General features: G+C 42.1%; 3 protein-coding genes and 1 long non-coding RNA gene across 4 annotated transcripts in view; all 4 read right to left on the bottom strand.

Moving 5' to 3' along the window:
• Positions 1–62,981: 62,981 nt before the first annotated feature.
• LOC141006063 (uncharacterized) lies at positions 62,982–68,325 on the bottom strand. The gene is made up of 8 exons (XM_073478170.1): positions 68,231–68,325; positions 67,383–67,507; positions 66,766–67,131; positions 66,329–66,578; positions 66,010–66,233; positions 65,769–65,916; positions 63,967–64,076; positions 62,982–63,635 (listed from the first exon to the last, which is right to left on the bottom strand). Exons 1-8 carry the CDS (start codon positions 68,316–68,318, stop codon positions 63,327–63,329), a joined length of 1,620 nt encoding a protein of 539 aa, XP_073334271.1. The 5' UTR covers positions 68,319–68,325; the 3' UTR covers positions 62,982–63,326.
• Positions 68,326–85,168: 16,843 nt separating this feature from the next.
• On the bottom strand, positions 85,169–106,350 carry LOC141009846 (uncharacterized). Its single transcript, XR_012180158.1, has 3 exons — positions 106,281–106,350; positions 85,770–85,973; positions 85,169–85,271 (listed from the first exon to the last, which is right to left on the bottom strand). It is a non-coding gene; the product is annotated as an uncharacterized lncRNA (long non-coding RNA).
• Positions 106,351–113,274: 6,924 nt separating this feature from the next.
• LOC141004462 (ladderlectin-like) lies at positions 113,275–116,519 on the bottom strand. The gene is made up of 6 exons (XM_073475963.1): positions 116,419–116,519; positions 115,358–115,432; positions 114,556–114,647; positions 114,095–114,220; positions 113,872–113,971; positions 113,275–113,394 (listed from the first exon to the last, which is right to left on the bottom strand). Exons 1-6 carry the CDS (start codon positions 116,465–116,467, stop codon positions 113,324–113,326), a joined length of 513 nt encoding a protein of 170 aa, XP_073332064.1. The 5' UTR covers positions 116,468–116,519; the 3' UTR covers positions 113,275–113,323.
• Positions 116,520–138,377: 21,858 nt separating this feature from the next.
• Positions 138,378–144,179, bottom strand: part of LOC141005970 (glutathione S-transferase theta-1-like) — a 6,420-nt gene continuing 618 nt past the window's right edge. Inside the window, exons 2-5 of the mRNA XM_073478043.1 lie at positions 143,959–144,046; positions 143,428–143,578; positions 142,763–142,939; positions 138,378–138,907 (exon numbers count right to left, since the gene is read on the bottom strand). Coding sequence (XP_073334144.1) covers positions 138,710–138,907; positions 142,763–142,939; positions 143,428–143,578; positions 143,959–144,046 — 614 coding nt within the window. The 3' untranslated portion in view covers positions 138,378–138,709. The remainder of the gene's footprint in view (positions 138,908–142,762; positions 142,940–143,427; positions 143,579–143,958; positions 144,047–144,179) is intronic.

Here is a 144,179-nt window from a genome sequence, read left to right as displayed (position 1 = left end):
GCGTCCTGTCTCCTCCGGCGCGCAAGAAGGTAAATGGTCTGACATCTCTTAGCTCTATTATAAAGTTTGTCCTCGTTCCCTACAGTTATTGGTGCTATGTTTTATTTGACGGTGCAGGTGGCCTCCCCAGCGGCAGCCAGGCGTCGTAGGACCGCGGACGGACGCCCCCCTCGCAGCCAGTCTCCTGCGAACAACGTAAGTTACACAACTGACACGCACTCTGTGTTTACACTTGAAACGGTGTCTTGGTGGAGACACAACTACATTGTTCCCTCTGTCTGAATTTTATATATTTGTTCTCATGTGTCAACAGCTGGTTGGATCCCCTCCAGCCAGGCTGTCCCGGAGACTGGAGGACGACGCCCCCTCCAGCCCGGTTCCTCGGTCCAGGACCACGGACGGACCGCCCCCTCGCAGCCAGTCTCCTGCGAACAACGTACGTTACACAACTGACACGCACTCGCTGTTTACACTTGAAACGGTGTCTTGGTGGAGACATAACTACATTGTCCCCTCTGTCTGAATTTTAATATATTTGTTTTCATGTGTCAACAGCTGGTTGGATCCCCTCCAGCCAGGCTCTCCCGGAGACTGGAGGACGACGCCCCCCCCACCAGCCCGGTTCCTCGGTCCAGGACCACGGACGGACCGCCCCCCCGCACCCAAACTTCAGCGACCAACGTATGTTACTCTCTGACACAACGGACACAATCTCACACAGAACATACACTGAGATGTGTGAAGTTTAACATGTTTGTTCTCATGTGTCAATAGCTGCTTGGATCCCCTCCAGTCAGGTTGTCCTGTAGTTTGGGTGATCCGGCGACCCCCTGCTCCTCACCGGCTGCCAAGGTAAATATTATTCCTATTGAATGAAGTTCATAATGTCGTTAAAGTCTTCTTTTTACTGAATTGTTGTTGTTGTTGTTATTTGTTCTCAGTTGGCCAGGATGAAGACCCATTCACCGGCTGGACCATCACACAGCCCTAAAGCTGCAGCCCATCCCTCTCCTCGCGCAGCGAAGGTATTGACTCGGCAACTGACACACACAACGTTAACTGTAAAATCAGCTGTAACTACATTACAGTGGTTCATTTAACATCTCTGACACCATTATCTTTCTCTGCAGTTGACAAATGTCAGTGAGTAATTGAAATAGATTTGGAAAACTTGCTGCGTTGTGTTGCCTCATGTCTAAATATTAACTGCTGTTTATGGCTTGTCACAGACCGCCTGGTCACCCTCGTCGACCTGCTGGCCCTGGATCGTTGAGGACGGACTCGCCACCGCTCATTCCCCTTCCAAACAGGTAAGGACATTTACATTCGGGTTTATCGTGGGCTCAATAAAGTGTTTGTTCGAGGGAAAAGTGTGGTTTTCTTTCATCTGAAATGCCAAAAAACTATTTAGGAAATGGAGAGAATTAATATGTTTATTATACAATTATTGTTAACAATAATAAAACTAAAAATAAAATTACAACCAAAATAACTGAACAAGTAGTTTGACACGATTTTATCAATTGTTTAAAGATGAACTCAAGTAAGGTTTTCTCCAAATTATTATCTTGGCAACTTAACATCTTGAAGTGTCAATGTGGTGAGTTAAAAATTTCAGTTGTTTTTTAACCCTTTTTAATGGTAAAACAAAAAAAACCCAACCCAAAACCAACCTGTTTGTGTGTATGTATGTATGTTCAATTTATCAGGAAAATTTGGTGGAAATAATATTGTATAATTGGATAGTTATTAATTTAATGTAAGCTGCAGAAGGTAAAATGATTTTAGTAACATTTCCTTAAATTGTCAGTATGCTATGAGTAGTATTTGAAACACTTAGTTACTACAACTAATATTAATGTTAAATAGGCTTATGATTATGCTAATAAGTAATCCTTTATGATATTGATTATAATTTATCTTGTATTTCAGGTGCCGGTTATTGCGACTGTTAGGGCCAGTCATAGTCAGAGTGACATTAGGTACAGGAAGTTCTCCAGGAACCACCAGTGTACCTGCATGTCCCTGACTTTTCTTGCGTTTCAAAACCAGGGCTGTCGGTTTAACACTGCTGCCCTCGATAGAGTGCTGGCAAAGGGAGATTCCCTTTACGTAGGTGTAAAGAGACAGCTGATCCGTACAAAAACATTCCGCAGTGACCATCTCACTGTGGAAGAACTGCCAAAACAAGTCCTGACTGACACAGAGGTATGTAGTGTCCACATGCCTGAGATCAGGTGTGGACTTTTGAAAGCTAGTGAAGGCCAGACTTGGTATCTGCCCCTAGCCACACAGTTAGAGTGTCTGTCAGGTGAAGTTAATCTGGCTTTAATCATAGTTAGTCCGGAGTGTATTGCAGTTTTCCGTGACCAATCAGGCAGGTACGGTGTGTTTGATTCACACTCGAGAAACGCGGTAGGCTTACCTTACCCCCACGGAACTGCAATTATGAGGACGTTCTCAGAAATCGGTGACTTGGCTGACCACCTGCACAAACTCTTTGCGAATCGCGGACCTTCTGCAAGTTACGAGTTTGTGCCGGTGTCATTTGAAGCCGTTGGTTCCAGAGAACGCCCTCAGGCATCTCCTGCGGACAACGTATCCAGGACAGCTCTCCCACCAGCAGCAGAGCCCGTCCTTAAGACGGCTCGAGCGCGACCACCAGAAGAGCCCGTCCTCAAGACGGCTCGAGCGCGACCAGCGGCGGAGCCCGTCCTCAAGACGGCTCGAGCGCGACCAGCGGCGGAGCCCGTCCTCAAGACGGCTCGAGCGCGACCAGCGGCGGAGCCCGTCCTCAAGACGGCTCGAGCGCGACCAGCGGCGGAGCCCGTCCTCAAGACGGCTCGAGCGCGACCAGCGGCGGAGCCCGTCCTCAAGACCGCTCCTGCACCAGCAGCAACGGACTATTTAAAAAAGCTGCCAAAGAATCGGCGAAGAACAGCGACGCGGAAAGCCAGCAGAAAACACACGTCTGTCAACATGTCTGGTGAAGAAAAAAGGAAAAAATCGCAATATGAAAGGAAAAAATACAGCACCTGTCCGGAATTTAGAAGAAACAAACTCCAAGGACAACGGAGAAGATACGCCCAAGACGGTCTACCTCAGAAACAGCGGTCCTTCAGATGTTACAAAGACAAGAAAGTTCAAGACAAGAAGAAGGAAAAAGTCCTCCGAAGATACAGAGAAGATGCCACGTTCCGCGCCAGACAGAAAAAGTACCTGACCGACAGGTACAGCTCGGATACAGCGTTTCGGAGCAGACACAAATTTGGCATGTCTCAGCGATACAACACAGATCAAACCTATAGCCAAAAGCTAAAGACAAGGCAAAAGCAAAATTTCAGTATTCGATACCACACTGATCCGGAATTTAGACGTCGTTTCAATCAACGTTGCAACCGGCAGAGAAAAACCAAATTGGACACCAATGCTGCCTTTAGTGTGTTTTACAAGATGCGGAAAGCTCTAAAAATCAGACGCAAATACAGAGAAATTGTGCACCGCCGCCCCAAGCCCCTGATTGATCCGGTGATGGAAGTAGCCATAGCCGTCTTTCGTGAGTCCATTAGCCATGGACCCACATACATTTGTACGGTTTGTCACAGAGCCATGTTTCCTAATCAGGTCAAACAATGTAAAAGACAAAAATATAGAGAGCACGCAAAAGTGGCGGCAGCATGCTTAACGAGGAAATATGTTCACTTTTGCGACAGCGAGTGCTCTAGCCCTTGCTCTGTGACACAAGAGAGACTGCGTGAGTGGATATGCGAGACCTGTGACAGACACCTTGGCAGAGGACGCATACCACCCATGGCAGCCGCAAACAATTTAGAGTTGGCGCCCATCCCCACAGAATTGGCTACGCTTAATATGCTTGAGAGGCAGCTGATTTCCAAAATCCTTCCCTTTGCTAAAATTGTTGCTCTGCCAAAAGGCCAACAGAGAGCAGTCCACGGAGCTGTTGTGTGCGTTCCAGCAGAGGTCCAATCAATTGTCAACAGTCTCCCAAGGCCCAGAGCAGAAGCGCAGCTGCTTCAAGTCAAATTGAAAAGGCATATTAAGTACAAAGGTTACCAGCACTTCTACACCGTCGACATGAAGAATGTGCTGGCTGCCCTTGCAAAATTGAGAGAAACGCATTCAGAATACCAAAACGTGTTTATCGACGAGACTGCCACTTTTGAGGGTCTGCTCGAAGAGGACGAGCCGCGACAACGAGAGCAGCCCGGCATCCCAGACGACGACTGGGATGTAGATTTGGAGGAATTCTTTAGCAGTCAAAATGAACCGGCACCGTTCCAGGCAGCTGAGGAAGAGCTGAGACCGCAGCCCAGCTCAGAAGAGGAGCCCATCCCGGAGGACGACAGGGACGTACAATCGGATGATGTCTTTCGTATCGAGGAGGAGCCGAGACGGGAGCCCATCGGCGAAGAGGAGCCCGTCAGTGAAGAGGAGCCCAGCATCCCAGAGGACGACGTCGACGTAGATTTAGAGGAGATCTTTAAAATCGAAAACGAACCGGGACAGTCGGAGGCGGCCGACGAGGAAGAGGAAGAGGAGGAATTGAAACCAGGCCTCTCCCTGGACACTTGCATGCAGCCCCCCGACATTGCACAGGAAATCCTTTCCTACGGCGACGGCGTATTTAGCGTTGCCCCCGCGCAAGGCAACAAACCGGTCGGTTTTTTCAGCGTACCCAAATTAGAGGCCATGGCTTTTCCTGTGCAATTTCCGACAGGAGAGAACACGTTAGACGAAGCTAGAAGCGTCTCCCTGTCCCCGAGCCTTTATTTTAATTGTAGGCTCTTTGCTGCAGACGCGCGTTTTGCAAGTGACCAGAGTTACCTTTTCTTTGCGCAGTTTGTTACCGAGACACACCTCGCGACCAACAGTATGTCTATACAAATGCGCAAAGGAAAGTCCAAAACCAGAGACGGCCGTAGGATCAACAGCGTCATGCTCCAAGATAAGGACGAGGTCGAACGGCTCGTTATGAACCAAGACGCGACCAGGTTCATGCAGCCTCTTAGAGGCACTCCAGCCTATTGGAACAAAACCCTCAGAGACGTCCACGCGATGGTTCGTCAAATTGGAAAACCGACATTTTTCGCCACGTTCTCTGCTGCGGAGATGAGGTGGCCCGAGTTCATAGGGGCCATCACAGCTCAGCAGGGTGAACGACAACAACAACCATTTTCAGATTTGGATTGGAAAACAAAATGCGACATTCTGCGAAGTAACCCCGTCACAGTAATGCGCATGTTTGAAAAGAGAGTCGAAGCTCTCATGACAAACCTCATCCTGTCTCCCGCGCAGCCGATCGGCGAAGTAGACGACTATTTTTATCGCGTCGAGTTCCAAGCCAGGGGAAGCCCGCACATCCACATGCTGATTTGGATCAAAGATTCGCCTAAATTCGAAGACGCCTCCGATAGGGAAATTATGGAATTCATAGATCGGTACATCAGTTGCAAAATGCCCGACCCTGACGCAGATCCGGAACTCCACAGAATAGTGTCAGAGGTTCAGGTGCACAGCAGGAAACATTCAAAGTCCTGTAAGAAGGGTAATGTAGCCTGCAGGTTCGGCTTTCCAAAATTACCGATGGATAAAACGTTCATCACCAGGCCCCCCACCATCACTTGTTACCAAAGAGAAGATCAAGACGACGCAGACTTCGAAGCGGAACTAGCGGAGCAGAAAAAGGCCCTCGCCGACAAAAGGAAATTGGCTAAAGAAACGCTCCAACCAGTTAGAGATCTGCTTATGGATCCGGCCGCTTCGTTCAGCAGTTTGACAGACTTGCTTTGCCGGTGCAATTTGACCTACGACGAATACATGACCGCCGCGCAGCGCCTGGCAAACAGCAATGTCGTGATGCTGAGGCGCCATCCAAACGATTGTTGGGTTAATGCCTACAATCCCGATTTGCTGAGAGCGTGGAACGCAAACATGGACATCCAATACGTCATAGACGACTATAGCTGCATCATGTACATGATGTCGTACGTGACCAAACCAGAACACGAGATGACGGAATTTCTCAACAACGTCATCAAAGACGTCAAGCAATCTGACGTCAATCAGCGCGACGAAATGAAGCAAATTATGCAAGCCTACGCCAAACACAGAGAGGTCAGCGCTCAAGAGGCCGTAGCTCGTACCTGCAGCTTACGCCTCAAGAAGTGCTCCCGATCCGTGGCCTTTATTCGGACCGACGAGGACGGCGTTAGAATGAGTCACCCCATGGGTAGACTAGAAAAAATGGACCCGCAGTCGGAGGACGTATGGATGTCGGGGTTGCCTGAGAAATACGTTAACAGACCTCGCGATCGAGAATTTGAAGGCATGTGCCTGGCCGAGTTTGTGTCGGAGTACAGGGTGCTCTACGGCCATCAAATAGAAAGCCCGAACGCAATTTTACTTTTAAACGATCAGGGATATATCCAAAAGAGAACCGTGGGAAAACCGTCGATCATTAGATTCACGCGCTTCTCTGAGGAAAAACATCCAGAAAAATTTTACAGACGGCTGCTGAAGCTTTATCTGCCACATCGATCCGACGCCGATCTGACAGATAACGCGCACCCCACTTACGAAGCCTTTTACAAGTGCGGCGAGAAGTGGGGTATGTCAGTAGAGCAAATAGTGGGGCGCAACAAAAAACGATACGAGGGCCAAGGGAAAAAATTGGACGCCGCGTTTCAACAGCTGGAGATGTGCGGTCCTCTCGTGAACGCTTGGAACTCTTTTGCGCCCGAAGTGGAAGTGGAGCGGCTGGAGTGCATGGCGGAATGTGAACCTCGCGATCGGGAGCATGACGGCGAAGACGTCCCGGAATTTGGCACTAGGCAGGACAAGGGGAGCTCCGTTCCTAAGATAGAAGCTCCAAAGTTGAGTCCCGACGTCGTCCTCAAAATGTTTCAGGGTCTCAACGAGACTCAGGCTTCCGTTTTCTACAGCGTTCGACAGTGGTGCTTTGAAATGGTCTGGGGCCACAGTCCAGAACCGTTTTATTACTTCCTGTCGGGAGGGGCTGGATGTGGCAAATCGCACGTCATTAAGTGCATTCACCACGAGGCAACGAGAATTCTGCGTGAGCTCCCGAGATTTCGGGACGACGCAGACATGTCCCAACCCGCGGTGCTGCTGACCGCGTTCACGGGTACGGCGGCATTTAACATATCTGGCAACACGTTGCACTCGCTTCTCAAATTGCCGAGGTCCTTGAAGCCACCTTATCAAGGTCTCGGAAATGCACTGGACGAGGTCAGAGCCACGCTGGCGAACGCTGAGATTCTCATCATCGATGAGATATCCATGGTCTCCAAAGAGCTGTTCGCCTACGTTCATTGGCGATTTCAGCAGATCAGGGGTAATCGGAAGCCGTTCGGAGGCATGTCTGTCCTCGCCGTAGGTGACTTTTACCAACTGCCGCCACTTGGTAAAGCCAAGCCGCTGTGTGTGTACGAGGAGGCCGAGTTTGATCTCTGGAAGGATAACTTCAAAATGGTGACCCTGACGGAGATCATGCGCCAGAAAGACGATCGAGCTTTCGCCGAACTCCTGAACCGTCTCAGGGTGAAGCAAAAGCAAGATCCTTTGTCGGACGACGACAGGCTCCTGCTTACACAGGCAGTGGCTGATAGTCAGCATTGTCCAGCACAGGGTCTCCACATCTTCGCCACAAACAAAGAAGTCGACCGTCACAACGCCGACATCGTGACTGCCTCCTACGGGAATGCGATTGGCATTGCAGCTCGCGATTTTAGAAAAGACCCCACAACTGGCTGCATGACGTTTGTGTCTGGGCAAATTAAAGGACACAAGCGGGACTTGCCCGACAACATAATGGCGGCTCAAGGAGTACGCGTTATGTTGATCCGAAATTTAGACGTGGAAGATGGCCTTGTGAACGGTACATTTGGAACCGTTTCGAACATTGTCACCGAAGACCCACAAGGCGTGAAGATGATCGGACTCCTGCTGGACAATCCTACGGCGGGACAGAGATTCCGCAAAAAAATGTTAGGTCCCTCAGATCGCTCGGTGTACATCGAGAGATCTGAGGAGAACCTAAGTAACCGCAAGGGGGTCGTTCGGCGCCAGTTCCCCCTCAGGTTAGCGTTCGCGTGTACGACGCACAAAGTTCAAGGAATGACCGTGCCCTCGGCCGTTGTGTGTCTGAAGCGCGTTTTCGAGCCCGGCATGGCGTACGTCGCTCTCAGCCGCACAACGTCGCTTCGAGGTCTCACCATCCTTGACTTTGATGAGAAAAAAATTTACGCTGACCCCAAGATCAAGACGGCTCTGGAAACCATGCCTCAAGCGTCTTTCCAGAGCTGTCGACCCTTGTTGACTCTGTTGAAATCTGTAAAGCAAACTCCAAAGGTTTTGACGATCGTCCACCACAACACCCAGGGTCTGCCGTGTCACATGGTGGACCTGAAATCGCATCACGAGCTCCGACAAGCTGACGTCCTCTGCCTCACGGAGACTCATTTGTCGGGCTCCTCTGTTGCTGACGATTTTCAATTGGAGGGCCACGCCGTGTTCACGCGTAGCAGGCGGCTGTCTTACAACACCTGCGTGAACATGGCCAAAAAAGAGGGAGGTGGAGTTGCCATGTACTGCAGAGACACCGTTCAAGCAGAGCCTCGCAGGTACATGCAACACGTCACTGATTTGGAGTTTGTTGTCCTTAAAGTTGAGGCTCCGGTCAAAGTGCTAATAGCGACTGTGTACAAACCGCCAAGTTTTCAACTGGGAATCTTTCTCCCAAACTTGGAAAAGCTCTTGGACTCATTGGAAATATCAGATCAGCAGCCCATCGTCGTTTGTGGCGATTTTAATGAGGACCTACTTTCAAAAGGCACCAAAACTATTCGAGATTGGTTTCAGTCCAGAGGCTACACTCAATTGGTAGTTGATTCGACGACCGAAAAGAACACGCTGATTGACCACATTTATATTTCGCGTCCCGATAAATGTCTTCAATCGGGTGTTCTCCAAACCTATTACAGTTACCACAGTCCAGTTTATTGCGTTTTGACTGACCAGTAGCCTCTCCAGCCGTAATGTCAAAGACCTGTTGTGCCACGTTTTACAGTGTACTTGTAATGTCAGCTAATTATCAATGTTAAATTATGCCTTCATCTGTTTAGTCTTGTTTAGTCTAATGTAATTGTTTTATATATCAGTGTTACAGTGGCGTGTCTTGGCTGGAAATACTTTATGTAAATGTCTTTTTATATATGTGTTTGTGTATTTATTTTAGAATGGGGTCAGCATTTTTTTCTCATAAGCTAAATTTGTAATTATTAAACTAATAATTATGTACTTGTAATTATGTATATTATGTACTGTAATGATGTATTTAATTTAATTATGCAATGTATTTTTTTTATTGTAGTTTTGTTTTTTGTTTTTTTTCTGCTGGGTTGTTGTCTCCACTATGTTGCAGGGAGGAAGCTGAAGATCCAGCTGAGATGCAGACCAAGCTGCATGTCTAACCAGGTCCATCACAAAGTAAGGGTCATTCTCTCTCTCTCTCTCTCTCTCTTTTTTTTTTAAAAGTGATTCGCTTGCATCGAGTCATTTCACTCAATCATGATTTCTTTGTCTTTCTAGGATGATCCGGTGAGAAAGACCCCCAGAGGACTTCAGCAGATCTCTCTACAGCGAAGACAACAACCCAGAAGAAAAATAAGGGAAGTAAGATTTGGTTAAATTCTCAACTTTCACTTCAGTCTTTGAAACCTGTAACCAATTTGTCTTTTAAATCTGACATTTACAGACAGCAGGAAGAAGACCTCCAGAGGACTGCAGCAACAATAAGGGAAGTAAAATTTTGATATATTCTCAACTTTCACTTCAGTCTTTGAAACCTGTAACCAATTTGCCTTTGAAATCTGACATTTACAGACACCGGGAAGAAGACCTCCAGAGGACTGCAGCAACAATCAGGGAAGTAAAATTTTGATATATTCTCAACTTTCACTTCAGTCTTTGAAACCTGTAACCAATTTGTCTTTGAAATCTGACATTTACAGACACCGGGAAGAAGACCTCCAGAGGACTGCAGCAACAATCAGGGAAGTAAAATTTTGATATATTCTCAACTTTCACTTCATCTTTGAAACCTGTAACCAATTTCAGTTTGAAATCTGAAATTTACAGACGGCAGGAAGAAGACCTCCAGAGGACTGCAGCAACAATCAGGGAAGTAACATTTCGGTAAATTCTCAACTTTCACTTCAGTCTTTGAAATCTGTAACTAATTTATGTCTTTTAAATCTGCCAATATTTATACAGACAGCAGCAAGAAGACCTCCAGAGGACTGCAGCAACAATAAGGGAAGTAACATTTCTTTAAATTCTCAACTTTCACTTCAGTCTTTGAAATCTGTTACTAATTTATGTCTTTTAAATCTGCCAATATTTATACAGACAGCAGCAAGAAGACCTCCAGAGGACTGCAGCAACAATAAGGGAAGTAACATTTCTTTAAATTCTCAACTTTCACTTCAGTCTTTGAAATCTGTTACTAATTTATGTCTTTTAAATCTGGCAACATTTATACAGACAGCAGCAAGAAGACCTCCAGAGGACTGCAGCAACAATAAGGGAAGTAACATTTCGGTAAATTCTCAACTTTCACTTCAGTCTTTGAAATCTATTACTAATTTATGTCTTTTAAATCTGCCAATATTTATACAGACAGCAGCAAGAAGACCTCCAGAGGACTGCAGCAACAATAAGGGAAGTAACATTTCTTTAAATTCTCAACTTTCACTTCAGTCTTTGAAATCTGTTACTAATTTATGTCTTTTAAATCTGCCAATATTTATACAGACAGCAGCAAGAAGACCTCCAGTGGACTGCAGCAACAATAAGGGAAGTCAGATTTTCGTGAAATTCTCAACTTTCACTTTTATCACTCCAGGAAGAAGGCCTCCTCTGCTTTTTTTGAAAAAAAATAAATGTTATCTCTGTTACAAAATGACGGTGTATGTCTGTTTATTTATGTTCCAAGTTTAGTTTTAGTTTGTAACAAATGCCATAGATGAAGATGCTGAGAATGAATGGTAGGTGGTGAAATGAATACATTGTAGCATTGCATTGTAGTATAGTATCATAGCATTGGCAATCCTCATTTCTCATTGACAATGAATGGGGCTGTGTGGAAAAAAATGAAACTTTCTTTTTCAAAAATCAAATCATCAATGTACATGGGGTTCACACGCGCACACACACAGACATGCAGCGCAGCACATCCCACTCTCGCGATTTCCCAACGGGAAATTGTCTAGTTTTTATTATTCTTCCTCCCGCTTTTTTTTGGCATCTAACTCACCCCGCAGCTTTGAGCGCACACACACAAAAAATATATCAAAAAATGCGCCTCGTCCGGACTCGGTGTGCTATTATTTTTATCTTCCAAAAGTTAATTTTTCGCGTCGTAAGACGCGAAAAACGAAAAAAAATTCCCATAAGGAATGAATGGGACGACGAAAAAAAACTCAAAAAATCTCAACAAATCGGCGACGTTTTTCAAACATCTCCCGCTCTGCCCCACATTCACCTACAAACTCCATTCCAACTTTAAAACGTAGCCACGGGTCTTGTCTATGTAAGTTGTATTTGAAGTTTTTTCGCACGATGTTTCGTTTTTGACCTATGACCCTTGGTGAGCGGTGAGAAATTTTCGAAGAAATCTGGAGTTTATAATGGGTGTGTATTGCGGAATGTTCGTGCAGAGCCTGCTGACAGAGTGCGGGGAGACTCAGAAAAACTCTCACAACTTTTGTCTTTCTCTGATGACTACAGCCACAAATTTCACAGTAGGACAGTAATTTTTTCACCAAAATGTAGCCACACTTGTCTTCTTTCTCTCAATGTGTCTAGTTTATCAGTAGGATTTACGGTTTTTCATTTATCTGCCCCTAACCGACAAGAGTAGCTCTCAACTGCTCCATTTACTCCAATGTTAATCGGGAGGAGGATTTTTCAGGATTTTCCAAACTGCACCTGTTTTTAACTCGCTCTTATTACCACATTTTAGAAGCTAGGACCACAAAAAATTCTGGCTGTGTTCTTTAAGGCCTTTCTGGCTTGATGGTGAAGAAATTTTGCCGATATCATGTTTGCTTTTGAAGATATAGCCCTCTTTTCACGTCCTACATGTGAGCAGAATTCACTCTCAAATCAGCTGTCACCTGTGCTCACAGGCTGCTGGAAAACCATCACCGTGGCAACCCAGCTCAACTGGGCCCACAGACAGAGTGAATGGGATTTTCAAAACACAAACAGACTCACACAGGCACGCAGACACACACAGGCACGCAGACACACACACACACACACACACACACACACAGACTGTCTGTGTCTGTCTGTCTGTCTGTCTCACTGACTGACTGAAACACAGAGACAGACACATACACAGAGACAGACAGACAGATAACACACACACAGACAGGGAGACGACAAACAGACAGACGACAAACACACCCATGCTCACAGACAGACAGACACACACAGACACAGACAGACACACACAGACAGACACACACAGCGACGGGCCCAAGCGCACATCCCACTCTCGCGATTTCCCAACGGGAAATTGTCTAGTTCTTTTTCATAGTCAGTCGAGAGAGTAGTTTTATGTTTATAGCCTTTTCTTCTTCCTCCGATTGGAGTGATTTTTTGTTATAAGTTTTCATAGCCAGTGAGCCAGAGTAGTTTAGTTCTTAGTCCTTTTATTTGCCTCCTCAGGAGTGATTTTTGGTTTCCTTATTCCTTTTTCTTTGAGGTTGTTTTGCCTCATTTTGTTGTAGTGCTGTTGCTTGTTTTTTTTAGCCAGCAGATTAGATATTGTGCTTTATAGCCTATTTGTTTGTCACCTTGCTCAAGAGTTCAAGTGAAGAAAACAAATTTCTCAATAAAAGCCTGCTCTAATTGTCCTAATTCTGCTCCTGAGTCCTCCTTCCTAGCCCAGGCCTGACAGACATTTGATTTAGTATATAATCACATTCTGTTGTATATTGAAGGACTACTGTATATGTCACATCAATTTTAATTTGCGCATGTTAAATACTAAAGTCACTAAAATTGCTTGTGTGGCATTTTACCTCAACACCCTCACACTCTGACTCCTCCTCGCATGGAGTAAATGTTGACCCAGCTTCAATCTGAACAGTATGAATGGATTTAAGTTGAAGGTTTATCATCTTATACTGTGTTAAGTATGACTGCTTTACTCAGAAATTTGGTGTTTGTGTGTGTGAATATGTACTCACTGGTGAACCATGCTCTTCTTTGATGTCCACTGTCGAGGTCATGTGTTCCATCTGAAAGACAGAAACCTGTAATACAAAGAAGGGACACATAAATTAATTAGAACTACTGGCAAAGCACAAACCTCCACCAAGTCAGCTTAGTTCCCCTGGATCCAGATATGCACCAAAATTTAATGGATTGTTTCTTGGGACATAACCTACCAGTCCTGAAAATTTCACCAAAATCCATCCATAACTTTTTGAGTAATCTTTCTAACAGTCAGACAGACAAACAAACAAATGCTGGCAAAAACATAACCTCCTTGGCAGAGTTAATAATTAGGGCAATAGTCTTTCCATGGAAGCGGGGTTAGGGTTAGGTAGAGGAAATAGTGTTGTTAAGTTACCTGGGGAGGTTTGTTTGCACGGGCAGCAGGGAAGAGCGAAGCCCCGTCCACTCAGCTATAATGTGTGGGTGTGTGTCAATGTGAGCATAAGGAGGAGTGCTCAGAAGGTTGATGTGGGACTCGAACCCGTGTGTCGTTCTGGGAAGAGTGTTCCTCCTTGTGCTGGTCAGGAGGAGCAATATATAAATACAGTAAGGATTATATACATGGTTGAGTGATGGACGCGAACCCAGGTCCCCCCGTGTGGTAAGCGGGAAGTTATGTCTTGCACCATCGAGGGATGATGCCATTAAATCTGTGGGGGCATGTAAAATGATTGCCGGATTGAAGTGGAGGAAACAGAGAAAAAGGGAGGGGGAAAGGGGTAATAGGAGTGGGGGGTTTTCTATTCATTTGTGATCGGTAGGGTGGGGGATGGCGTGGGTTGCACCCCCCTGAGATGAGAAAGGGTTAATGAATAAGAATGCAAATAATTATCGAATAAAACAGGTAGGCACACAAAACCAGTGCAATAAAATGGTGTAATAAGTCAAAGCATGCTAGGTTCAAGGACCCTGAGGGGGAAATCCGGCCAAATAACCATCCCACCGAGCTCCATGTCCTGTCTATGTGAAACCATACTTTCAAAATAAATTAGATAGGGTTAGGCTGAGGGAACTGAGCCTGCCCCCTGAAGGGGACAGGAGTTGCACGGTCGTTCCCCCGGTCGTACTCGACCCCCACAGTCCACCCTCCATCAAAATTTCCCATCCTTGTAGGTAAATATTTTTCAATTGTTTTTTAATTCTGGTGTAGCCTTTTGGTATATATGTAATAACGTAGATGTTTGTTATTCATTTATGAAATGAACTGTTTTATCTGAATTAATATTTTTAAACTCAAATTTTGATATAAACTAAAGAAATGAAATTGTTTTTAAATGTTTTAAACAAAAAATGCGAGTGCCTTGGGCATTGTTTCGACCCTGTCTGGGTTTTCTTCAGGCCTGCAAACAAATGCTAACTGTCTGACTGACTTGTGGAGAGATGCTTCCCTTTCAGTGATCTGAGCGAAGGTGAGCTCCTTCTCCTGAGCGTATCATTTTCTATCCCTCTACTCTTGTGTTTCAATGGTCCCGCAACCTTTCTACATTACGGAGCAATACTATAGTTCCCCTACAGATTTAAACTTTTTTGTACATGAAATAATCTGAATGTAGGTTTTTAAAGTAAGTATGAATTTATGTATTTATGAAATGATCTAATTAAGGACTAACTTTTTAAGGTATTTAGGGCCAATATACCTTGTTTACATAAAAGTATACCCTGTTTTTGAGTGAAAATAAAATGAAACAATTAAGTATTTTGACTTTATATCATTTTGACTATTTGACTTATCACAGAGTGGTATATGTCAAAGTTTAGTGAGGATTCCATTTTTGAATCATTTTAATTTTTTTTTAATGGCAGCACATAATCACACCTGCTGTCCTCTGGGGTCAAAATTGACCCTGTCTGGTTTGACTGTTATTTAAAGAATATAAAGTGGATACTTTACCCAATACTGTGTTACACCTTTAATAACAACTTCATTCAAACACATTAACACCATTTCTTTATTCCATTTGAAATTTAACGCCTATAAGACCTCATTTAAATGAACTTTTACCTTGTTTTTGAGTAAAAATAAATAAAATCATCACTAATTCTGACTATAGTTAACGATCAGAGTCACGTGTGTTGATAGATCATCACAGACTGGTATATGTCAAAGTTGAGTTAGGACGCTGTTTTTAAACCACCATTTCTTTTAATGGCAGCAAATAATCACACCTGTTCTCATCCCGGGTCAAAAATGACCCCGTCTGGTTTGACTGTTTATAAAACAAAGTATAAATTATCACCCACCTCTGTGTTTCAACTTTTTAGTCAGTTTTATTCCAACTCATTACCTGACATATACAACATGTCAACATTCATTTCCAAAACATTTAACTTTTCTAAATTAACTTTTCAGATTAGGGAGAAGGAAGAGCAACAGAAATGTAGCTTAATGCTCACCTTGCGTCGCTTGTTGTGAGGTATCACCAGCTGTCGCCCGAGCTCCTCCAAGAACAGTCTCCTCCTGTTGTATGCAGACGCGTCAAGAATGTTGTAGAAGACAACGAGGGACCAACGGGCTGTCATTCTTTTGCACGTATACACACTGGTAACCTGAAACATACCAAAAAATATTCAGGAAAGGAAGTTTATTTCCCTACACACAAATTCAATGCATTATTCCTTTCCATATATAATATAAATATTATGAATAATAAATGCGCATTACCTTGTCAAGGTTATCGACACCCCCTTTGTTGTGATTGTATTCTTCGATGATTTTTGGCCTTTTGTCATCCCTGTTGCTCACAGCAGCATCCCGATGCAGAGTGCTCATCAGAAGAACATTTTTCTGTTTTTTGGGGCGATATGACACCAGAGCATGGGTCTCGGTGAAGGCAAACTTCGATGAGAACCGAGCCCTGTCTGTTTTTGACACCAGTGCAGGGGGTAGCTTGGGCTTATTCCTCAGTACTGTTCCCACCATGTACAGCTTTCTTTTCAGCAGCTGCAGGCCAAGGACATGTGAAGTAAAGAAGTTGTCACAGGTGATTGTTTTCCCCTGGAGCCCTTCTGTAATGTTAGGGACAATTCGCATGCCCTGATTTCTGATTGCGCACCAGCAGGTTTGCCAGTAAATACCTGCATGTTCCATGCATAGCTGGACCTGGCATGGCATGCTGCCCATATTTTTATCCCATATTTCCCTGGTTTACTCGGGATGTACTGTTTGAATGACAACGACCTCTGAAGGGCGACCAGGTGCTCATCCACAGTCACATCAGTGCATGGATCATACATCAACGGCAAGAGAGACACCCACTTGTCCCATAAGTCTCGAATGGGAGCAAGTTTGTCTCGTGCACGGCGATCTTCTCTTGTGTCTTTATCATCAAATCGAATCACTCTTGAGATTTTATGAAACATCTTGAGTGTCATGGTAGCACGGAAAATTTCCATGCCAGACTCAGCTTGCCATAAACTAGCTGTAGCTTCTTAACTGGATCGGTACACGCCAGCAAGAATCAACATACCCACATATGCCTGCAGGACCATTCGATCCATCTTTCTCCACTTGTTGCCATACACACGTTGCCCCTCCTTGTTTGTCATGTTCAGCACCACCTCTTAAATAGGCTTGGGCAGAAACAGGTCAAAAGTGGGCTTTATGACATCAATACAAGACCTTGCATATGCGGTTGGACCATGGTAGTTTGTCTCTCTCTCTCTCTCTCTGCTGTCAACATGCATCCTCCGTCACTGGGAGGGATGGAAGACCAGATCAATGTTTCATCCTTTGACTGGAAATATTCTTCTATCTCAGCTGGGTCCTCTTCCTCAGATTCTTTCTCATCAGTTGATTTTTCCTCTTCATCATCATAAGTGCAGTCCTCCACTTCTGACACTTCTTCCATTTCAGCTTCAGGTTCTACCTCATCATCATGTTCATCATTTCCTTCACTTCATACCCTTCTTCCATTTCTGCAGCAGGCGATGTGGGGGCTTCTTCAGAGGAAGAAGTAGCATGTTGGATCTATCACCTCATCATTATTTCAAGTTCAAGTTCAAGTTACTTTATTAGTACGCAGAGGTAGATTTTGTTTGCAGAAGAGTCCTCATACACACCTATCGAAAAAAAAGAGGCACATATCACACATCATCCGACTTATGACAGTGGAAATTAAATATTGATATTGTATATTGTATTGTATATAAGATATTGAAGTAAACTAAAATACTAATAGTAAAAAGAAAATAAGTAAGTAAATAAAATAAATACAGCAAGGAGTAAATAAAAGCAGCAATAATCATCTGTGCAAAATACAGCTATGCATGGATTAAAGCAAAAAAAAAACTTTTGACTGAAATGTATTGTCGAGCTGTAGCCAAGTCATATTCCCAATTTGTAATTTGTGAAACATGTTACAGGGCACGTTACTTGACACGTGCTTAAAAAATAAGATAAGATTTACAGCCTCACCCCACACCATTTTCTCTAATGCAGACATAAAGTTTAAATATTTGACCAACAGTGTTTTACAGGAGGATGATCTGAACAGCTGTTCTATTCACACTTAAAAAATGTTTTTGTCTTTTCAATGTCATTTTCAATCTATGAAATCAAACTGTCTTTACTCTTCCAAATAATCAACCATCTACAGAGCTTTTCAGTACGCTATTTTTCTACTTTTTCTCATCATCATAATTATTACTATTATTATTATTATTATTATTTATTAGTATTAGTATTATTATTATTAATAATAATAATAATAATAATATTGTTTAAAGTGAGCCTCTTATCGTTTAACAGAAAAATACATCATACAAGCAGCAATTTTTGCAGCCTTGTCAGTCTGATGGCGAGTTATCACCTTTCTGTCATCACTAACATACTGTTAATAATCAAAGAAGCTCTGAGGCTTTGTTCTATATGTTATAATACAAGATTTAAGCATTGAGCTACAATCAGGCAACATTCACATTATAAAGTTTCAGGGCGTTCCTGTAACCATGGTAACTCACGGTGCCAGAGGGGAGGGAGAGATGCTGAATGAAGCCGTTTACACAGATACACTGCAGACAAAGTCCAGACTATAGTTGTTATTTCACACATGTAGCACACAACAGGAGACTCTCCATGTCAGACGAGTTCTCACGTGTTGACTAAACTCAAAAACTAATTGATAACGTAGCAGCGCAACGAGTCCTTGCTAGCTAAGCAGCTAAACTTTAGCACCGCTCCGTGTCGAGATCCCGCCCTGTGTGGTTCACTACACTGTCATTGGTCAGGCGTGCACACACTGTTAACGATACCATTGGCTGTAGAGTGTGACAATCCGTCAATAACAATCAGCCAACACTTGTTCTCCTCCGATCTACATTGATCTCATAAGTTGCCTCTGTGAAGTTTGAATGATGGAAATCCGTCGTAGCGATGGAGAACTTTAATCCATGGCTATGACTTATTCCTCAGTGTAATGGCTGCAGGGACAAAACTGTTTTTGTGTCTTTTTGTACTACACCTAGGGATTGTAAACCTGCGCTCAGAGGGGAGAAGCTGAAACTCAGTGTGCAATGGATGGGAACTGTCATTTAAAATTGAACCACATATGTGCTGTAGCTGTTTTGTATACAAGGTCTCCACGTTGAGCTGAGGCTCACCAGTCAGCCTGCTAGACCACTTTACTATTTGGTTGAGTGAGCTTTTATTTTTCAAAGAGAGGTTCCCAAACCAGGCTGCTAGTGCAAATAATAAAACTGATTCAATAAAAGCATGGTAAAAGAGAGTCATGATAGATTTGTCAATGTGGAAGCGACTCAATTTCCTCAAACAGAACAGGTGTCGATGCCCTTTTCCACAACATGGTTAAAAATGAGCTCACAAGCCTCCTGTGCAGTATAGCGCCTCTGCCTCCTCATTGTGCTGCCTGTCTCTCTCAGACTTAAATGTGAAATGCCCCAACACCTGTGAGAAAAGACCTTTTTTGTTGTTTTGTAATAACCATTGCTTGACCCCACACATCAAACATCCAAGATCAAAGATGTTTTGGAAAGCAGTATGGTGTGACAATTTGCTCCATCGCACCACTTTGTGCTGCAGGGTCTTTTTGACCCCAGAGGACAATTATTAAGGACAAGTAATTCGATTAGACAATAATTCAATCAAATTATTTCAAATTTATTTCAATCATTAAGAGCATAGTATCGGACAACCCCCATTATTTTCAGACCATTTGATGAATAAAAAACAAATTTTGACGGGAAAAAAATTTAACTTGGGGTCAGAACCCCAGGACAACACGAGGGTTAAGGTAAGTATGAATTGTTGTTTTAAGTTTTTAACGTAAGTATAAATTGTGGGGCTGGGACTTTATCACATTAATTACGATTAATTAATTACAGAAAAAATAACGCGACAAAAAAAATAACGCATTTAATCGCAATTTATTTTTGCACTCCAAACAGCGTGGAACATTGCTCGTTGCACAAGTTCTGGCAAACCCGTAATACCGATGCACAGGACACAACACAAGAAATGGAAACCGATGAGAAGTCGTTGCTGGGTTCAGTGGGTGGAAATTTTAGTTTTAAAAAACTACCAGGTGGAAACCTGGATAAAAGCCCAGTTGTGTGCAAATTGTGCAAGAAAGAATTTGCCTATCACCAGAGCACTTCCAGCCTCCGCTACCACCTCAATGCCAAACATGTTGCAGCTAGCACAGACAACACTCCTAGTTCAAGCAGGCAGTGTCGCCAATCCACACTCGACAAGATAACAGGGTTCAGAGCCAAAATGAGTAAGTCCACGAATGACAAATTAACAAACGCACTGGCGAAGTGGATTGCAGTGGACTGTCAGCCACTCTCGGTGGTAGACAGGTAGGGACTGTCATCAGTTGATGGATCATTTTTGTTTCTGTGTTGTTTTTCAAAACCATTTATGGTAGAAAGGGCACTTTATGTTTAACTGTTGGACTGTTTATTTTATGCCAAGGATATTATTCTAACTATTTTGCAATGTTAGTACAGTACATTCCAGAAAAGTGGAAACCTAAGTTCTGTTTTTTATTTTAATAAACAAAAACAAATGTGTTTAAGACATAGAAAGTTTACAAAAAGTCCTGAAAATTCTTTTATTCTTTGTTCATATTGCACTTTATGTTAACACTCAGTGGTGAAAATAAACACGATTTTGTTGTTTAAGCTCATTTATGTGTCTATTCATTGATTCAGTCATATACCAAAATCCATTTAAATTTAAAAATTTTGCTTCCTGTGTCAAATATTGATATGCGATTAATTGAGATTAATTAATTACAAAGCCTCTAATTAATTAGATTATTTTTTCTAATCGAGTCCCACCACTAATAAATTGTTGTTTTAACTTTTTGAGGTAAGTATGAAGTGTTGTTTTTAACTTTTATGGTAAGTATGAACAGAGTATGCAAGGTTAAAATCTCATATCGAGCAGGCTCTACAAATAACCTGCACAGGCACATTAGAACTGTACATTCATCAGTGCAGTTGGAAGTGAACCTGCTACTAATGAAAGTGCCAGTTTGTCTGCTGCATCTGTTGCTGCTGCTGCAGTTGTAACCCAGCTGTAGTTTCAGTCAGCTGATGTTTTCAGTTAGTATCGTTTTGTGTAGTGCCCTTTAGACGGTGTCATATTACGACAGTGTTACGACAGCCAATAGTATGGTGCTTCTGGTAGGGATCGTGGGCCCAGTAGATCATTATTGCTGTGTATTGACGTGTGTCCTGCTCATCAGTGCTCTGTATTAGCCTGACTTCATTTATCAATACAATGTTTCCTTGCTAGTGGGTCATTATTGGAGCAGAGACTGCTTTTAATGTGGCTACTGGGAGAACAGCTGCCGCCTGCCATCTCTTGGACCCGTCTGATATTTTCAGGCAAAACATCACATTGCACTTCACATATAGAGCTCTATATAACTTATTTTTTGCTGGCCAGTACTAAACATATTTTTTTTTGCTAACGACAATTAAAAGGACAAACAAAGGCTTCCTTTCATTTTGAATTGAAGACCGTCCGGTATTGAATTGTTCTCATGGGTTGAGAAAGGGACTCCCAATTCAAACAGACAAGGAGCATCTTGTCCGGTGCCTTTGTAAAGAGTAAAAATAATAATTTCATTGTTTATAGAGAATGTAAACAATCATTTGTTTTCAGAAAAGAAAGAAAGAAAGAAAGAGGGAAATATATTTGTGTTTTATTTTTATTTTAATCCATTTATAAAGAGTTAAGGTCATACAGTTGTGGTTGTATGTTGATGGTAATGTGTATTTCTATGGTTTCCACTTCTAGCATTTGTAGCACTTCAGTTCAGAAATTGAAAATTGTGAATAAAACCGGATAGGTAGTAAACTGCTACCATAACCCTGGATAAATTCCACTTAGTGGTTACACAGTGTCTACACTACACCACCACAACCCAGAGCTCTATAAGACAGTTTGTGCAAAAGGCTATGTACTTAAAAAAATATTTTTTGTAGCACTCTGTTCCATGTTGAGTATAATAAGCCATATACATAATAAATCACCCATTCTTGAGAATTGTGACAAAACCTTTTTTTTTTTTTTTAAAGGGGACATATTATGCAAAACTCACTTTTTCCTTGCTTTAGTATATATATTTGCGTATCCGGAGTGCCTCCCCACCCCTTAAGCATGATTTTTCGACAACTAAGTCAATATTTCGTAAACTACTGGAGTCAGGGATTGGGTCTCTAAACGAGCCGTTTGGATTTCGACCAGATTGTGACGTCACAATCCGGTCTTTTGCATACTCCAGTCCTGGCGCTGGCTATCTCCTCCCACACTTGGCCAGCTACCTGGACGAGGATCCGCCATTTTTCTCGTTCTCGCTTAACTTCTACGGGACAGCCTGACCGCTACCATGTGCAACCCGAAAGCCGAGCACTGCTGCTCTGTCGTCGGATGCACGGATCCTTCTGTTTCGCTACATGGCCTCCCTATCAAAGAGGATATCAGAGCGAAGCGGCTACATTTTATTTATCAGGGAAACGTCCCAGCTTCAGTGAGCAAAGCGTTACGGTCTGTGCCAGTCACTTCACGTCGGACTGCTTCAGCAACCAGGGTCAGGACTGGACGCTGGACTGGCAACAAGATTGTCCCTTAAAAGATGGATCCATACCCACTGTCAATGATGGAACTGTAAGTATTTAAAAAACAGTGTAGTTTGTGTTACTTTGGCCGTTTAGCACATGAGCTAACGCTAATGCTAACGCTAACCGTCGATGTAAATATGAGGCTAACGTGAAGTTATCAACGTTGGGCTTACTGGCCGTAGGATTCACGATTTGTCATATCAGCACTCTTTTAAAACATGACAGTGAATTGAGAAAATGAATTAGGATATTGAGATTTTATCGCTTCTAACCGGTCGGTGAACCACTGCTCGGCCGTAAACAAGCAGAGGAGATTGTATGAAATCGTCTCGGTTGTTAGCGGACGGTGAATCAGAATCAGAATCAGAAATCCTTTATTTGTCCCGCAAATGGGGAAATTCCTTAGTCACAGCAGCCAAAGGACAGTATCACACTTAAACAATAATAAAAAGTAAAAAATAAACAATATAATAGAGATAAGAAATAGAATTAACTCGTATATACATAGTATTTACAATATGAACTTGGTATTTACAATATGACATAGTATTTATAATATGAACAGTGTAAGTATAAGCAGTTTGGTATTTTTATTTACAAACATTAAATAATAAATATGGGTATTAAAAAATTGTCCAATTAGTGCAAACCAGAAAGTGTGTGGATATGTGTAGAGTTTAGTATTGCACAGTGCACATGTGAGGTCTACTGGGAGCAGTGCTGGTTGTACAGTCTGACAGCAGCAGGAAGGAAGGACCTGCGATACCTCTCCGTCACACACTTGGGATGTATCAACCTGTCGCTGAAGGAGCTGACCAGTGCAGTGATAGTGACCTGCAGGGGGTGGGACTCCTTCGCCAGCAGCGATGACAGCTTGTCCATCATCCTGCTCTCTCCCACCACCTGCACTGGGTCAAGAGGGTATCCCAGGATGGAGCTGGCCTTCTTGATAAGTTTATCAAGTCTCTTCCTATCTGCTGCCGAGATGCTGCTGCTCCAGCAGACTACTCCATAGAAAATGGCTGATGCCACCACAGAGTCATAGAAAGTTGTCAGGAGTGCCCCCTGCACCCCAAAGGACCTGAGCTTCCTCAGCAGATGGAGTCTGCTCTGACCTTTCTTGTATGTTGCTGCAGTGTGATCAGTCCAGTCCAGTTTATTGTTCAGGTGAACTCCCAGGTACTGTTCCTCCGTGAACACGCAGAGGAGACGGGGTGAAATGTCTCGGTTGTTAGCGGACGGTGAGGTACTGTTCCTCCGTGAACAAGCACAGGAGACGGGGTGAAATGTCTCGGTTGTTAGCGGACGGTGAGGTACTGTTCCTCCGTGAACACGCAGAGGAGACGGGGTGAAATGTCTCAGTTGTTCGCGGATGGTGAGCTACATTAATTCATTAGCATGTTGTGCTAAAGGACAGTGACCTGCACGTTACCTGCAGTCAAGCAATCACTACTTTGTTTTGGAGCCGGAGACAGGGGTTAGCTGCTACATGTCTGCTGTGCTACTATCAGTTATATGCAGGCATGGACACAGAAAAGTTGCTTCGCAAATGTGTATAGCTCGTTGCCATGGTCACGCGATGCTGTCCTCACGTCTTCCACCCGGCAGGAAGAGGTGGGCGGCGCACGCAGTAGCTCATTAGCATAAAAGGGAAAGTCACTCAAACCTGCCGCTTAAATCAGGGCTGTGAAACTGGTGTGTAAACACCCCTGCTGTGCTCAATCCTTCGGTTTTTTCGACCAAAGCATGTTACTTTCATTCCATTTAGACATCAAGGAACCATGTCAACAAGCAGAAATGAGCATAATATGTCACCTTTAAATTATTTTAACCTTCAATCATGCTTGGAAGATATATTTTAAAAGATCAAAGTCTTGGCTATTAAACCTTGTAATGGGCCAACCACCCAGTGATTTAATTTTTTCTTAAATAGCATTTTTTGCAGCTGAGGACTTGAACTTTGTCAACTCCGTCAGGCACACAAAAAGTCATAGTATTATAATATAAAATATTAAGGAAATGTTTAATGATTTTTGTTGTATTAAATACAAGATGATTTAATTAGCTGTATAATCAAAACGTTTAATATTTTCTTATTCAAGAAATAAATACCATTATAATGTTGCCAACTTACAATTTTTGTTAATAATGTCATTTGTCTTCGTGATAAACAACATATAATATAATTTATAACACAAAGGACACACATTAGGTGTACCAAAGACACTTTTTATTGACATGAACTCATTTTATAAACCATTATGAACATATATTTCATGAATATCACAGAAAAAGTCCGTCTGACGGAGGTGACTTCTCTATGACGGAGTTGACAGCCAACTGACGGAGTTGACGTCATATGAAACATAATAGTACACAAACCTTAAAAACTGGAAGCACACAGAAAGCCATTCCAAACATGAATCTTCTCTTTTTGATTGTTTCAGATTTTGACTTGAAATCAGCTAATTCATCGATACCTTAAAAAAATCTGAGAAGATTGAGAAACTTTGTAACCAAACTGATCAACTTTCAAACTAAATAACAATAACTGTGAAAGACCTATTTTCCCCTGAATTAAACAGCCACCATTTATTACAACTAGGGATGGGACGACATATCTAAATTCAATATTGCAATACAAAAATGTAAGGACATGTATAGGTCAGAAAATTGGGGATGCAGGAATTCCACTCTCACATCCTGGTTTTCACCATCCACAGAAACAGCTCTGGCCAACCACCAGTGCTCTTCATAAACTACTGCCATCCAGTCCCCAGGTTTAATACTCTCAGCAGTTATTCCTGTGGATGTGCCCTCAGGGCCTGATGGTGGCTCTTCTTCCATTTCCACCAGAAGTTGTGCAAAAGGTCTTAACACACATCAGTCCCTCCAGAAAAACACGATTATGCGATCGCATAATTCAACGCATAATCAGCCAAAGTCCGCACATTTATGCAGGGGCCGCATTTTTTTCAAAGACACCACACTTTGGCCGCATAAATCGCCAATTTCCGCGCAAAATGCACAAAATATGCGGGGCTTGCATGATTTCATAATCCCCACATTTTCGTTGAAAAAAAGTCACATACATCTTCGCAGAAAGTTGAAAAATGTTGCGTTTACTTCACACAAGAGCAGCCATTTTCCTCCTGTTGCCTTGGGAACGTTATGAAGTGAAGTCATTGGAAAGCTGAGAACTTAATTATTCCCAGCACTTTCTGTGATGTAGTATGCTTGCTTACCATAGGAAGTCATTAGAAATTACTAGGTCTAATATTACTAATATTATCAGCTGAGCTCCGAGTGCAAATAAAGCCAACTTGGTCGGGGTGAATCAGGTTGGTCATCACCTTATCTAACCTTACAGCTAGAATCTTAGCAAGAATTTTACTGTCACAGCCAATCAAACTGATTGGTCTATAGCTTCTACAGTCTCAGACAGTGTGGGGGGTAGGCTGCCCTTATCCAGTGCTTCACTATACATTTGCAGAAGTAGAGGGGAGAGTTCCTCAGCATACACCTTAAAAAATTCTGCTGTGAAGCCGCCCAGGCCTGGCGCCTTGCTAGATGGAAGGCCTCTAATAACATCCACAATCTCCTCCCTAGTGATTGGCGCGTCAAGCAAATCTACCTGGTCCACTGATAAGGTGGGGAGAGTGAGGGAGGTCAGAAATGCATGCATCTCTTGCTGGTCAACTTGCGTTTCTGACGAGTAAAGCGTTGCCTAAAACTCTCTGAATATCTTATTTATCTCTTTGGGATCACGCGCAACAGCACCACCTTCTGTCCTAATTGCTGCTATTGTGCTCTGAGACTCTCTCTGTTTAATCTAGCCAGCAATCTTCCTGCTTTGTCGCCCTCTTCTAAGTATTTTTGCCTAGCTCTGAAAAGAGAGAACTCTGCCTTCTGAGTCAGAAGGGAGTTAAGTTCATATTTTAGTCTGGTCAGATTAGTGAGATTTGAGGGGGTCATATTTTGCTTAAATACAGCTTCAGCGGCATAAATCTCCTTCTCCAAATCAAGTTTTTTTGTTATGTTAGATTTCTTTTTGAAAGAAGCACGTTGTATTACATGACCTCTAATAAAGGCCTTGAACGCTTCCCATTCCACACCAGCAGATGGTGCTGACGCCAAATTAGTTTCTATAAAAAGATTAATTTGAGTCCTTAAAGATTCTTTGAAACTTAGGTCAAGCAAAAGGCTGGAATTGAGCCTCCACCTGGGGGACTTAGGGGTATTGCAAAAAGGGGTTACACAAAGAAACACAGGAACATGATCCGAGAGGAGAATGCTACCGATAGAGCTAGATACTATGGAGGCGATACCAAATCCAGAAACAAAAAAATAATCGATCCTAGAAAATGTATTGTGACGCGGGGAATAGAAAGTATAATCTCTTGTGGTTGGGTTTAATAACCGCCAGACATCAACTAGATCAGAAGCTTTGCCCATTTTGTGCATAATGGAGGCTGATTTGCATTGACGCTGTGATGGGGTGCTACGATCCAATATGTTATCCATAACCTGATTAAAGACACTCCCCATCAAAATCGGGTAGTCTCCCATATCTTTGAGTTTACACTTTAGTTGCCCAAAGAATGTGGGATCATCAATATTAGGGGCGTAAACATTAGCTTATATTACTTTATGGCCCTGAATCTCAGCGAGAAGTAACAAAACCCATCCAGCATCATCAATACTTTCCCTAATACATTTTAATTGCATTTGTTTGTGGACTAGAATTGCTACCCCCCTGCTATGACCATTCCAGCACGAGGCGGAGACATGACCAACCCAATCTCTGCAAAGCTTTCTAGATTCCTGAGTTAATAAGTGAGTCTCCTGCAGAAATGCTATATCACATCTTTTCGGCTTAATAAATGTTATGACTTTTTTCCTTTTGATAGGGTGGTTAAGACCTTGCACGTTCCATGTCATTAGTTTCAAGGTCCTTCCTTTATCGGCCTGCATCATTAGATTGGAGTAGGTCTAGCAACCGATGCATGTAGGGGATGTAACCTATCATTAGGAACCACCATCACTGAGCAACAAGCATCATGTACATGGGCAGGAAAAGAATTGGGAAAAAAAGAAAAAGAAAAAAGAAAACAATATGACAGGAAAAAAAGACGTGTATACATACTGATACATGGTGACCGTGAACTGTCGTCACCTGCAGGTGCTCAAAAAGCACCAAACCTAACACACAAAAAACTTGGTCCGTGACTTTGAACAGTCTAACAGCTCGCGAAGAGGGCAGTCAAGCAGCTTTAATTATGTAGCTACAAATTAGTAAGGGCTACATCAGTACAAGAACTGTGTAACGGTCATAAGCAATAAATAGTCAAATATAACCAAAATACTTGAACAAGTTAGTTTTAAGTATCTCTCCACTCATCTAGTAATGTCTATCTGAGGCATATGTCTCCCCATTAAGCCCTTATCAGCTCTGGGTTGGTCTATAGTGCTAATGGAAATGGTGGGACGGAGCGGAAGAAGACAAAACAAAACAAATGTATTTCTCCACCCCAAAAACAGGTGAAATAATAAGTGGGTGAGTAATAAAATAAAGGTACACCAGTAAGTTCAGGGAGTGACATACATTACAGATATGCTCCCCCTACTATAGCAACTCTAATGCCAACAGTATAGACAAATAACAATCTGAATCAGAGCACAACCAAAAATGATAGGTATAATAAAAGCCATAATGCCTCCATCCAAAATAGTAAATGAAATATCTCTTTCATATTCAGATGTGTTTAACAGTGTAAATGAGAGACGTGTACAGTTCAACTGGATGGTTCTAGGTAACTTAAGGGCAGAATATGAATATGCTTTCACGGGGGCAGAGAGCGAATGAATTCCAGTGCTTTTTTGGGGTCTGTGAACTCACGTCTACCGTCCACCGTCCTCAGGGAGAGCACAGCTGGATACATCATGGAGAACTTGATCCGACGCTCGTGAAGCAGGCATTTGCATTGATTAAAAGAAGCCTGTTTCTCGGTGACAAGTTTGGAGTAGTCAGGAAAGACCATTATGTGATGCTTGTCCCAGTGCACCTTTCCCATCTTCCGCGCAGCTTCAGCGATCCGTTCCCTGTCCTGGAATCTCAGGAAACGAGCAAGGATCGGTCTAGGGGGCTGGCCGTCAGGTCTGCATCTGGCAAGGGTCCGGTGCGTGCGGTCAATTTTGAGGTCCCCCTGAAAATCAATGTTCAGCATCTGTGGGATAACTTTGCGTAGAAACACGAGTGTGTCCGGGCCCTCGCATCCCTGCAGGAAACCAACAAAGCGCAGATTGTTCCGCCAGCTCCTATTTTCCAGGTCGTCCAGCTTCTGTCGCTAGATTTTCACCTCAGTTTGAGTGGCGGGAGGATTAGTTTCTAGCGCCTGATGAGCGTCTTCAAGGAAATCTATGCGAGACTCAACATTGTTCAGGCGTGTAGCAATGTCAGACAGCTTGGCCTCCACAGCCCGAGTTGCTGACTGAATGGCATTAAGCTTGCGCTCTTGAGACTCTGAGGTTTCTTTTAAAAGTGCATAGATGCTCGATATGTCCTTAACCATCTGGTTGGGGGGGGTAGCTCTGTCGCTGGGAGTTTTGGAGGGCAACGGCGAGTTGTTTATAGCCGCAGTGTTACCTGCTTTAGCTGTGTTACTAGCTTCGCCGGGTTTGCTAGCTGCCTCTTGGCTTCATGTTGCGGGCTTTTGCTGCTGGCCAGGCATCGTAACTCAACGAATGTAGTTTCAAAATACTCCAACGTAAAAATGTGTCACACACATGTCAAAATAAAGCAACGTGTAACCCTTCATTTAAATAAAATAAACTACTCAACTGCAGAGCCTCCGACTAAGCTGCCATCTCTGCTGCCTGCATCACGTGACTCCCCGATTTTGAAGACTTTTAACAAATTTTTTAATCGTTTGAAGTTGTAAATTCCTGTCTTGGACAACGGTGTTTTCTGGCATGGCAAGTTTAGAAGTTAAAAAAAAAAAAAAAGCACACCAATACATTTTATAAATCATTTATTTCATATATATAAATCCTTTAAAAGGAAATTTTCACCAAAAAATAAATGGAATTAGTGTGTTGATAATTAATAATTTTAAGTTTTTTTGGTAGGACATGATTTGTCCCAATTCTCAAGAATGGGTGAAATATTTGTACATTAGTAATTAAATTTATACATATTTTTTTGTAATAAATTAATTAATTTAAGCAACAAAAAATTGGAGGAGCCACTTGGGAAAGAGCCAGCTCATTTCAGTGAGCCGAGTCATAAGAACCGGCTCTCTTAAAACAGCTGGAATTCCCATCACTAACGGGAGGTGCACGGTCCTTCCCACTTGAAGCCTCAATCACTCAGTCCCAACCGGGTTGACGGTCGCGCCCGTAGCGTACCTCCGTCCAACCCCCATCCATTGTTTTGTTTTGGAGTCGTGTATTTATGTAATTATAGTTATTGAAATATTTATCATCATCATCATCATCATCATTATTATTATCATTGTTGTTGTTATCTACGAATAATAATAAATAATCCCAAGGGCTACCACCAATCACATTGTGAAGTTTGCGGACGACACAACAGTGGTGGGCCTCATCAGGGATGACCACGACCTGGCTTACAGGGAGGAGGTCGAGCAGCTGGTGGGCTGGTGTAGAAAAAACAACTTGATCCTGAATGTGGACAAAACCAAAGAGATCATTGTCGACTTCAGGAAGAAGCAGCCCAGCCACGTTCCACTTCTCATCAACAACACGGCTGTGGAGGTGGTCAGCAGCACCAAGTTCCTGGGGGTGCACATCACAGACAACCTCACCTGGTCTGTGAACCCTCGGCACTGGTCAAGAAGGCACAGCAGCGTCTGCACTTCCTGCGAAGGATGAGGAGAGCCCTCCTGCCCCCGCCCATCCTCACTACATTCTACAGGAGCACCATAGAGAGCATCCTGACCAGCTGCATTTCCATGTGGAGGACAGCGGAGAAGATCATTGGGACTTCTCTCCCCTCCATTCAGGACATTGCTCCCAAGTGCTGCATGTCCCAAGCTGGAAATATTATCAGAGACTCCTCCCACCCTCACCATGGACTGTTTTCCGCGCTGGCCTCTGGAAAGAGGTTCTGCAGCTTTCAGTGCAGGACCACAAGGTTCTATAACAGCTTTTTCCCCCCTTGTCATCAGACTGCTTTCAGTAATTTGCACTTTTTAGTATGTTTCTGTTTTTGATATTTATTTCTTATTGTGGTATTTTTTGATATACTTTCATTTTAATTTCTATGCTGAGCCTCTGAAACAAAATTTTGTTCATTTGTTGCTCACAGAATGACAATAAAATCTGTCTAAGTCTAAGTCTCTAAGAAATGAAAATACATTTATTTATGCATTTTTTAACTAACTAAAATGATCTATGAAATGAAAAATAATAATTTGTGTGTAAGATGAAAATAAATTAAATTGTTTTTAAGTATATAAATGAAAAAAGTGTGTGCCAAGGGCGACGTTTCGACCTGTAGTACTTCCTCAAGCCAAGGTACACTAAAAAGAAAACAAGTTGGCTGTTCTTGACTGGCTGACTGAGGTGCTTCTCTTCCTGTGGTTAGAGCAGAAGTGAGCTCTCTCTCCTACAAGCCTCCTTTTACACCCTCCCGATTTTGTGTCCCTTAAGCTTTAGTGGTTTCTTCTTAGATTGTCCTTTTCACTTCATTTGTCCCTCCCCCTTTCCTCCAATGTTATAATCTCCATATGAATTTAGATAAATGTAGAGTCTTTAAGGTATGTATGAATTGTTGTTAACTTTTTTAGGTAAGTATGATTTATTATTTTAGGGTTTGGGCAGGGGAACTGAGCCCGCGCCCCAAAAGGCACGGGAGGTGTGTAGCACTAGTGTCCGCCAGACACACTATTAAAGCCACTGGACCAGTTCTAGGTTCTGATGGAGTGGGGCGACAGGTTAAAATTAGACCAGAGACCAGGTTCTTTAAAATTAAAGCCAGTACTTTACTTAAAGTAAACAAGAACAATAAACATAACAGTGTTCAGACAGTGTCTAAGGTATCCTGCAGGTATGGGTTAGGGTGTAACGCTTCAGTAGGGTGTAACACTTCAGTTCAAGTTCAATAAAGTTTAAGTTCAGTTCAGTTATTTTTCCAACTCAGTTCAGTTCAAAAGAAATATCTCCAACACTCCTACCTCTCCGGCAGCGAGTTTACCAGTAATCCATCCGGCAAATCCTCATTGAAGCGATGAATATGAAGGTGAAGATGAAGATGTCTTTTACGAACGAAGTCTGTGGGTTTGGCTCGCCATCTTGTGTCCCACGGCTGCGTGCGTATGTGTGGTCTCCCGCACCTAGGAAGAGTGTCTCTCTTTGGTCAAACTTCATTCAGGAGCAAGCAAAAAAACCTGACCTGTACAACAGGCCATAAACAAAATAAATTACTCTGTCCATGCAAATGAAATAACCTTTTACAGCGAGTTTAAATCATAATGTTACTGTTACGTGGTGTAACCGGGCCCCACACAGTGACATGGGTACTTTTCCTCCTGCCGCTGGGCCGTATAACTCCTCTTTTTACATGAAATAAAACTCTTTGGTTGATAAACCGCAGACTATTAGCCGCTAAACAGTTTAGTTTGACTTTTCTCCGCACATTTTTTAGCTAAGGCTATTAGCGCTTTGCTAGCGACCAGTCACTCACTCAAGTGCAAACAGTACAAGGAAGCATAAAGCGAGCTGAAACTCACCAAAACCGCTGTGGCTTATTCAGACATGGTCCTCATGAAACACCAAGTAGATGGGTATTATTTTCCAGGCGTTAAAGCAACTGTCTTTGTAACTATTTCACTCGTTAATTTCTCTGCTTCTCTTCGCTTCTCCTCTGCTCTTGGCTCTGCTGCTCAGCTCTGCCAGGAGCATGCGTAAACACAGGGCAACGAGTGCCTTAAAGGGGAAGCGTCATCACATTTCTTAAAGGCATTTTTTTAATCATTTCCATTAAATTATTGCCAAATCTGTGTTAAGTGGCTCTTAATGAAATGTATGCATTTTAATCCAAAAACACATTTATGCTTCTTAACAAAATAACCATATTTATGCTTTTAAAATAAATATTTATGTTGTATCTATTTTCCTTCTCTGGGCTGTGGACCATCTTGGATTACACTGTAATACTGTGGAGGTAAGTGAAGACCAGTCGTGTTCTACAAAGTGTTTTACCAAAAGAGTCTGTGCGTTTTTCTTTTTAGAAATATTACATCTGTGTTGGATGAACCTGGTAAGCATTGTTTTACCTGTTTCACCCACATATTGCATTCCGCACTGTTTATGTAACCAATAAGTGGATTTACCAGGGTTATGGTAGCAGTATACTACCTATCCAGTTTATTCACAACTATTAACTTCTGAACTGAAATGCATCAACTTCATCTTCACAACACTTCATCAACACACAACCACAACTGCATGACCTTAAATCTTTATCACTAGATTGAAATAAAAATAAAAACACAAAATATATTTCTCTCTTTCTTTCTTTGTGGAAACAAATGATTGTTTACATTTCTGAACAATTCAACACCAGATGGTCTTCAACTCAAAATGAAAGGAATCCTCAGTATTTTCACGATCCGCTTCCAAGATTGTAGGTAAGAACCCACAGGGAAGGAGCATGTCATGATGCAGGACCCGTTCTCTGCCCTCTCCATCCTCAGGCTTGACCACATAGACAGGGATACTCTCATCTGGCTGTTTGACAACAACATGAACAGTGGACTCCCACTTGTCTGAGATTTTGTGCTTCTTTCCGAGACTCAGGGTCCTTACAAGGACCCTGTCCCCCACTTCCAAAGGCAGAGCAGTCACTTTAGCATCCCAGCGCCATTTGTTCAACAGCTGCCTTTTCTCAGCATTTCTTGAAGCTAGCTCATATGCATGTCTCAGTCTTTTCTTCAGGTCACGCACATATTGTGAGTGCATTTTGGGGTTGTGGCCTTGAGGGCTGATGCCCAAACATAGGTCAATGGGAAGACGCGGCTCTCTGCCGAACATGAGAAGAAAAGGAGCTTCCCCAGTCACATAATTTCTTGTACAATTATACGCGTGTACTAGGGGCCTAACATATTTCCTCCATTCCTCCTTCTTTTTCTCCTCCAGAGTTCCCAAGAGATCAAGCGTTCTGTTGAATCGTTCTACCGGATTCCCTCTCGGGTGGTAGGGTGTTGTGCGAGACTTGGAGATTCCAGCATGCCTACAAAGCTCTGCTACAACTTCTGACTCAAAACAGGTTCTCCCATAACACTGTGGCAGCAGTTTTGGATGTCTGGTCTCTTGTTGGATATGCCTGTGCATATTTTGTATAGTGATCAGTTATGACCAGTACGTTTCTAGTGTCTCTTGAGTCAGGTTCTATTGACAGAAAATCTATACAAATCAACTCGAGGGGACCACTGACTTTGATGTTAACCAGTTTTGATGCCTTTTGCACTCTAGCTTTCCGTCTAACACATCTATCACAGCTTTTACATTTTGTCTCAATGTACCTAGCCATTATCGGCCAATAGAATCTAGCTCTGGCTAGTTCCGAAATTCTTTCAATGTCCATATGCCCCACTTCATCATGAACACCTTGTGACTACTAGGTATGACAAGTTGATGAAAAGCTTCACCTCTTTGGTTGAGAACCCTGCGGCACAACACGCCATCCATCAAGGGTAGTTTTGATCGCTCTCGTAAGAGTAGGGCTACCTCCGGCTTCTCAGCTCTCATATCCATTGTCTCAGTGTCGATCCCACTTTCAAACATGTGAATAATTTGTGCTAGGGCAGCATCCTCTCTGCAAACAATGAGTGAGTGCAATCAAAGTAAGACACTAAGCATTTTTTACAGACAGCATACAGTACCTGTACCAAAGACAATGCTGGTGCCTACCTGAGACATGTAGCAAACGCTGTTCAAGTTGCATACACCTCCACTTGAAGTAAAATGAACGGTCATCTCCGAATCCGGCACTGACCCTGTCATCTTTGGAGGGGGCGATGGAGAACTGCAAGAAAAGAAAAGTACATGTCGCCATCAGGTAGTTGTGATGCCGGACTGGCACCAATGAATGTCTTTAATATGGATCCATCCAAAGGATATGTGTCGAATCACAAACATGCTGTAATCCACCTGGCATTTTGGCTGAAGAGCTGCCTGATGTTGGATGCAAGGCCACTATTACTATTCCAGCTGATTTATATAACCTACAAATACTTGCAGCACACTTAACCCTACTGCAGCAGTCTTCATCCATCACAATATTTAAACATTCCACCAAAGAATCCCGAATATAAATTCTTGATAGGAATGGCAGTGTTAGCTCTCTGAACAAGTTGGAAACTCTGTTGAAGGTGCCCAGCATTGTCATATCCATCAACGGGCAATACTGGATAATGGGTGACAGTACGCGCAAAGGCAAATTAGGGCTAGCAATGAAGGGAGTGTCAGGGTCAGCATGAAAGATATGTTTTGGCACTGTAGGACATGCAGAAGGAACAATATCAGGGTCAGTGTGACGGACGGCGTTGGGGTCACCATGTGGGACATCACTGGGGTCACCATAAGGGACATCACATGAGTCACCATGAAAGACATCACTGGAATCACCATGAGGGTCATTGTTGGGGTCAGAGTGATGGTCAGAGTCAGGGTTTGAATGGTGGTCAGAGTCAGGGACAGCATCAGAGCCAGTATTATAAAGAAGCACCCTCTGCTTCAAAGGTCCTTGATGTACCTCTAAGTGTTGCTGGTTGATGGCAGATGGCAGACTGAAAAGGTAGAGCAGAGAAAACTTGCTTCATGATAAGGTGTATGCCCACCAATACCTGGCTTGGCCCGACCAATCCGCCTATCCCAGACTTTTGGCTCTTTATACTACAAAAATGGCTGAAAACATTTTGTGTTGACACACGAAAAATATAAATAATATAGGTGATGGAGCCTAGCCGCTAGCTAAAGCATACAACATTATCCCAACAAACATCTTAATACACAGAATATTTAAACAGATAAGGTGGATGGCTTGGTTTAACAAAGATATTAATTGAACTTTAAAAGGTCACAAATAGTGCTGCTTACCCGCAATAGTCACAGTAGAAGTGAGCACGGCATTCTCAAAGGCCCAAAATAACTCTCATGGGTGCCACCTAGTGGCTCAACTTTATACATCAATAAAATGTCAGAATGCAATTACTATTAAATACTTGGTTTCACTAATTTAGTTTACTAATGCACTGAAGCCCATGCCTTTTGCTTTACTTGCAGCTTTATCTGAGAGGTAAAATGATGATAATGCAACACTTTTCTCACTACATGAGCTATTATTACATTATGAGCTGTTATTACATTATGAGCGGTATCAATAAGGCTCTTAATGTAATAAGTTATTACATTATTACATTATGCGCAAAGCCCTTATTACATTATACGTCCGTGATTTCATTACATTATGAGCCGATTATTACATTATGAACTTTTATTACATTTAAATTATTACATTATGAGCCATTATTACATTATTAGCCATTATTACATTATGAGTTGCTACAGCACCGAAACTGGCAATGTTTACCTTTGATCTCTGGAGGACGTCCCCGTGGCCTGGCATGTACCAGACAGCAGATTTCCCTGATTTTCTTACAGCTGTGTCGTAGAAGAGAGGGGGAAAAGGAAAACAGAGAGAGGGAGAGAAAAGGAAGTTTTAAGTCAGAGTTGTTGATGTTCAATGGTTGCAATATGCCTTGTCTGACGTGAAATTGCCTCAACCCGGTTTAAGAAATGTAAAGTACACTCACTGATTCCAGAGGTGGTCCAAGTTGGACCTGGCATCGGCCACGGGACCTCCCTTCTTACTGTAACCCTCTTTTCTTGTCTGGTAGCGTACTCCAGTCTCTCTTGGCTGTGGATAAATAGCGGGCTACACTTCTCGTTCTCAGTCTTCTTTTAATGATCACCAAAACGGCAGAACAGTACAACTCATCTCTGACCTCAATGTCGGGGTTCACATACAACAACTTCTACCTTCATCAACAAGGCGGAGCAACACCGTCACCCACATACCTGCGCCCACCAAAACAAAAGCATGCATGAAGCAATCAATCCAAACTCTGTACATCAAAACATCCAAATGAAAGTGCTGCAAATGACAATGAAATAATGTAACAATAATATATTAATAATAATAATATATAAAAATAATATTAATGTCTTTATCAGTAACTTAAGTAATACAAATAATATACATAATATACATATATAAATTATAATAATATATAAAAATAACCCAAAATATAAAGTGTACAGTAATTACGGTTACATTACCAACGAAAAAGCAGCCCTTGTCACCCTGCGCTTGAGCTTGCCTCTTCAGGCAGAGCGGCCTGATGCCCGTGAAGTAGGCATCAAACCACTGTCGGTGGGAAAGGAAATGCCAAGCTGGTTTTTCAAGTCTGCCATCTTGTGGAAATGTTTTTTTGACTTTAATGTTAAAATAAAAACACTCAACTCACCCTATCCTCTTCTGCACTGATTACCACTGTGTCTTTCCTTGAACTGGAGCAACACCCCAGCACCGACGCCCACCTGTCTGTCGTTCCAGTCAGTCACCTGTGATGGGGGATTATTTTTGTAGGCAAGGACACAAACAACTTTCAATGTACGGGAGTCAAAGTTGCAGGGAAACTGAGCCAACATAAGAATAAGCGCACGCTTACCTTGAAATCCACAGCTGTGTGTTCCGATTTCCGGTGCGTAATCATCAGGGTCGCCATGCAGAAGTACCGGTAAATCGTCATGTGCTTCTCCGATAACTGCTCGCTACTTTGCAGCTTACGGCAAGCTTCCTCGATCCATTCTGTGGCCTCCTCCAGCAGACCCCGGTGCTCAGACCAGGACTCCTCCTTCCTCTGAGAGCTGACATGCATCACAGGTTCATATAGGAAATGTAGATTTGACACATCAAAAAAGAGTCAGCTTAAATGTCAAATAAATCATAAGCATAACTAACCTCCCCTCTGCAACCTGCGGTGTCTCCTCTTCTTCACTGAGCACAAAGAGTCCTTTGCTCCTCATTCAACACAAGCCTATTCAACACACCTGGCTTGGCAGAAACTCACTTGATAGCTACTTTACTTCAATGGTCTCACAACAACTAACACAAAAAGTATCTAGACTAGATTAAATATTTCAACTAACTTTCTCCACAGAATGCCTAAACACCAAGTCTACAATTTCTCTTTACTCACCAGCAGCAGTTCAGCTTCCTTCACCTGGACAAAATGTATTTTCATGTGTTCGACCAGTGATTGGCAAGCCTTATCTGGAACCAAGGAGGACATAATGTCTCGTATTCCCAGCATCTGCCAACCCTGGTCCACTCTCTCTGCGACTCTTTTGCCCTTTTGACTTCAGCTTCCTGTTCCTCTTGAGTGTTGTCCTTCATGCAGGATCTTTTGAGGTGGACAGGCAGTGTGTCACACCCCTTTTTGCACTGGAGGAGGATAATGTGGAGATGGACAGAGGCAACAGTGAGGGTGGTGCCATAGAGGGGTCAAAGGTCAGTTGTATGGTAAATGGCATAAGAAGTCATAAAAATGTCGTAGTTCAGTATACTCGGTTAAAAAACATAAAAATCTTTGAGTCTAAATCTAAATCGAACGATAGAAACATCAAAGTATAGTGAGTTAAAATATCATATAGAAAAAAAGTGTCAGTAGAATGCCAGTACGTTATCGTGTAATCACAGATGTTGAATCAGACTCACATTAGACTGGTCTGATACTGACTTAGGTCTATGTGAGACTAGAATAACCATCTGTTACTTAGTATGAGCAAGTACAAACCAGTAGGTAACCAGACTGGGACTGTGTCATCTTCAGGTGAGTAGAGACTCTGATGAGGATTGGACTCACCCGAGCTCCGGTGACACGACACCTTCTGGCCAAAAACTCTGACATCGTAGCTGCACTCGACACCATCCAGTATGCCAAACAGCCCTGGCCACACCAGCCCTGATGACTGTTCCTGACATCACCTATACTAAACCAATGGCGTAACCAGAGATCATTTATACTATTTCCTGCAATCTTAGATCAGTTAGCTGAATACTTTTGTCATTAATCAGTACTTTAACTCAATAACCAACACTAACTCATTGTTTGTACTTCTTTAGTATCGTTATTAATCACTGACATTTTTCTGTTTTGTGTAAATTTGAACAATAAAAACATGAAGAACTGAACCGTCTGGATCTTTCCTAAACTCAAGTTTAAACTGATTCACAAACATGTGTTACTGATCTGTTATAAAATCATCAGGTCAATAAACAAAACAATAAACTGACAGTTTCCTCTGATCTGCTCATTATTTTACATCACACAGAGATTAAACAGTTCACAGAAAATTAACCCAAAGGGGATTTATTATTGAAATAGAAACTTGAACATATTATTATATATTATATATATTACATATTCATATTTGAAAAAGTTATTTTACAGTCTTTTTTACAAGAGACTAACCAATTAATTTCAGAACAGGTGGAGAGTTTCAGTCAGTATTAAACTGTCCTGTTAATTTTTCTTAGTGACCCAATAGTTAAAAACCAAATAAACAGTTTTACCTCCCAGGTGGTTTAAGATAGTGTGTACGTGATAAAAGTGGTTTATGTGCATGCCATAAAATAGTAATTAAAAATTGTTATTCTGTTGAAGCAAGAGATCTATAGAATGCTTAAACAGTTTTTTGACCAACAGAAGGACAAGATTGCTGTGAAAGTCCCTCCTGGTGTAAGGGCACTCCAGTTTAACAAATGTGAACATCACAGCTAGAGCTATATGAACTAGAATATATTTTTGATATTTTCTTATTTGTATTTGTTTTTCAGATGCCGCAGCCAAACAGGCAGCCGTTTCCTCATCCTCTGTGGCACATCAATGTACTTCAGTTCAACCTCCTGAACTTCCTGTTCTCCCCTCTTTTGATGATGTCACTGTGTCACAAAACCGTGCTGACGGTGAGGAGAAAAAGACATGGATCAGGAAAGGTTGTTCTCAACAGGAGTCTGGCTTGTGGCTCCACCCTGATGGCTGGCCGGTCTGCCCCCGCTCTCTCCTTCATGTTTTACCCTGCGTTGCACACGGGCCTACACATGTAGGTAAAGCAGGTAATACCATCAGCCATAACCATTTGCCGCTGCATTCAGGTCCTTTTGTAAATATGCAGATTGATTTTGTACATATGCCTAGTTGCCAAGGGTAGAAATACTTGCTTGTAATCACTGATATGTTTTCCAAATGGGAGGAAGCGTATCCATCAAGAAAAGAAGAAAAGAAGATGCATGAACAGTTGTAGAATGTTTGATAAAAGAGCTTATCCCGCATTTATAGGTAACTATGAGACTAAATAGTGATAGGGGCCCTGCTTTTGTTGCAAAAATTAGTCTTGCATCAATACTGGGGATCCAGTGGAGATTGCATGTTCCCTATCACCCACAGAGCTCAGGTCAAGTGGAGAGAATGAACTCCACCATTAACAAAGACTATGATGAAAACAGGGCTAAAATGGCCTGATGCCCTTCCGCTAGTGCTGTATGCTATTCGCAGCACGTCAAACTCCACAACGGGACTTAGCCCCCATGAATTTTTTTTTTTTTTTTTTTTTTTTGAGGATTTAGCTCTTTATTTCTCGCTTTGTCAGTACAGCATGAAACACATGAACACAGATGCCTACAAATACTTACATCCCTGACAAATATAGCTCTTATTTTTTTTGTTTTTTAGAACTTACTCTCCACACATACACGCAAAAAAAAACAAAAAACAAAAACAGACGAAAAAGAACAAAAAAACCAGAAGGTTTACACAGTCAAAGTACCAGGGGGGATCAAACACAGCAGTACGCCGACAGCACATCAAGATCTAGGAATGCATCTTGAAACCTCAGTCCATGCCAGACCACAGAGACCACTCCGGAGAGCCCGGGCCCCATCGTCTCCAATATGTTCTAGAAAGGGGTCCCAGATTTGAAAAAACGTTTATCATTAAGCCAGAAGCTTATAGCTTCTAGGGGGAGAAATTCCATAATACTCCGGATCCAGTGTGAGACTGTGGGGGCAGAGTCTGAAATCCACTGTAGAAAAATACATCTCCTTGCATTAAACAGCAGCACCTTAAGCAGGTTCAAAGCTGCTGGTTGTACTCCCAGGATACAGGAAATAGGTTCCAGGGCTAGTTTCCTCTTGAAAATAATATCAATTTCTTTACACACTTTGATCCAAAAGTCATTAATAAGAGGGCATTCAAAAATACAGTGGAAATATGAACCTTCGGTAATTTTACATTTATTACAGTATTTTGAAAGCAGAGGATTGAATTTGTTATGTTTCACAGGAGTAATTTGAAGCCTGTGTACAACCTTAAACTGCAACTCCCTAGCTTTGTTGGTAAACAGGCAGCCTGTGGAGCTCGACCAAACACGGTCCCACTCCTCATCTGAAATAGCCTCTCCAAAATCGGCTTCCCAAAGAGCCCTAACATGAGCCATACATACGTTATTTGGGCTTGATAGGGCCCTATAAAACCTGGAAATAAGTTTTCTGGAGCCTGGGTTTTGGATGGCCTCCTCCACAGCCGAAAGAGAAAACCCATTAGGGTGTAGTTTAATAATAGAGGTAATAAAGCTACGTATTTGTAGGTATCTAAAATGATGGTTCTGTGGGAGATTATATTTGTCTCTCAGCTGCGCAAAAGACACCACAACATCATCTATCAACAAATCACCCACAGTCTCTATACCCTTACTGGACCACGAGGAGAAGGCGTGGTCTATCAAGCCAGGGCGGAAGTCTGGATTTAAGCGGATAGGTACAAAGCGAGAAATGAAGCCCTCCTGGCCCTCAAGTTTTCTTGCCAGTCTCCAGACCCTTATAGCATTCTGTAACAAAAAGTTGCCTTTTACATTAGGCTGTGTCCATTTCTTAGACACATATAAAATGTTACGGAGAGGAATAGGGGCCACTGGGGTAGCTTCTAGAGTGAGCCATGTAGAATCAGGGTCACCTCTGAACCAATGCCATAAATAACTACAAAGGCAAGCAATTTGGTAACGTTTAATATTCGGCACCGCCAGACCCCCTTCCTCGAAAGGGCGATGTAGGGTGGTGAGTTTCAGCCTAACACGTTTATTTCTCCAGAGAAAGGAAGATAGAGAGCTATTTAAAACTGAAAGTGATTTCCTTGTTAAAAGAACCGGGATCATTTGAAAGGGGTATTACAACCGAGGAAGTATGTTCATTTTGAAGAGGTTTACTCTCCCCAGAAGAGAACAGTGGAAGAGCCGTCCAGCGGGCTAAGTCTTCTTTAATCCTACGAATTAGGGGCACGAAGTTGGCTTTGTACAGGCCAGAGATGGAGGGAGTAATATGTATGCCCAAGTAGACAAAACCTGATGGGGACCAACGAAAAGGGACAGAGCAATTTGAAGACCATGACACATAAGGGGTCATTGGCATTGCCTCGGATTTAGAGTAATTAACCTTATAGCCTGAAATTTTTTTCGAAAGATCTAATTATCTCCACTGCTCTTACAATAGAAGCCTCAGGGTTACACAGATAGAGAAGGACGTCGTCCACGTAAAGCGAAATTTTGTGCTGCAGAGGACCCACCTGTATGCCAGTCACTAATGGATCAGTTCTAATGGCCTCTGCCAAGGGCTCCATGGCGAGAGCAAACAAAAGAGGGGAGATTGGACAGCCCTGTCTAGTGCCCCACCTCACTGTGAATGCAGGGGATCTCATGCCATTTGTAATAACCGAGGCACGAGGGGCAGCATATAGAAGCGATATCCATTTAATAAAATTATCACCAAAGTTAAATTTAGAGAGAACATATAACAGGTAAGGCCATTCAATCCTGTTGAAGGCCTTCTCTGCGTCAAGGGAAATCACAAGAGATTTGACTTTTGACTGTGTGCTATGTTGTATAAGATTTAGGAGTCTTCTTACATTACCCCCTTCTTACGACCTAGAATAAAACCAGTCTGGTCTAATGAAATAATATCTGGGAGGATACTTTCAAGCCTTCTGGCCAGTATTTTAGCAAGTAATTTTCGGTCCACATCCAGCAGAGCAATTGGCCTGTAGGAAGCACATTCATCCGCAGACTTGTTTTTTTTAAGGATTAATGAAATATTTGTGTCCATCATAGTATTAGGAAGAGCTCCAGATTCAGAGGAGTAAGACAGCATCTTGAGCAAGGGATCACTCAGCAGGTTCTGGAAAGCTTTATAGAATTCAGGAGTCAAACCGTCCGGCGCTGGGGTCTTGTTATTTTGTAAATTCTTGGCAGCCTGCATGACTTCCTCTTTTGTAATCGGCTTGTTCAGCAGCTCTTTTTGTGTATCAGAAGCTCGAGGAAGATTGATGGATGACAAAAATGTATTCATCAGGGTCTCCAAATTACTACCAGATTCAGAATTATATAAACCTTCATAGAATTCTGAAAATGAGTTGTTAATATTCTTGTTATCATAGACTTTTTTGCCTGATCTGTCTTTTATAACTGGGATGGCCTAGGAATCAGCCCTTGCCTTAACTAAATTTGCTAAGTATTTACTTGATTTGTTCCCGAATTCATGCATCCTTTGCTTCACAAACAAAATGGATCTTTGAGCCTCTTTAGAGAGGAGAGTGTCCAGAGCTGCAGTAGTAATGTAATGAATGTTGGGTTCAGTCAAAAGATGGCAGACTTGTCACCAGGTCAGAGCCGTCCAATAACACTCAGAGAGAGCAGTGGGTACAAAATACAATAATCTTTATTACAATAGGACACAATTATAAAATAGGGGACTGAGGGGTGGGTTGTGGCCAGGAGAAGCCTGCGCTAGCTGTCAGGAGAAAAGGGCTCCCACTATTACCCACTACAAATCACTGCAAGCTTAAGGCACACTATAACACAGCACGCTATCACCCTCTACTGGAGGCACTGCAACTACACTCTGCTCGGCCACAAAACCTGTGACCTATTAACACTGCAACTCACGTGACGTCACCAAAGAAATGGCAGCCCCCCCTCGCTACGCTGCGCAGGTGAGTCCCCCGACTGAGCTCCCGCCCCCACTGTCCAATACATTACAATAACTTACAAGTAAATATAGTAAAAGGGTACTCAACTCGCCGTCTGGCGAGACCCCCCCCCCCGGGGTCTGAGCTTGAGACGCCGTCCAACTCCCCGGGGAAGACGGCTTCGTTGGACGGCGCAGATCAGTCCATCCGGTGGCAGAGACGCTCCAGCGGAGACGGTGGCAAGGAGCGGCAGGAGTAGCAGCAGGCTCAAACGCTACGACTGAGAAGGTGGCAAGGGGCAGCAGCAGACTCCCACTCTCTAAACCCGGCCCTGACTATACTACAGGAGGCGCCCAGCCTCCCCTCCTATCGCTGGAACCACTAACCCCCTGCTCTGGCTGTCTTCATCGCCGGTGGCCCTAACCAGCCACGAACGACACCCTCCCCACCAAAGAGTTCCAGCCGCCAGACTCAAAAAACTCCCTCTCCACACACAGCCGAACTCCTTTTCTTTCCGCACCCAGCGTCTCCCTCCTCTAATTACCACACCTGGTCTCTCCCCGCACCTGTTTCTCATCTCCTCCACCTCCCCAGCCCACGCCCCTCCTCAGTCACATCACACTCCCCCCCCCTATAGCGAAGACTCGTCCCCGAGTCTATGACGACATCTGATAGTCTTGTGCCCAGGCAGGTGGCTTTCGCTGTCGCTGTGGACGTGCCTCACCCAGCAATCGAGTCTCTTGCCTCAAGCTGGCTGTGGGCCCCCCTCCTCCAGAAGATGGAACTAGGGCTGATGAAACATCAGTAGAGGCAGGGGCTCGGTTTTGCTGTAAGGCTCCCTCGCCAATCTGGCTTACAGGCGACGCTCTTTCTCCTGCAGACCCAGAGGCGCCCCCATCTGTTCGGCGGTGGTGGACCCAGCTGGCACCTAATGGGACCTCGGAACGCCGCCCTGGAGGAGGCCGTGGTCCCCGATTGGTCTGCTCCCTCCCTCTGGGTCCCGATTCCTGCTGTAATGGCACTGACGGGGAAGAAACAAAAGGTTTGAGTCGATTGAAATGAACCACACTCTCTGGTCCTCCCTCAACTGGTACTAGTCTATACAAGACGTCGGTAACCCTCTCAACCACTTTAAATGGGCCTCTGTACCGTCTCTGTAGTTTTGGACACACCCCACGTTTCCTGGCCTTATTGTGCACCCAAACCAGCTCTCCCTCAGAATAAAACTGAAAGCTAGCCCTAAAATCATAGGAGGCTTTTTGTTGTTCTGAGGCTTTAGCCTGATGTCTTCGAACTGCCTCTACCACCGATGACAACGTGTCATTCAACTTTGACACATAATCATCCACTGAAAAAAACGACTCTTGGTTATTGACATTCAACATAACATCAACAGGTAGCACGGCTTCTCGTCCAAACAAAACCCGATATGGGGTGAAGGAGGTGCTAGCATGGACGCTACTACGATAGGCCAACATTACATAGGGTAAAAGGGCATCCCAGTTTGACTGATTGTCTTCAACAAAAAGAGACAGCATAGACAAAAGAGCACGGTTAAAACGCTCAATCAATCCGTCAGACTGGGGATGATAAGGTGATGTGCGGGACTTATGAATTTGCAAGAGTCTACAAAGCTCTTTAAATAAAGTAGACTCAAAACTACGCCCCTGATCCGAATGAATGCTACGCGGTGCCCCGAACCGACACACCCACTCCTCTGTCAGGACCCTTGCAATTGTACCCGCCTCCTGATTAGGAAGTGGAAACGCCTCCGTCCACTTGGAAAAATAATCCCCAATAACCAAAATGTACCTACTCCCACCAGGTGTCACTGGGAGGGGCCCAAAGATGTCTAGCGCCACCCTTTCAAAAGGTCTGGAGGTGGTAGAGGGCTGTAAAGGGGCACAGGGCTGCTTGCCTGAACTCTTGCGAGATGCACAATCCACACAATGACGGACCCATGACTTCACATCTGCAAACCACCCAGGCCAAAAAAAACGATCCTTGACCTTCCCCTGCAGCTTCTGTACGCCCAAATGACCCCCGGTAGAGACATTATGCAGCTGTTCTAAAACACTGGACACCATTGAATGGGGCAAAACTGTCTGTACTTGGGACGCAGCATCGGAATGAACAGGGGGGATCCTCAACAACCTAGAACCATGCACCTGAAGTTGGGTCCAGACTGGAGCATATTTTTGCAGTTCCGGGGCTTCTGGGATCTGACTCTCTCCCTGCTTTTTACACTCAATTATTAGCCGCAACTCCTCATCATCCATCTGCGCTCGGGACAACTCATCAAACTCTTCATCCTGACCAGACCCCATTGATGGCGGGGCCTCTTGTACAACACACACTTTTGGATTGACCACCTCTGTCTGTACCTGGGATGGAATCTGCACCGGCTGTTTATTTTTTTCAAGAAAAGCTGGCAATCTTGAGAGAGCATCTGCATTGCTGTGTAGCTTGCCCGGTCTGTGAATGATTTTATACTGAAAATTGGCAAGTTGTTCTACCCAGCGAGCTAGCTGACCCTCTAAGCCATGAAAGTTATGCAGCCACCGCAGGGAGTTATGATCGGTCCGCAGCACAAATTCTCTCCCTAACAGATAATGTTTAAAGTGTTTTGTGAAAGCAACCATACTGAGAAGTTCTTTTTTTGTTGTGGCGTATTTACGTTCTTGTTTCGTCAGGGCCCGACTCGCATATGCAACAACACGCTCCAGACCTCCTTCCTCCTGTGACAGGACCGCCCCAATCCCAACATCACTTGCATCTGTATCTAAAATAAAAGGTTTATTAGGATCAGGATATGCAAGCACAGGGGCTGTGATTAACTTTGCCTTGAGTTGGTCAAAAGCCCCCTGACAATGATCGGTCCACTGGAACCGCCTCCCCTTTTCAACCAGCTGATGCAAAGGCCGGGCAATGTCAGCGAAACCCTTAACAAAACGCCTATAATACGAGGCCAGCCCTACAAAACTTTGGACCTCTGTCTGACTTTTAGGGACAGGCCATGCTCTTACTGCCTCCACTTTAGCAGGGTCTGGCATCACCCCTTCAGCTGAAATAACATGGCCAAGATAATGCACTTGGGTAGAAAACAGGTTGCATTTGGAGGGTTTGACTTTAAGATTAGCTTGCCGAAGCTTCCCAAGCACCCCATCCAAGCGGGTCAGATGCTCCTGGAAGCTGCGGCCAAAAACAATGATATCATCTAAATAAACCAAACATGTGGTCCACTGCAGATCAGCAAGAATCAAGTCCATTAAGCGCTGAAATGTACTGGGCGCGTTACAAAGACCAAAACTCAAAACATTGAACTCAAACAGTCCCTGGCGTGTTATAAATGCAGTCTTGTGGCGATCTGCAGGGTCTACCTCCATTTGCCAAAGCCGCTTGCTAAATCAAGTGTAGAAAACCAGCAAGCGTGACTAAGGCTGTCAAGAGCGTCATCTATCCTTGGCAGGGGGTAAGCATCTTTCCTGGTGACATCATTAAGCCCTCTATAATCGACACAGAACCGAAGCCCACCCTGTTTTTTTTTTACTAATACCACTGGTGCTGCCCAGGGGCTACAGGAGGGGCTGATTATGCCATCAGCAAGCATTTGCTTTAAATTATCAGCCACCTCGTGTTGTAGGTGGAGGGGGACCCTACGTGGGTGCATTTTAATAGGTTTTGCATCACCTGTGTCTATTTTATGTAAAGTCAGGTGAGTCCTCCCCAAATCAGTTTCTCCCCGACTAAACACAGAGATGTTTTGCTGGAACAACTGCCGAATAGCTTTAAGTTCTCCCTGAGAAAAACCCCTGTCCTCCACCCCAAACTGGCTCATAAGGGTCTCCACTGTCCAAGACTGGAGGACAGTTTCCCCCTCAGTGTCCCCACACTGCTCTACCTCCTCCCCGACTTCAATGTCAGTGAACAGGGTGCCCACCTTCATGCCATTCTTTAATGTTAGCGCATCATTGGTTACATTAATCACTCTCACTGGCAATAAACCCTGCTCAACCCTACAAACCACCCGGGCTACTAATACATCACAGTGCTTAGGGAGGGAGGATGATGGTTCCAGCATTCCCTCTGCATAATCTCCCCACCCACTCTGGACCTGACCCCAAATGATGGCCTCACTACGTGGGGGAATGATGGTATCAGATTGAACAGACACCACCTGGGGTTCTAAAGTTGGGCTAAGGTCGACCAGGGGAAAATTTTTTCCCATAATCTGGCAAGATTTTTTACCCAAGTCGACCACAGCACCATACTGGGAAAGAAAATCAAACCCGAGCAAAATTTCTTCAGAGGGTATGTCAGAAACTAAAAACTTGTTAACAAGAGCGAGAGATTCAAACTGGCATATGGTTTGCCAACATCCTACAACATGCATCCCTCCCCCATTAGCTGCTGTGGCTCTACCTATATAATTCTCTAGGTTACAGCCCCCTTTTGTTATTGTAAGCCACAACTGTTTAGGAATAACAGAGCAAGAGGCTCCAGTGTCTACAAGGACATGACATTCAAACCCACCTATTTTAGCTTTAAGGTAGCCAGAGCCGCCCTTTAACCCGTCAGGGGCCATATTAAGTGAAGGAAGGGGGGCGGACATTTGGCCCTCTGTGAGCGCCCCCTCTAGTTTCCCTGCAAATAGGGACAGTCTCGTCTCAGGTGTCGATTACACCCACACTCCCAGCAACCCCCCCTAGGATCAACTTCTCGTCGAGGTGCAAAGGAACTTGTTTTTGTTGCAAAAGTGGCGGAGTCCGATCCTAAAGAGGAGGATGCACGGGAAGGTTTACTGGGGCCTGCCAGTGCCTGCACAGTGGTTTGCAGAGATTTGACTTCCTGTCGTAATCCTTCCACAACGGTGAGAAGAGCATCTACTCTCTCACCGTTGTCAGGCTTTTCCCCAACCCCACGCACCTTGGCATCAGAGACTGTGCATCCTCTCTCTAGGCCTCTAATAAGCTCAAGCTCGGCAGCGAGATTGATTGCGTCTTCTAGGGTGGCAGGTTTGGCACTACGCAGACTGACTCGCAGATCCCCATTTCCCACATATGTAACAAAATGATCCTTTGCCAGCAGGTCTTGTGTGTGGATATCTGCAGAGGGGTAAGCTTTAACCACTAAACGGCGCAGTGCAATGCCAAATTCTCTGACTGTCTCATTATGTAGTCTACGCCGGGAGGAAAAAGTGGCCCTGTTCCAATCATCGCTGTCACATGGATCCAAACACCGCCCCATTGCCTCCTTCAAGGACGCATAATTAGCTTTAGCTGGTATCGACAACCCACTATAGACTTCGCGGGCCCTGCCTGACAAAAGAAGACCCATAAATTTTAGTCTTAGGGGTTCGTCCCAGTTATTAACATCGGCTGCAATTTCAAACTGCTCTGCCCAATCTGTCCATTCCCGTCCAGCACCTGTAAAGGTTTCAGGCATGAAAATTGGCCGGGGGGTTACAGTTTGCACACCACCACTTGAAGGAGGGGGGGGCGGCTGACTGGGACCTGCCTCAGTACGAAGTGAATTATTTTCAGGCTCTGACATTTTGAGAATCCCACCGCTGCCACCAGTGTAATGAATGTTGGGTTCAGTCAAAAGATGGCAGACTTGTCACCAGGTCAGAGCCGTCCAATAACACTCAGAGAGAGCAGTGGGTACAAAATACAATAATCTTTATTACAATAGGACACAATTATAAAATAGGGGACTGAGGGGTGGGTTGTGGCCAGGAGAAGCCTGCGCTAGCTGTCAGGAGAAAAGGGCTCCCACTATTACCCACTACAAATCACTGCAAGCTTAAGGCACACTATAACACAGCACGCTATCACCCTCTACTGGAGGCACTGCAACTACACTCTGCTCGGCCACAAAACCTGTGACCTATTAACACTGCAACTCACGTGACGTCACCAAAGAAATGGCAGCCCCCCCTCGCTACGCTGCGCAGGTGAGTCCCCCGACTGAGCTCCCGCCCCCACTGTCCAATACATTACAATAACTTACAAGTAAATATAGTAAAAGGGTACTCAACTCGCCGTCTGGCGAGACCCCCCCCCCGGGGTCTGAGCTTGAGACGCCGTCCAACTCCCCGGGGAAGACGGCTTCGTTGGACGGCGCAGATCAGTCCATCCGGTGGCAGAGACGCTCCAGCGGAGACGGTGGCAAGGAGCGGCAGGAGTAGCAGCAGGCTCAAACGCTACGACTGAGAAGGTGGCAAGGGGCAGCAGCAGACTCCCACTCTCTAAACCCGGCCCTGACTATACTACAGGAGGCGCCCAGCCTCCCCTCCTATCGCTGGAACCACTAACCCCCTGCTCTGGCTGTCTTCATCGCCGGTGGCCCTAACCAGCCACGAACGACACCCTCCCCACCAAAGAGTTCCAGCCGCCAGACTCAAAAAACTCCCTCTCCACACACAGCCGAACTCCTTTTCTTTCCAAACCCAGCGTCTCCCTCCTCTAATTACCACACCTGGTCTCTCCCCGCACCTGTTTCTCATCTCCTCCACCTCCCCAGCCCACGCCCCTCCTCAGTCACATCACAGTAACATCAATTTGAAGTCTCAAATCCTCTGACGGGTTGAGGTTAAACTCTCCCTGCAGATTACATAATTGTTGTTCAAGCTTCTGCTGTTCTGCCCTCTGTTTTTTCTTTACGCTTGCTGAGAATGATACAGTAAGACCACGGATAACAGCCTTAGCGGTTTCCCAAAGCAGACTAGGAGAAACACCAGGGGTGTCATTTTCAGTGATAAAATATTTGAACTGTTCAGTAAGATGCGATTTAAAATTAGGGTTTTTCAGAAGATGATTTGGGGACCGCCACTGTGCCTTGGGGCATTGTACTTTACTGGACATGACTAAAAATACTGGTGAGTGATCACTAATGATAATATTACCTATCGAACAGGAGCGCACATTCTGCAGTGCAGATTTGAACCTTAGAATAAAATGTATACTGCCTATCGGTGGGATGGAGAGTCCTCCACGTATCTATAAAATGGATGTCATTGCAGCAGCCAAGTAAAGACTGGCCCTGCCCTATATTAGATTGAACTTTTTTACTAGATCTATCCAGCCATGGATTTAGGTAACAGTTAAAGTCGCCAGCAATGAGAGAGGATTCAACAATCCAATCTGAGAACAAGGTACAATAAATCTGGCCGAAACCCCCGATATTATGTCAAGACTCTGTGGAGAAAACCTTCTGACCAAACAAAAAATAAGACATAAAAACAGTGAAAACAGTGTGGAGAAGAACAAAACCCCAGCCCACCCACCCTCTACACCCCAAACGCCTCCCCAAACGAAGCGTCTACTACACCTCACACGGTGTATCCTAACTGCACTAAACCAGTGCTCCAAACCTAACAATATATAACACCAAACGTCTAGAGAAAAAGAAAAGAAAACTTGTCATGGACATTATCTGTATACAGATTCAAAATGAAATACTTTCAGCACTCATCACACTTAATATAATATATTAAATTGAATTGAATTGAAATGGCGGCTTTAAATGGGAAAACACAGTTTTAAACAGTTGTGAAACAGATTTAAGCCACCCATATTGGATAGTCTGTGGGGCTGTCATGGGGAGAAACAAACCGTGAGCCCGTGAAGAGTTACCCGTTGTCGGTGGTGCCGTCAGCTCGACCCGCCGGGAGCGTTGGGGCGATGGTCTCCGCGTAAAATCTCTCTGCCTCGTCCGGAGCAGCGAAGCTGTATCTCCCGCCGTTGAAGGTCACCTGCAGCCGAGCCGGGAACAGCAGACCATATCGGATGTGGGCAGCCTGGATCTTCTGCTTGACATTGTTAAAAGATGCCCTCCGTTTAGCGACTTCAGTAGTAAAGTCCAGGAAGATATGCACTGATTTTCCACGAAATGTGAGCGGGCCTTTCTCCCTGGCCAGCTGGAGGATTTGCTGCTTTACTCCGAAATGGTACACCTTCAAGATCATTGGTCTGGGAGGAGTGTTGGAGCCCGCGCCGGGCGCGAAGCGAGGCGGTGCGCCCCGTCCACCATCTCTGGTCCCTCGGGAATATCCATGCCCAGCGTCTCAGCGAAGAAGTCGGTCATGAATGTCGTGACTCTAGGCCCCTCCATGTCCTCCGGGATACCAACCACGCGTAAATTCTGGCGGCGGCTCCTTGACTCGAGGTCCTTGGTTTTCGTCATTAGCAGCTTGTTGCACTTCTCCAAAGTCTCACACTTCGCCTCCAGTGTAGTAATCCTGTCATCACAATCCTGTAGCGAGGTTTCCACCACTGTCATACGTACCCCGAATGACTCTATAACAGACTGCAGAGTGCTCATCGAAGAGCGGGTTTCACTGCGGAAAGTTTCAATAAGTTTGATAACGGCTGACAGGCACAGGTCCCCCTCCTCCTCCTCGTCGCCATGCTTGGGTGACGGCGGGTGGTTAGCCTTCTCGCTAACGTGCCGAGGTTGAGCTCGATTTCAGCGGTCTAGGCGAGAGTTAGCTTTCCCAGCCATACCTGAATGTTTCATACATCGTCATAAAATAAAAAAACAACCGAAGTAGTCCAGTAAAATGACGTTTGGTGTGCTATTAATGATTAAATATACAGGAGCTGGCAAAGACGTGTCTACACAGTGGCCATGTTGACACGCCCCCGCCCCAATGAAATCTTGATGGGCATAGTGATGACCATTGGAGTCAGTGCACCTCTGACCCCGCATCAAGTCACCCTATTATGGATGGATGATTACATGTGTAGCTGGGTCAATGTTTACTTTGTTTTATTCATCTGATCATTCATTATTCATCATTATTATTGTCATTATTTATTTATTTTCCTAATTAATTATGGTGAACATTCTCAAAACCTGGTCAATGCTAATATTATCTAAAAAAAAAAAAAAGTTAAAATTTCCTGCATTGTTTTATATCAGTTCTATTTCTAAGTTCCGGGTTCACCTGTAGCAAGGGGGAGCCTTATTGGGGTAACACACATAGGGGTACGTGGGTGACGTCGGACCAAACTCCCGGCAAAAATATGGCTGCTCTTGTTGTGGAGGCAGCCTGTTCCTACCCGCAACTGTGTGTTTCCTGACTCTGCCCTGTGCTGCCTTTGCAGAATAAATGAACAAACTCCGATCCCTGGTGTTGTCATCCTTCAGCCTATAAGCAACCATTTCACAACTGCTACATAAGACTGGTGCCGTGACCCGGATCCATTGGTCAGCCGCCACCGATCGCTGTACCTGTGGATCCTGTTAGTTGCTGAAGTGTTTGCTAAGACTGTTTAACACAGGCATTCAGAAAAAAATCAATAACTAACCAAGGAGTCATATTGATACAAGTTGCATTTTCTGTGATATCTGTAAAACTTATTTCTGAGGGTTTTTTTTCCCATTATTGTATATGTGCATTAAATTTGTGTGATATGGCAGGCAGAGGTCAGAATACCTTTAATGTATCTACGCCAGCTTTTGATAGGAACAGGGGTTTATTCAACACAGATGGGGTAGTTCGTAGTAAGTCTACAGTGTTAATTAATGAAGAGCCCTTAGATTCAGATGATTTCACTGACACCCCTCCACTTGAGCCCTTGTTTTCCACACCTGCTGCTAACACTGAGAACACAGTCCAACAGCTACGTGATCTCATTGGTGAGTTGGGGAGCCAGATAGGTGAATCAATAGCCAGTCGTCTACTAGCCAGTCAGTCCCCATTCACCTCACAGCAGTCCCCTGCAGCTAGTTCAGCAAGGGTTGAAGCACAAGAAACGACCATTGACCTTTCCAAGGTGAGCCTGGTCGTCAGATCAGATGTGAAGGAACCTCCCATGTATCGTGGCGATGGAGATGAAAAATATTCCATTCAGGAGTGGATTGATATGATGGAGGTGTATTTGCACAAGAAACAGTTCTCGACCCACGAACATAGAGATGAGATTCTGAGTCATCTTCTTGGCAAAGCTAAAAGTATTGTCAAAGTAGGACTGAAGAGCAGTTCGTCATCTGACACAGTTGTTAATCCCGAGACAATCTACAGCATACTGAGAGGTTATTTCAGTGAAACCCCTGGGTCTTGTTTACCATTGGCTGACTTTTATGCCACACAGCCAGCGGCAAAAGAAACACCAGTAGATTATTGGGTTAGGCTAAATACAGCTGCTGAGGCAGCAGACAGACACCTGAAGTGCCAAGGGAGCAAAATGGACAATATGGATGCAGAAATAGCTATGATGTTCATTAGAAACTGTCCTGACCCCAGTCTTGCTTGTGTTTTCAAGTGAAGGCCCATAAGTAACTGGTCTCTCACAAAGGAGCAGGAGGTCATCGATGAACATCAAAGAGAGTGTCAAGTTAAAAGACCAAATGTAACCACGGCCAAAGCACACGTTCTGCAGGTAACTACAGCTACAGCATCCATTAGCTCCCCTGAACCCGACACTGATTTTGCCCAAGTGAACACGGCCAAATGCACCCAAACTAACCCAACCAAGTCAAATGAAGCAGCTGCTTCAGAATCAGGTGCTCTGGAACGTGTGTTGAGTATGCTAGAGAGAGTGTTAGAACATACCAACCAGTCTGCCCCTGCTGCTGGACCTCAGTTCATCCCATCAGCTCAGTTTGCCTCATGCAGAGTTTGTGGTAACAGCTCCCACTCAACACGAACACACCTCATGAGAGAACGGAGATGTTTGAGCTGCTTAGGACTAGGACATAGATGAAAAGATTGCCCCCAGGTCACTGCTACTCAGCAAGGCAACAACTCACCTGATCAGGGAAACTAAATCACTCACGCATGGGAGGGGACAGTGTGAGTGACATTGATGAGACCCTCAATCCCAGTGAAGATATGCAGTCAGTGTATGCAGAAAGCCTAAAATCTGCTCCACCTGGTGCCATTGTATTGTTCCAGAACATAACCCAGCTCAATAAATCTGACAGCCTATTCTATGCCAGTGCACAGGTGGATGATAAACTGTCATTACAAGCTCTGCTAGACACGGGCTCCATGGCTTGCACCATTAGTGAAGAGGCTGAACAGATGCTTAAGAATGTTGGTTCAGTATCAGAGACCAACTCTGCCCATCCTGATGTTGTGCTTGTTGGCTGTGGTGGAACCCAAGTCAGGCCCAAATCCATTCACAACCTGAAGATGGAAGTGTATGGTTGTACATTTATTGTACCTGTTTTAGTGGTTTCGGGGCAGAAAGATCAGTTGATTTTGGGCACAAATGTCATTAAATATCTCTTGAAGCAGTTTAAACAGTCTTCCCATTTCTGGCAGGTTCTGAGCAAACCTCAGTCTACAAACGCACCTGAGATAATGCAGTTTCTTAACATGTTGTCTGGCATCAACAGATGGAAAGGTGACACTATGCCAGATTTTATCGGGTCTGTCAAGCTGGTGCAAGCAGTAACTCTTCTCCCAAAGCAAGAGCACCTGGTTTGGGGTAAGTTACCTGGAGTCTCACCCCTCTCTGAAGGCAGCGCTGTTCTGGTTGAGCCATCGAAGAACAAATCCACAAGAAAAACATAATCGTCTGTCAATCTGTTGCTTCTATAAATGGTGAGAGATGGATCCCAGTCAGAATCTTGAACACGTCTGACAAGGCTGTCACATTAAAGTGCCACACCAAGGTAGCAGATGTGTCCTCCTGCATTGCTATTGAGGATCTGGATGTGGCCTCTGAGCAAACATCAACTGCAGAGGTCAGAATGCAGAACCAGACAGTATGTGGTGAATCAGCCCACAGCTCAGATCCTCCACCATGTCCCAACTTTCGTGACAGTTTGTGTAATCTGGGATTGGATGATCTGGATATTGATTCATGTGAGGGGACAGACCACTGGAAGTCACAACTGTTGCAACTGATACAAAAGTATGAGGACATTTTCTCAAGGAGCAAGCTTGATTGTGGGATGGCTAACGATTTGGTCCATCGCATCCATTTGTCCGACCAGCGACTGTTCAGACTCCCGTACCGGCGTGTTCCACCAGAGGAATATCACAAGCTCCGACAGGTTCTCACGGAGATGGAGGAACGTGAGATCATTCGCAAGTCCAACAGCGTGTGGGCTTCCCCATTAGTGCTTGTATGGAAGAGGAACGGGGATCTCAGGATCTGCGTGGATTATCGCTGGTTGAATGCACGCACAATCAAGGATGCACATCCCTTGCCCCATCAATCTGTCTGTCTGGCAGCTCTGGGAGGTAATGCCATTTTCAGTGCAATGGATCTCACATCTGGCTTTTATAACATTGCCATGGCAGAAGAGGACAAAAAACTCACAACCTTCACAACACCTATGGGGCTTTATGAGTTTAATAGACTCCCACAGGGGTTATGCAACAGCCCTGCAAGCTTTATGAGACTAATGATGGGCATATTTGGAGATGAGAACTTTCTAACTCTACTCTGTTACCTGGATGATGTGCTTGTGTATGCTCCCAACGAAGCTGAAGCTCTCAGGGGGCTTGAAACAGTTTTCAGCAGACTTCGTGTTCATGGACTAAAGCTGGCCCCTAAAAAAATGTCACCTACTGAGGAGGAGCGTGAAATTCTTGGGTCATATTGTGGATGAAAACAGTGTGTCGACCGACCCAGATAAGGGTCGGTCGACACAATCGCCTCCATGTCTGAGTCTGATCTTATGATGGAAGATGGCGCTACACCGTCCCAAAGAAAGATCAAGTCATTCTTGGGTATGATCATCATCAGCAGTTCATTCCTGATTGTTCCCGCATAGCCAAACCTGTTTGCACTGACTGCAGCACCAAAAGGAAAGAGAGGGAATGCAAGAGGCGCTGCTGCGTTCAGGAAACTGCACCCCAGTGACTGGAGAGAGGAGCACCACAACTCATTTGAACGTCTGAAAGCTGCACTCCTGGAGTCTGTCGTACTGGCACACCCTGATTTCAACCAACCATTCATTCTTTGTACTGATGCCTCCCAGGATGGCTTAGGCGCTGTGTTAACTCAGCTCCAGGATGGCGACAGCAAGGCACGTCCTATTGCCTTTGCCAGCAAAGCACTGACCCGCGCTCAGTGCAACTATCCTGCGCACCGCCTAGAGTTCTTGGCATTGAAGTGGTCCGTCTGCGACAAATTTAGCTATTGGCTGAAAGGGCACACCTTTACTGTTTGGACAGACAATAATCCACTGATTATCCTCACAAAACCCAAACTCGATGCGTGTGAGCAAAGGTGGGTAGCCAAGTTACCGCCATATAATTTCAGCATCACATACATACCTGGTAGCAAGAACATCGTCGCTGATGCTCTGAGCAGGCAGCCATTCGTTCAAACCCGTGTCAGCCAAAGGCTCATAAAGGAGCCATATGCCGAGCTTTTGGAGGAGTCTCAACAAGTTCGAGAGGGTGTTGTTCAAGAAGTGTTCAGGGCTGACGCCAACCACCAGAGCGTCGAACACCCACTTCGAGAGTTTCGAATGCTGCTCTATGACTGATGTTGAGGTGTCTGCAGTGTTGGCAGGACATGTTGAGTGGGATCAGGGGTCCAAACAAAGGGTGGTCGCTTGTCTTGCGCAGGATCTGGAGCAACTCATCCCACCAGGCGAAAGCACCCTGCCTGTCTTCTCACTCCAGGAGCTCCAGGATCAACAGAGAAATGATGCCACACTGTCGCAGGTCATTCGTTTGTCACCCGTGCAAGGCGGTCTTCAAGGAGAGAGCGAGCCGGATTGTCAATAAGGGTGCTTAAAACTTTGAAACAGTGGCATAGGTTGAAAATGCTTGATGGTATCTTATACCGAGTGTGTAAGGATACAGTAACTAGGAGGAAGTGCCATCAGTACATGGTACCCACCTCTTTGGTCAGCGGTGTTCTGCGAGGCGTTCACGATGATGCTGGCCATCAAGGTCAGAGCAGGACTTTGTATCTGGTACGGCAGAGGTTCTTTTGGGCTGATATGGAGCGTGATGTCAGAGAGTACGTCAAGACTTGCAAGCGTTGTGTTGTCAGTAAGACCTTGGAACCTGAAGGAAGAGCCAAGCTTGAAAGTATTAAGACCACAAGCCCCTTGGAACTAGTCTGTCTGGATTTCTGGTCTGCAGAGGATGCTAAAGGAAGGAGTGTGGATGTATTAGTGGCAACAGTCCACTTCACTAAAATGGCCCACGCCTTCAAGTGCTCTGACCAGTCAGCAAAGCATGTCGCACGTCAGTTGTGGGATAAGTACTTTTGTGTCTATGGATTCCCTCAAAGGATCCATTCAGACCAGGGTGCAAATTTTGAAAGCCAGTTGATTCAGGAGCTGTTGCAGGTTGCCGGTGTAAAAAAGTCAAGGACAACCCCTTACCATCCCATGGGGAACGGCCACACTGAGAGATTCAACCGAACCTTGGGGAATATGATCCGGACTTTACCCCCCAGAGATAAACAAAGATGGCCGCAGATGCTACAAATGCTGACCTTTGCATATAACTGTACAGCTCATGAGTCGACTGGCTATGCTCCCTTTTACCTGATGTATGGACGCATTCCCAGACTGTCAGTAGATGTGATCTTCTGCAATGTGGAGAGAGATAATGACATCACTATGACAGTTATGTCAAAAGGATGAGAGATGACCTCAAGGAAGCCCTCGCACTGGCCCAGGTCAATGCCAATCCCAGCCAACAACGACAGGCAGACCTGTATAACAAAGGGGTTAAGGGCACAGATATTGAAGAAGGGGATCAGGTTCTCTTGGCAGATAAGGGTGGACGCGGACGCAGGAAGTTGGCTGACAGGTAGGAGTCTAAACTCTACACAGTTGTTTCCAAAGACCTAAGGTGCCATACTTACCACATTAAAAATCTCACCACCAGTCAAGAGAGGGTTGTCCACAGAAATATGCTGTTGCAAGCTAACTTCTTACCAATGGAAGTGGAGCATGAAGTTGAGTCAACCTTTGACAGTGGCTCAGAAACAAGTAAAGAACACAGGAGACTCCTGTTGACTGAGTCGGAGGTTGACCGGTCAGATCGCACTGCCAGTTGGGTAGCTGAGTTTGCTGCTCCTGAAGGCCCCCCAGAAACTGAGCCTGTGCCCTTTGATTCCCCTCAACGGCCCCTTGGTAATCCTGTATCACCCTCTCGGGTGTCACAGATAAGCGACGATGTCAGCACTGAGACTGACGGGGAGAGCGTCAGTGCTGCGTCAGATCTTCCCATTGAAACAGACATGGACAGCAGCAGTAAAGCAAGCAGCAATGTGGCAGAGACTAGGCGAAATAGTGTACAATCAGGATCAGGCGATGGTCAACCAAAGAGTCAAACAGCCAAGGGAGAAACTACTAAACTAGCCTTAAAACCTGATGGACTGCCACCAAGTGACTCAGTGGGCCATATTAGGACAAGAGTAGGCAGGATTATAAGGCCAGTTAACAGACTGATACAGAACATGACACAGAAAAACACACAGCCAAATGGCATAGTTTCATAGTTTGTTATGTCTCAGGGACAATTCTAAGTTCAACATTGATGTGCTTTTTTTGTGTAAACATACAGTTTGGGTTATAGTTATCTAGTCAGCTACAGGGGATTGTGTATAAGGCACTTTCCTAAGCAAGAGTACATTAAAGAAGTCTGGCCAGCTTCTTCATGTTACTTTCCCTGCTAGTTGGGAGACATTCATGTTGCGTGTAGTAATGTAAATTTGAGAGTGATAACTGACTATGTTGAGATTACCCTTAAGCCAGCTATTATCCTGTACTGGAGCTGTTTTTTAGGAGTTCAGGGGGGAGTATGTAGCTGGGTCAATGATTACTTTGTTTTATTCATCTGATCAGTCATTATTGTCATAATTTATTTATTTTCCTAATTAATTATGGTGAACATTCTCAAAACCTGGTCAATGCTAATATTATCTAAAAAAAAAAAAGTTAGAATTTCCTGCATTGTTTTATATCAGTTCTATTTCTAAGTTCCGGGTTCACCTGTAGCAAGGGGGAGCCTTATTGGGGTAACACACAAAGGGGTACATGGGTGACGTCGGACCAAACTCCCGGCAAAAATATGACTGTTCCTACCTGCAACTGTGTGTTTCCTGACTCTGCCCTGTGCTTCCTTTGCAGAATGTAGGAGATACACTAATAATAAATGTAATTTATTAATCACTGGTGATTAATAAAGCACTCGTAAATGGGGCACCACCTCCGTTGTTCGTCTATTTGAATAATCCGGAGGTAATTAATCAAATTCGACTGGACAAGTTTAACTTGTATCAATTCTAATCAATTTCAGATCAATTTATTCAATCTCATAAATGAAGTAGTGACTTCTACACAGATCCATCGGTTCTCCACATTAAAAACAAACCTGCACAGACAATGACATACGGTTAAATATGTTTATTGACTAAATAATTCAGATTAAATAAATGAAATGGCAATTTAAATGAATAACAACAGGTAACAGGAAATATGGAATAACTAAGTAATGGGTTATTAGTGGAATACGGGCTGATGGTGAGATCACGAGTTAGGTTGAAGCATTTAAATATTACGGGAGTAATTTTAATACTACCAAAATCCTAACCGACTTTCTCTTAAACTAAAAGATATGAATCAGAGCCATAGACACCATCTCATGTATCATGTGTGAATCCAGCTGTGATGAGCGATGGAAAGTCTACTTTCTTAGCAGAGTGGTTGAGTCCGCGGCGGCGGGTTCCCTCAGGTGATTTGCGACTCTAGCTGGCAGTCCCGGTTCAATGGTGGGGGTCAGCTCGTCCGGTATCAGCTGGTTGGACACCTCGGTCCGATGTCTTAGGAAGAGGGCAGCTGGTCCAGTACCGCTTGTCAACGAGTCTGTCTTTTGTTGGAAACCGCTTGCACGGTTTCAGACACAGCAAGTTGCTGTAGTGTCGTGATGATGATTTTGATAAAGATGTTCTTCTTCGTTGCTTCGAGTGGTTCTCAGGCTCTGACTTTGTAAACTAAATCTAACTTCTTGAATAAAATAACTGAGGATGATACGTTGATCAGGCGGATCTTCCGTTGTTAGTTAATGCAAGATAATCTAAATTAAGTTCACTTCCTCTAAATCAGGTTACAATACTTAACTGTATAAAACAAATTAAAACAGAACTTCGTTCTGGTACAAACTTAATAAAAGATACTGCGAAAAATATAAAAGTGAGAAAAATCAACGCGCGAGCACTTCTGCTGAGATCGCTGCCTTGAAGCGTGTTTCAAAGTAAAAGTAAGGAGCGGAAAAATTAAAGACGAGAGTTTCCAAAATAAATTACAAGAGTAAGAGTGAAACAAAAAAAACCTAGACTAACTCGAGACAAGTGATGTCTCTTAGTTTTGTTGTCTCCAAATGGCGGGCGTGCCTGGGGGCAGGACTGCCGACTTTTTGTCTCCGAGTAGATAGTGTGAAAATTAACAGGAACTCACTAAAACTAAACTTATAGTTTTAAACGTTTCAACACCGTGCTTCACCTTTCACAGAATCTCACCATGGCTCAATAGATGTACTTTGTCTATCATGAAAAGGTTTATGACATGATTAAAATCACTAACATTCAAAAGGAATTAAAACTTGATTAAAACGTAAAAGAAAACACACTTGAATATACCGTAGGTAGAACTGGTAGAATTGATCACTTATACATATTTCTCCTAGTTCTAGCCTAATACTTGTTAAAACAAAAACATATCAGAGACATTTACTGGCGATAACAATAAACATATTAAACAGAATATTTCTTAAATAGCTCGTCATCAGGAGGTGCTGTGGTTCCACCGAACACAGGACAGATTAAACATTAAAACTTGATCTCAGTCAATCTTAATCGTAGAGAAACGGGAAAAAGATCAGTTTTATGAAATTCTTTTACTGTTTCCTAATCTGTTAAAATTAAGAGGATGAGTTCCTGGTTTAATGGTATTTTAGAACTTGCTTGAAATCGGGATGAGTGCAGAAACCATTATAGGTTGGAATGTGTGATAAGAGAAGCGTAGTCGTAAACCATTAGGGCAGGAGGGCTGGAAAACAGAGAAGAGGCCCAGAGTACTTTTACTCTGTAGTGGATTCATTTGATGATGAACTCAACCGACCTGAGAGAAAGGAGTGTCAATATCTTGAGTGGGGGAAGAGGACAAATGGTTATCCAAAGCTGTAAATAAAGAAGAGGGGTTCTCCTGTGAAGCGTCCATCTGACGGTTTCATTGAAAGCAAAACAAGTCAGGTGAAGAGGTGAGAGACTTCATGGCGTCTCTTTCCTGAAAACAGTCAGCTTGCAGATGAGGAGTAATTAATGCAAGAACAGAACCTCAATGGAATGCAGAGGCGATGGACATGTGTTCCTACACATGCTTCATGTCACAAGGGAAGATGATAATGAAGCTGTTAAGAGCAGTGAGAAAAGCACCACAGAAAACATGACAACTTGTGAAACAACACACAACTCTAGTGGAAATTGTTGTGCCACCGGGGCACAACAATTCCGAGAGCAGAAAACCTGGAAAGGAAACTTGTCAAAAACAAAGACTTTCATAAAGAGTATCAGAGATTCATGTCTGACCTGATCAGTAAAGAGTATGCAGTGGAAGTACCAAAAGAAGAGACTGTGTCTGAAAATGATAGTGTGTGGTACATACCTAATCATGGGGTATATCACCCCCAAAAAGGGAAACTTTGCGAAGTTTTTGAATTTGCAGCATCATCAGGGCAAGTCATTGAATACAGAACTTTTACAAGGACCAGATTTAACAAATACACTAATAGGAGTGTTAACAAGATTCAGACATGACCACATTGGTTTAATGTCAGACATAGAGGCAATGTATCATCAAGTGAAAGTACCACCAGAGGATCAAGACCTCCTGCGATTCCTCTGGTGGCCGAATGGAAACCTGAATGAGCCCTTGAAAGAATACAAAATGGTTGTGCACTTGTTTGGGGCGACATCCTCTCCCAGCGGTGCCAACTTTGCATTAAGGAAGACAGCTGAGGATGCTAAGGACAAAATGGCACCTGCTGCAGTTAAAGCATGCACAATTTTTATGTAGATGACTGCCTTTTGTCAGTGTCAGATGAAACCCACACTGCAAAAACAGCCCTTCTAGAAAGAAGCAAAAAATTCTTATATTCAATCAAATCATCCTATATCAAGCAAAAAAATCTGCCAATGGGGTAAGCTTTTTTCGCTTGACAAGATTTCTTAAAATAAGCCCAAAATTCTTGGCTCTGAAAGACTAAAATGAGACTTTAAACTAGACAGAAAATCTTAAATTAACCCGAATTCTTCTAAAACAAGCAATGAAAAAAACACTAATTTAAGATTAAGTTACTTAAAATTAGAATTTAAGTCTCTTGAATAAATTAAATTTAAGAATTGACACCTTAATCTGGGATTGATAATGAGCATAAAAGTAGTTAAAATAAGACATCATTTCTTAAAACAGCATAACAAATATAAGTGATGTTGTCTTAAATCAAGACACCAAAACTTTCTCATTTAATATTTTTTTATTAACTTTGCAATACAATTGCTCAACTCAACATCCAAAAAAGGACAACTTCCACATTCCAGAGCTATCATAATCTAACAGATTGAAAAGCCAGTTTTGATTTGAACCTCACTATCAAAAAAACCCATCAGTTATTGTAGCAGCATACTACAGCAATAAACACCATGTTGCAGCTGCTTTGCAGCATATTATCCCACAGGAAAGGTTTTCAATCTCACCAACAAATGTGTCTAACTGTGATGAACTTTTTTTTTAAACAGAACATCATCTTTCTTTGAAATACTTACAACAGGAAGAGTGGGGCAGAGTGATGGACAAAGGGACTCACTCACTGAATGACTTCCACTCACCCATCGCTTTTTTGTCGTGAGGGGTCAAATCCTGCTCATGAATTGAATCTTGAAGTACCTCTGTCTGCAGTACTGACAGTAGTGTAGAAATGCACTTGGGGTAGGTCATGTGCAGGGCATAGTAATATGCCATGACGTAGAGAAGTCCCTCATTAAGTCTGTCTATGGTGAAGGTGGTCACAGGTGTTTTTCCGATGGCGATCATACAGTTGTCCTCAGAAACGAGCAGAACCGGAGAAGACAGGGGTCGCTGCTGCATGAAACCATTAGGATCCTCAGAAGTCTAGATGACACAAATAAATCAAGAAGATTAGAAAAAACATTGCAAGTAACATAAACTTAAGACCTGGACTAGGACATTAGTGAAATCATATTGTACTTTAAAACAAACAGTCACAGTAACCCCTCAGCATTAAGCCCACTGCAAATGCTGAATGCACAGCTAGTTCCAATGATGTTAGTACTACATTAAGTACACTATGGAAAACACTTCCCCTTTGGAGCTTTTGAAATGATAAAAGTTTATCTCAAAGTAACTAAACCTAATATAAAATGTATGCCTGAAAAACTGTAACATATATTATGAAATGTTTCAGTAAGTCTGTAAATCTCACCGCTAGGACATGGAAAAGAGCCTCGCTGCTTGAGCCCAGTTTCTTCGGTGGCAAAGTGCTGGACGGAAAGAGCAGTGGCATGGCTCTGAAGACAGCTGTGATATGCTCCACTGGTTTAATGGAAAAGGGACAATACAAGGTGGTACCATAAATAACTTTAACATAACAAATAATTACGAGACATTATTATTAGGGATAGACTGATTATCGGCCGGGCCGATTATCGGCGCCGATATTCGGCATTTTGACGCATATCGGCATCGGCCTTTTTTTTAATCCGACGGCCGATAAGAGATCAATTTAAAACTGGGTTATTTTGGCTCTGATGCAGCCGCACCTCTCTGTCTGCTGTCGCTACTCTGTCTCCAGCATTGTCCCACCCACAGCACCATCTGAGTGGTTACAAGCTCTGGTTACACGCACAGGTAACAGCCAATCAGCAGTGAAAGCTGTGCATGCACAGTGCTCACGTGAGTTGTAGAGTTTCGCTACAGTCTGCTGAGCGTGTAGAGCCAAGCGGACCGGTGGGCTAACGTTACGCTAATGCTAATCAGCCTTCACCTCAACGTGCTTCCCTGCAACAAAACTGGACTGAATTGAGTTCATTAGGTTTTTACTCTCTCTCTCTTACACACACAGACTTCTACTATCACGGACTATTTCCATATCGATATTATCAGCAACCTTGTTTCGAGTGATTAACACGCACGTCTGGAGGGACTGCGAGCGAGCAGAGCTGCCGCTTATGTTTATATAACGTTAATGGGCTCACAGTCATGTTACTAGTTGAGTGTAGAGGACTGGGATGTTAATTACAATTTCAGGAGAGTCTGCTGCCTTAACTTACCTTCGAAACCGAGCCCCCAGGAACAGCGCCGGTTCCGTTCGGCAAAACTTTTTCTCCTCTCCGCTCGCAGTCCCTCCAGACGTGCTTGTTAATCACTCGAAACAAGGTTGCTGATAATATCGATATGGAAATAGTCCGTGATAGTAACGTAGCCCGCCGGTAGCCCCACCGGTCCGCTTTCTCCTCCTGGCTCTGGACGCTCAGCAGACTGTAGCGAAACTCTACAACTCACGACGTTACTCTGAGGCCCAATACGTTAGCGGCAGCTGTCTGTTCCTATGATAAACACTGATTATTAAAGAGAAGATGCTGCAGGCTATTTAGTGTTTTTAACGGTTTAATCACTTGAAACAAGGATGCTGATAATATTGATAGGGAAATAGTCAGTGATCAAAGTAAGAAGTGTGTGTGTGTGAGTAAAATTCAGTTAGTTTTACTGCAGGGAAGCACGTTGAGGGGATGGCTAGAGAATTAAGAAAACTAAAGTTAAAAGTTAATTAATAAAGAAGTGTGTGTGTGTGTGTGTGTGTGTGTGTGTGTGTGCCACATGAGAAGCTGCAGAAACTGACAGCAAAGCACCGTCTGTCTGAGAGAAAACTGTAGGGCAATAATGGCTGTTTAACTACCAAGTTATTTTACTCTACCTTTTTTTTGTGTTGATTGAGATCCCAAGCAGCAGAAAATGACATATTGTTAGATGAAGTGTGTCCTGAAGCTGTCTTTGACAGTTTCTTGTAGAGAGGAGCAGGATATTGCTGTTCAAGACTTAAGACATAATATAACTGCATCAAGGCCAATATTTTCCCTTTTACTGCAAATGAATATCGGCTCCAAATATCGGTTATCGGCCTCCTTGACTACTAATAATCGGTATCGGTATCGGCCCTGAAAAAACCATATCGGTCTATCTCTAATTATTATATAAAATGAACAAGTCAATGTATTGTGACTTCACCTCCATTCAAAGTTTTAGGAGGCTTCATGGCCTTCTTCATAACTCCATAAAACTGGACCTTTGAATAGAAGGTTTTCCATCTGTTCTGCATCTCTGATATGTACTGGGAGTTGGTCGGTTGGATGATTCGCTGCAGCTCATCCAGCACCTGAAAAATAGATTCTGATAAAGAAAAAAAAACTGAAAAAAAGTACATTCTGATGACTTCTTCAAAAAAAAAAAACCCAACAACATTACTTACATGATCCAGTTCTCTGAAACAAGGGTAAGCCTCTAGAATCTTTGTTGCTCTGTCTTGCTCCTTTAAAACATCAGAGGTGATGAAGCGTCTTCGAGACTCAAATTCCATGTTCAGCAAATGAGTTACCGCAGCTTTGTTTGGCTTTTTGGACTTGTACATTTCTTGGAGGGTCTTGTAGTGTCTTGCTTGGATTTTCTGGCTGTCCATGATGTCAACTGAACAAGCTGAAGACATTACAGGAACGTTATGGTGGAAAGGGGACACGAGATTTCCAAACTAACAAGTAAAACTGACAAATTAAATGTAATAAGATACATACATTCTTCATCACTGCTGTTCCGGTTCTGCGCTGGGGTGCTGGTTCTAGGTGACAGATCTACTGGGATGCCCATGGTGTTAACAGGTGACCGTTCCAGAATAATGGTGGATGTACTGGAATCTCCATCATAGTCAGTAGTTGCAACGTCTGAACTGACTTCTTGTCGTGGTTTCTTGGAAGGAGGACCTTTGGCCTTCTTTGGACTTCTGACATTTGAGAGTCTCTTCATGAGCTTTTTGGCAACATGCTCCTGTGAGGCATATATAGTTAACATTAAAAAAAATGACAATAGGCTCAAACTTTCTTATATTCTAATTATATCTTTCGGCAATGTCTTGCTCCATTTGAACTTTCTGTCACGATTTAGCACTGTATGAACAGAAATCTCAGTATTAACATCATACCAGCAACAAGCAAAAGTGACAAAATCTACTCACCCACTCATTGTTTGATGACCTGTCTTTTATCATTGGATAGTAATCCATCAGTCGCTTTGCCATGGCATTCACCTCATGTTTGGTGGGGTATCTGGAGTCCTCTGTGGCTCTTGCGATGGAGATCATGTTAGTCATAGTGTTTCTTATGAGTCGGCAGAAGAGCTCCTTGGATAGGGTCACATTGTGCTCGGTCCCCAGCCGTTTCTGTTCAAAGTAGGAGCGTCGCACCTGTTCAAGCTCACTGTCTGTGAAGACTATGTATTCTGGGTTTGACATAGTCACAAATTTAGAAGTATTGGCCTCCTCTTTTGAAAGGTCACTGCCTCCAGTGGGGGGTGATTGCTGAATTTCGGGAACAGTATCCACCTAAAACACATTGACACAAACATTTATTGAGTAACTTTGTCATAGTATGTTCTTACTTGTTAGTTCAAGCATTATCATTTTGGGGATTAAAAAAGCACTTTTTTATTTTATATCCACTGTTGAAATGGACTCAAAGCAGAAATGTCTAAACAAATGACATATTTATGTATATGAACCAGATTTAAACTGTGATATTGGAAAAATGTTGTACTGTTAAACAGTTCTGTTGTACTGTGAAAGACAAACCTGACCTTTTCATCTTTATTTACAACAAGCCATATAGCCCGCCGCCTCAAGAAATTTTCAGGACCAGGAAAGAGGTCTTTGATGTCGTCTCGGGAAAGCGAGTGGAGTAAGTCTTCTCCAATATTAGCAGCTGGAATATAGAACAGGTTATCATTGAATTCCCTCAGATTTTAACATAGCAGGTGAGGACATTTTGCCAACACCCCTTGTACAATAAGCACTGTTTGGACATTTTACACATTTTTCCTATTTTTACTTCAAGAGCAGTGAGTGAATTTGACAGCATTTATAAATTACCGGTACATATATTGAAGCCATGCAAACTACAGTAAGAGTGACAATAGAGCCTTGCTAGATAAAATGCATTCACATTTCATGTCAGTTAATATTGTAAAGCTTGATAGACAATTGGCACCACAAATGGCACCTTTAAACAAATGCGTTAGCATACAGATTAAACTCAGGCGCCTTGTACTTATTGTGCGGGGGGGAGAGGGGGAGGGGGTTGCCAAGGTAACAAACACCGAGTCAGTGGCAAGACTTGAACGGGGTCCTGTGCGCGCAAAAGAGCTCCAACGGCTCCGGCTCCTGCCTGGGCATGTGCACTGCTTAATCAATTAACCCTTAACATTTTACAACCAGGCATTTTTCAGCATTTACAGCCCCTAATATTAACAACATGGACCCAAAGCTTAATTAGACTTAACCTATTTCTAGATGGGAATCATAATGCAACACCAGCCGGTTTTTTGATGTAGATAAGCTGCTAAACTTTAGCCCATTAGCAAATCCACAAATCGTTAAGATAGGTAAACAACGCCAGCACAACATAAAAGTAACCCCTGTAGCATACCTCTGAGTGTGGCAATTGCAACCTCGTCCAGTTTGTCCATCTTTTGACTCTGATATCCATCCACAATCGATGTTTGAGAATAATACATTTCGAGCAGCAGCAGGTGACCTCCGGAATAGCTGCTGTGTAGGCCTAATTCAAATTGCAACGGACTCCAAGCGGAGAAAAAAAAAAAAGAAAAGCGGGACAGGGTGGATTGTACCATCTTCCAAGAGGGAGCGGGGGTGGGCACTCAGCCTAAATGAGTTTATTTTGCATTTATACAAATTATATTCATCTAAATAAGTTTATATTACTTTATAATTATTAAAATCGAGGCACACTCATGTGATAATTGATAAATGGCAAGTCGTTTCTGCCGTCATAAGACACTGAATTATGGTGTGAGCAATAACCAGGACGTATCACCAGGTCATGGTTCAGACGGTTCAGACAGAGCAGGGGCAAACGCAGGTCGGACTCCAGCTAGTTAACTCAGGCTAAAAACGGGGGAAATGATTTCTTGAAGGCATTGCTCCATTAGAAATAAAGTGTGTGTTAAAACAGTTAGTTCTTTTAGGTCAACTAGACTTGGATGTTCTCAATACTGCATTAACTGGATTTCCCTACTCCACTTGATGTCAAAGACAAACCAAGCCCTATAGCTTACAGCACATTAGCTTCAAGTGATAATAAATTGAAGCAATCCTCAGGCCAAATGATTGTTCTACTAAAGATATTGCCATTTCTTATTGATACAGCTAAAGATACTGAATACTACAAAATAATTCTTGAACTCATAGAAATTGTTAAAATTTTGTTTGCTCCTGTCATTGGTCTACAGACAATTAGCAAGTTGAAAAGACTTAATACTTTAATACTTTGCAAGTCTTTAATAAGGCATAATCAAATGTATGAATGTTGTCAGAATGTAAGTTATTCTGAACACCCAACTTTTTTTAACGAGTGTGCGTTGGGACCAACTTCAGAAATACGCAACATGTCGTATTTGAAAGAAAAAACAAGGGCTTTCCTTGGAACTGATGACATAGACAATGCAGTGTCTGTAAAATGGATTAATCTAAATGATAATAAATATATACGGGAGAAGACATTACTTGTAACTGCTGTTAATTCCAATGATTTACCTGAGTTTGGACTTGTGAGCAATATCTTTTTTTTTTTTGTAATTTATTTTTTATTGACATTCAGAAACAGACATTCACAGCATATACATCATGTGAGCTTCTGACTTCTTGCATCTGTTGTCTGCCCTAAATGCCGAAATAGTATTTTAGTTTATATCCAAGTTATGAGAAGAAAAACGTACAACCATAACAACAACAATTGAAACAAACAAACAAAAAAAAACTATGTACTGGTAGGGAGTGATCTTTCTCATACATCATAGCTACTGGTTTGTGAAAATAAAATCCGGCCTATGAGGCGTGACATATTTGACCCAGTTATCCCAGTATGATGTAAATTTCTCCAATTTGTGATTAACAAAAGCTGTTATCTTTTCCATTTTATAAATGTCCATTGTGATATCCATCCATATATTTATGGTTGGGCTCTCTGTTGATAACCATTTTCTGGTAATACTCTTTTTACAGGCCACCAGCAAAATATTTACTAAGTGTTTATCTCTTTTCGGCCATTCCTGAGGTATGTGTCCAAAAAACATAGTCTTACTCTCAAGGGGTATTTCACATTTGAAGATATCCTGTAGGGCGTTGTGTATTTCTCTCCAGTAGTCCCTCAAGACAGAGCAGTCCCAAAAAATATGGTAGTGGTTTGCACTTTGATTTCCACAGTTCCTCCAGCAGACAGGAGAGTTATTATCATAGTGAGACTTCTGGGAGGGTGTTATAAAGTACCTAATTAGGCTCTTCCAGCCGAACTCCCTCCACTTTTGCGAGCGGGTACACATCCATTGATACCTCCATATTGCCGTCCATTCTTCCTCAGATATATTTATCCCTCCTTCCTTCTCCCATTTTATTTTAATATATGAAGTTGAGTGTGATTTCAAATCCAATAGACCCTTATACAGACATGAAACAATTCTATCATTAGTTTCTGAATTATAGCTTTTTATAAACAATTCAATCAAACGTGTGTTTGTCTTTGTTACATTTTTCATCTTCGTATCAACATAATGTCGTAACTGCAGGTATCGATAGAAGTCTTGTTTTTCTAATAAATGTGTCCTTTTAAGCGTTTCAAAACTGACCAATTTTCCATCTTTCATTATACTACATAGGACTGTTATACCCTTAGCTATCCAGTCCTTGAATCTAGAGTCCAGTTTATTAGGTGTAAACTCTGACTCGTAAGCACACCATTTAAGAGCTGTAATATTGGTCTCGAGTTTATATTTCTTTATGATAGTTTTCCATGTTTTAAGGGTCCATTTCACCCATGGGTTATCAATGTTATTTATATGGGTTTGTAAATTATTATCAGCTAAAATTGCCTGAATGGGAATGGACAACATTTTTTCCTCAAGGTTTTTCCATTGGGCAGTGTATGACGGGTTACACCAGCATATCACTGCTCTCATCTGCGCTGCAAAATAATAATATCTGAAACAAGGCAAGCCCCATCCTCCCTTTTGCTTAGCCAGCTGTAAAGTTTTTAGGCGAACCCTTGGTCTTTTACCTTGCCATATATACCTAGATAACATCTTGTCCCACTCATTAAATTGATTTTGGTTAATCTCTATTGGCAGGGTTTGAAATAAATATAAAAATCTTGGCAATATATTCATTTTGATAGAGTCAATTCTGGAGCTAAGGCTAAAGAAGGGAATTAAATTCCATCTTGCTATGTCGTCCTTTATTTTTTTATGTATGGGTAGATAATTCTGTTCAAATAATTTTGTAAGATCTTTTGGTAGGTTGATGCCTAGGTATTTAAAAGACTCTGTTTGCCATGCCAGGGGGTAACTACCTTTTATTTCTTCTGGTGGGCTATAATTATATGAAAGTAGCTGGGTTTTACCTATATTGATTTTGTACCCTGATAATTGGCCGTACTGTTCAAATGATTGCATCAATTTAGGTAAAGAGTATGTTGGGTGTCCAAGGTAGACCAAAATGTCATCCGCGTAGCAGGCCAATTTATATTCCCTCCCTTTAATAGTGATTCCCTTGATGTCTTCGTTTTGTCTAATGAATTGAGCTAATGGTTCCAAATATAATGCGAAGAGTAATGGTGACCATGCACAACCCTGTCTGGTGCCCCTTTCTAGGGTAAAACTGTTAGATAAACATCCATTGACTTTAATCCTAGCGGTAGGATTGTTATATAGTGCCTGTATAGTTTTAATAGTCGTATCATGGAAGCCGAATTTATATAATACCCTGTAGAGAAAATTCCAATTGACGGAATCAAAGGCTTTTTCAGCGTCTACGCTTATCACAATTGCTTTAATTTTATTTTTTTGTATATGGTCCATAATATGTAGTGTCTTCCGTATATTGTCTTGTGTTTGGCGTTGATGTATGAAACCTGTCTGATCGTTATGTATCAATGTTGGTAGAAACTCTTCCAATCGTTTGGCCATGATAGACGTAAAAAGTTTATAGTCCACATTAAGAACAGAAATTGGCCTAAAAGATCCACACTCCATTTTATCCTTGCCTTCTTTTGGTATGGCTGAAATTATTGCCTCCTTCCAGCTGGGTGGCATTTGTGCCTTTTTCAAAGCCCAGTTCAATGTGGGAAGTAGAACGGGTATTAGTTCTTTTTTAAATTCTTTATACCACTCTGCCGTGTAACCATCAGATCCTGGTGACTTGCTTAATTTAAGCCTACTAATTGCAGCTTTTAATTCTTCTTCAGTTATGTCCGCTATCATTGTTTGATTTTGTTCTTCATCTAGAGTGGGTAGGTCTAGGGAATTCAGGAAGCTGTCAATCTGAGTTACAGTCCCACCAGGGACTTCGGAATATAGGGTTTTATAAAATACTTCGAAAGCTTCCTGAATTTCATTTAATTTATTTTTTATCACTTTTGTTCTTGGGTCCCTAATTTTATGAATTGTATTTTCCGCTATCTTTTTTTTCAGTTTCCACGCTAGTATTTTCGTAGATTTAGAGCCACTTTCATAGTGTCTCTGTTTCAGAAACATTAAATTTTTCTTGATTTCTTGTGTGGCTAGATTATTAATTTCGTTCCTGATGTTTTTAATTTCTCCTAGTGTATCCTGTGCCAAATCCATTTTATGTTTTCTTTCTAGTTCCTTTAGTTTGTTTTTTAAGTCCTCTAATTTTCTATTCCTATTTCTTTTCTTGAATGAGGATATTGCTATAATTTTCCCTCTTAGTACAGCCTTCAAAGTATCCCATAATATGGGAGGTGAGACCTCTCCAGTATCATTGAGCTCTAAGAAGAGACTAATTTCTGATTCAATTTGTGCCTTAAAGGATGGATCATTTAACAGGCTTGAGTTCAATTTCCATGTATTATTTTTTAACCGTAGGTTAAAATCAATGGATAAGTATATTGGTGCATGGTCACTTAGATCTATCGTCCCAATTCCACAAGTATGTATTTTATCTTTATCCTTGCCAAATGTTATAAAATAATCTATCCTTGTATAGAGAGAGTGAGGAGCAGAATAGTGAGTGTAATCCCTTCTGTTAGGGAAAAGGTCTCGCCATATGTCGATTAAGCCTACCTCCTCAAGAAGTGTATTTACTTTCTTATATAGGGATTTCATATCGTGAGTTTTCCTACTAGACGAGTCTAACTTGGGCTGTAAATGTATATTTAAATCCCCTCCACAAATCAGAAGGCCTTCTGTTTCTATTACCATAATATTAGTGATTCTTTGGAAGAAACTAATATCACTCCCTGGGGGGGCATAAACATTCAAAAGGGTGATTGGATTCCCATCTATCTTTCCTTTTACTAAAATAAATCTGCCCTCTTTATCACCCATTTCGGATACTTTTTCAAAATTTAGTTTGCTTGAAATGAGGATTGCAACTCCTCTCCTATGTCCTGATTTGTATGAAGAAAAGAACAAATTAGTGAAGCCCATTCTCTTTAATTTTACGTGCTCCTTATCTGTCAGGTGGGTCTCCTGTAAGTAGACTATATGGGCTTGTTCTGCTCTCACTTTAGATAGGATTTTGCTACGTTTAATTGGGTTTAACAGCCCATTGACATTAAAAGAAATAAATTTTACTTTGTCACTAGCCATGTTTATTCACTGTGTGTCAACAAAATAAACAAAGTAGGACTTAGTAGATCTACTCCCTGAACAAACAAGAACATCAAACATAGGTAACAGGTAAAGAAATAGAACTGTGATTCCAAGGCTGGGGTCTCTAATAGATGACCCTGGGCTGAGCTAGAAAGAACGTCTAGCTGTGAGGGAAAGCCTCTCCCACCTGTGGGCTGAGGGCCCTCACCATGGCACTTGGAGAGAGGAGGAAAAAGGTCTCTGTTCATTACACAGAAAGTGTGTCCTTATGCATCCCTCGCTTATATATATATATATTCTCACCCAACTGGGGTATATGCAAATATTTTGAGGTGGGCGTAACACCGCATATTTTAAGTTCTGTTTAGTTTTACCTCCCTTTAGAAGTCAGTCAGTACTTATGACTCCTCTGAAGAGGGTGTGACCTGTCTTCTGAAGGCTCGCAGTCTCTCTCTGATGTTTTTCTCTCGCTCCTCACCTGTCCCTCGCCGGATCGGTCCTCCCGCTGCTTCCCAGGCGGTGCGGGACAGCTGCTCAGCCAGACTCTCCTTCGGTGTAATCACGCTGACTGGTAGCCCTCTGTCCTTCATGTCTGTGGTCGCCTCCTCCGCTGTCTGATATAGACGTGTTCCATCCTCATAAAACACTCGTAGTTTAGCCGGGAACGGAGTGTGGAAGCGGATATTTTTCTGCTTTAACACCCGCTTCGCCTCTGCGTATTCCTTCCTCTTCTGCAGGACTGCTGGAGGGTAATCCTGGTCAAAGTATATTAGCCTCCCGTTCAGGAAAACCTTCTTCTTTTCCCAAGCTCTGCGTAGAATCTCTTCTTTAACCTTATAGCGGAGGAATTTGACTATTATTGACCGCGGTTTGTCTTGCCTGTCTCCGGTGGGTCTTGGTGCCAGCGCCCGATGCGCCCTCTCGATGTCGAGCTCCGCGGTAGGGTTTATCCCCAGCGTGTCCCGCAGTAGTTTTTCCACAAAGTCCATCATAGACGATCCCTCGGCTCCTTCAGGAACATTATATATCCTTAGATTCTCCCGTCGGGATCTTCCTTCATGGTCGAGTAGCTTGTTTTCTTGCTGGTGCATGACTTTTATCACCTTATTCAGCACCTGCTCCAGGTTTTGAACGCGGTCTTCCACTTTTTCAATTCGCACCTCTGCCTCCGCTATTTTTTGGTTAACGCTGGTAATCTCTGATTTAATATCGTTCAGTTGTTCTTTTGTGTCTTTTCGGAAGTCCCGAATCTCCTCCAAAACTTCTGCCAGACTTGCGGCGGCACTTGAAAGAGCTGGGTTAGCATTAGCTTCGCCATCTTGTCCCTTCGTAGGAGAGCTGTTCTCCGAATTTTCTGCATTTGCAGTTTCTGCGGCGGTGATTTCTTTGTTTGCACGCGTCTTCCCCATTCTTGCCCCTCTTGTCTGTTCAAGTAATATCTGAAGATCTGGTATTTGACGGTCTAAAGGGGCAAAATAACTATTTTCGCGAGGGAGCTGTTACTTTAGGCTGCCATTCAGGATGGTGACGTCACCGGAACCCCTTGTGAGCAATATCTATGTAATTAACTCATCATTATATTGTTTTGAGTTGCAGCAGCATACTACTGTTCGCTATGATGGAAATTACATGGCATATACAATAGAGATTCCAAACATGGCACAAGCAACTGAACTCATAGCATCTGATAATCTGGTAGATTTCACTCCATATTATAGTTATACTCACAAGGATGTGACATATGTCCCTACAAAATATTATCTGGGAGATGTGCTTGGGCTACACAGAGCCTCATCTGATGGACTGTAAAAGGCGCACTGTTTAATGTGTTTGCCACAAACTGTGCTTCTTGACCGTTAATTTTGTTGTTTCATGATTCTTTCTTCTTCAGATGAACAATCAATTAGCAGTCAGATGCCGATGCTGCAGGATACTGCATGTTCTTTTGTGATTCAGGATGCAATTGAGTCAAGGGTCATATCATTTTGCCATTTTTTCATTTTGTTTTGTTTATGGGCCATGCAGTTTTCATTCAGCATGGTTATTTGTATTATGTTGTGTGTTGTATAGACCAGTCTGCTGTCATCTTAATATGTTAGATATGAAGCAGCAGGTTCTGCCCTGCAATGAAAATAATAATAATAATAATAATAATAATAATAATAATAATAAACCTTTAATTGTCCTTGTTTCATGGCATTCTTAAATTGAGAAGTTGTGCAAATGGTCTTACTCTTAAAATAGGGCAAATAATCTTGTCACTGCACTGGGTTTTATTGTAAAACATTTTTATACTCTGTTTCTGGTTCATTCTAGCTCAAAATTAGCTGGTATATCTTAACAAGAAAAAGTAAGGCACACTTTCTTAAAATGAGATATTTTTTCTAATCAAAACATGCTTGACAAGATTAATATTCTTTTTGGGCAAAAAAATAAGACTTATTTTCTTGATACAAGGCTTTTTTTACTTTCTTGAAATTCCTTTTTTGCAGTGCAAGCAGTTGATGTGGTCAGAGACTTGACAGCACTGTGTGAGAGTGGAGGATTTCATCTTACAAAATGGATGAGTAATAGCAGGACTGTTCTAGCCTCCATTCCTGAGTCAGAAAGAGCAAAAGAGGTTAAAGATTTGGACCTTGATCATGATGCATTACCTGACGGAAGAGTCCTTGGAGTGAACTGGTGTACAGAGTCAGATGTTTTCAAGGTCAGAATTAATGCAAAGAATACACCATAAACTAGACGTGGCATCCTGTCATTTGTAAGTCCTGTATATGACCCGTTAGGGTTTTTGTCACCTGTCATCCTTCCAGCTAAAATGATCCTGCAGGAGCTGTGTGGCAGGAAAGTCTCCTGGGATTAAGATATCCCTGCTGACCTGGCTCAAAAGTCACAAAAGTGGATTTTGGATCTTGCAAAACTTCATGGTTTCACATTGGACAGATGTCTAAAACCAGTTGGTTTTGGAAAAGTCACATCTGCACAAATGCACCACTTTGCAGACGCGAGTGAGAAAGGTTATGGAGTTGTCACCTACCTTCTCATTAAAAACAAAAAGGGTCTCCATTAAAACACTGATTAAATCCACTGTCAGTGGATGTATGTGAACTCTGAGCTGAATCCAGCCGACCATGCATCCAGAGGCATGAATGCAGACACATTCATAAAGTGTCAGGACTGGACTGGTGGGCCAGATTTTTTGAAGAAAGATGAGAAACACTGGCCAGTTTCACCTGATATCAAAGAAGATACAGAAAGATGTTGTTGAAGTTAAAGCTGCAGTGAGTGCGAATGCTACAAATGCATATGAGAATACACTTAACAAGCTCATTTGTCATTATTCAGAATGGCACAGATTAACAAGAGCAGTTTCCTGGATGATGAAGTTGAAACAACTGCTCCACAAACTGAGTGTACATCGCAAATTACTCACATTACAAGCAAGTGGGAGACTGAGTCATGAAAGGAAAACTGAGATTGTTGCAAACCAGATGCAAAAGTTCAAAACAACTATCAGTGGATCTTTGCTCACTACTGAAGATATTGCACTGGGAGAGATTGAAATTGTCAAACTGTATCAAATGCAAGGCTTATGTGATGAACTGATGACTCTTTAGAAAGGTGACAAGCTGAAGAGAAGAAGTCACATCATCAAGCTTGATCCTGTCGTGCAGGATCAAGAAAGATATCAGCAAAACCTGGTGAACAGAGAATGGCAAATCTGCCACAAGATCGCCTGATACCAGACAATCCTCCGTTCACTAGTGTAGGAATAGACTATTTCGGACCCTTTGAGGTCAAGTGTGGGAGGAGTATGGTCAAGAGGTATGGGGTCTTGTTCACATGTCTCACAGTCAGAGCAATTCATATAGAAGTTGCTAATTCTCTCGAAACTGATTCCTTTGGACGATTTATAGCCAGGAGAGGCCAGGTGTCTATAATGAGGTCAGATAATGGCACGAATCTGGTGGGTGCAGAGAAAGAAATGCGTGAAGCAATCAGAGGCTGGAATCAGTCAAAAATCTCAAATATGCTCATGCAGAAAGGAATCACTTGGATATTCAACCCACTAGCAGGTTCACATTTTGGAGGCATCTGGGAGAGGCAGATTCGTTCTGTGAGGAGAATTCTTAACCAGATACTGAAACAGCAGCCTCTTGATGATGAACGTCTCCACACATTGTTCTGTGAAGTCGAGGCTATTGTAAATGGCAGACCTATAACAAGAGTGTCAAATGATCCACATGACATTGAGGCTCTCACACCTAACCATTTACTTCTTCTGAAAAGCCAACCAGTGCTGCCTCCTGGAGTGTTTCAGAAAGAGGACTTGTATGCCAGGAAGAGGTGGAAACAGGTACAATACCTGTCTGACATCTTCTGGAAACGCTGGACCAGGGTACTTGCCGCTTCTGCAGGAGAGGCAGAAGTGGACTGAAATCAGGAAAAATCTGAAGGGAGGACATGTCGTTCTTATAGTGGACGACGGTGCACCAAGAAGTTCACGGGTGATGGGAAAAGTTGAAAAGGCAGTTTCTGATGCAAAAGGTCTTGTTAGATGTGCTTTTGTGAAAACTAAAACTAGTGTTTTGGAAAGACCAATAGATAAGTTATGTTTATTGCTTGAAATGGATGAATAAGTTCTTATTCCGTGTGTGATACACTTGTGTTTAAAGCATGTGATTTATGCTCCACACTAAACTTGAGTGAAACTTTACAAGACTGACTTTAGTGATGTAGTAGGTGTAAAATATTGAATAAAATGTTGTGCTGTATGACTTTATTTTCACTCTCACATTTCACTTTACGATGTGCAAATTTACAAGTGGATCGCCGATATTGTCTCCAAGTGTATTTTGGGCAAAATTGTCATCAACCGTCCACCAACGTCATCAGTCACTTGTCAACAGAGTGCAAGCTAGGTGGAGCATTTTTACTACGAAGTTAACATGAGTGGCAGTTCATATAAACATAACAGCGGGCAAAGTGCAAAGAAAAGGAAAAAAGAGAGCAAGGAAAAGCCAAATTACAAAAACTGGACACATATTTTGTTCGTCCCCCTGGAGATGAACCCGACATTGTTGTTGGCAGCGATTCAGGCCCGCCAATACTGCCAGCACAGTCAGGGAGCCAGATTTACAGGTAGCAATTCTAACAATCACTGCACTATACACAATGTGTGAGTTAGTTGTAAACTGTTGATGGTTGTTATTGTAGTAGCCCAGCCGCCTAGCTTAAATCCCCTTCTTTCTCTCTCGGCTGTATCGCGGTGATGTTAGGGACTCAGCAGTTGCTAGCTGCTCCAGGGTAGAGCCAGACCTGGTACCTGACCAGCAGCCCCCCTCCTCACCCGCACTGGACACTGGAAATGAAAGCAGCAGGTCTCCTCATGCTACAGGTGACACGCAGACCGTGGATGATGAAAACCCTCCTCTGGAGTGTTTTCTGACTGATTGGGCCAATTTTGTTGAAAACATCCAGGACGCCAACATTAAAAGATATATCCTTAAGATGGGCCCATACAGACCCAAAGGTCCATTTCCCACTGATAACGACAATCTGTGTTTTTCGGAAAGTTATTACACCTCTACCACTAAAGTTGGGATGAAACTTCCCCGCAGCTGGATGTACTATTCCCCCAAATTAGACTGCTGTTACTGTGAGCCTTGCTGTCTTTTTGCCAACCGAAATGCCCCGTATTACAACAATGCATGGGTAAACGGAATAAGAGATTGGAAACATCTTTCTGCCAAAGTTGAGAAGCATGAATCCACGCAAATACATCTTGCTGCATGCATAGTCTACGAGCAGTGGAAACTCAACAACACAATAGACGAAATGGAGAGGAATGTACGTAATGCAGCCTTGTTTTGGAGACAGGTCGTGGAGTGCATTGTAAATGTAACTCTTACTCTGGCTTCATGCAACCTGGCATTCAGGGGGCACAGGGAAGTTCTAGGTCAGGGAAATGCTGGCAACTTTTTGTCAATAATCGAGTTATTAGCTCGCTACGACCCTGTTTTGAAAGAGCTAATCAACCGACCAGAAGGGTCAGCGAAATACCTAAGTCACCAGATTCAAGATGAGATTATTTACATATTATCTCAACGCGTGAAAGCTGACATAATTAATGAAATAAATGAAGCCCCGTTTTATTCGATTATCATGGACACAACGCAAGATGTGTCAAAGATAGACCAGCTGAGCCAGGTGTACAGTTACGTAACTGTTGTTAAGAATGACATGGATATTGCAACAGATATACAGATCAATTAAGTGTTTTTGGGTTTTGAGGCGACTGTGGGCTCATCAGCATCAGAGCTTGAAAACCAAATCCTGGGCTCTATAGAGAAAAACGGAATAGATCTGACAAAATGCCGCGGACAGGGCTATGATGGGGCCGTGAATATGAGTGGTGCATATTCAGGAGTACAGGCAAGAATAGCAGAGAAGGAGCCCCTTGCCTGTTATGTTCATTGCGCTGCTCATAATCTCAACCTAGCTCTCAACGACTCTGTTAAAAACGTCCCTGGAGTGAAGCAGTTCCATGACACTGTAGAGATCCTGTACAACTTTTTTGGTCACAGTATCAAACGATGAGCGCTCCTCAGTGAGTTAATAAAGCCAGAGAGCAGAACTGTCACATTAAAACGCCTCTGTCCCACTCGCTGGACATCTCGACATGATGCGCTTTTTGCGTTAAGGCACAGATATGGAGACATTATAAAAGCCCTCATCAAAATATCCCTGACCAGTGACAAAAACGATGAGCGTGGTGAAGCAAGTGCGCTCAAGAATGCCATAAGCAAATTTTCTTTCATATTTTTAGTCAACATGCAAACCAAGATTCTTGAATGTATAAACGCTGCCTCACAGTTACTGCAAGCTAAGGACGCGGATATTCTGAAAGCATCTACTCTTCTGCAAAACGCCATCAGTGTTTTGATGGAGTTTAGGGAGCAATTTGATGAGGCTAAGTCTGCCACTCTTGCTCTAGCTACAAAATGGGGAAGTCAAACGCAGTTTGAAGCAACCAGGGCCAGAAAAGTTGAGAGGCACCTGGCTGCAGGCCTCCACTGTGAAGTCGCTTCCGGTGCAGGCTCCACTGTCAGGACACCTCCACTGTCAGGACGGAAAGTGACGACATTTAAATCTGGATTTCACCTGCATTTTCATTCGAGAGAGACCAGCGAGTGAGCATGTGTTCCGAGTAGCAGTGAGTTGCTGATTTTTATTATCCACAGAAAGTAAATGCATGGTTTCTTGTGTTCTTCGTCAATATAGGTGCCGTAAAATAATAACGTTATAGAAGTCATTAATGATGCAAATTAGTTAGATAACGTCAAAGTTAACTTTCACCAGTGGAGGTTAGCATCAACACCGTAAATTATCAGGGATTATTAACTGTATAGTGCATAACCTAAAGTAACTGTTCGCATTTGTTTGTATGTAACGTTATAAAACATTTTTGTAAACTCTCCTTGCATTAGCTGGGCATCGTCACAAAGTTGAAAACGTGTCTTTCTGAACTCACAGACGTGATATGTGAGACAGCCAAGCTACCAACACGATGCAACACACCATGATGTTTTGCCAGAGGTCGACTAGCTAATTAGTGATATCACCTGTTTAAGTGCACAAGTGGAATCAAAATGTGGCAGGACTACATGGCACATTTTTACTTTTTTATTTTTCCACCTCTGTTGTAAACTACAGTATATAAACAAAACGAATAGTAACTGAAATTACTGAGAAGTAGCTTCTGCACCATCAGTACTTTTATTTTTGATACTGAGGAAGGAAATACACATTTAGAGTGACGTCTGAGAAGGGCCCTCTGACCTCCAGACTGACTGATGGGATCTTTTCTTTTTCTTCTTTTTGGAGCTTGTGTTTTGAATATTACAACTGATCATTTTGCTTATCTATATATTTTCAGGAAGAAGAGCAGCAGGCTGAGGTCTCAGTCAGACCTGCCGATGTGGACACACCAGTGGAAGGGGTAAGCTTTTTCACAGTATCTATTGGTCAGATACTGTTGGTGCAGCAGCTATGTACAGACATCTTTCTTTGTCTTTTCCATAGGAGTCGGTTGAAGATCGCATTCTTCACGATTGCAGACATGCAGCAGAGCGGGTTGAGGCCAACAGACAACTGTTGTCTGCCAAAGTAGACCTGCCTGATGTTCTGTGCTTGGGGGAGGAGAAACAGGCTGAGGCTGCTGTGCAATATGGGAGGGTGTGGAAAGAAGAGGTGGATGAGCATGAAAAAGAAACAATCCTGGAGCCCTTCAAGTTCACGTTTTACAATACTGAGGACATGTGGAAATTCTGTGAAGAAATAATGGACAGAAGAAATTATTTGGCCTATTGTGAATGTCACACAGATGAGTGAGTTTGTGTTAGAATAAAGAATAAAGGGCTACAGAACATTTATTCATGTTGTGACTTGTGTTTTTTTTTTTTGTGTGTTTTTTGTTTTTCTCATGGATCAAGTTAATAATTCACTTGGATTATACTGTAGATATCAAGAGTAAGGGTAGTATTTAGTGGTAGCTACTTGGGTGTTCCAGCAGAACAAGAACATAATTAGCATAGACATAGAACCAAACATGAAATTTATGGTGGTAAAGAATAAAAATACAGAATAATACAACAGGAAGAAAAATTGAAAAAATATATAGAAAAAGAGCAGTGCAATAAAGTCAAAGTTAAATGATAAAAAGTCAGTTAAGTACTGTATAGTGCACAATAAAATGTATAGGCCAATGACATCTTATGAGATGTTGGCTTATGAATATGAGTAATAACTTAAAAGACCATTTGTGCACTGAGCAATGTTATTCCTGCCCTCCATTGTTTTCATTTATCAACTATTTGACCTTCTCTTTTCAAGATCCTCAGCTTTGTAGTAGGCTGCAAATAGACTATTGAGCCCCGAGTCATATCACCCACCGTTTGTTTTTCGTAATGACTAAGTTGTAAAATTACGCAGTGCAGTGTATATTAGTCGGGCTTTTTGTCCTAGATTTGGACAGAATAAAACAAAATGCCCACGTTGGGGCTCATGCGCAACATAAAAGGAAAACACGGACCAAAAACGACAAACAAAAAAGTTTACTATATAAATACGATATAACGATTTATACTATAGGCAAGGAATTAATAGATTTTACATCATATTGTTTACTAATTAATGCATTTGTGAGGAAAACGATTCAACCGGAAGTGTATTTCGCGATTTTATTTTGAAATGTATCCCGTGCATTTCCTGTCCTGACAGTGGAGGCGGCCTGAGAGTGGAGCCTGCGGCGGTAGCGACCTCACAGTGGAGGTCTGCAGCCAGGACCTCTTGGACAATTTCACTACGACGACGACGCCGCCACCACCACCCCTCCCCCACATTGATGCACAGATTAAAATTTGACAAAACACTCACCATCATTTGACTTAAAAAACGCTAATTCATCCACCACTGGTCACCTTAGTACATCTTAACACATTTATTTTAGCTTAACACTTGATATTTGGCCGGATAAATAAGTTGCCACTCAATAACTTTGTTTTAAGCAACCACTTGTTGCCAGCAAACGTGAACGTAATTAACAGCTTGTCTCAACCAGGTCAATGACAATTAATTCGCTTCACACCCCATGATATGTTAACACGACTTCATACAGCGATTACCATCCCGTAGAAGTAAATATATTCGGTTCTTACCTTATTTAAGCCGTATAATCCACACAGGGTCTTTGCCGTCTTCTCCTATTACCAACCGACATGAGTGAAAAAGGCATCCAAACCGGATGTTGTGATTAACTCCGCCAGGAGTGAATGTAACTCAGTCACAGGTGTTAATATTCAACTCGCTTGATTGACAATGCTCGCAGAGCTATTTGATCACTACAAGTGTTGAAACCAGTAGGCGATTTGAGGGGGGCTGCCGCCCCCCTTGCAGAGGTGTATAAAGTACTTGAAAAAAATAACTAAGTAAAATTACAAGTACCATAACTGAAAATGACTTTGTTAAAAGTTAGTCACCCTTAAGAAAATTACTTGAGTAAAAGTCTTAAAGTAGCTCACATTAAATGTACTTAAGTATCTTGTGAAAAAATATACTCAAGTATCAAAAGTACAAGTACAAGTAAAGTACATAGTATTTTTATAGTATGCATAAAAAGAAGCAAAACAACCAAAAATAGTTCTCCCCTTGTTCTCTTTATTTCACTTTCAGGTGAATGAAATAGATGTGGTATGATAAAACAAAAACAAAAAACCACCTGAGCAAACATGTGGAGTGAGTGAATCAAGTGTCTCGTGTCTTCCTGAGAACACAACTATACATAAAGTGTCTGTCTGCCTAAGAACACAAAAAAATGCCTCCTATCTGCCTCAGAGAACACAACTAAATAAGGGGCCTTGTGTCTGGTTAAGAATACAACTTAAAAAATACATTCTCACTACACACAGCACCATCACTGGAGACTGGTTGCACATCACTTTTCTGAACAAGTGTCTTGCACAAACTGTATTGCAAAATTAAACTTAAGGACCACTTTTCCACTTTTAAACTATGTTGGGGGAATCCTCATGGGCTGAGGCATACTCACACCACACACACAAACTTTCTGGTTCTGGTTCTAGTGGTGATAGAGAAGTTGAACTCGCGGTTCATCCTCAGCAGAAGTTGATTTTCAAAAGTGTTCGCAGCTAGCCGTGCTCTTTTTGGGCTGAAGATGAGACCTGCTATGCTGAACAGTCTTTCACAGGCTGCAGAAGCAGGCAGAGGTGTGTTGAATTTGACAGACAACTTGAGAACCACAGGAAATGTCTTCAGTATCTTGATGTTGTCTGTTGAGTAGGTTGGGTACGAATCAAGCTGCTTGGTGGCGCTTTGTGTTTCGTGGGATCTTTTCAGGGCATGGATCCAACATCTGCTGAAATGGAAGAATCCTCCAACTGCTCCCTGATGTAGTCCAACCCTGAAACACAGGGAGGGTGAAACTAGCATTAGTACAGCCAGGGTATGTGCACATTTTTATAGGACAAATTTAATTACATTTATGACATTTTCCATAACTCTAAGGGAAAAAAATTAAATTACATTGACAAACAATACTATCAGAAACAAAAGGCCAAAATTAGCAAAAAATAAATAAAATAATAGAAAAAAAGTTGAGACAAATTGTGAAAATAGATCTACAAGCTCGCAACACGAGGCAGTGTGAGCTTGCAGATTGGCTACTTTCACAATTTCTGTATCTGCCAAATTCAGGGAATAAACAAGGAGAGAAACACAAATTTAATGTCTTGACTCTAACAATTCCAGACATCTTGAGATATTTTCAGGCCCCGAACTTCAAAAACAAAATTTACAGTACCCTGATTACAGCTGAAATACTATCAACCTAATTCGAAATTAGACTGATGTATAAAATGAATAATAAAATAACAAATGTAGTAAGTGTACATTAAATTTGTAATTTAATGTATATTTGCTACATTTCCTTTATTTTAAAGATCTTCATGTTGTCTTACCAATTCTCAGTGTAGCATCATCTTTGATCCAGGCCGTTCTGAACTTTGGGATGAGAATCGCTGCAGCAATCAATTCAGGGTCTCTTTAACATCTCGCCAAAACGGTTCTGGATGCCCACTTGAATGGCTTCAACCAACGGCTTGCAGTGCCTCTGTTCAATCTTTATTTTTTCCAGTTTGCTGCTCAGAAGGGAAATCGTCGGAAGAAGCCATCCTATCTGGACTTCCGCTTCTCCTTGGAGGATGTTGATGGACTGGGCGACAGGGCTCATGGTGGTGTAGTACTCTTTGAGGAAAGTGAGCTCAACTGGATGGAACCGGTTAGGGAGAAAACAAACCACTATTTTACAATTATGCATGAATATTGTACCCAAAAATCAGTAACCTAGAAAACATACAAAGCAAGGTTTTACAGTACATTGTGTATGAACCAGTTCCGAGGTTGTCTACAGCTCCTTATAATGGTTTAGTTTACTTGAGAGATTGAATATTTTTATAACCACTAGAGTGCAGTTGTAGGTAGGTTGGTGAAAGCTAGATAGTGTATGTTCAACATATTACTGCATTCTAGTGGTGGTAAAAATATTTAATAGCTCCGGTAAACTAAACCACTAGGAAGGCGAACATAGTATGAAATGAGGACTTTAATGGAGCATAGCACTTTCACCTCAGGGATCATTTCTAAAGGGGTCAAGTGGTTTTTAAACGAGTCTCATTTAAATATGATACAAGTCAGGGACATTCACAGAAGCCATGACAGGCAAAAAATAAATAAATAAATAAAAAATACATAATTCCAACTTACATTGGAACCTTCAATTCTGCACAGATCTCTCTTAAAGCTGGCTCTCCCTTCTCTCTCAGATTCTTGAGTAGCCTTTCCACAGCCATAAACAGCGAGTTCCACCTGGTGGCATTTGGTCGTAGCAGCTGGAGGGAGCAGGCATCTTCCACAGCTTCAGCTGCTTGGCAGGATCTTCCACACTTATTCCACAGCCCATGACACTTGCTGAATGTTGCAGTTTTTTCATAGGTGTGATTGGCAAAGGACAAAAAAGCAGGAAAATATACTGACGTTTAGCATTTACTCCTGATTACTTTTTGCATGCCGATGAGGCAGGGCGAGTAATGTTCTCCTCATTTCCGTAGTTAACCGTTCCTGCTTCAGCAGAGACTTTGGTTTGCCTCCAGGGTCGAAGTTGATGCTAACTTCGGGGCTAACCGTAACCTAGCCTAGCTCCTCCCTCACTTTACCCAGCAGCTGGGAAGCAAGACACGGGAACTTTCCTGGGTCCTGAGGAGCTGCAGCATTTACTCAGAGACAAACAGAAACCTAAACTGTACATTTACTACTACTAGACAACTTTACTGTTAATTTCTTCTCTCCTCCATCACCCACACCTGTCAGCTCTGAGCTCAGCCACCATCTCTCTGTCTCCGGCTTCACCACTCGCTACGCTCTTAAAAAGGAGCCACGCTGCTCTTAAAACACCATGTTTCCATCCAAGCATGTTTATGCGCCATTTCTAACATTGGAGTAGAATTCCCTTGATCGTGGAATCTGACGATTATGCAAAATGATCGCGGTCAGCTCAAATAATCACTATCAGGCGATTATGTAATAATTGTGACAGGCCTAGAGGCAGTATTTTCTAACCATGTCGGGGGAGTTATTCTTATGCGTTTTAGAATAATGTCACTTTCCAGGTCATGTAAGGGGTAGACTACAGAATTTATTATACCTGTCAAAACGAAAATAGGAACTCCACTATGTCTGTCTTTACATTTATTTTGTCCCGTTGTCGGCTTCAGCTAAGAAAGAAATAGTTCGCCCCACACGTCCAAAATTCTTAGAAAACATCAGATAACCTTCCGCAACGATTGCAGGCTCTTTACTGGAGCTCTGCTTTTTTAGTGGTCATTATGACCCGGGTTGACCCAGTGGGCAGTCACACCAAGGAAGCTCCTTCTCCTAACTGACCAGCAGTCTGTAGTGGTGGCGATGTGGTCCACTTTACTCATCTCCTCAGTTACCACGCTTTTCATAGTCTTTGCTAAATCTTCAATCCTTGATCTCAGGGTGACCCGTGTGATGACTTTGACAGTAGGAAGGAGATCTGCGAGAAGCTCTCTGAAGGCTTCATTTTCATTTGTGGATGTGCTCTCTAGATGAAAAATACATGAATAAAATAAATAATATTATTAGTTTAAATGATACTCAAGACATTACTCAACAGTTACCACAATGACAGGTCTGGATTGTTCTAACCACTTTCACCCTGGTGTCCCAATTGTGGGCATGTCCAATTGATAAAAATGTTGGTCAACTGTCAACTATATTTTATCTTTCAAAAATGCCAAATTGTTTAAAAAATAGCAGATGTACAAGCTAAAACATCATGCAGCACATTGAGCTTGGACATCTGCTTTCCCCCCTTTTTTCTTTGTGGTTAACATAAATGCAGTTTTGGTTCCAACTTTTGCAGATGTGCTCTGTATCTGGTAGTTATTATATGCACATACATGCACTTTTTTCATATCTGCTCTAGACCCAGACTGGCAATAGCTGTGCATTACAACAAATACACTAAAAAACAAAAACAAAGCTATTTTATTAAACAGCGTGCTATTTCACTACAGCTCCTATGAACAAAAATGCAGATTTTCAATATTGCTTAACTTCAAGTTACAGATCTTGTGCGATCTGATAATAAGCGCTTGATATTGAAAATATTTATCATGCGGGAGGAAAACTGCCTCCTTCGAATAGGTTAAGATGCTAACCCTGTTTTATCGACACTCCTGCAGAACAATTTGCGCAAGATATTATCTAGAATAAAGTGTAAAATATTGTGGGTGTGTGTGTCGCGTAGGTTTATCCATACTTGTCCACGCCACCACGTGTGATACTAAAGTTACTAGCAACGTTAGCTTGCACGTAATGTTGGCTAACGAAATATGTAGGCTAAAATGTTGGCTAAAACTATGTTTTATCAGGAAATTACATATTTATACTCCTGGCACATGAGATGACATTGGCAGCGATTAACGTTACTTAATTCATTTACCTCAATGTGTTTCTTAAGGTTGGATGGAGAGTTCTTAAACGCCTTTATCTCATGGCACTTTGGCAGGCACAAGAGGCACTTCATTCTGTATGTTTTAGGATTTTCCCCCATCCTAAGGTAGCCAGACATTGTTGCCAGGTATGACCACGGCGGGTGACTGTCGTCTTCTACCGGAGGAGATGCTGTCAGTGTGGTAACGTCTTCCGTGTCTTCCTCATCAACGTGAACTGCGGAGGTAGCCATGTTGATCTCCGCCGTCCCGCGGGCGATATTTTTTTTCGTAGGATAAGTCTGGGAATCTCATTAATATTCATGAGGTGCCGTCATCTTATTGGCAGATCAAGGTGCTTCGTGATTGGTTGATGCAGCTACGTGCGGCTAAACGTTCATTGATGCAGAGTGCAGCATACGGTAAGATTATGGCTCATCAGTCCCACTAATGAGTTATTCATCAAAACTACTAGGTTACGTTAATGTAATAATATCACCATGACAAATATTGGCTGCTCAAAACATCTGAAATAATCTGAATTATCGCCACTAACCGCGAATTCTATCACCATGACAAATATTGGCTGCTCAAAACATCTGAAATAATCTTAATTATCGCCACTAACCGCGAATTAGTGACGGACAGCCAGCACCAGTGTATAAATGGTAGGCTAATTGCATTGTTCCTAAACGGTGAGTTTTGCAGGCGTATTCGTGCGCATTGGTGTGTGTGTGACCCCTACTATATTGTATAAAATTGTGTATTATATTAAATAACCTGGAAAATGATTGACCAATTTTCCAGTCATAGAAAACACATGAAAAATGAGGGAAAAAAAGTAAAATGTCCTGGAAAATGATTTATCACATGGTGACATGAGCTACCAGAGCTCTATTTGACCTTTCCAAATAAGTATCTGGTGATAAAACTAGCAACTTTGAGTTGATCAAAAGTTATCATATAATTTCTAAGCATGTAAGAGATTATTTAATAAATTATAGCCATAGACCGCACATCTACAAATACTAATAAAATACAACTGTCGAAAAGAACACTTCTCCAAAGCTTGAATGGGACGGGGGATGTATAAATGTCCTGGAAAAGTCCTGGAAAATAACAAATAATTATTTACAACATTTTACTAAAGAAATCATGACTGTCATCAACCCAGCTAGTGTGATAAAAACCACAGTATTTTATCAAAACATCAAACCTCCGGTCAAGGAATGAAAAATAATTATTTACAACATTTTACTAAAGAAATCATGACTGTCATCAACACAGCTAGTGTGTTAAAAACCACAGTATTTTATCAAAACATCAAACCTCCGATTAAGGAATGAAAAATAATTATTTACAATATTTTACAAAAGAAATCATGAATGTCATCATCCAGCTAGTGTGTTCCACCGAGGGTGATGTTCTTTTCCACACAGTGGGTGAGACAATGAGGAGCACTGCTCTTCCTTCCAGTCTTATTATACGGGTGCTCCCTCGCTGAGGCCTTTGTGGGCCGCCCTGATATTAAGGCCCTTCTCCCACCCAGCCTCACCTTTCTGCGGGCTACAGCTGTGAGCTGGACCCCAATTTGGGTTGTTGTCTGAAGGTGTCCCTTTGGTCTTTGGTACTGGCTCGTCTTGATGACTGGGCCCTTAGCAAAAGTTGAAAGAGCCGACTGCAGGGAACTGTCAGTTTTTAATTTATTGAAGCTGGAGATGAAGGATGCAATGGGTGCTGAAAAGCTGGGGTCATCTCTCAGCTTCTTTTTCAGGCAATCGAAAACCTGCATCAGCTCCTCCTCCAGTCCAGATGTTCCTTGAGGTAGCATGAAAAAACACTGCATCTGAGGAAAGACTTCCCATTACAAGGTGTGTACAGTACAAGGTGTTTATAGTATTACTAAAAATTCATGGTTATAGCCTACTTTTAATGTAGTCTGAAAAAGTACTATTGAATTTAACGGACAGTTTATGTAGGCTACCTTGTATCCTGACATGTTTTGATAGCCTCTTCCTGCTATCTTCCTCAGAAATGTCATGTGATTCATCAGTGGATTTTATTGTTAAGACAACTAAGCTTCAATATATTACCTGACAATAAATCACCTTACGGATCACATCGTATCAACAGCATTGTCTGTTATAAGAATGTTTTAATAGTACTTTTGATGTACTCTGGAAGTGCAACCATGCTTGTGTAGTGGCAAATGAGAAACTGGGTCATGATCATGCATGTGATTAGATTTTGGAATATCCCTTGCCGTCCCAACTGTGCTCTAATTGAGCTTGAGGCTGATAAAAGACCAATGTTTGATGCACCATTTAAATGAGCAACAGGTGCTGCCACAGTTCACCCAAGGCCACAGAAGGGGCCTGAGCAAGACATTTGTAGGTTCTTTAGAGCACATCCAAGAATGAGAATAATAAGTGACAAACCCAGGATGATCAAAAAGGTAAAAGGATGGTCCATAGGGGCGTGGGGACCCTGGACCACGGGTATAAAAAGGGGAAAATCAGCGAGAGATCTCAGTTGCCCCGGGGTAGCTCACGGATGTATATTTTCTGTTTTTGGAAATAAACACCTTTTGGACTGAGGACCTGCTGCTTTGCCTTTGATTTTTTGGACTTCAACCTTGAGTGGATTTTCAGAGTCAGATAGTGCATTAATTGGAAAGATAAGAAAAGTAGTCTCCCACTACACTTGATTGTCTTTACCTGAGTCAGTCTCAACAGGAGCCAGTCCACAATCCAGTGGTTCTTCAGTGTCAGTGCTGACTACAGATGGTTAGACAGAGACAGACAGATAACTGTAAACAAAGGAAAACTCATTCCCATGTAACACCATGTATGATACGGTAGTGGCAAATGAGAAACTGGGTCATGATCATGCATGTGATTAGATTTTGGAATATCCCTTGCAGTCCCAACTGTGCTCTAATTGAGCTTGAGGCTGATAAAAGACCAATGTTTGATGCACCATTTAAATGAGCAACAGGTGCTGCCACAGTTCACCCAAGGCCACAGAAGGGGCCTGAGTAAGACATTTGTAGGTTCTTTAGAGCACATCCAAGAATGAGAATAATAAGTGACAAACCCAGGATGATCATAAAGGTAAAAGGATGGTCCATAGGAGCGTGGGGACCCTGGACCATGGGTATAAAATGGGGAGAATCGGCGAGAGATCTCAGTTGCCCCGGTGTAGCTCACGGATGTATATTTTCTGTTTTTGGAAATAAACACCTTTTGGACTGAGGACCTGCTGCTTTGCCTTTGACTTTTTTGGACTTCAACCTTGAGCGGATTTTCAGAGTCAGATAGTGCATTAATTGGAAAGATAAGAAAAGTAGTCTCCCACTACAAAACAAGCCTGTGTACAGACCTGAGTTGGTCTCATTTGGAGGAAACTCCATGAGATTTGCATCGCTGCCACCTTCTAAAGGATAGTTCATTCTAGTTAAGTTAATATGAACAATCAATTAATGCTGATTACATGATCAAAACATTTTAGTCAGATAAGTCTAGATTGAGTTCAATATTTTTTTTTTGGCACAAACATTTTGCATAACTGAAGCAGAGCATAAATAATTTTAGCATGACTGAAGCAAGCTTTGCATCAGGTTCTATCTCATTGTATTCATTTCCCCATGAATGATCTGCTTGACAGACATTGCAGGGAATGAATAGCAGACCCTCCCCACAGAGGATCGTAGAAACAGAGCCCACAGGTGGATGTGACGAGCAGTGACAAGCAGAAGCGGTGGCAGCAACAGCCAATATCAGCAGCAGGGCAGCAGCAGAGTGGCAGAGACAGCAGCAGAGTAACCAGGAATGATCAGGTAAGCAAGGGGTTTAAATATCCCACTCTAATCAGATGGGGAGAGCATGTGACTGTCATGTAAAAAAAAACAAAACAAGAAAAAAACTGTTTAAACTGAGTTTAAAATCAATCAGAAACACATTTGTTTTATGGTCCTTTTCTGGATGAGTAGGCTGTGTCCCAAAGTTGTGTATTTTTATATGACCTGTTTAGGCTAACGGAAATGCCAATTTTCATTAGGAGCTAAAGCTAGTTATTTCATTGGTTTGTTTATTATGTAACGAAATGTATTTGTGTGTTTTTTACTGGCTTTCATGTATATGTTTGAAGCTGCATTATTTGATACAGAATGACTGTTTAAAAACTTTGATTTCAAGCTCAATATGACATTATATACAGCGCTCTTGAGGTGTCTGCTGTTCGATGCAGCATATTTATATAAATGGTTTGTAGTAGGAGAATATATTGGAATGTTAGTTGCTGTTTGGGCCTTCCGGAGGTTATTTAATTAGGGGTACCGGATACTGACATAATTAGATCAGCAGAGCCATGGAGGCTCTGGGTCAGAGCAAGGTTATTATCGTAAACGAAAACGAACGAAATGACGAAAACTAGAATTGAAAAAACATTTTCGTTAACTGAAATAAATAAAAACTATAATTAAAAGAAAAAAACGATAACTAACTGAAACTGTATTGTGTGATTACAAAACTAACTAAAACGAACTGAAATTATAGATAAAATTCCCTTCGTTTTCGTCTTTGTCAATTTCAGATTGATATGAAATCGATTTATTTCGCTCAAGCAATTTTACGTGAGCTGGCGGCGCCATACGGCACCTCACGGTCCGTCACTTCTCGTGTAGAGCCAGCCAGAGTCGGCTTCTCTTCGCCCCTCTACGGCAAAAAATGGCGTCAAGAGTTGGGCGAAAGCGACAGAGTCCTATATGGGATTTTTTTGAATATGACAGCGAGAAAGACAAAAGCAAGTGCATTGTCGTGGAAACAGGTGTCACAATACTTCTCAAGGGAAAAAACCCCACGAATCTGAAAGTCCATTTGAGAAGCTTGCACAAGAAGGCTAATGGCGAGTACCTTGACAAAGTGGCCTCTCTAAGTAGCTCCCCTGAAAGTGAAGCAACATCCCGGCCAGGTAGCACCGGGAAGGAGGAGACATCGATAATGGACTGCTTTCACCGACGACCAAATAGCTGCTGGTTAGTTAACATGCAGGAACACCACAAGCGGGAAGATGCACTCGTAAATATGTTTATTGAGACTGGTATTTCTACAAGACTGTGTGGCTCGATTGCCTTCAAAAAGTTTTGCTTCTCACTCGAGCCAAAATTCAAATCACCCGGTGCTGCGCGAGTGAATAACCTTCTTGGAGCTAAGATGGAAAAGGCAAAGCACAAATTGAGAGAGATCATAAAGGGCGCGAGGAAGCTGACCCTCTGTGTGGATGGTTCGAGCAAGAGGGGATTAACAGCATCTTTCATGGGTGTGTCAGCATGTTTTTATCATCCACCTGGAGGCCACGTGTACCATGCTCTGCTTAACCTACACCGAATGGAGCATCCACACACTGGGGAGACCATCGCTCGCTGCATTGATGAGACACTGGAAGCATGGGGTATAGGAGAAGACAAGGTGTTGCTCATTGTGACAGACAACAGCTCCAACATAGTCAAAGCTGTGCGGCTGCTTAGAGATAGAAGACAAGTACAAAGTGAGGAGTCCACAGATGGTTCACATGCTCAGCCAGGAGGTGCCGGAGATGGTCTGGATGAACTGTGGGTCGAATCAGAGGACGAGGACGAGGACGAGGACGAGGACGAGGAGGAGGGGGATATTGGAGAGACTGGAGACCTCGGTGAGTGTGATTATTGTGCCAAATACATTAGACTTATTGATTTGTTTTATTTGGATATAAAATGTAACAATGATATAACCAGTGTTGTAAGCTTCAATTGATATTAACCCCGTAGAGTTAAAAAAAGGGAGAAGAAAATAATTTACTTGCTCTCATTTACTCACTCATCACATCTGTTAAAACTTAAAATGTATAATTGTCACATTGACATCATAGTTATTGTCATGTCATGATTTCATATCCAATATTGGGGTTCATTATGAACATACAATATTAAATGTGTTATCCTGTGGGAACAAATTCAGGGTGCTAACAGTGTAAGAAACTAAATATCATAAAACAAGTAATGTTATCATCCCTGCTGTAAAACCAAGGGTTACTACAGACAGTGTGTTTTACATTTGATGAAAATAAATTATTTGTTTGTGTGTTCTCTCTTTTCTAAGAACTTGACCTGCCAGATGATGGAGAGAACAACAAGTTCCCGAGGATGCCATGCCTGGCCCACACCCTTCAGCTCACCCTGAAAGCTGTCACGAAGCACCCAAATGCTGATTCGCTCATATCAAGAGCAAGAAAGCTGGTACATGCTGTGAGGAAATCATCAGTGGCAAATGAAGCAATGATCAAAAAGTGTGGCAAAACTTTAGTCTGAGATTGTAGCACACGCTGGAACAGTACTTTTGATATGCTGAGAAGGCTGCTGGAGATCAGAACTGAACTTAACCAAGTACTTGACGAGCTGGGCATTGACACACTTCTCACAAGTGATTGGGGTAAGCTAGAGAACCTGGTCAAGCTGCTTGAGCCCTTCGCCATTCACACAGACCAGCTTCAGAGTGACAGCCAGTCACTCTCACAAGTAGTGCCATGCCTGCTCAACCTTGAGGCACACCTGCTGATGACTACTGCTGCTGGGAAGCAGTTAGCTCAAGTGCTGTTGAAGTCCTTGCGAGAACGTTTTGCCGCCATTCTGAGCCCTGATTCCCCACAGTTTGATGCTACACCAGCAGCAGCCTGCCTACTGGATCCAAGTGTTTCACTGATTCTTCAAACACCAGACATGGTGCCACTGAGGAGGGCAGCAGAGTCTTTAGTGCAGAACCTGGCAGCTCAGTATAATCCAGCAACTCCTTCTCAGGTTAATGCCATTGCCACTCAAACTGCAGCACACTCCCCTCATACTGCCCTTCAGAAATACCGCTTCCTTGCCTCCTGTATGGAGGTCAACGTGTCATTGACAAATGAGGCTGATGGAGCCGACAGTCTGTTGGCTGAAATGAAGAAGTATGGCAACGACGTGAAACAGGGTGTGTTTAATGAGACACCGTTGCAGTTCTGGAGATCAAGAGAGGCTGTCTATCCAAAACTTGCCCCTGTGGCACTAGATCTCGTAAGTGCCCCTGCCTCACAAGCCTTTGTGGAGCGCATCTTCTCAGTGTGTGGACTGTTGTCATCTGGCCTGAGGAACAGAACAACCACATCTCTGGAGCAGCGTGTTTTCCTCAAGATCAACAAGAAATTGTTGCTTGACTGAAGTACACTCATCACTCTCTTGCTCACACACACACACACACGAACGAGCTGCTAAAATATTGAAACGCTGTTGACATGATGCCAGCGTAAAGGAAACATATGCCATATATATATATATATATATATATATATATATATATATATATATATATATATATATATATATATATATATATATATATGTCATCCAGTTTTTTGTTTTTTCTTCACTGATAGCTGATAAAAAGCCGTTGATGTTAGAGTGGATCCCATTATGTTATATGTCAAAAGTTGTGACAGTTGTGGAAAAATGTTAAGTTGTCAACTGAACGTGTGAAATAAGGGTTTCTTTGTTGTGTTTGAACAACAACTGGATTTCTACCAGTGCCCCATACTGAACTAGTATGTTGGACAGAAGGCATTGTAATTATTATAATAAATGTGACGTGTGTCTCACAAATGGGTTTATATTCTTTTGTTCATGTGTGTCGTTAGTCTGTTAGCTATTTTGATTTGTACCAGGCAGGCACTGTATTTAACCCCAGAAGCAGTATTACACACATTTTGCACTTAAGGCTGCTATCCTGTGGACTGTTGGTTGTTCAACAGTAACTGAATACATTTTTTAAAATAGTATCTTTTGTTGAGTTTTATTATAGAATACTTACTCTGATCTTTTTGAATACTGCACCTGACAAATAACCCAAAGTATGAAAAAACTAAAACTAATACTAAAACTAATAAAAACTAAACTAAAACTAAGCATTTAGTAAAAAACAAAAAGCTAACTAAAACTAGCAAACCCGCTCTAAAAACTAATTAAAACTAACTGAATTAGAGAAAAAAAAGTCAAAACTAACTAAAACTAAACTATAATGAAAAATCCAAAACTATTATAACATTGGGTCAGAGGTGAAGGTCAGTGTGGTGAGGCACCCTACAAGAGATGCCTCTACTGTTCTTCTGTCCCTCTCTTAATATGATTAAAGATATAACTAAGTTTTTGACCAAAGCAAGCTCGGTATATAAGGAGCTGTCTGCATATTGTCGGCAGAGTTTCATTATTCGGCTGGAGACTCTCCAAGTAACGTGTTACTTGATTACGATACTGAACTTATTGTAATAAATTTGTTATACAACTAAGACAGTGTCGGCGGAGTTTTTCTTCAAACATCTTCGACTGCATCCCCACTGAAGATACGACAGAACTTGGCGTCACGAATTATCAGGACGTGTTTGTGGCCGCAGCGCAGCTGGACGCAGCCCTGCTTTCCTCCTCTCATCCAAGGTGAGCCTACACCGTTTCGCTGTTTGGGGGGGGATGAGGTCTGACTGGAGCTGTCCCTGTCTGTGTTGGTTTTCGGCCACACCGAAATGATTCTGTGTGGGTGAATGCTGTGTTGATGTTTGCGGGTGAAGTTCCGTTTAAATTTGTCTTACTCTCCATTGTTTTACTGCGTTGTGGCCACCGCAGTAAGGGGGAAGTGATGGTAGAGTAAGAGCTAAGAAAGAATAAAAAGTAGAAAGGAAATGTTTGTGTAAAGGGTAAAGGCAAGGAGCCTAACAATGAGTAACGTTAAGTGAGTTAAAAAACTATGCGGGGTTAATGAAGAAGAGAGCTCATAAGCTTCTTAAACCGTAAGACATGTGTAAATTAGCCGCTGCGTGAAAGTTGAATAAGTGGAAATTAAGGGAAAACCTGGTACCAGGTGTATAACCAGGAATAAGGATTAAAGGAAGTCGCAGATTTGGATAAAAGCCCTCTGGGAGGCGGTTTAGTACGGGCCTAAAACCTGAATATTACACCAGGTGAGTTCAGGTCGGGCCACGACTGATGCCGTTTTGTCAGATATTCTACACTTCAAAGGTAGCAAAAATTTAGATATAAGGAATAAAAAGGAATAAGGAAGCGGCAAAGCATGCTTAAATAGGACAGTATGAATGAGTCGTCTTTAGAATAGATTGTTGATTGTGATTTTGTTCTTGGTTTTGTTATATTGTGTGTTTTTGAGTTAAAAAGTTAAGTGTATTGGCAGGTTGGAGAGGGATTCCCTCCTCCCTCTCCTCTCTCCCTCTCTCTCTCTGTCTCTCTGTCGAGAGAGACGTCAGCGCTGCAGGCTGAAATTGTGCGCTCTATGAGTGTGTGTGCTTGGAGCTCGAATATTTTGTTTTAGAAATGTGATTACTATTCCAGTGTTGTGTTTAGATTATGCATTAGGATTAAGTTTATGGTTTTCGGGGATGTTATATATTTGTTAAAATTCTATAAGCCTCATAGGAGGATATTAAAAATAAGAGTTAAAATATAAGCCCCGGAAAAGGAGATAGGAAAAGATTAGAGAAGATTTAATAAGTTTGATTTAAGATTGATGAACTTTTTCGGAAGACATTTAATTTGATAAATAAAATTTATGAGCCTTTTTAAGGACATTTCTATAAGATTTAAATAATTTGTCATGAGTTTCTGAAAAAGACGTATTTAAGATAGATAAGGAGACGTGGAGAGATTAGTATATAACTCTGTGTAAAAGATAAATATGATAGAGAGGAATGAAGAGTGCATTGAGAGTTTTTATGGTGATGATGAATGATATGGAATAATGTGTGGTGCTTAAAAGTGCAAAATATCTGTTATAAATAACCCAAAGTGCTGGCAGAAGAAAAAAGAAAGAAGGTTGCAAAATATTATTGAACTAAATTGTGAAAAGAAAATCTGATCTTTGTTTTTTCCTTTGTTCCTTGCATCTGTGGGGGAGACACGGAGAGACGGGTGGAGCCTGGACAGTGTGTCACACGGACCAATTCGGTGACGTCAGACTCCTACCCAGACAAACCTCTGCACAAGGCCAGTACTGTTTTTGTTCACGAACTCTTTCTATACCTGCTGTGTGAAAATATGTTTGTATAAGCATTTAGGATCATTGGAAGTTGATATCTATTGCTTACATTTATGAGCTGATATTGGGGTATTTTTCAATTTGAAGTGGGAAACAGCACATTCTGTTTTTATGTGCTATCTCAAAAGAAGCTTGGCAACAGACTGACCAGTTAAGACATTTCAACATCAATTAGTGGATTACAATTGTGGAGTTTGTTGTTTGTTTGTGGTTTGTTCTGAGCTGAACTGTGTTGTGGATTTAATTTGAGATTGGTTTGAGAATTTGAGGTGAATAGTTGTGAGTTTGGATGCTTGTCTTGTTGCAAATAATAGCAGCCAGTGATAGTTGATCCTTGGGGAAAGTGTTTGATTTTAGGGAATTCATATATGGTTGGTTTTTGACATTCTGGGACATTGTAATCGTAATCTGATTGACCTTTGGGGGTTATATTGACATTGTGTGGTTTGGTATTGTAATTTCTTATCATACTAATAGATCCTCTGGGGTCCTTTAGAGTTGGCAAATTAATTTCTTTGGTTTATTAACTGTGGCAAAAATAGTGATTAACAAATAAGCTGAATGAATAAATAAAATAAATTAATTAATAATCTTAAGTGATTTTAGTTTAAGTGATTAATCTCACTTGCATTGATGCATTGATTGATTTGTTGATTGATCATTAATTGATTAATTGAGTGATTGATTGCTAATTGATTGTTAATTGACGATTAATTGATTGATTAATTGGTTAATTATATGAAAAAGCAAAATAAAGCAGCTAAAATGTCGAAAAAGGATGATAAAGCTTCAAAAGTAATCACGCCTCTTGATGTCGTTCAAAACAATAACCCATTAATAAAAGAGATCCCACGGATCTCAGCAAAATGGTACCGCCGTTGGCCAGAGATAGATCAACCCTGGCCAGTGGAAGGGACCTTTAATCCTGATGTAATTAAAAAACTGCAGGTACTTGTATCTACATATAAAGCGGAACAAAAAAAGAGGGAAAAAGGGAGAGAAACGTAAAGAAAAGAGACAAATAGAACTTGCGATGCTCCAGTTGTTTGAAAATGAAGGACAGAAGTGGACAAAGGCTGCGAAGGAGAAAAAAGAAGAAAGCATGGAAGAAATGGGAAAAATGGCCAAAGAAACAGAGAAACTAATGACTGAAGTTAATTCACCTTTCTCACATACGGACTCAGTGAGGAAACCGCCACCTTACGAGAAGAAAGTGGGATTCCGGGAACTTTATCCTCAGCTCCCAGTGATTAGTCAAGAGGGTAACTATCGGATTGAGGATGAGGACGATCAGATAATTGAATCTGGACAAGCTGAAACTACAATAAAGATGTATCCAAGTTCAAAAAGTAAGAAGAAAACAACACGACTGGAAACAAAAAGAGGATCAAGGATCAGGAAGAAGAGTTTTGGAGACAACATTGATCAGAGTGACTCGGAGGAAAACTTGGGCGGTTATGACCCAGCAGTCAGGCGGATACTGGCTAGAGCGGAAAAGAAAGGGGACAAGACATCGAGGAAAAAGGACTTAGAAGATGATAGCTCCAGTGAAAGTGAGGATGGAGACAGTGATGAAGACTGGGAGAGTAGAGGCGCTTCGGCTTCGAGAAGATTATATCTGGGGACATCCAGCACCATGGGTGAAGAGGACAGACAGAGAGCTGTAAGAGACATCGAAAGAAGCATAGATGAATGCCTTTCAGGCTTGGATAGAGCTCCCAGCCCTGATCGCCAAAGAGCGTTGGAAGAACAATTGGAGGAACTGTACATACAGAAAAAAGGGTTACAGAAGAAGAGCTCCTCCAAACCAGCTATGAGATATGCACTGCGCTCAAGAAAAAAGAAGGAGATTGAAAAAATCTGTCCAGTCATTATTCGAGGACAGAATTTGGAGTATAAACCCTGGCAGAGCACAGATATGTCAGACATACTTGAGAAGTTACCTACTCTGCAGGATGGAGCATATCCTTGGATTTCAAAGCTGGAAGAAATCACAGTAGGAACACACATTGCCATGGGAGATGTTAAGAAACTGTTGGCTAGCCTTCTTGGGGTCACAGGTATGGATGAAATTCTACAGAAAGCAGGACTCGACCGATATGCGGGGACTGCAGTGAATGATTCAGAACTGTTTGCCGCACATAGAGGTCGAATGTGGAGAGCATTGAGAGAAACATTTCTGAAAAATTTACATCCTGATAATATCTTTATTGAGTCACTAGGACAGGAGGAGAACCCGAGAGCCTATGTGTCAAGAGCTCATCAAACATGGAGAAATGTTACAGGAAATGACCCGGACTTGAATCAAATGGACCAGTCAATCCTAAGAGCCAAAATACAGAAGGGACTGCCTCTGCCAGTGAGGAGCAAGTTGGCGGAGGTAGTTGGTCTAGGAAGTATGGCTAAAGGTGTTTATACAGATCATATAGCCCATCAAGTGGAGCTATACAGGAAAAAGGAACATGATCAGAAGGAGCAGGACCAAGAAATCCTCAGAAAACTCAATCAAATACAACTGGTGGACAATAAGAAGAAGGACAAGAAACAGGCTGTATAAGGCATCATCTGCCACAATGGGCTATCTGGTGACAATTCTTACTCATCATAGTCTCAGAAATCTTCTGAACTATGGTAAATATACATTGATTATGCCGAGGCTTACAGACTATCATAGGCTTCTAGAGCAAGAAGATGTTACCTTAGTGAGATGTACCACAATAAATCCGGCTGAAAATTTGCCAACTCCAGAGGATGGTGAACCGCATGATTGTGTTCGAGAAGCAGAGAAATACTCAAGGCTTAGATCAGATTTGCAAGCCCTCCCATTGCGTGAGGCAGACTTGGAGTATTGGACGGATGGATCTTGTTATCGTGTGGGTGATAAGTTGAGTGCGGGATATGCTATTGTAAAAGCTCAAGCAAAGGGTTTTGTTGTGGAGAAGGCTGAAGTAATACCACAGCCTGCATCTGCACAACTTGCAGAACTTGTGGGGCTAACTGAAGCATGTTTGTTAGCAGAAGGTAAGCGAGTGACAATTTATACAGACTCTGCTTACGCTCACAATGTGTGTCATCTGTTTGGATCAGTGTGGAAGAGCCGAGGGTTTAAGAAAACCGATGGTTCTCCAATACAACATCACGCTCAAATAATGAAGTTGCTGCATGCTATGATGAAGCCTAAGGAGATAGCGATAGCTAAGTGTGCAGCACATAGAGCGGATATGTCAAGAGTCACACAAGGTAATAAAGCAGCTGACGAAGCGGCAAAAGCAGTCACAGGAGCAGATAGAGTGGGTAAAGTTTTGTTGGTTACTCATGAAGTGGATTTGGAGGATAGAATCACACTTAGGGATGTGATTTTAATGCAGGATGCTGCTCCTGAGATTGATAAACAGTTGTGGAAAGACAGAGGTGCCACCCAGGATTCTACAGGTCTTTGGAGAAATCATGAGGGCCTGATAATAGCTCCTCCAGACCTGTTAGGTCTAATGATTCAGGAGGCACATGGGTTAGCCCATGTTGCAAGGGGGGAAGTTAAGAGAAAGATCACGAAGGAATATGGTTTTTGGGCACCGTGTCTGCTTCAACAGATTGACTATGTCATAGGCAGGTGTACAATCTGCCTGAAAAACAATGTTCGGAGGGGTGTGATAGTTCCACCTGGTCACATTCCGACTCCGAGGGGTCCTATGCGTGAGTTAGTTGTGGACTATGATGACATGATCAGACCAGTTGAGGGAAAGAGGTACATGTTGGTTGTGGTAGATCAACTTTCACGATGGCCTGAAGCTTGTCCAACCAAGCGGAAGGACGCTCAGTCCGTTGCCAAGTTTTTGTGTAGAGAGGTCATAAGCAGGTGGGGACTTCCAGATCGGATATCCTCAGACAATGGGAAGGAGTTCGTTGACAAAACAGTAAAGTTGATTTTGCAAAAATTAGGAATCAAACAGCGTCTTGGTGCAGTCTATCATCCACAAAGCCAAGGAGTATGTGAAAAAATGAATAATGTTTTGAAAAATCGTATTCTTAAAATTTGTCAGCACACAGGTTTAAATTGGGTAGCAGCACTTCCATTGGCTTTGATGATAAGTCGTTCGAGTGAGTTGCGTGATTTGCATATGACACCGCATGAGTTGGCCACGGGAAGACGGATGCCAACACCTTATTTGCGCACTAGTGGAAAGGGACCAAGTTTGGCCCTTTTGGAAGATGAAATGAGAGCATATGTTGCATACATGGTTAGTTTGCACAAACGAATATCTACATATGTTTCTGACAGGCAAAGGAAAAAGGAAGTACTTATTGTACAATGACATGAGATATAAGAAAGTTGTGGGTGATTGTTCACTTGCTGTGCGCAACCTTGCATGGGAAGATGAAGGGGAGTATGTGTATACATATCGAGAGCCAGAGTTTAAATTTGTTCCATCTAGTCACTCTTGGATTGAAGGTTACATAACTCATAAGGTGAGACTTATGATAACAAACCTGAGACCTGTTGAAGTAACCACTGCAAAGGTAACTAACACAAAGATGGAGGCTGCTATTTTAAATTTGGAACCAACAAAGAATGTTAATGCTTCAGATCAGAATACTACCTTGGCGCCAACATTGACGCCTAAGAAATTGGTGAATATGACGCAGACATTTGATAAAGTATCCTTGAAAGTCAAGGAGATGCTTGAGCAGAACCATGCATTGCAGAAGAGAGAAGCTAAGTGGAAAGCATATGGATTTGATGCTTCAGCGTTGGGAATTGTAGACCCATGGGCAGGTAGAAATTTATGGTTTCAGCAGTTAACACACTCAGTGAGATCAATCAAGAAATTGAAGGGTCCATGTGTGTTGAAAGTACCATCACCAGGCACATGGCCTTCAATTTTGGAGGCGGTACAGGAACCATTAACTACCTCATGTCAATCTTCTGTACTGTCATGGCTTTTGTATCAACAGCAATCATCAGTGGATAAAGTGATGGCTTTATCAGTGAATCTTTTTAAGCCTAGATCTAATTGTTCTTGGTTAGCAGGATTAAATGAGACTAATAAGGGGTCTGGAATGTTTATGGGAATATCAGAGTGTGATGGTTACATGATGGATTTAGGAAAGCGTGAGGATAAGGATGTGAACAAGTTGTATGAGGTGACTTTTCAAGTGTCAAAGCGTAAGCCGAGTAGAACTTTGATGGTAGAACATCAAGTTTTGCCTGGTAATGTGACTATAGGCAATTTCAGGGATATTTGGTGGATTTGTGGTGAAAATGCTTATTTATTTCTACCATACGGGTGGACAGGATGTTGCTATATGGCAACACTGAAACTCCCATATGAGGTTTTTGCTGTCCAGAAGGGAGAAGCATTTGATGAGGTTCAATCTAATGTTACTTCTGGAAGTAGGAATAAAAGAGAATTAGCACAATTTCATAATCTGGAGTCCTACCATTGGAGAATAAACATAGGAGAAAAGGGGGGAATAGGATTGTTTCCATGGTATGGAGTGACATTTTTGGCAGACCATATTGATAACATTACATACACCTTACAGGGCTTTGCAAATAGTTGATTGCAAGAGAAATTAGGGCCAGTGCCATTAGTGCTAGTTCAAATTATGATAGCAGTACTTCTATCGTTATGTGTGATGTTTTGTTTTTGCACGTTGCTGTTGACTTTTGCGAAGGCTTTGAGATTGAGATGGGTTGGTGTAGTGATGCCGGGAGATCAGGTTCAGATGCCATTATTGCAGAGAACTGATTCGGACGAGGATGAAGAAGTAATGATGGAAGGTGAACTGGTGGAGAAATATCCATTTTAACTACGTCTAACATACTTATAGTTTTAAAATTTATTTTTAGAGTTATCTAGTTACTTAGTGGGGTTATTGTAGTAATTGGTGTTAAAAGGGGGAACTAGCCAATGTAATTCATATGTATACATGGAAATTATATTAATTATAGAATGTTGAATTGTATTTGATGATTTGAATTGCATATGTTATTTCTACAAAAGATACTGGTTGGTGTTTTCTTCTTCCCTTAGAACGACATTGGGGGAGGACCGCTATGAGGGCAGTTGATGATTCAAAGATCCCAAGCTGTTAAAGGGATTCAGAAAGTACAATAAGGACAATCAAAATGGATGAAAGACTCTGAACAAGGACATTGTGAAAATGTTCAGAGTTGGGAATCGATGCTGCAGAGGAACTATAAGCTGATAAGTTCCGGTGTTTAGAAAAATAAAGAATAACAAATGAAAAATGAAATAACATATATATGTATTGCATGTATGAAATGTTATTTTTGCATGGTAATCTGTACAATTGATCATGTTTGATTCGATTCAGTGTGGGACTAATATGTTGGGACCTCAGTTTTTTCTTTCTTTTTCGGTCCTTAGGGACATTGCGGATAGGCAGGGACAGGTCCATTGGAAGGTACGATGGGTCGACCAGCCTAAAGGTGGACATTGTTTTGACTTTATTTGCTGAGGTTTCCATATGTATTTGTCTAATATTATATTATTATATAGACTGAGTAAAATTCCTCTTTTAATTGGGTTGGAGTACTATATGTGGCCGCCTGGGCAGAGGGGCCGTGAGAGAATTTTCCTGTCTAGATTGTTTGAGGGTTACTTCAGGAAAGATAGCTGCCAGACAGGTTTTTCGCTTTCACACTCCATTAAATTTGTTGTATTGTTAAGATCATGTTTGGAGGAATTATCATTCTTGACACCAAAGTACACATGTTTGTTCATATTCTGCTTATCGGGACTCTGACTAGTCCCGAAGGGGGGAATATGAGGTGTCTGCTGTTCGATGCAGCATATTTATATAAATGGTTTGTAGTAGGAGAATATATTGGAATGTTAGTTGCTGTTTGGGCCTTCCGGAGGTTATTTAATTAGGGGTACCGGATACTGACATAATTAGATCAGCAGAGCCATGGAGGCTCTGGGTCAGAGGTGAAGGTCAGTGTGGTGAGGCACCCTACAAGAGATGCCTCTACTGTTCTTCTGTCCCTCTCTTAATATGATTAAAGATATAACTAAGTTTTTGACCAAAGCAAGCTCGGTATATAAGGAGCTGTCTGCATATTGTCGGCAGAGTTTCATTATTCGGCTGGAGACTCTCCAAGTAACGTGTTACTTGATTACGATACTGAACTTATTGTAATAAATTTGTTATACAACTAAGACAGTGTCGGCGGAGTTTTTCTTCAAACATCTTTGACTGCATCCCCACTGAAGATACGACACTCTATTAGAGGTTAATCCGTGTATCATTCGTTCATTCGTTTTTCAAAATAAAACCAAAAAAAGAAAACGAAAAAACAATTCCTTTTCTCAGTATTCGTTTCCTAAACTAAAATGAAAAAACGGATAACGACTCGTTTTTTTCAGTTTTCGATTTTATGCTCAAATGAATAATGGAAAAAACGGATAACGAGCGTTTCCCGTTTCATGTTGCAAGCATTTGGTACCTACACCGGAAATTACCGTCACCCGGAAGTGGCCTGGAGCAAAGCTAACGTTAGCAGAGCCAGTCAATTCTCTGACGTTACCAGAGCGTGGTAGAAATCTCGGCATGCGTTTTACCATCCTCAAAAAGCTGTCCAATTATATCTGCATGATCCTCAAGTCCTGCCATTATTTTTGTTTTGCGCGCCCTCGCAGTACAGAGACAGAGACGGTCACTTCCGCTTCCGGCTCATTGAACTTTTTTCAGATCAAAATGGGATAAAACATGAAACGGGAAACGCTCGTTATCCGTTTTTTCCATTATTCATTTGAGCATAAAATCGAAAACTGAAAAAAACGAGTCGTTATCCGTTTTTTCATTTTAGTTTAGGAAACGAATACTGAGAAAAGGAATTGTTTTTTCGTTTTCTTATTTTTGGTTTTATTTTGAAAAACGAATGAACGAATGATACACGGATTGAGGTTGTCTTTATGTTAAAATGTTTTTTTTTTAAAGTGATTTTTCTGTTATTAAAACATTGATTGTAGCAGTTCAAAATTATTTCACCTGGGAGAATCTTGTAAGGCTACTATGTATATATGATAAGTTTATTATTATAAAGGGAAGTTTTTTTAAATTTTTTTTTTATATTTCTGTCTCCTCTTACAGTGTGTTCCAGAGTGTGGGGATGCTACAAAACGTACCTGAACAATCGCCTCACAGTCAACATCGCCATGGTGGATGTTTTTCAACTGCTTCCCTCTGTTGTTGGCGAGGCGGCGATGTAGTACTCTTCCATGCGCATGGTAACAAAGCTAACCAGCTGTGTGACATTGTATGCCTTCAGTCTGTAGAGGACCTTCTCTTTCAGAATGCGCATTGTACTCTCCACGTAGTTATTCATGTGGTTTCCTCTTGTTGGCAGTTTAGACTGGAGGCAGATGGCCCACTCTTCTCTCCTTCTGAAGACCTCAGCAAGGTGTCGGAGGAACTTTGGGTACTTCTGTGCAGGGCAGCTGTGATGGTGGCCTGGTTCTCAGAGGTGGTGATGAGAATACCTAATGGCAACCCACCTGCAGTAGAGTGGGTCATGAGGAGGAAAATTCGGTGGTTTTGCCGATCACAGTTGCCTGACGAATCAACAAAGACCATCTCTCCACTTTGCCGGATGTGCTTGTGGAGACAAAATCAATGACAAAATCAAAATGTCAAAGTGCGCATTTGGGAATTGATTTACATAGAACAAGAATTTTGACACCAAACCACACTCTGTATCTGAAAAATCACCCCTACTTGGTGCAAAAAACTACATCGATAAAATACATTGACATCTGCAGGTCTTTATAATGTGGATACTTTTGCTTCCTTTCACCCAGCCCAGGAACCACTAACCATCTTTATGTCTCTGTCTCAGGGGGATGATGCATACAAGACCATTCCTGTGGTAGTATGTGGATCTGGGGCTGAGTTATAGGAGGCAGAATTCTAAATGGGAGTTTTGAATGGAGCTCCATACACCTCATTGTACTTAAATGTAAGTCACATTCCTTATATTTTTTTAATGCCTATTATGCCCACCTTACCCACCTGTAGCAGAACTGGAGATCGGGGCAGACAGAGCGATCTGCGGCAGCAAAAATGTAGTTCTCCCCCTCTCTTTCCTGCAGGTCAAATTTCAGCGTGTCAAGGGCCGATGAGGGAGAGTGCCCACTCTGAACAGGGCCTGTAATTTGTTGCAGGTGTCCTGGCAAACATCCCTGTTTTTAAGTGCTTCAGCACATGAGAGCCGATGGTTGCGCTCATTCTCGAGGCTTATTTTGGAAAAAAAATCCCTCCAGGATATGTGGATCTTCTGACCTGACATAAAATGGATATGTGAAAGGTATATAATTAATCCACACACACCAGATTCAGCAAAAACAGTCCAACTATCATTGGAGTCAAAAAAAAGTACTAACCTTGACTTTCTCCCTTTATTGAAGCACTGCCTTTTCAGGACTAGGTACATGGTGGCAGGACAGGAGGTGTTTTTTGTCACCTTGCCAGCACTTCCCCGGGTGTTATGCTACGACCTTAAGTCCACCTACAGATGATGTAGAAAAGAAGAAAAATCTGGTAAATGGTGTACACACAACGTTAAGGAGATGTGGGGGGTGGACTGTTTAGTACTAACCCTATACTTATTTGAGCCTTGCCCTGCATTAGGGTAGGTTTTGGACTTTTTCCAGGTGAAGCCTGAGGATTTCTGGAAGTCCTCCAACCACCTCTGAACCTCATCCTCCCTAGCAAGCCAAACTCGAAGATTTGCCCTGAAATTTGTCCCTCGTAGAGACTGATAGGAGCACACATGATGGTGGTAGTCCTCCTGTAATAGGTCCTGTCAAAATAGGGCCCATTGACTTCAGTTGGTTAGTGAGGATTTATTGGCAGATCTGTCAGTAGAAGATGGTCGGGGCAATAGGCTTTATGCACAGCTCCACTACTTCCTGAACTTAAACCAGCTCTTTTATTTCCTGTTTTACATTATTAGACAAACTGATTAATCCAGGTGTGTCTGATCATTCTTGTGACTACTGAGGTCAGAGTCAGACACACCTGGATTAATCAGTTTGTCCAATAATGTAAGACAGGAAATAAAGGAGCTGGTTTAAGTTCAGAAAGTAGTTGAGCTGTGCATAAAGCCTATACCTCAATTTAACAACCATTAGCCATAACCTTAATCCTAACATCAACTCTACCCCTGCATCAGTATGTACAATGTGTTGTTTATAGTTCATGTTTGTTCTGTTCACTGCTTATCAATAAAGTTGATTTTAAATGAATCTGACCTTTAACAGAGGATATTCTTTCACGTTCCCCTGGACATTATTACACATACTGCTGCTCTCACTGAAATGTAAAATAATACTATTATTACACTAATACATGTACAAACTCCTATGTACAAATAAAAACGTGATACAATGATTTTCAAATCTCATTAACCCATATTTTATTCATAATAGAACAGGGTAAACATATGAAATAACACAGAAAATTTGGCTAACACCAATGGTGCTAGCTGTCCGTACGAATTCGCGGTTAGTGGCGATAATTAAGATTATTTCAGATGTTTTGAGCAGCCAATATTTGTCATGGTGATATGATTACATTAACGTAGCCTAGTAGTTTTACGTAGCCTAGTAGTTTTGATGAATAACTCATATCAGTGGGAGTGATGAGCCATAATCTTACCGTATGCTGCACTCTGCATCAATGAACGTTTAGCCGCACGTAGCTGCATCAACCAATCACGAAGCGCCTTGATCTGCCAATAAGATGACAGCACCTCATGAATATTAATGAGATTCCCGGACTTTCCTACGAAAAAAAATACCGCGTCGGGGATACCTACATTGGCACAACACCGACAGGAAGTGAGACACAGGAACTGCATAGAGCATCCGGTCAATTTTCAAAATAAAACACCCTGTGCAGACTCCTGATTGTATAAAAACGAAAAATGACCAGATCAACAAAATCTAAGCAAGTCAACAAAATCGGGCGGATAAAAGGCTCCACTTCTGAAACGTTCCCGCTGGGTTCTCTTTATACATTCATGGTATGATGCCGTGCGGAGGGCGAGACAAAACCTGTAGCAGCTCATAGAGCAGCTTCCAGTGGATTCCCAGTGCGTCTCTGATGTAGAGGAGCACAACAAGTTTGCTTGTTCTAAAACTAAAATGTTACTTTTTGTAAGTGTTTTTAGTGTGCCTGTTCAGAACATAGTGGCTTATGTTACGTTGGTAATTGTCATTTTTGTGCTGGTTTATAGTTTAACCATTAGTGAGGTAGCTGTTACATTTCCTGACACCAGCTGTTTTATCCCCCGTTGTAGCGCACTCTGCTGGACAAACTATGTCATTATGTAGCGGAGTCTATTCTGCGGTGTGTCTCGGTTAAAGTAGGACAGGACGACCACGTGGATTCAGACACATTTATTACTCCTGCATGAAAATAGCCGAGCACAGTGGTTTTCTGAAATGGTTTCTTCACAAGGATTACTGTGCCTGTTTGAACACCGGATATACTATTTTCAGTATGTGAACACAGTAGCAGGGCCGTGCAGAGACCTTTGGAGGGGCAGGTGCTCAAAGTTGAAAAGGGGCACATGGAGCACAAATTTGAAACACCATACAGAAGCATACCTTGCAATATAACCGGTTGAATTGTAGAAACCCATATTCATAAAGAATGTAACAAGGAATCACAACATACCAAATCATTGTCCACACCTCATTTATTTGTTAGAGGTCAGTGCAAAGCAAAATTAGTCTCTGTTTTACCTGATGGGGTACATTGAACAGCTTCTGTTGAAGAGGTTGGTGAGGAGGCTGCTGCTGCTGATATTGCTGGACGTGGACTGTAGACACTAAAAAGAGCATGGGAGAGATAGTAGGTGATTAAACAAGTGTTACAGTATGTGATCATGACAAGATGACCTGCAATACTGCTAAGAGTTTGGAGGAGACTACCTGCTGACAGAGGCTGCAGCCAAGGCTGACTTCTTGAACTAAACAGAACAAGTTGCTCATTCTTAAACTGAAAGGGGAACATTAATAGGCCAGCCTATATCCACAAAGCCATAATTAAAGCTGTGCATTAATTTAGGACATATGAAGATAATGTATTAAGTTGAATTTAGATCACCATTATACACTGGACTGTTTAACTTTGGCTACTCTTCCTGTCCTTGCATTTCAATTTTAATCAAATTGGAGGACAAAACTTAATCAATCCTGACACCTCTTTATTTTAATTTCACAGCTTTATTTTTGTTTCATGACTTCAACATGAAATGTTTCATCCTGCATTTATAAATTGACATGTACCCTTTATTATTCCTAGTGCTAATAATAAAGTAAAAATAATAATTAAATGATATAGAAATCATGTATTTAAATATTTTTGTGCTTTTATTGAGCAAGTTATATAATTTGTATGCATATTATATTTAATTTGTGTGTAAATGCTATAAACAAACAAGTACTGACATGTTTAAATGAGAGGTTGAGAAAATCAAAACTCAAATTCTTCTATTATTGTTTTATTTATACTGTAATAGTCCAAAAATATGTGAATATGCATAATTTTACTGAAATAGCATAGTCTATGCCTCATTGCCTCTAGAAACAAAGGAAAAAACAGCTTGACAGTAAAATAGCACATGATATCTCTCTAATGCACTTTGCCCATGACAAGAGAAACATACAGAAACAAACAAAAAAACACGTACTTTTCCCCCACAGCAGCTGTGTGTGGTTAACTAGTGGCTTGGCTATAATTGTGAGAGAGAAGTGTGTGTTCTGATTTGGACGACACAGAGGACGCTCATTGCTCACTTCACTTCGTCAGTCATCTTGCAAGAATACACCTTGCACAAACAAATACCGCAGTAAACCTACTCACCGGACAAGTTGTTTACTCCCTCGGGTCGGGTCTCCGGTTTCACGCGACTAGCAGTGCCCGTCTCCAGCAGCTTCGCGATTAGCAGCGGGGCATGTGTGGGCACGTCATGGCAGTGACGGCAGAGTGAGGGCACGTTATGGATCACCAAGGTACCAACCAAGGTAGATCTAAATTATTATTTTGTTTATTTATTATTATTTTGGGGCCACACAGACGGACTTACACAGACACACTTCCAAAAAAACAAACAAACAAAAAAAAACACTCTGACAAAAGGGCACTTTGGGCATCAAGGAGCAAAGGGGCAGGTGCTCAAGCATCCTCCGCCCCCCCCCCCTCTGCACGTGTCTGTTGTACAGAGCAGTTTTCTGTCATTATTCATGCAAATGCTTTGTGGTAACAGCTGGTTGCGATGGTCAGTGCTCAGAATAATTTCCTTCAGTGTTCATTTAATTCTAAATATTTTACAAATATTTACATTTAAAGTGAACCCTTCTTTTGAGACTGTTTTCCAGTTTGGTTATTGGTCCCTGATTCCAAGGTTCTAATTATTAATTTTGATAATTACTATTGTGGGAGAAAATCTACGGCCCAGAACATTCTGGCCCCACAGAATAAGATGTCTTAAGTACCCTGTATAAAGGTTAGGCCCGATAAGGTATGGATGACGCTATAGTGACGTCTGATCTATGAGTTTATATCTTTCGTGGTCTTTGCAAACTTAGCAGTTCGAAACTGCTGTAGATATGTTTACAAAACAGATCTCTGACAAACCAAGGCTGTTGTTTATGTAAAACCCTACAACCTATCTGCTGTAAGCAGACTAACTGTCTCCCATGTTTCTGAGCTTGGAGGATATAACCTGAAACTAGAGAAGGTTTGGGAGGATTGACTTGACAATGCACTGTGCATACAGTTGTGCTGTTATTCTGTTCCTCCTTGATCAAGCTTGTATAAACTACTTCAACATAATTCATCGGTCTCTCTGAGTTTTCTTCATTTCTCCTGAATCGTCAAGCGAACCGAAATTCCACAACAACTATTAGTACCACACCTACCCTACCATTGTTCCCCAACAGTTTTCTTGGTGGCGTCCTCTCACTCGTCTCCTTCTTAGACTGGAAATGGGGGCTGTTCAAAAAACAAGTGCTGCAGACTCTTGGAAACCCCCTATAGTAGATAAAATGAGTGGCCTCAAGGGTGCTCTTTCACCAGGTAAAATGTGATGTGGTGCTCCCTTCAAATGGAGAAAATGTGTTGCAGTGCTTTCTCCATAAGCTGCTGGTGCCCTTTTTATTTTGTATTTTTTCTGCCCCTGGCCTTCATACAGTCTCAGTACACCACTGCAGTGGTTGTAAGAAGTGATTTGGATCTATCATGACATTCTTGTAAAGCAGTAGACAGTGAGATGGGGGGGAGTGTGGGTATAGTAAGTGTCAGACTTGAATACCAGATGCTGCTCACATCCCCAAACACCATCACTGTTTATCCATCTCAAAAAACTCTTCTGAATCCCTATAGCCTACACTGAAGTGACCACAAGCACAACAGATCAGAACATGATCATGACTGTGATGTTCTGGTTAGTTATTTAGCGAGTGGAGGAATGAATGAATGTGCAGCAGGAGAGTGGCTGTTGTCAGCTTCTAAAAGCAATTTTTTCACATTTTCTTTACATTTCTTATGGTTTCTTGTTATACTGTACATAACTCACAAATTATACATTCACAATTATACCATTTTAATCTCTAACAAAATGATCAAAAAAGAGGTTAAAAAGCTTCAAACTATTTTTCCACTTCTAACTTTTATGATTTATTTAATCTGCTGCCGGTAGCTCCTAATAATAAATCACATAAATGATTTATTAGTGATTTATCGTCCAACCTATAGCACCACAACATAGACGACAGCATTAGTCCTGAGATGTCTCTATAGGACATTATTTGAACTGCACTGATACAAGCCTGGTAAAAAAAGAGTTCTACTTTGACTTTCCTCTGCAATGACTCAAGTTACTCTTCAGAATACAGCTGGACTTCAACAACCCCTTTTCCACTGAGCTCTTAGAGGAAGATCACACATTGTTGCATTCTTACAAGTCTTTTTATTGAAAAAGAAGCCTAAGGCCAAAGTCACAAACAATATGCTTTTACACAACATTTACTGAAGATTTAATCATTTAACTCTTTTATGAATAAACAATAGAAAACTTTAATTCAGTGAGACACAAAACAAATTTGACTTTTAACAGAAAAAAACATCCAAGCTGATCCATCCCCGATGTTTAGTATGTGTGTTAACAACCAAATGGGTTCTTGGAGCAGATGAAGCGATAAGAGGTGCTGCACCTGGTGTTACCCCATCCATCTGAAAAAGAAGAGAAAAATAACAACACTAACTCTTAATTTATGATTTAAGTTGACAAATGAGTCACCATAGTGTTCACTGGTGCAGAAAATTGAGTAAATCAGCAGTCAGACCAATAAAAGTGTCCCTGAAGAACAAATGAATGTCACGTTCACACTGTTCTGGGCATCGTCTTCTATCAAGACATACACAAAGACATATCCACTCTCTGAGTTACAGCACAATGTAAACAGCCATGCTGATTAAAACTTGGACAGAAAAAATATTCAAATAACACTCACATTTGACAAAAAAAATTGATTATGTACGATGTTGCCTTCAAGAGCCAGGCAGACAGCTGTGTAGTAAATGGATCTGAACCAACACATTAGCTGAGGATATTTTCTTCATGTCATTTTCCTGAGAGAAAATAAAGGTAAAAACAGATCAAAGTGAAGCTAATGGAGCTCTCCAGTCAAAGCTAACAGGTGGACTTACAGTTGGTGCGTAAGTGGATGCAGGGGTAGCTGCTGGAAGAGGAGGAGGAGTACCAGTTTGTGTAATAGAAACCTTCACGGTCGATCCACATCCACTGGCCCTGAGGAACAAAAAGCATGAGTGTAAGCAAGTGCTGCTCTCATGTGTGAGTCTAGAGTCCTTTGGACCAGGTCCTGGCCTTGACCTGGACTGACTGAGGTGGTATTTCTTCATAAATTCACACTTGCAGGTTGAAGCCTCCCAGCCATGCAATGCTCTGACCGGCTGTCTGTGTGATCTGCTGGAGGAAGCTGTACTCTCTAGGGCTGGTGACTGAGGCCAGGTGGGCACCCTGGCTGTTGCAGTGCTCCTGATGGACACAGGAAATGACATAAACAATAGTTAGTTGTACATCCACAAAGATCACTCTGTGCTTCCTGTCTCCATTTTCCTCCTCCACATGGAAATGACTCGATCTTCTATGTGAACGTAAAGTTCATCTTTTCATGGACTGATGGTGACTGACCTACTAACAGATACCATCACCATCCAGAGGCTTTATGTTGCAGAACATGTTCATTCATCATGTGTGCTGATGGTAAGTTCGAAAGCAGCCTGACTGAATGAATAGCATGAGTCTATCAGATGCTATTATAGCTATTATATAGCTCACTATAACTATACCAAATGTTAGAGAAGCTGTACCTCAGCACTGTACCAGTTCATGGGAGTATTGACGAACATGAAGCAGCGAGAGCCATGGCTGAACCAGCCGTCTGGACAGAAGTTTAAACGAGCTACAGAGAGAAAGCATAGAGAGAGCATTGACTTTACTTCAACAAAATACTTTGAGGGAAATACACTGATAACAGATCCCTTTTAATCTCACATTTTACAGCCTCTTACAGCAAGAACAGCTGCTCTAATGACACCAGCACCTGTCTGTCATGGCTCTGATATACTTTGGAGAACAGTAAGCAGTAGAGCCAAACAAGGGAGGTTTTTGTTAATAACCAAACACAGTAAGCATACTGCTATGACTGCAGTTGAACATTCTACATGACATTGTGATATTTGGGGAGAGATGTTTGGCTTTCATTACTATGTCAGTGGTGGTGGTGATGTTAAGGTGACCTCATTCATTAAGGAACATAAAGAAAGACAAGTGATGTAAAGCCATGTGGTTCTCATATTCAGGTGCTGCTGCCTCCTCAAAGATACATATAACAAGTAAAGACGCGCACTATGAAGTACTGTAGTACATATGGATACTGTCCATGGATACATTATATTGCATTATCAAAATGTTTATGTGTTGCCAATACGTTTAAATCTTGTCACTGTGAGCAGACTTTTGCTTCATCTAATTAAACTTGTTTCTATAACACAAAATATGTAAGAGTTGGGGAGTAACTGATTACTCAAATATGTATTTTTTGTTTAGTTGACGATGAGCGGCCGTTGACGATGAGAATACACTGTTATAAGTGATGTGTGTCCTCTCTACCATTTTTGGGAACAGGGACAGACTCTTCGGGCACAAGCACTTCATCTCCCATCATTGTCATCTTGTCCTCCATCTCTGAAACATCACCAGTTTCATCAGAACTCTTTTTAGTTGACAGTATTTGACTTTACAGTAAGTCACAGCCACAAAAGTCAACAGTGTCTGGCTAATATCATATTTAAATCACACCGACTGTTAAAACCAGTCTAAGAGTCTGCAGCCATGCTACCAGCTTTGATATTTGTTTGTTTGTCTGACAACAATGGCAATGCTAACATGTTAAGTTTAGCAGGTAGATTTACCATGTTTACCCTTTTAGTTTAGCATGTTACAGAATCATGCTAACATTAGCTAACTAGCATGAACAAAGTACAGCTGAGACTGAAGGAAATTAGTTTTGCAGGTCAAACATAATCCCTATTCTCATAATAAGGCTTCACTTCCAGCTTTCCCCCACTCCATAATTTGACATTTAATCTCAAATTGTGAGGATTAGTTTTTACTTTTAGTGTGCAAAAGTCACTTTGTACACAAAGAACCTCCGACTTGACAGAACCTAAAGGAACAGGTACCAAATGTCAATCCTCTCAGCAGACAGGTCACCACTATCAGCATTAATCTGGTGGCCAGAATTTCTCTTCAATAATGCTGCATAGGTGCTCTTATACACAAGATGTACTGCACTGAGCTATAGTTTTATGTTCAAATCCCACACAACTGTCATATTCTGGAGGAGTTGATCTTGAATTACTCAGACTGACTGGTCATCACAACTCAAAACAAGAGAACACACCAGCTGTCCTAAACATCCTTTATCAATCCATTAAGGTTTTTTTTATTGAAAAAGCTACTTGTGTCGTTCTTTATTGTCCTGCTCTGTCCACCCACACTGTGTGTGTGTGTGTGTGTGTGTGTGTGTGTGTGTGTGTGTGTGTGTGTGTGTTAAAGCAAAGAGCTTCAATACTGACCTGGAGCCTTTTCTTTGTCTTCAGCTGGAGCTGCAGAGAAAAACACAACAATGTGTGTGTGTGTGTGTGTGTGTGTATGTGTTTTAGTCTGACCTGCAGATGCAACCCAGAGAAGAATGGAGAGGACCAGGACAGTCTTCATGCTAATGATCAACAGATTGTTCTATGTGGAGAAAAAGAACATTGAGCAGAGAGAAAGCAAAACCATGAGCAACACTGACTGAAAAGAAACACAGCAGGTGTCTTACCTGTCAGGTAAAAGCGATGATGATGATGATATTCAGGTATTAGCTTAGTGATGCAGTGATGACAGGAGGCTGCCCAGCTCTTTTTATACACACACCTGTGCAAAACGTGCCAATGTCTGTCAGTGACTCAGCCCTTTGTGTGGGAAGCGTGCATATAAAATCATTAACCTGTACTCTGATCTGTTTCCAGACAGAAGAGATTGCACATATAACTTCCTTGTTGTCTTTGTTGTTGTTGTTTCAGGTCAGGTTAATGGTTTAAAACACTGATACTGGGCTAGTTAAGCAGTTACAGTATATGTGTCAGATGTGTGTTCTGCACATGTATTTTAATAGACAGATGAACTGAACTTTTTCAGCTGCAGTCTCTGCTGTCCTAAAACACCACTGACCTTTTCTCTGTGTCAAATGTCTGCGAAAAACACTGAACCCTGAAATTCTCCTGATGGGTGTTTAAGCTTTAGACACATTTTTCTGCCAAATGCATTGTTGAGGTTAACCTGTGAAGGGCTGGTGGGATATGGATATGGGTTCAGGAAATGATGGGAGGAGTTGGGAGAAATCAACTACTCTGTGACAAGAGCTGTCATCTTTTGGCAACATGTTTTGTTCATACTTTCTTAGTCAGCATCAACTATCCTGGCATCCTCAAAGAGAACCTCAGTAAAGACAAAATAAACTTCAGAGAACCCATCACCACTGAAGACTGTTTGGCAGTATGTTTCATGTAAAAATCTGTTTTTTACGTTGTGACACCCTTTAAATTCATGATGAGTTTTGATTGGCTGTCAGTGTTTCTATAGTAAGTAAAATCGCTTTGAAAGTGAATGAAATAGACGACATGATTCCACACTGTCTACGGCGTTATAGTTGTGATGTGGACAACACATCCTCATACCTAAACAACTGGATATGTCGATTGCCAGTGACTCCCTAAGTATACGCATGAAAATTATTTGGTTAGGTTTCGAATAGCATTGCGGTTTTGGTTAAAATAACTATGGTACTGATGTAACTTCAGTTACATAAGTCCTGTGTTTGTTTGGCTCAAACATCACCAACGTCCTCCCTGTGGAATTTCTCGCTCTTTATATTACTTTGCTACTAAAAATTACTACAGCCACTAGAGGTCGCTGCCTGAAAAGAAACGTAATATGGTTCATAATAAGCTGCATTCAGGGTCGATCTAAATGGTTGTTTTTCTGATGAGGCTGGGCTAGGTGAGGACTTGGCCATCCACTGGAGTGAGAATGATTTTTAAAATGATTTATTCATAGTTATTATTATAGTTATCATTCCTGGTGTGGACAGCCCTTAAGTGTGTCTGTCAGCTGTTTGCTGCTGAGCAGGTAGCATACAGTGAGATTTTAGAGTGTTTTTGCTAAAACAGCTGCCTGCTGTTGCTGGAAACAAGTTTGATGAGAGCCGAGAGACTGATCCAGAACAAACCAAAACACTGAGCTGAAAGATGATAAAACAGGTATTCTCACTATAATCAACTGGTTTTTATCATCATTTGATCCTTTGTTGATATAAAAACATGAATCAATGCAGGTTTTATATTTTCAGGCTTTGATACACACAATACTTGTTAGTAAGATACAGTCCTTGTTGGTTTGGTCTTTTCATGTTGACAATAAGAAAAATACAGAAAAACACTGACTTTTAGTACTGCATTTCTGCAAATATACTTACTGCTCATGAAACTGGGTTCTTGTTTTACTTTCTGATGAAATGTTCACGTGCTAAGGATTCTTTACTAATTGAAAATATTTCATCAATATTTAATCACCTTAAACAAAGCAGGTTGTCAAGCACTGAAGAGACGATCAGCAAATATGCTGATTGATCAGTTATTTATAATAGCTCTGCAGGTTTCAAACTGTTTCCTCATAATGTCGTTGCCTTGAATGAAGGTCATCAGTTTTGGCCCATGGCCATTCCATCAATAGTTACTCAAGTTTCTGTGTCCACATCTGAAGAGTCATAGTGAAATAAATAAAGTCCAAAGTCAGTTTATTGTTCCTGTAATTCTCAATATACTCTAACAGAAGTACGTACCTCACATCACTGCCTCAATCAAGGGAGCAAGACGCCTACATAATACCATCTTAAGCAAATGACATAAACTTTTATAGTCCTTTTCTCAGGAGTTTATGGCCATTTATGAATTAACAGAGTTTTGTGTGATAATTAACTAATGTGATTTCAGTTGAGCCAGCATCTACACTGATGACTGCTTGCTGTAATGGTTTTATTGGCATATTTTGGTGGAAATGTACCCACTCTACCAGTCTCCCCAGGACATGATTTTGCTGGTTAATCCATCCAGTCTGTGATGTTATGTTATGTTTATATATATGTATATACATATGTATATATATATATATATATGTATATATATATATATATATATATATATATCTATCTATATATATATATATATATGTATATATATATATATATATATATATATATATATATATATATATATATATATATATATGTATATATATATATATATATATATATATATATATATATATATATACATATATATACGCTTTGCGTGTGTACACAATCTTTGCAACAAAGTTCCCCAGCTGGAATCAAACCAGGGTCATTGCTGTTGTACAGTATGTGTTTTAATCTGTAGGCCAGTCCAGCTCCTGTTGAAGTTCAATATAGGCTCATTACATGGCTTCTTGCATGTGATGGATTGGGTATGTATTTTAGATTGTACAGTGTTGACTGTGCAGTGTCAGTTATCAATGTCAATATCGACAGATGAAACTGTTCCTGAAGCTATTTGACTGTCTAAGCAGTTCTGATGAAGCATACTGCCCCCTTAAGTCTTCTCATGTTTGGCATGGCAAAATACCTCCATCCACTTAATTATATTTAAAGAGAAAGAAATGTATTTGTGACTGATTTTGAAGCTTTACTTCATACTGAATACAAAGCAAAAACATGTCATGTGGTTCATGTATTTTGTAATGAAAATGTGACTTTTTTTCCCCCCCCTTTCATTCTCCCTCAGAGGACTGAGGACGCTCTTCTTCCTATTGGCAGACTTTGGCATCACTGAGTTGGCAGATGGAAAATCGTTAGATAGAAAACAGATTGTGTGTGGAAATCTTCCTCAAAATGGAAAATGAATCCAATTTCCTTTTGCACTGGACGTACGAACATAAAATGTCTTGGAAAAATCCTGAAATATTTTGTTGTACAGAACACAGAATTATGTACTTTTTACTTCATTTATCTGATGATAGCAGTTGCTTTGTAAATTTGGATTTTCAGATCAAAACATAATGCAGATTCATAAAACACAAGTATTGTCTGAATTTTACTCTTCAAGTATCTTTAAAGCAGTCACACTCTGCTCCAAGCTGTTAGAACTGGATCAGTGTGATAATCAGTATTATGAGTACATGTACTTTTGATACTCATTTTATTTTTAATTCCTCTACTTTTCCTTCAGTCATGTGAATGCAAGACTTTCAACTTTTATCCCATTACATGTTATACTGATTTCACGCAAGCAAAATTGCTTTATTATATTATTATAATATATTATATATTATATTATAATATTGTCCCTGACATGTTATTTATGTACAGAGTATCCGTGTAGCTACAATGACATAAAAAAGAGAGAGAGAATGGCAAAGGCTGAAGGATAATTCACTAGATTGGTGTTCCAGAGTCTGATGTGATCCTTTTATATCATAATTCTGTGTCCTAAAAAATGGTTTCTTCAATGGTACGGACTAAACAGTCTATTCTCTGCTGGCAAGATAAAAAGAAGATGAAGACAGATCAGTGTTTTCTCCTTATCCTGATACAGCAGTGCCCCCTGCTGACTGAACGTCCTTACATCACAGCGCTCTCTGATCACAGCAACACTCCACCAGAGACTTTTAACAACAAACCAAAAAAGAATTCATAAAGAAAACAAGGCAGAAAAGAACATTTACAATATCATTCATAAAATAAGATAAAGAACGCTAATTAAATCTGTATTAATCACACATTTAGTCATGTGCAGGTCAGGTACTGTAGTTATTTTAGGATGCACTGTCTGATCATGTTTTACGCATTCTGCAGTTTCTCAAGCTGGAAAACATCATATTACTCAGTTCTATTTTTTAATGATTAAATAATGGTTTGCATTATTACAACCAGGTCCTGCGAGAAATTCGCAACATGAATCATGACCTCGAAATGACGATAACGTCAAGCTGAACAACACAGTGGCCAATATGACAGACACTATTTCAAGGCTCGGCGAAAGGCTACAGTACCAATAAAACTACAGCAGGAGGAATTCAATCCGAATGAAGGGAATCCCGGAAGAGTCGGAAAGGGGTCGAGTGTAGTGGACATGGTTAAAAAAAATGCTGTGTGGATTATTCAAGGAGACACCTGATGCAGCAGGGGCATTGGAGATCGAGAGAGCCCACAGGACGCCAATGAGCCAGCAAGACAAGGGAACCACCACACAGCGGCCCCGGCATATCCTGGTGACATTTTTGCGCTATACTGATCGAGAGATCAGTATAGCGCGTTCGGGGCATGAAAAGTTGGAACATTTACCTGGAATGGGTCCAAGGTGGAAATTTTTCCAGACTTTTCCAAAGAGGTACAGGACAAGAGGAACACGTTTACAGAAGTCCGCCACATCTGCATGAAGAAAGGATGGCGTTACTCCTTACAGTACCCCGCTGTATTCTGGGTGACGATTAATGGAGCACGGCGCCGGTTCGAGGACGCAGAAGAGGCGAAACGCTTCATTTCAACACAGCACTCAGCTGAGGAAGCGGAGTAAAACACAGGACACTGAGGATAGGCCATATGACCTGTGTTATGGGATTGTTCTATAGTGGTAGCTCCCCCCCCCAGTGTTTACATGAAAATGGTATGGCCCGACTGATAGCAGGAAGTGCTGTTTGTTTATGTCTCTGGCAGTAGTTCTCAATACAGTTCATGTGATAGACACACTCCATGTCTCTTCTCCATTTATTACACACAAACATGGTGTCAGAAGTGGGTGACCAAGTCAAGTAGCTAAGTAACACATAAGAAGACATCAGCATCACAATGGCGTCCGCAATACCACCACCAGGAGAGATGAAATTGACCGGCGACCTCGCAAACAACTGGGACGAATTCAGGTCGGAGTTTGAAGATTACATGCTGGCGACGGGTCTAAAAGAAAAAGAAAGAGATGTACAGGCAGCAACCCTGCGACGGGTGATGGGCGGTGAATGTCGACACATATATAAACACAACTTAGGACTTTCAGCGGAGCAGGCGAAAGACCCCACAGCTATCCTTGACACTTTGGAGGCGCATTTCAAGCCAACCAGGAACGTGATATTTGAGAGATATATCTTCGGCAACTGCAAGCAAGACGAAGGGGAACCCATCGATGCATTTGTAATGCGCCTAAGAGAGAAGGCTGTGTCCTGTGAGTACGGAGACCTTAAAGATGATCTGATAAGAGACAGACTGGTGCTAGGCGTGTGTGATGAGGCTGTGCGCCGTCGCCTGGTCAGAGAGAAAAAGCTCACACTCGCATCAGCCATAGAAATATGCCGGGCGGCAGAACTGACGGATATGAGTTTGAAAGCAATGACACATGACAGACCTCCGGAGACAGTGCATGCAGCAGACAGCCGTCGGCCGCGGGCTGCACCCAGGCAGACCCGCCATGACAGGTCTCAGAATCAGGCGCCTGGCGCGAGCGAAGGCGCAACATGCAGATTTTGTGGCAACATGCACAGGCCCTGCATATGGCAAGAACTGTCGCTATTGTGGAACAGCAAACCACTTTGCAAAAATGTGCATGAAGAGGGGCCAAACCACTAGACAGTTAAACGCAGCAGATACCGAATGCCCGGAGGATGTGAGCAAGGCTGACACAGAGGCACACATATATACGGCACAGAGCATTGGGGCAGTGCAGGGATGTGGGAAGAAATGGTTTTATTAATATTAAGATGAACAGGGGATCTCAGAGATGCCAGTTGGATTCAGGGGTGACCTGTGATGTAATGAGCATAAAAGATATGAGGAGACTGGCACCCCAGGCAAAGCTATTACCAAGCCAAACCAGATTGGTTCTATATTCAGGCCAGTCAATAAGATCCATCGGCATATTCAAAACAGAGTGTGTAGTGAGAGGAAAAACATACGAGCTGAGCTTTGAGATAGTGAGGAGCAGTCAGAGACCCCTGCTGTCAGGTGACACCTGCGAGAGTCTAGGTTTGATGCACTTCACCATACCTAAGGAGCTACTTATGGTAGGACACAGCAGCTCAGAGCTTCTAACTAGGCAGCATCTTATCAACACCTATGACGACGCTTTCAATGCAACAGTCGAATCGCTCCCAGGGGAGGTTCATTTTGAGTTAGACAAAGATGTAGCTCCAGTGCAGGCTTCTCCACGTAATGTTCCAGTGGCTCTCAGAGATGCAGTCAAGGCTCAATTAGACAAACATGAGAGAGATGGACATTTAGCCTCAGTGTCCAAACCAACTGAGTGGATTAGCAACATGGTGATAGTCAGGCAGCCATTGAAACTGAGGATTTGCATAGACCCCAAGTCACTAAATCTAGCTTTGAAGAGGTCCCACTACATAATGCCAACACTTGAGGATGTTTTATACAAACTGCCCAAGGCCCGTGTTTTCACTCTTGTAGATGCGCGTGATGCCTTTTTACAGTGTAAGCTAGATGAAGAAAGCAGTTACACAACCACATTTTGGACGCCCTGGGGCAGGAAACGCTGGTTAAAGCTGCCTTTCGGGGTATCGGTGGCCCCAGAGATATATCAGCGAAGACAGCATGAGCTACTGGCAGAGCTCAAGGGCGTAGAACCCATTGCGGACGATATACTGGTGGTGGGGTGTGGGGACACAGATGAGGAAGCCACGAAAGACCATGATAGGAAACTGCTAGAGCTCATGGCCAGGTGCAGGGAGGTCAAGCTTAGACTGAGTCTAAAGACACTGCAGTTTAGGGTCAGGGTTTCATGGACACATTTTGTCAGGGGCTCAGGGTGGACCCTGAGAAAGTCAGGGCTGTTCAGGATATGCCTCTCCCCACAGACGCCAAAGCAGTACAGAGACTGATAGGCTTCGTGACCTACCTGGCGAGGTTCACCCCACACCTCTTGGAGGTGTGTGAGCCACTACGTAGGCTGCTGGACAGGGATGTCCCATGGCACTGGCTACCTAAGCATGACGCTGCAGTTGAAGAGATCAAGCGTCTGGTCACAGCGGCCCCGATCCTGAAATACTACGACGTGACCAAGCCAGTCACCATCCAGAGTGATGCAAGTCAGAAAGGACTGGGCTGCTGCCTATAACAGGAGGGACAGCCAATAGGGTATGCATCACGGGCACTAACTCAGACAGAACAGAATTATGCACAAATCGAAAAAGAGTGCCTGAGTATTGTGTTTGCATGCCAGCGGTTTCACTACTACCTGTACGGGCGGGGGGAGATCACAGCAGAAACTGATCATAAGCCACTTACCTCAATCTTCAACAAGCCCCTCCTCACTGCCCCCAAGCGTCTCCAGAGCATGCTGCTCACGCTCCAGAGTTACAACCTCAAGGTAATATACAAGCCAGGCCCTGACATGCACATCAGTGACACATTGAGCAGAGCCATGGTTTTACCACAGAGAACTGACACAAGATACACAAAACACAACATCTGTAACCTGCAGCAGGGGCAGGAGGACACAGAACAGATAAACCAGGCCGATTACCTGAATGTCACCAGCAAGCGTCTAAGTCAGATCAGACAACACACTGAGGGAGACGAAGCTGTTCAGTTGCTGAAGGCAGCAGTGCTCCAGGGATGGCCGGATCGCCGGGAGGACACCCCTCTGGCCATCAGAGAATACTGGTCAATCAGGGACGAGATCAATGCACAAGATGGAGTGCTCTTCAAAAGCCAGAGAGTCATAGTCCCAAAATTGCTGCGTGCAGAAATGTTGAAACGCATTCATGCCAGCCATGTAGGAGGAGGAGATGCTTGCTATAGGCAGGCAAGAGACACGCTGTACTGGCCAAACATGCACGGGGAAGTCAAAGACTACGTGAGCCAGTGCTCAGCGTGCAACGAATACTCACATGAGCAGCAGCGTGAAACAATGTTGTCACATGCACTCCCAACGCGGCCATGGCAGATTGTGAGTATGGACTTGTTCAGGCAGGCAGGCAAAGACTTTCTGCTTATTGTAGATCATTATTCAGATTTTTGGGAAATAGAATTGCTCCCAGATCTTTCAGCAGAGACCACAGTACTGAGATGCAAGGCCCAGTTTGCAAGGCACGGGCAGCCTGACTGGGTGATAACAGACTGTGGGCCCCAGTTCGACTGTGAAACATTCAAAAGGTTTGCAAAGTTTGCAGGTTTGAACACGTTAAGTCCTCACCCAGACATCTGACTGATGTCTCGTAGACTGAGGACCCCACTCCCAGTGGCTGGCACGCTCCTGGTGCCAAACGTGGTCACTGGGGTTCCAGACAAACTGCGGGTCAAACATCAAACAGCTAAGCTCTGGTACGACAGGTCAGCCAGGGACCTGCCTGAGCTGAGCATTGGCCAGGACATTAGAATGAAGCCATTGCCCGGGGACAGGACGGGCAGGTGGAGAAGAGGAGTTTGCATGCAGCAGGTGGGTCCCACATCGTACCTGGTGGATGTGGAAGGAACACATTACTGGTGAAACCGGGTGGACCTGCGACCAGCAGAGGTCGGAGGGACAGGGCGCCACCCCGAGCAGCACAGCGAGCAGCAAAGCAGCCCGCCTGTCAAACAACCCAGTAGTCCACCCCAAAATGCAGTGGGTAAGGTCGTAGATTGTGGCACAAGTGCACAGGAAGTCAGGCCGCCAGGGCAGAGTGTACTTCACCAGCCCATGGGTGATTCCCCACCCACACCAGGGCACAGGATGGCCAGCGGCAGGCTGGTGAGGGTGCCAAACAGACTGAACCTATAGACTGGACTTAATGCTTGGGCCAATTTTTGTTTTGTTATTGTGTGATGTTGAAAAGAAAAAAAAAAAAAAGGGGGGGGGGGGGGGGGGGGGGGGGGGGGGTAATGTGGAAACAACCTGGAATTTATTTTTACTTGAATTCAAGTTGCAATACAGTTAAACAATTAAGTGCAATAAGGACTATGTTAAGCTGCTATCTAAAAAAGGGGAGATGTTATGGGATTGTTCTATAGTGGTAGCTCCCCCCCCCTAGTGTTTACATGAAAATGGTATGGCCCAACTGAAAGCAGGAAGTGCTGTTTGTTTATGTCTCTGGCAGTAGTTCTCAATTCAGTTCATGTGATAGACACACTCCATGTCTCCTCTCCATTTATTACACACAAACAACCTGTGGGCTTCAACACGGGCGTGAGTATACTTTACATGGGCTGCAGTTAATGCAATGCTTTGACAATAATAGCATATTGCAGCTCTAGCGACCAGCGCTGATTTTTGTTCTCATTTCTGACTGGATCATTGATAATTTACCACGGGAGTGGCAGCTCCTGGTGGATCGCAAACCACTTCACACAGATGAAGGAAACATGGGGGGTTTGAGGGAGCAGCAGGGATGCTGAGTCTGCTGGGGAGGGGACCACCGGTCGGGTGTACTTGGGCTATGTTTTGCACTCCAGTTTTACTGGCTAGACATTACCTGCTCATCATATGGATAATAAGATAATAAAGTTTACTTCCTGGAATGTAAATGGGCTAGGGTCCTAAAAAAAGAGACACAAGACGCTGGATTATTTAAAACAAAAACAGTCAGATGTGATTATGCTCCAAGAGACTCATTTGCTAGAGAGAGATACAGCTAGAATATGTGGTAGATGGATAAGCTGCTCTTATCATAATTGCTACAACAAAAAACAAAGGGGGGGTCTATATTATTTCCCAAAAGCATAGATGTAAGGGTGGACAGAGAATTCAGAGACAGTAAGGGGCGCATCCTAGTACTTCTGGTTAATCTTTCTGGCCAAAGGGTGATATTAGGGAATTACCCCCCCTTAAACGAAGAAGATCCAGATTTCTTTCTCAACATCAAAAAAACTCTTCTGGGGGGTCACGTGATGGCGGTGAGCTGAGCAGACGCATGTGCTAGAGCTCCGTGCCACTCGGTGCCAATTTTCTCATTATCCTGACAACAACCGGCATTTTTTTAATGAACACAACAGGCTATGTCCCTGGAAAACTTTTGGCCACAGTCTTTCGACAATATGGGAAGAACCAGAGGAAACAAAGACAAAAAAGATGTCCCGACCGAGCCCGACGGCGACACACAAGATGGCGACCAGGTCGAATTACCAGCCGCAGATGGGCTTGACCCTGCCCTTGCTAAAGCTCTGAGCGTAATGACCAGTAACATTATTAAAGTTATTGATGATAAACTTAGCCCTCTGGTCGAGACCATCTACAAGAATACCACGGAGATCCAGGCTGCTAGCAAGCGGCTAGATGAAGCAGAGGCTAGGCTATTAGCAGTTGAAGGCTCCGCCGAGACACAAGAGCCTAGGATTGTGGAGCTGGAGAAGCAGGTCAGCGCCCTCACCGAGAGTCTGGACATGGCCGAGAACTATAGCCGGCGCCTAAACATTCGAGTCGTCGGCCTGCCCGAGGATACGGAGACGGGGCAGCCCGTGGAATTTTTCGAATCATGGCTACCTAGCGTCCTAAAGATGACCACGAAAGCTGGCCGCATAAAGCTGGAGAGAGCCCACCGCACCCTCGCGCCGAAGCCGGACCCGAACAGGAGCCCCAGGGCGGTGCTGCTACGATTCCACGCGTTCAGAGATAAACAGAGGGCCATGGAAGCGGCGCGCCGGGTGAGCCTGGACGGTGGCTTAATCTACAACGGAGCCAAGGTCTCTTTTTACAGCGATTTCTCCTCGACGGTGATAAAGAGACGCAAGGCATACGATGCGGTGAAACAGCGGCTACGAGAGCGAGGGATGCCATATGCTATGCTGTTCCCGGCCACTCTACAGGTGACACACGGGAGCTCCAAAAAGAGGTTCTCCACGCCGGAGGAGGTACGCGCTTTCATTGAATCCTTGCCCGGATGATGACGCTGCGGAGCACGGAGCTTCGTTTGTCTGCTCTGGGACTCTCCTTCTGTAACAGCCGTAGCCTCTCTACTTCTGCTGGTAGGTCATGAACACCCTGAACATTATGAACATTTTCTAACCGAGTGGCACGGCTGCTCGTAACGTTAATATTACGTTTCCACTTTTTTTCATTCACTCCCACAAGGAGAGGGAGGACTCTTTTAGTTTTTTTGGCACGCTATTCATCAGCTGTCAGTTCGCTCTTGGTGAGTTTGAAAGGTGCTTGTATGGTGAACAGTCCCTGTTTATTTGGGGAAAGACCCTCAGTTTGTTTTTCTTTGTTGTACATTTGTTGTGTTTGTTCAGTGTAGTTCATATGTTCAGCTCAGGACATGACATGTCAATAAGTTTTATGTGGGCTATCAGTGTGGCGTTTTCCATCCCTGCTAAATGTAACGGTCCTATGTATTTGATAATAGTATTTTATGGCTATGTCTAATTCATATAATATCAAGATTTGTTCTTGGAACATCCGCGGCCTACAAAAACCTGCCAAGAGAATGGCGGTATTATCATTTTTAAAAAAGGAAGATGTATCTATTGCCTTCCTCCAGGAGACCCACCTGGAGGACAAGGATAATGCTAAATTGCAAAGAAGTTGGGTTGGGCAGGTCTTTGCTACTTCATATTCTTCTTTCAGTAGGGGTGTAGCCATTTTGATTAGTAAAAATCTGGCATTTAGGTCTCTCGACTGTGTTAAAGACAGCCAGGGCCGGTATATAATTGTTAAAGGTATACTCGCAGGAAAGGAGGTAACATTTATGAATCTATATTGTCCCCCAGCTTATTCCCCTGATTTTCTCACCAAAACCTTTGCAGTTTTTATGGAACATGCTTCAGGGGACTCTTTTGTGGGAGGAGATTTTAATTGTCACCTTAATCCCTCTCTTGACAAACTTCCATCTGCTATTCCCCCCCCCTCTAAGCAAGCGAAGGTGCTCGCTAATATATGTCATGATATTGAATATTCTGATGTATGGAGGCAGCTTCACCCTACTGATTCAGAGTTTACCTTTTTTTCAGCGCCACACAAAAGCTACACCAGAATTGATTACATCTTCATCCCCTCATCAAAAATGTCTCTTGCTTTATCATGTTCCATGGGCAACATTGTGTTATCAGACCACGCCCCTCTTTATTTGGTGTATTCTCTCGCTGAGGACAGGGCATTGTCACGGCGCTGGAGATTTCAACCTTATCTACTCAAAGACGACAAGTTTATTTCTTACTTTACTTCAGAATTTAAGATTTTCTATTCTATCAACTCACCTTCCACAGATAATCCCTCTGTCCTCTGGGAGACATGTAAATTATACTCCCGCGGACTGATTATGTCTTTTGTCGCATCCAAAAGACGTAGGAAGAATGAGCAGCGTAAACTTCTTGAATCCCAACTAGCTGAATTGGAGAAAAATCACACATCTAGCCCAAGTCCTGACTTACTCAAGGATCTGTTATCTGCACGTGCTGCATTGAATACTTTTCTGATCCAGGACTCTGAGCAGTCGCTTAAATTTGCCAGGCAGAAACTATATGAGTTTGGGGACAAACCCGGAAAATATCTTGCCAGTCTTGTCAAAAAGAGGGCAGATTCTCAAAATATAGTCTCTATTACTGACCCTAATGGTATTAGATCGTTTGATATTAGAACCATTAATAAACACTTTGCATCATTTTATTCCAACCTTTATAGTTCTGAACAGCCTGACAATGCCCTAACTCTTATGCATCAGTTTTTCGCAGATTTGAGACTCCCTAAAGTTACAGAGGATCAAAAATTACAACTAAATGCCCCAATTACTAGAGAGGAAGCGCTACTTGCTTTGAAATCTATGCCGTCCAGTAAGGCCCCAGGGCCAGATGGATTTGGATGCGAGTTTTATAAGGAGTTTAGTGATATTCTTTTAGACCCTTTGTTGTCTATGCTCAATCATTCGTTTGAAAATGGGATCCTACCTCAGTCCCTCAGGGAGGCCAATATTTCTCTCATCCTTAAAAAAGGAAAATGCCCTGAAAGCTGTGCCTCATACAGGCCAATAGCCTTACTTAACTCTGACCAAAAACTACTCTCCAAAATTCTGGCCTCACGTTTAGAGAAGGTGCTGCCCCATATTGTCAAGGAGGACCAAACCGGTTTTATCAAGGGCCGGAACTCCTGTGATAATCTGAGGAGGCTCCTTAACATCATCCAGCTAACCCAGAGTCGCCAGGACCCTGCCCTCGTGCTGTCTCTCGACGCCGAGAAGGCATTCGACCGGGTCGAGTGGTCGTATTTGTTTTTTGCTTTGGAAGAATTTGGCCTCGGCGAAAATTTTGTGAATTGGATTAGGGTTCTGTACAATACTCCGACGGCGGCGGTTCTGACTAATGGGCTGAGATCCGACAATTTCCCCCTCCACCGCGGGAATAGACAGGGTGACCCCCTAAGCCCCTTGTTATTCGATATTGCTATTGAGCCGCTGGCCCAAGCAGTAAGGCAAAACAATTTAATTTCGGGTATCCTCGTTGGTGAAAGGGAACACAAAATCACCTTATACGCTGATGACATTTTGATACATCTGTTGAAACCTGAAACTTCTGTTCCCTGCCTGATTAAGGTCATTTCGTCGTTCAGTGTCTTTTCAGGATATAAAATTAACTTTGCAAAATCCGAAGCTATGCCCCTAGGATCGTTAACTTGTGTTCCAGATATGACTGAGCCCTTTCCATTCCGCTGGTCTCCTGCCGGTTTCATTTACTTAGGAGTCTATGTAACACCTACGTTTGGTCAGATGTTTAAGTCTAATTTCCCCCCCCTCTTCGAAGCTATAAGGGCTGACTTAGACCGTTGGGCCACTCTTCCTCTTTCCTGGCTAGGGAGGGTGGCTCTTATAAAAATGAACGTCCTGCCCAGACTGCTGTATCCACTGCAGATGATCCCTATATTATTGTCAAACAAGGTTATTAAGGTGCTTGAAGGCTGGCTAAGCTCCTTCATTTGGAACAAGAGGAGGCCACGTCTCAAGATGACAAAACTTCAAATGGCGGGTTGTGATGGAGGGCTAGATGTACCTAATCTTAGATTTTACCAACTGGCTTCACACCTGCGGGTGATTTCAAGCTGGCTCAACTGTGATCCTGCCTCAATTTGGCATGATATTGAGTCCTCTCAGTCAAAGTGTCCCTTGGTAAATCTGTTGTATATGAATAACCCTGAATCTGTCAAAAAACTCTGCTCTAACCCTATTACTCTCAGTACCATCAGAGCTTGGAGATCCATTCGCTCTATAGAAAGCCGGGCTCAGTTAACATCTCCTCTCACTCCCATTCTTGACAACCCGGACTTCCTGCCAGGCTGTAAGGACCAGGGCTTTAAAGTGTGGAGCACTCGAGGGCTGAAGAAAATGGGTGATCTGTTTAATGGCCAGATTTTATTATCCTTTCAGCAGCTGCAACAACAATTTGATTTATTTAATCAAGGTGACTTTTACAGATATTTACAAATTAGAGATTTCATAATTAAAAACACCACCTTAAGGACAAATAATACCACTTCACGTGTTGAGAAGGCCCTGTCTCTACAGATTAGTAAGAAATGCATTTCTGTTTTTTACAAAGCCCTAAACTCTAGCTCTCCTCATAGCTCACAAGCCACCAAGCAAGCTTGGGAGAAAGATCTTGGCATTGCCATAGATGATGCTGACTGGCGGGAAGTCTGGTCTCAGGCCATGAAAATCTCTGTGTGTAATCGCACCAAATCCATACAGTTCAGAATTGTACATCGCACGCATATAACACCTGTTGTCAAGAACAAAATGGACACTAATAATTCACCGCTTTGCTGGAAATGCAATTCTGAGACTGGTGATTACTTTCACTGCCTCTGGTCATGTGTGAAGTTACAATTGTACTGGTCTAGTATTGTGAATGAACTGTCTGCCATCTTTGGTGTCTCGATACGGATGGACCCTATGTGCCTGATACTTGGTCTCCCGGATGATCAGATCACTGACAGAAAACACAGGAGACTTTTCAATATACTGACTTTTGCTGCAAGAAAGAACATTCTGCTCATCTGGATCAAGACTGTTGCTCCAACAAAAAAATCATGGCACAACATCGTTATGGACTGCATTCCTAGTGAATATATCACATGTATGCTTCACTCCAAAATAGATGCCTTCTATAGGGTCTGGAACCCTTACTTGCAGCATATTGGTCCCACGCTGTCATCCTCCTTGCTTCGTGGTTTTCCCAAATCAGCCTAGCCTGTTTTCATAACTTTGTTCTAAGTGATCACTTTCTAACAAACACCTTCTGGCCTTGCTATGCTTATATGCTCTGTATCGTAGTCATCTGGATACTGCCATGTCTTGCTGCAGGAGATTGATAGGGAGGGGGCTGGTCAGAAAATGTGCCCATGGTCACTTTTTAAAAAAAAATTATTTATCTATTATTTTTTATTTATTTATTGTACCCACATTTCGCTCTTCCCACTCTTTATTTTCTGTCATGTCTGAGCAGTTTTGTGTGTTCTGTGTTTTTGAAAATGCAATAAAAATATTTTTCAAAAAAAAAAAAAAAAAAACTCTTCTGGATTTTGGAGACTTCCCAGTCATACTGGGAGGCGACTTTAATCAACCTCTTGACGCTTTTTTAGATAAATCTAAACCCGGAATATCTAGATCCTCCAAAACTGTGAATGCAATCAACTTGCTCTGTAGACAAAACGGCTTGCATGATATATGGAGGTTACTTATTTCAACTGCTTGAGATTATACGTTTTTCTCCAACAGACACTCCGTCTACTCCCATATTGATTATTTCTTAATTACACATTCCTTAATCACAAATACAGGGGCCTGTAGCATAGGAGCAATAGCTCTCTCTGATCACGCTCCAGTGGATCGTGTGGTCACAATAGGAAGCAAGACTGAAAGAACTAAGACATGGCGAATGAACACTAACAACCTACAGGACAAAACGACACGTGAGGACCTCAAAAATCACATTAATATGTTTTTTGAGACTAATAAAGACAGTACTAAACAAATCTATGTTTGGGATGCCTTTAAAGCTTACATGAGGGGGGTTCTGATTCATAAATCCGCCATCTCAAGGAAGATTGATCAGGAAAATACCCATAGATATGAGGAAGAAATCAAAAGATTGGAGAAACAATTTTGGAATAAACCCACCGATTCCTGCCTCTCAGACTTAGTCAGAGCTAAATATGAGCTTAACAAAATATTTTCCAAAAAGACTGAATATTCTCTCTTTAGACTCAAGCAAAAATGGTATGAGTCAGGAGATAAAGCTGGGAAACGCTTGGCTAACTAGCTAAAGGCCAGAGAAGCCTCTTGTCAGATTGCAGGGGTCAAAGACAAAAAGGGCAGACTTGCCACCTCTCAGAGGGAGATCAACCTAACCTTTAAAAATTTCTATGAAGAATTGTACTCCTCAGATGGAGAACTAGATATCGATAAAACTAAAGCTTTCTTTGAGCATTTGAATTTACCTAAAATTTCTGAAGAAGACATGCAATGGCTGTACCGACCAATAACAATTAAAGAATTACAGGACACAATTAAGACATTACCAAACAGCAAATCCCCGGGTATCGATGGAATACCCTGCGAATTCCACAAAGTGTTCGCTGAACAACTAGCCCCTGAACTACTCAAGACCTTTACAGCAGCCATTGAGGGGAACGAGCTTCCACCTTGAAAGAGGCGGTTATCTCAGTAATTCTGAAAAAGGGGAAAGACCCACAGGAATGCAAGAGCTACCGCCCCATTTCACTTCTGTGATGCGATGGAAAATTGCTCACAAAATTATTGCCGATAAGAGTCAACTACATTATAAAATCTGTTATTCATCCGGACCAAGTAGGATTTGTAAAAAGTCGCAAATCATCCGATAACCTTAGACGAGAAGGCGTTCGACCGAGTTGGCTGGGACTATTTGAACTACACTCTTAAAACATTCGGCTTTGGTATTTGGTTCCGGGACGTTATCAAACTTATATATAAACATCCCAAGTCGATGGTGACTACAAACGGTCTAAGGTCAGCCCCTTTTCAGGTCAATAGGGGGACAAGGCATGGTTGCCCTCTCTCCCCGCTACTATTCATCGTAGCTCTTGAACCATTGGTGGAGATAATTAGAGGTCATAAAGCTATAAAAGGAGTGAGACTGGGGCATCAGGAGCACAAACTCCTAATTTTTGCTGACGACATATTGGTCCTAATATCACACCCCCAAGATTCTGTCCCCCCGATACTTGATACTGTCAAGAAATTCTCTGAAATCTCAGGATATAAAGTGAATTGGAGCAAATCGGAGGTAATGCCTCTATCAAAACATTGTCAAAAAAAAAGATTTTCAGGAATGGAGATTCCAATGGATCCACAAAAATATGAAATATCTAGGAATTCTACTTAACCCTGGACTGGTCAACATGATAAAGGATAATTTTGACCCTTTGTTGCAGAAGATCCAGCTCCTCTTCAAAGGCTGGGATAAACTTTTAATCTCATTGTGGGGCCGTGTCCAAGTTATAAAAATGATGGTCGCCCCCAAGCTATGTATGCTCCCTCTGAACATCCCTATAAGTATTTTTAAGTCGATTGATAAGTTGTTCTCAGAATTTATATGGGCAGGGAAAAGAGCTAGAATGAGACTTGGTAGATTACAAGCCACAACGCGCAAGGGAGGTCTTTTGCTCCCCAACATGCAGTTTTATCAAGAGGCTTTTCTAATATGCTCGCTCAGGTTGGAAAGTAACAACAGACCGTTGTGGGTTCCGACAGAGCAGGAGTTGAATAAACCATTTAATGCAGCCGACTACCTAAGCCGGAGTTCCCAGATAGACAACCCAATTATGTGACATACCAAAACCATATGGCATAAAATACACAAAAGAGAGAAATCCTCTGCCTTCTTAACTAACTCTGCATCTCTCTGGAACAACCCTTTATTGAGGATAGAGGGGAAGCCATTTTACTGGAAAGACTGGCACAATAGGGGCGTTAAGAGCATTGGGTGTCTCTACCAAGGAAACATCTTGACTCTGAGGGACTCTGAGGGAACAATTTAATTTACAGAGAAATGATTGGTGGAGATACTTGCAACTTAGAGACTGCTTATTTTAAATCAGCAAATTTTAGTCAGAACCCCCTTTACATTCAGATATAGATGAACAAATAAAAAAACACATAGCAAGCTCAATTTATGCCTATCTGATAGGCAAATACAGTGTAAACACTGGAGGACTGAAAGCAGTGTGGGAAACAGATTTAGGGAATACCTTTGACGATGATGATTGGAACACATTAGTAGAGCAAATGCTCCTTCCTATGAGAGATGCCAGATCAAAACTGACTCAATACAAAATCTTCAATAGGATCTATTTTACCCCAACAAAGTTACAGACGATGGCCCTGACACCATCTGGGGCATGCTGGAGATGTAACTCCAACCTAGGCGACATAGTGCACATGTTTTTCAGCTGCCCTTTGCTGACTACTTTTTGGCAAAAGATCGTAGAGAAAATTAGCAAAAAACCTGGGAACTTAGATAACCATTAATCCAAGCCTGTGTCTCCTGAATGTCACTAAAGATATCAAAGATGTTAGGGTCAAACATCGGAAGCGGCTAAAAGTTGACATTACCACTGCCAAAAGGATGATATTGAGACATTGGACGGACAGTGAACCTCCAACCTATATCAAGAATGGTTTAACACTCTGGCAGAAACAGCTTCTTATGAACGTCTCATTTACAAGATAAATAATAATTTGGACACTTTCTCAGAAATGTGGGAGCTGTTCCTGATACATTCCAGGGAAACTAGTGCAGATTAACACCTAGCTAGTCTCTTTTTTCTTTTTTTTCAAAGCCAACACTTTAAGTTGCAGCCCAGTGGTTCAGACAGGGGGAACTGGTTCAGGTTAAGGTTGGGGGGATGGGGGGAGGGAAGGGCGTTGTTTTGAGTTTTTATTTCTTAATGTTTATCATTATTACTTATAAATGTGTATACATATGTTTTTTGGGGTTTTTTTGGGTGGGGGGGTGTTGTTTTTTTCTTTTTATTTATTTATCTATTTTTTTCTGTTCCTGATTTACCTGCTTTTGCTTTTTTATGTCCATGGGTTGAATATCTCTTCCATAATATTTTTATGTAATTTCTGATATGATATCAGATGCTTGTAATTATCATTTGATTTGTCATTGTTTTAAAAGGAAACAATAAAAAAGTATGAAGAAGAAAAAAAAAATCATAGTAGAACCAGCCATGAAATAAAAATAAAATAATCGTGAAGAAAAGTGAATGTATTTTGTCTTTAACATTTCTTTATAAATGTTTTCCAAAAAATACTGCTTTTGATATCAGAATTTAAATGTTAGAACTCTGTCAAATGACCTCTTATGTACAGAGCGCTGAAATTCATAATATATTTTTATATATTCACTAAAGAGGTGAATGGGATGAGCTATGAATTCTGCAGCCTCCATGAATGGAATACATTAAATGAAGTGTTTGTTATTGATTGATTTTGAAAGGATCTACACAGACTGTTCTGTCAGAAGAGCATTTGTAATACAGCAGAGAATGGATCACCTACAGTCTTCAGTTACTGGCTGTCTGTGTGTGTTTTTTCCTACCTTTGCTTTATATGTGTCAATTCACCATGAAAAGAACATCCTTCAAGCCGGATTTGAACCAGTGACCTAAGGATTACAGTATATTCTCTCTACAGTCCTCCGATCTGTATGCACAACTTGTTACATTAGATGACAGGTAACGAGCTGGACACGATACAGTATGGTCCTGTCATTCACTCTGTGTGGGGGCTGAGGGCTGAGCTCCACCGACCTGCACACTCAACAACTAAGAGTTAGAGCACAGGAACAGAAGCAGCAGCTGTGTTCAGGACCAGAGCCACCTCACTATGAACCTCTACGTGACATGTCCAGGCTCTGTGCACACACACACACACACACACACACACACACACACACACACACACACACATATATATATATATATATATATATATATATATATATATATATATATATATATATATATATATATATGTATATATATATATATATATATATATGTATATATATATATATATATATATATATATACATATATATATATATATATATTCATATAGTTTGAAATCTGATATTTTGAGAATTTTGAACATCTTCTCTGACCTGCACCAATATGTCCTATGGTGTGACGTAAAAAAAATTAAGGAAAAAAACCTTAAATACTACACAAATAGCATGAGACAGATTCATCTTAATTGTGAGACACTTATTTTCATATAGTGACATTTGATAAGAAATTATGAATAACACTATTTTTTCCCCATGACTTGTTGAACGTTTTCAATAAATGCGAATCAAACTTTGATGTCAACCTTTCAAAACTGTTGAAAAAATTATGATAATTCAAGGTGAATGATGATTATATATCCCCTAATGCAATACTCAACCTTTTTTAAAGATATTTTTTGACATACAAATACATTTTTGGTTCTTTTATGTGTGTTACACCATAGGACATTATGTCACACTAAAGGACAAAACAGAAAATATTTTAATTAATGTAGCTATTGCATTTAAAAACACTGAAAATGGTCAACGGAATAAAAATTGTTTTTAAAAAAAATCTTATTTAATTGTTTAAAATGCTTCTTAAAGAGACCTTGTCCTCCGGTGTGACATATTCGTCCTCCGGTGTGACAGCTAAAGGTGTCACACTGAAGGACATTTCTGTCACACTAAAGGACATTTCAGCCTTTTGTGTGAGTTAATGACCATGCTTTTCCTAGCTAACCTGTCTTTAGCAGTTAGCATTTGTATAATTTTCCATAATTATGTAGCTTAATTGAAAAATATAATTTAGTGACGTCACACCAAAAGACAACAAAACTGAACACTTTTTATAGTGGTTCGGAAAAATAAATATTTGAATAATGCTGAGACAAGAACTTACCATGTTCTCATGTCATTGGCTTCATAGGAGGCTTCATTAACAGGAATTTGAATGGGGTCCTTCAATTAAATAAAGTTGTTCGTGGAATTGCCCAATTTAAAATCAAAATAAGGTGTCACACTGAAGGACGTTTTTGTGACAAAATGTATCAAGTTCCTATGTATTTAGAAATATATGGATGAAAAAAGTGATTGCCATTTATTAAAATAAACACTTGTAAAATTATGCCTGACTTATTTATAAACATTTTTATGCTTTTTAAAAAAAAACTTATAAGTTGTAATTTATTTAACTATGCATGTGACAGTCACACCATAGGACAATTTTGAGATTTGACTCAAAAATTTAAAAAATCTAATAACAAAGCAGTTTTTATAGCAACAGGTCCATGTAAAACAAATAAATGTTTAACCATTTACTGTATCTTAAATGACGAGAATACTAATTATATTCATTTTTATCTTCTGTGACAGTGAAAAATACATGTCATGTCAACAACCCAAATACAGATTGATCTCAAAATTGTACTTCAAACTTGAGTTGCACAGCTTCAGTTTTGTATCATATTATCAGATATCATCAGGAGCCAGACGATGAGGCACTGTCACAGTGATCACCACAACTGACAGACACTGAGAGCAGAGTTTGGTGCAAAAACTCAATTTATTAAGGCTTGAAATAACCTCAACATGTCTCCTAACAAGGAGCACAGCCTAAAATGTCCACTGTGAAGCGTTAAGGAAATGGTGTGATGTTTGTTGGCAGACACAAGCTACAGCTCTCACATTTCACATTCCTCTGTTACATAATGAGTCCAGGACTCAACACGTTAGTATACTAGTGCTTTTACTTATAAACATTGGAGATTCTACATACAGGAAGCTTAAAATGCATACAATGTACTGTCCAGTCTACATGTGCTGACAGTGACAATGTGGATTCTCTGTATAGCCAGGAATGAGAGGGAAACTCCTCTTCACATGAATAACTTGAGGATCTTGGGCTTGAACAACTGCATCTTGCTAGGGTCCATCATCTTCACACTCTCCTGGGCTCCCAGGATAGCATGGTGGGCATCAACAAACAGCTCTTTACCAACGGCGACCTCGACTCTGTCCCGCCAGGCGCTCAGCTTGGGTCTCCCCTCAAACACATCCAGGCCGGCGCCCACAGGCTGTCAGCAAGAGAGGCACAGAGAATAAGGACTGTTAATGTGGAGCCGACTCTTCAGGCATTCTCTGTAACTATGGACCAATATCACAGGGATCAATGCTAAAAGGGATTCTATTAGTACCAATCCCTTTAGTATAAAGTAAATACCATCTACATCACAGGTGATCATTTATCAAAACCTGCTGCAGTGTTTTTGATTCTGCAATTCAATTGTTCTTTCTACACTTCACACAGCTGCTGCTGTCTCTTGGATTTTTTCATTACCAGTCATTACCAGAGACAGTGTTCCGTGTTACAAACATATTAGTTAGTTCACATCCTAAAAACATTCCCTGTTATAGGAGGGAATCTGTGAGAAAATACAAACAGTAAAGCATAAATTAAAACTTTGTTGCCTGTCCAAGTATGTTTTTCTACAGTAAGTATTTCAACATGGTTATATTAGTAGAATAAAACACATTTTTCCTCATAATACCAGGTCTATACTGTAATAATACACCTACCTTGTACTGTATAGTATCATTTTGCATCTTAACAATACATTACAGTACAATACAATAGCTGTTTGCTATTGGTCTGTGTTCCACCATTAAGTTTAAGTTGGGCACCTCTGCATTAAACTGACGATAACTGCTGCTCTGATAAAAACATGCTGTATCTGTTTTCTGAGCTAGCATGGGTATTAGAATTTGGCGAACCATAAGTGCAATGGCCATAACTGATCATTTGAGGGTCATGTGCATGTAATCAACCCCTGATAATATCAGCCCATTAATCAGCTGACAGCTTTTCCTGCTCAAACATAGCATGATTGCAGGTGCATCCCAATAAATTAGAATATCGTGGAAAAGTTCATTTATTTCAGTAATTCAATTTAAAAAGTGAAACTCATACTTTATAGATTCATTACACACAAAGTGAAATATTTCAAGCCTTTATTTGTTTTAATCTTGATGCTTACGGCTTACAGCTCATGAAAACCTAAAATTCAGTATCTCAGAAAATTAGTATATTGTGAAAAAGTTCAATATTGTAGACTCAAGGTGTCACACTCTAACCAGCTAATTAACTCAAATCACCTGCAAAGGTTTCCTGAGCCTTTAAATGGTCTCTCAGTCTGGTTCAGTAGGCTTCACAATCATGGGGAAGACTGCTGACTTGACAATTGTGCAGAAGACAGTCATTGACACCCTCCACAAGGAGAGTAAGCCTCAAAAGGTCACTGCTAAAGAAGCTGGCTGTTCACACAGTGCTGTATCCAAGCATATTCATAGAAAGTTGAGTGGAAGGAAAAAGTGTTGTAGGAAAAGGTGCACATGCAACAGGGATAACCGCAGCCTTGAGAGGATTGGCAAGCACTGAGGCAGGAGTCAGTGCATCAAGAGCCACCATGCACAGACGTATCCAGGACATGGGCTACAACTGTCGCATTCCTCGTGTCAAGCCACTCCTGAACCAGAGACAACGTCAGAAGCGTCTTACCTGGACTAAGGAGAAAAAGAACTGGTCTGTCACTCAGTGGTCCAAAGTCCTCTTTTCAGATGAAAGTCAATTTTACATTTCATTTGGAAATCAAGGTCCCAGAGTCTGGAGGAAGAGTGGAGAGGTACAGAATCCAAGTTGCTGAAAGTCCAGTGTGAAGTTTCAACAGTCAGTGATGATTTTGGGAGCCATGTCATCTTCTGGTGTTGGTCCACTGCGTTTTATCAAGTCCAAAGACAACGCAGCCATCTACCAGGAAATTTTAGAGCTTCATGAACTTCATGCTTCCTTCTGCTGGCAAGCTTTATGGAGATGCTGATTTCATTTTCCAGCAGGACTTGGCACCTGCCCACACTGCCAAAAGTACCAATACCTGGTTTAATGACCATGTGATTACTGTGCTTGATTGGCTAGCAAACTCGCCTGACCTGAAACCCATTGACAATTTATGGGATATTGTCAAGAGGAAGATGAGAGACACGGGACCCAACAATGCAGACGAGCTGAAGGCTGCTATCAAAGCAACCTGGACTTCCATAACACCTCAGCAGTGCCACAGGTTGATTGACTCCATGCCATGCTGCATTGATGCAGTAATTCATGCAAAAGGAGCCCCAACTAAGTTCTGAGTGCATATATAAGAATTTACTTTTCAAAAGGCCAAAAATCCTTTTTTTCCTGGTCTTATGTAATATTCAAATTTTCTGAGATACTGAATTTTTGGTTTTAATGAGCTGTAAGCCGTAATCATCAAGATTAAAACAAATAAAGGCTTGAAATATTTCACTTTCTGTGTAATGAATCTATATGAGTTTCAGAAATTACAGAAATAAATTAAGTTTTCCATGATATTCTAATTTACTGAGATGCACCTGTATATCGTCCTTTAAAAACCTGCGATTGGACAACCTCTGAAATCGACCACTGTTATCACTGTAAATGCAGTGTGAGAATGACAAACTTGACAGGCGTAACAACAGGGGCCGGTACAGGGGCTGGAGGTTAGCGAGGGTAACCTCAGCGAGCACTATAACCTAAAACTGTACTGAAACTCAGTTCCTTTGACTACTGATCAGATTGTGTTTGTAGCACCAGGCTTGCACTAGGGTCTGCCTCAGTGTTTGTTTCTTTCAGAAGGAGCAGGCAGCTGTTTCAATAAAACTAGGGACACGAGTTGAACTTTAGCTATAGCAATAAACTCTCTATGCTGCACATCAGTTGCATTCTCTGTATTGGAACTTTGTTAAACTGCAGCGAAATAAAATTCAAATCAAATAAAAACTTGGTGAGTTTTTAGAAACTGTGAAGTTGAACTATTGATGAACTGTTGAACTTTATCATTTATTCAGTCTGTTATTCTACTATTCTACTGCATATGCTTCGTAACTGTGGACCCAAATAACACATGACAGTCATGATGTTGTTTGGATATGTATAGCATAAGGATCTCTTGTTCTCTGATAAGCTTATGATGAACTCGTGGGTCCATGTGTTTACCATTCAGTTAATATTGATGTTAAACTTAATTGTTGCTAAAGAGTAGAAGGCCAATCACGCCCGGTTTCTTTGTTTGCGGAATGATTAGAAAGTACAAGTTATTAGTCGATCTTTGGAGCCACTCCTTCTGACTTCTTGTGATAAGGCTTTTTGTCTCCTATATTCTAATTACAATAAAATCTACTTGTACTTTAACCCTTTTGGTTTCTTTGTGTGTTTATCTAACTCTGTTCAGAGTTTTTTCACACCACAGCAATCCTGAGGCCAGATATTTCTCTAATGACCTAGTGGAAACCAGATTCCAAAGTCCAAATAAATGATAGTGTTGTTGTGTGTGTGCTTGATGTGTAAATGATCAACTTTAGCCATGATCCACTCCATAGCTTGTGCAGACCTCAAGGGGGTAAAAACATATAAATGCAGCTTTAAAATAAATTTTGCAAGTTTGAGATGGGTGCTTGTGTTTAGTGAGCATTTTACATTTGTGAACTTTTGTTGAATAAAAAAAGTTTTGTTGCAAAACTTGTTGTTTTTTTTACTACTGATGCACTAATAAGATGTAACAGGCCAAACTTGATTGAATTAGACAAAAGATAGAAATAATATGTTAATTTCTAGACAGTTAACACAGTTATGCATTTATATATTTTATAATGAAGGTATAACTGTGTTTTTTTTTACTGTCTGATGTAAAACACAATTTTTTATTCAATACTGACCCTAAAACACAGGCACAAGGGACGACCAGTGTCAAGTCTAGTGAGACAAATAGAAAGTATAAAATAACATTCATACATCTCAAACATTGTGATGGCATGGCCATTCATCATTCTCTGAACATGTACCATGATAATTGTTTGAAAAATGCATACTGTACCTGTATGATCTCCACAATGGCGACCAGGTCAGCCAGTGACATGTGATCTCCTGCAATGAAGGGCCTGTCCTGAAGGAACTTTTCTTCTATGAGCTTCAGTGAGCCGTTCAGATCCTCTAAGGCTGCATCCAGCTTCTCCTGAGGGACTTCCACACCCATGATTTTAGGAATCAAAAGCTACAGCCCAAACACAAAGATTTCCATTTGAGTGTCAAGGAAGTGCAGATGAAAGAACAAACTATTCAACTCTGTCAATTAACTTATTCTTGACACAAAATCATTCACTTGGGACATTAAAATCACAAGTCTTCCCACTAACAGTCTCTGCACAGGCTCACTGACACATGACACACAATCACAAGTCTGACGCAGGTCATTCAAAGAATGTATTGTATTGAGGCTTTTGTCTTCTTGTTACTGATGTCACACTGATACAGTGTGAAAAGGAAATGAAGTAGGATACAAAAGGAACATCTAAATGCACACACCAGCAGAAGAATGAAAGCAGCAGGAAGTCTCTGTCAGTGGCACTAACTGACAACAACACTGGCCTGGTGTTTGCCTTCCTGCTGACTTCACTCCTCAGTCTCTGACTGGAGAAAAGCTAGAGGTAAAAGCCTGCATTTTAACAAGGAGGACACCATGACAGGTGTCAGTGAACATACCCGGAGCCAGAACATCTTGGATCCATGCATACGGATGGCCATGTGCTGCCATGACAGATACTCATCAACACGAGCACGCTGCTGAAAGTCAGCTGGGTACCAGAAGTCTGGAGTCTTAAACTTCTGTGTCATATACAGCATGATGGCGATGCTGCAGAGCAGAGGCAAACATCGCAAATGACTACCACACACAGGGATTTATTTATAAAATGTATACCAGGTTATTACTGTTTAAAGCTACTACAAGGAACTTTCATTTTATGTTGATTCTGGTCGATGATGACAATGGGGAAACAAAGTAAACTATGATTTTATACCATAGCACCAGACTAATAAAATTGTCTTAATTTTATGATAATATGATAATATTCAATCTGGATAAATCTGACCCAGTGACAGGAATTACAAATAACTAGAATTACTACAGAGAAATAGATATAATAATAGTAATAATCTTCTCACTTAAAGAAGTTAAAAGTTCCTAGACGTATGTTGTTTAATGACTTATATCGAAGAACATTTATTAATCACCTTTCAGTCAGGCAGAAGTCTCCATCTCGCATAGCAGGAACTTTTCTTATCATGCTGATCTTCCCAAACTCTTCCTCATAATGTTGACCTGAAACCAACACACACGCTGGGTCAAGTCAGCAGCAGCAAGAAGATTTTAGCCTGGAATTATCTATATTTATTCCAGTCCACTCAGCCTGTCTGTCCCACTGTAACCAGTCCACTCGGCCTGTCTGTCCCAC

This window comes from Pagrus major, chromosome 1, assembly GCF_040436345.1.
Source record: "Pagrus major chromosome 1, Pma_NU_1.0".
NCBI classification, from domain to species: domain Eukaryota; kingdom Metazoa; phylum Chordata; class Actinopteri; order Spariformes; family Sparidae; genus Pagrus; species Pagrus major.
Note: the sequence above shows the minus strand (reverse complement) of the source record. Positions and strands in the feature narration are given on the sequence as shown.

Bases quoted from the DNA above. Each gene is read 5' to 3' on its own strand.
- LOC141006063 (XM_073478170.1), bottom strand. From the start codon at position 68,318: ATGTATTATTCTCAAACATCGATTGTGGATGGATATCAGAGTCAAAAG. The intron at 66,579-66,765 runs GTGAGTAGATTT...TATGCCTCACAG, and splicing joins GGTCATCAAACAATGAGTGG to GAGCATGTTGCCAAAAAGCT. The intron at 66,234-66,328 runs GTATGTATCTTA...TAATGTCTTCAG, and splicing joins GAACAGCAGTGATGAAGAAT to CTTGTTCAGTTGACATCATG.
- LOC141004462 (XM_073475963.1), bottom strand. From the start codon at position 116,467: ATGAAGACTGTCCTGGTCCTCTCCATTCTTCTCTGGGTTGCATCTGCA. The intron at 114,648-115,357 runs GTAGAGAGGACA...TTCTCTCTGTAG, and splicing joins TGTCCCTGTTCCCAAAAATG to CTCGTTTAAACTTCTGTCCA. The intron at 113,972-114,094 runs GTGTGAATTTAT...TTTGTTCCTCAG, and splicing joins TGGGAGGCTTCAACCTGCAA to GGCCAGTGGATGTGGATCGA.